This window comes from Thamnophis sirtalis, unplaced genomic scaffold (assembly GCF_051295495.1).
Source record: "Thamnophis sirtalis isolate CommonGarterSnake01/CBP01778 unplaced genomic scaffold, rThaSir2_p1.2 scaffold_9, whole genome shotgun sequence".
Classification (NCBI taxonomy): domain Eukaryota; kingdom Metazoa; phylum Chordata; class Lepidosauria; order Squamata; family Natricidae; genus Thamnophis; species Thamnophis sirtalis.
In genome coordinates this window covers 62,742,974-62,887,152 of record NW_028261389.1, presented here as the reverse complement: position 1 = coordinate 62,887,152, position 144,179 = coordinate 62,742,974, and the positions used below count along the sequence as shown (strand labels likewise).

The 144,179-nt window shown below is 39.3% G+C and overlaps 4 protein-coding genes across 5 annotated transcripts in view; 2 read left to right on the top strand and 2 right to left on the bottom strand.

Moving 5' to 3' along the window:
- TTLL8 (tubulin tyrosine ligase like 8) overlaps nt 1–8,609 on the bottom strand; it is a 24,828-nt gene extending 16,219 nt beyond the window's left edge. The window contains exons 1-3 of the mRNA XM_087722559.1: nt 8,541–8,609; nt 7,095–7,159; nt 6,101–6,229 (exon numbers count right to left, since the gene is read on the bottom strand). Of these exons, the coding sequence (XP_087578685.1) occupies nt 6,101–6,229; nt 7,095–7,097 (132 nt within the window). The 5' untranslated portion in view covers nt 7,098–7,159; nt 8,541–8,609. The remainder of the gene's footprint in view (nt 1–6,100; nt 6,230–7,094; nt 7,160–8,540) is intronic.
- A 16,523-nt stretch (nt 8,610–25,132) lies between these two features.
- Nucleotides 25,133–44,698, bottom strand: MLC1 (modulator of VRAC current 1). The gene is given in 14 exon segments (XM_087722155.1): nt 25,133–26,053; nt 27,344–27,511; nt 28,885–28,907; nt 28,910–29,006; nt 30,169–30,225; nt 31,543–31,659; nt 31,744–31,815; nt 33,471–33,572; nt 35,265–35,366; nt 35,458–35,511; nt 37,174–37,263; nt 39,795–39,978; nt 40,750–40,888; nt 44,580–44,698. Coding segments are annotated over 12 exon segments (1,137 nt in total). The 5' UTR covers nt 39,975–39,978; nt 40,750–40,888; nt 44,580–44,698; the 3' UTR covers nt 25,133–25,978.
- Nucleotides 44,699–44,824: 126 nt separating this feature from the next.
- Nucleotides 44,825–92,356, top strand: MOV10L1 (Mov10 like RNA helicase 1). Its single transcript, XM_087722558.1, has 26 exons — nt 44,825–44,962; nt 50,440–50,624; nt 53,891–54,038; nt 56,312–56,424; nt 58,014–58,204; nt 59,384–59,524; nt 60,639–60,778; nt 60,870–61,044; nt 62,496–62,690; nt 63,478–63,592; nt 65,244–65,421; nt 65,866–65,936; nt 66,315–66,406; nt 68,832–68,890; nt 69,088–69,197; nt 71,878–71,962; nt 72,183–72,361; nt 72,901–73,047; nt 75,127–75,248; nt 76,286–76,385; nt 83,281–83,445; nt 84,976–85,149; nt 85,987–86,136; nt 88,238–88,345; nt 90,622–90,759; nt 92,219–92,356. The coding sequence occupies exons 1-26, from the start codon at nt 44,878–44,880 to the stop codon at nt 92,312–92,314; spliced, it is 3,462 nt and encodes a 1,153-aa protein (XP_087578684.1). The 5' UTR covers nt 44,825–44,877; the 3' UTR covers nt 92,315–92,356.
- A 12,449-nt stretch (nt 92,357–104,805) lies between these two features.
- On the top strand, nt 104,806–136,674 carry PANX2 (pannexin 2). 2 transcript variants are annotated; one of them, XM_014054798.2, is made up of 4 exons: nt 104,806–105,159; nt 105,629–105,957; nt 132,059–133,510; nt 135,850–136,674. In XM_014054798.2, exons 2-4 carry the CDS (start codon nt 105,732–105,734, stop codon nt 136,227–136,229), a joined length of 2,058 nt encoding a protein of 685 aa, XP_013910273.2. In that variant the 5' UTR covers nt 104,806–105,159; nt 105,629–105,731; the 3' UTR covers nt 136,230–136,674. The 2 variants fall into 2 exon arrangements, with proteins under 2 accessions (XP_013910273.2, XP_013910274.2); XM_014054799.2 differs by lacking the exon at nt 104,806–105,159 and having other exon boundaries at nt 105,830–105,957; nt 132,006–133,510.
- The last annotated feature ends 7,505 nt before the right edge of the window (nt 136,675–144,179 follow it).

The window sequence follows — 144,179 nt, the reverse complement described above, 5'->3', positions numbered from 1 at the left end:
TTTGCAATGACTGCAAGGAAGATACAAAAGCATATCCTGACAAATAGTGCTGCTAATACCAGAAGGAATAGATTGAATTGATGTGATTTTAAATACAAATGTATGTAAAACCTTTGGTTGCCAATAAATAAATACAATACAGTTCATTTTATTGCATATTTTATAGTTTGTACAGCACTTTTTAATTTTATTTTGCATTAAGTGCTTTAAGGAACTTTATATATAACAGCATTACTTTATATATAACAGCATTAAAATATGGAATCCTTTGTGCACTCTGAGCTTGGTTGTCTTTTGCAAATGCTTCATTATTTAAGTAGATGATGTCATCAGCACTGATAACCAACAACCTCAGAGAACAAGGGCTCCATATTTTAATGCTGTTATATATAAAGAAATGCTGTTATATATAAAGTTCCTTAAAGCACTTAATGCAAAATAAAATGAAAAAGTGCTGTACAAAATATAAAATATGCAATAAAATGAACTGTATTGTACAGCATAGCTGATACACGGAGCAAAATTGGGATTGGACAGCCCCACCCATACTGGCAGAGGAGCAGGCTGGGGCCCAGTTAAGCCCCAGTCTTCCAGCTGATGGGGTCCAGGAGAAGAGCCTTCTTTGCCATTACACCTGCCCTAAGGAACATCTTGTCCTCTGGAATGAGGTCTCCATCAAACCTCCTGACCTTCCCTCAGAGCCTATAGACCTGGCTCTGCCAGTTAGTTTGGAGCTCCAAGGAAAACACAGTGGAGGTGGTTGATTGGTGAATCACAGATCCCACATCCCACCCATCCTACTCTGCCCTCCCCATTTTTAATGGGGGGGGGTCAGTCTTTGGATCTTCATACTATTTTATTTATGTCTTTTAGCTTTTGCATAGTTTTTATCTTTTTAAGATTGTAAGCTGCCCAGGGTTACCCTGTGGTAAGTTAGGCAGCCAATGGATTTCACAAATAAATAAATAAAATGGTTAATTATTGCTTCTGACCACTGGGCTCCAATGACAGCAATTACTCTAAGAATACCCTAGAAGTGTGCTACTACTAATAAAGTGCAATCCCTTTTTAGAACAAGCAGTCCTCCTCTAGTCTATACCCAAGAAGCACCCTAGGCAAATGAAGTCCAGGCAGAAGAACATCATCATGGCTTCAAAACTTAATGGACTGGTTTGTACAAAACTCAGCAGCACTTTTTCATGCAGCTGTTACAAAAATAGGATTGCCAACATGATCGCCAACATCCAATGATGGATATGGAAGGAGAAGGAGGAGGAGGAAGAAGAAGGAGAAGGAGAAGGAGAAGAAGAAGAAGAGGAAGAAGAACCCTCCCCACAGATTCAAAGCTACTTTATTTCCCATCATCCATATCTTCATTGCATCTAGACATAAGTTGAAAGCATGTCAAGACTTTCCTAATTAAAATGCTGTGGAATGAGGAGAATGTAATCAGCACATTGATGAAATTTCTGATGAGTGCTCTGATTGGCTTTACACACACACACACACACACACACACACACACACACACACACACACACCTTAACCATGTCTCTGCCAATAAACAAAATGAATATATGATTGAATGGTACTGTAACAGGTGATAGCTGTTCCAATAGTAGGTGAGCCACTATAACAAGCATTGCCAGGTCTTTATCCAAAGATATATTCACTGCTTCTTAGATTAGTGGGTTCTTAAAACAGTTCCATTCAATTACCACATTTCCTGGGCTTGAATAATGTCATTACTCCCAATGACACACACACACAAACTAATATCTTTGATGTTTTGCACAAATGATAGTTCCAAATCACAAATAACAAATTACCAACTGCCACATTTCCCTCAAAATATGCCCAATTTTTTTTTCCCCTGGAGATAATTTCTACCAATTTAAGGACCACTGCCCTTCTTTTAGCATGTATAAGCCACAACAAGTGAGAGTCAAGAGAACCTGTAGTTGACTAGACACTATATATGTCCTCAGGCTCATAAAATATAAATCCATTCTTATCATATGCATTACAAATCAGCTACTAGAGGCATGACAAAAATACATCCCATCACAGACAGACCTATATGCCACCCCCTCCTCCACCATCGCCATCATTGTATATGTCAACACAAGAGGATCAGCTGAAACCCTCTGAAGTTATTAAGTTGGTTCCAGGCCTCAAAACATGTATTTCATATGTCATGTAGTTAAGTTACTCAAAAGGAAGAATAATGCAATTTTAAGTTTATTCTTCCCTTTGAACTCCATCCTCCACCTCTCACTAAGATCAGACAGGAAAATGTCATCTTTTACCACTCCTATATTACCTATGAATTTTCAACTAAGATTTAATCTATTCTACTTCAAATATTCCAATTTTCCCATAACTTGAGTTGTCTAACACGGACAACTCTAAGATCAAAATATACAATTTCCAAAATAATAAGCTTGCAATGGATTCTGGCATCTCTTGTGGTTGACAACTAACTTGCTACCTATGTGAAATGGCAGAATACTCAAAACAGCAATACGGAAATTTTATTTTCATCACATCAAATTACCTTCGCCTTTGCTCGATGGGTAATATATTTTGGATAATGTAAGGGCAACTCTGTTCCCATGGTAGAACATCTGTTTTCCATTCATAAGATCTTTGATTCATCAACATATTTTTCCTTGAGACTTTGGAAAATTGTTGTCAATCAGCATAGACATAATTTTGGCCAATAGTTGATTACAAGCTTGATGTGACAGAAATCGGATCATTCAATTCCAAAAAATATTTTAACACTATCAACTGGGAGGACTACTTCCACAAAGCCAAATCCCACAATGATGTCAACCTCAAGATTTGCCAGCATGCTATTGACATTATAGAGCCAATTAAATCCCCAAAGCCAAATATATCTTCTCCAGGAAAAGAAAGCATTGGCTCCAGTGTCAAATTGGACAACTATCCCATTACAAAAAGACTTTCCCAGAAAAACTACAATGTTAGCATAGCCACAGAACAGTCAGGAAGCCAAGGAATGCTGAGTAAGTTGGGGAAAAGATACTGGGAGCTCAGCAGACCTCTATGAAAGCTAAAGAAAGTAATTTCCCAAAACACACTATGGAATAACTGCCTCCTTCTTTTTTCAAAACCTCATTGCCATTGTAGTCCTACCTCATTACCTCATAGTTACACCTTAATGATCTCACTGACTTCATTAGGCATATGAGTTGTTGCTCCCAATGAAATGCCAGGCTGCTTTTTCCAATCACAGGTGTGTTTGCATCAGTCTATAAAAAGGACTGTAACTCTGTGACTCTTTAGGCTCCATCTTTGCCTCCAGCATTAATTAACATATTTATAACTAAACAGCATTGTTGACAAGTTAAATCGTAAGGGGGAAATCTCATATTTCACCCTTGTTAAGAAATTCTGTAAAAAAAAATGTGAGCGTGCTCTCACATTTGCGAACCTGTAGGAAAGGTAAGTGAATTCCACCCCTGTGAATTATCCACAACTTGTGAAGGAAAGGTTTTCCACTTGTTACCGTATATACTCGAGTATAAGCCGACCCGAATATAAGCCGAGGCACCTAATTTTACCCCAAAAAGCTGGAAAAGTTATTGACTCGAGTATAAGCCTAGGGTGGGAAATGCAGCAGCTACGGTAAATTTCAAAAATAAAAAATCAGTGTTATTTGAAACTCAAAGTTATGTTTATTCAAGGGACCCGCTTAATTAAAGTGTTCTATAATATCAGTATGACTTATAATACTGCAAGTCTGCAATATTAAAATACTTGTATAGGGGATCCCCGGGATCCCCTGAAGAGATCAAATCACAACCAGTATGCCACCTTCTTGGTATATTGTTTTTATTTTCACTGAGTTTTTAAAAATGAGCATTATTTCATCCTTTTTTTCTTTATGTTTGATTGGTATCTGCAATTTGTGTTAATTCTGTTCATACATATAATATAAATGAAAAACCCAGCTCTCTTAAAAAATATTTTAAGTTCTTTTTGGTGCTCCCTTTTAGAATTGGCCAACTAATATTTCTGTTCGCCCAACTAATGTCAGGCAGAGTTAACTGAAAAAGTAATTTTTCATGAAAGAACATTTTCCTAGGATTTTAATTGTTCTTACTGTCAGATTTCTCGTTATTTCCAGCTTGAGTCTCCTTCTGACAAGTTTCCATTGCTTCTTGTCCTGTCCTCAGGTGCTATTGCTGCCGCCGCCTCCTCCTCCTCCAACAGCACCAGCACATTTGCTGCCCAGCGCTGCGGCTGAGGTGAAGCCGCCAAAGCTCCCACTGGCGCCCCCGCAGCGTTGGGCGGATATCCGGCAGTGCTGTTGGAGGAGGAGGAGGCGAACCAGCCTGCCATCGCCGGCCACCGCTAGCCCCGCCGCTCTTCCCACCCCCTTCCAAGCCCCACAGTCCAGCGGATGGAGCAGCGAAGCCCCGGGGCTTCGCTGCTGCTCCCCGCATTTTCTGCACGGGGATCCCTTGGAGAGGGGATTCCAGCCTGCCATCGCCAGCCACTGCCAGCCCCGCCGCTCTTCTCACCCCCTTCCAAGCCCCACAGTCCAGCAGATGGAGCAGCGAAGCCCCGGAGCTGCTTCTGCTCCGTCCGCTGGACTGTGGGGCTTGGAAGGGGGTGGGAAGAGCGGCGGGGCTGGCAGTGGCTGGCGATGGCAGGCTGGAATCCCCTCTCCAAGGGATCCCCGTGCAGAAAATGCGGGGAGCAGCAGCGAAGCCCCGGAGCTGCTTCTGCTCCATCCGCTGGACTGTGGGGCTTGGAAGGGGTCGGGAAGAGCGGCGGGGCTAGCGGTGGCCGGCGATGGCAGGCTGGTTCGCCTCCTCCTCCTCCAACAGGCAACAGCACTGCCGGATCCAGTTGTAGACTCGAGTATAAGCCGAGGCGGCTTTTTTCAGCCCAAAAAGTGGGCTGAAAAACTCAGCTTATACTCGAGTATATACGGTAATTGTTCTTACTATTAAGAAATTTCTCCTTAGTTCTAGGTTGCTTCTGTCCTTGATTTGTTTCCATCCATTAGTTTCCATTAGTTTGCATTGTTTCTTTTCTTACCTTCTGGTGCTTTGGAAAATAAGTTGACTACCTCTTCTTTGTGGCAAATATATATTTTTTGTGGAAAATAAGTTGACTATCTTTCTTTGTGGCAGCCCCTCAGATATTGGACCACTGCTATCATGTCAGTCCTTTTCTCTAGACCAGTGTTTCTCAACCTTGGCGACTTGAAGTCCTGTGGACTTCAACTCTCAGAATTCCCCAGCCATCTCTGCTGGCTGGGGAATTTTCGGAGTTGAAGTCCACAGGACTTCAAGTCGCCAAGGTTGAGAAACACTGGTCTATAACAAGGGTCCTCAAACATGGCCACTTTAAGACTTGTGGACTTCAGCTCCCAGAATTCCCCAGCCAGCAATTGCAGCCTGGGGAATTCTGGGAGTTGAAGTCCACAGGACTTAAAGTAGCTAAGGTTGAGAAACACTGCTCTAGACTAACCATACCCAATTCCTGCAATGGTTCTTCTTATGTTTTAGTCTCCAGACTCCTAATTATCTTTGTTGCTCTTTTCTGCATGCTTTCCAAGGTCTCAACAACTTTTTTTATACTAATTGGTGACCAAAACATGATAAAGTATTCCAGATGTGGTCTTACTAAGCTTTTATAAAGCAATACTAATTCTTCACATAATGTTGAGTCTATGTAGTCTGTGTAGTTTAGTAGCCTATGGCTCCCGAGCTCCGTTTTCACTGGCAGAGGATTGCAGGAGGCCATTGCAACCAAAAACGGAGTTCGGGAGCCTGTTTTCACTGGCAGAATGCTCAAGCCACCAGAATGCAGACACAAGTGACGTTGAGCAGGCCACACCCACCCTGGCCACATCCACCCCATCTCCCCAAGGTCAAACACAACCCTGATGTGGCTCTCAATGAAATTGAGTTTGGAACCCCTGCTCTATTTTAATATTCCATCAATTAAGATTTAATTTAATTTATTGCTCTGAGTCAAATGAGTCAACCTTACTAAGCTAAATGCATGTGTTAAATATTTACTAATATGTTATCCTTTTCAATATTTACATACTTACTTTGGTTGTAAAAGAGCCAGTTCTGGAATAATGGTTCAATATCTGATCAATATGGAGGGTGTAGTAATCAACTGCATCCTTTTTAGTAGTCCAATAAAAAGAAGTTTCTTCATTTCTTACCAATCTAGACTGGCCCAAAGAAGACTCTGTTATGTTTCCACATGGAAAACATTATCCACTTCATCCAATACTCTTTGATAACCCATCCCTAAATTGAACAAATTGAAGCAAAGCCTTCATTTCATTTTATAGGAATTCCTGTTTGTGCTGCAACTAAGAAATAAGAAGTTCCATGAGGATCCAATGCTATAGTTGCACAGAACAATAAAGCATGGAAGATTGATGGAAAGAGGAATTCATATTACAAGAAAAACTACATGGAAAGTGGGGAATGTATGTGATCTAGATTGAAATCAGAATTAGAGTCAGAGCTTGGACTTCAAGTCAAAGCATATTGATTCTTAGGCTGCCAACATTATTATACATCTAAGAATAACTTCAGTTTATTTCTTTGTTAAATTTATAACCCTCTTTAATCATCAAAGGGTGAATACATTCATAAAAAATAATCAGTTGTCCCTTTCACATGCATAAACTGTGCCAAACCTGTGTTCCTATGAAATAGGTGAACTTTTGTGAGTCTTTCAAACTGACCCAATGAACTCTCACTTCAGTAAGTACTACAGAGAAAATTCTGTCCAGTTACTTGCTAGAATTTCCTCTAGAATTGCAGAGTAAGGAGTTGCATTTTAGGGTAATCCAGCAGGATATTCTGGTGAATTTACTACTCTCTCCACAACAGGTGGGTCCCTGTTTCTCCCTCCACCCTCACTGAAAATAAACTTTCCATTCATTTTTTTATTAGCTTATAATATAGCATTCAAAGAGAATACAAAAGTAAATAATAGGGAACTTGGAGAAGAGAATCAACTTCACAAAAATATTTTTAAAAAAACTAGAACATACAATAACATGATTATCTCTATAATCTTACCATTATATCATGGATGTCATTTGAATTGTTTAAACTTTCTTCTTCATACAATACTGTCTTTTTTTCTTAAAAAGAAAATGCAAAAAGCTAAATAGGCTGCAGCAAAGTGTATTGAAAACACATTATTGCCCTGAATTAAAAATTCTATAAGATTCAAATAAGGTTAGCCTATAATAGAACATTGAAGTATATGTTAAATGTTTTTAATGTTCTGAAAGCTATATCCCAACTATGAATATTTCTTCCAACATTTGGAAGCCTTACTTCAAACATTTATTTCCAAAAAATGTTATTAGAAAAATCAAATCATGAGATAGAATAATCAGAATTTTGACAGTCCCCCACAACACCATTTTTTCTAATGTCCAGATTCACTTTTATATTTTAAACCAATGTCATTTACAGTCATTAACTTCAAAATAAAAATTAATATTACATGCTTTAACATGAGCAGAAGAGAATCAAATTTCCTAGATATTTGCAGCCAAAAATGGAAACAAAGAGATGGAGCAAATGTGAATCCAGCTGCTGAACCTAATTGTCTAAATTTTTGCAACCTAGATGTTGCAAAACAGTGGAAATACTCTAATAATTAAGTAGAATTCATTTAAAGGAAAATATAAAAGGCATTTCCACTATTTTGAATTCTGCTGCTGCTGCAAATTATTGTGTATACTATGGACAGCGAGAGTAACCAATAACTAATAGAGAGGTGTTAAATCATATAAAACCAGACACATCCCTAGAAGCTAAAATCATAAGACTGTATCTGAGTTACTTTAGCCAGGTTATGCATGTGTATTCATTGGAGAAGGCAAGGTATGCTAGGTATGTTTAGTGGACAAAGAATAAGGGCAAGCAAAGAACATGCTGGGTTAACAACACCAAATATGATGGAAAGGTGAATATACAACAATTGAAAGAAGTTGTGCTTGATAGGATAGCATAGAAAACACTTTCCTATAAAGTCACCAAGAGTCAATACAGGACTAAATGGTTAAAAATAAACATTTCCACTAACAGCATACAAAATGAGTTGTCCTTAGGTTAAGTTGATCTTAACCAACTATTTATTTTCCAACAGCTGCACTTATTCACAACATTCCCTGACTGGTACTTCTCCCTCTTCACCAATTAGAATAATTGTGAGCATTTTGTAACCTGACAGTAGGTAAAGTTATCATCAAGGGAGATTACTAAATGAGAAACTAGCAATTATTGGCTTCTTAGGGCAGAGAGGGAAATGTATCTGAAAAAGTAGATGGACATAATATAAATCTCAAATAATTCACGCATCCATGACACCTATCTGCATTAAAGTTTACCAATCCCGAAAGAAGAGTCGAAAAACATATTGATATATGAATATGTTTCACAAATTCAAGCCAATTATTATGTATTTCTAAGCAAATAAAATGCAAGAAAAAAATAGTTAAAATATGTTACCATTTTTAACACTGTTGTCACATTCTGCTTCATTCCCTTCATCTTTATGGTCATGAATGTCAAATTTAAGAATATGCTTTCTTTCCACCCATCCTCTCTTTCTTAAACAAGAGCGAATAACTGGGTAAGGACCACAGATGGTAAAAATTCTCCTTTCCTGAAATCATAAAGGGGTTTCAGAGCTGATGATCACATAAAGCAAAACACCTGCAATGGTCTGTTCTTCATCTTTATCTTTAGTTATTTTTTTAAAGGTCTCTCCCAAAATTAAACAGCAATGCACATAAAAAAACTATGAAGCTTTGATTGCAGTATCATGGCTGTCATGTTAACCCCTTTTACCATGCTGTGCAAGTTCTTTGCCATCAATGAATTGCCCTCAATGTTTCCAAGCAAATTAATGTTGCTTTCAATTGGCTGAAGGCTCCATTGGATTTGGATAACTTATCAAGCCAAATAGTAGGCCAGAGCAAAAACTTAATTTGAGAACTGTTTCCCCTTTTTTTAAAGAACTTTGAACAACAGTTGTATCAAACCATTCAACAATAGATGTACAGATATTATTTTTCTCCCATTGTTATCTCTGACTTAATTGCAGATTTTTGACAGATCTGAAAACTTGGAAAAATACACGGAAAATTCCTTTTCAAAGCACTTTAAAGTTACTGAAGAATATATTGACATCATCCCAGATTTTAAGAACTTTTTAGAAGAATGAAAAAATATAGAAATGAAACTGAGTGCGAAGAATTATGCAGCTGTATTTTTAAACAGATACCAACCCTATTTTCACTTTTATCTCTATTTTTTTCAAAGCAATATTTTCCCTTTTTTTTCTTATTCAGTGTGCTATTTTTAAATATAGGATATTTTTTAATTGTTTAATTCCAATTATTAGATAGACATGCTACAATACAAATACTATTTAAAAAATATTGCTATTAAATATACCCTGATGGCTTTATCTGCTAAAAATCTTGCGAGCTTGTATTTGTCTATTCTGGGGAGAGGAGGCAATTCTTCCACTGATTTCGGTGCGAGCTCTGAAAATATAAAGAAAAACCTTTGTTATAAAAATGGTTAAATAAAAGCAGAACAATGTAGAATTAGAACTGCACTTAAAAAATGAGGTTATTTGGTAATAACCAGGCTAAAAAGCAGGAGACCATGAATTAGCCATGAAAGTCAACTGGATAACTTTGGCCAGTTACTTTCTCTCAGGCCCTATCACCTCACATGGTTGTTGTGAGGAAATAGGAAAAATGTGAATTTGATATGTTTGCTAACAAGTTATTAAGATATAAATAAATAAATAAATTCTCCCAGATATCCTTGCAGATTCAATAGATTTATCTTGACATTAACAATTATTTGATTTTTTGACAACTAGTGATCAATTTCCCTATTGGTCATGAACCTCTGAGGAAGAGCAATTAAAATATTATAGCACTACTGAGGGAACTAACTAGCCAACGTTAACTGACAATCCTCTGGCAATTTGTGCAAGCAACATTATAGATAGGATAGGATAGGATAGGATAGGATAGGTTAGGTTAGGTTAGGTTAGGTTAGGTTAGGTTAGGTTAGGTTAGGTTAGGATAGGATAGGACAGGACAGGACAGGACAGGACAGGACAGGATAGGATAGAATTCTTTATTGGCCAAGTGTAATTGGACACACAAGGAATTTGTCTTTGGTGCGTTTGCTCTCAGTATACATAAAAAACAAGATACATTCATCAAGAATCATAAGGTACAACACTTAATGATAGTCATAGGGTACAAATAAGCAATCAGGAAACAATCAATATCAATACAAATCGTAAGGATACAAGCAACTATTGCTACTTATGTTTGGATTAAAGCCTATGCTTAGGCTACATATTGGAGGAAAAAATGAAGATTATTGATTTACACAAAATAAAGTAGATTATGTACAAATGTGGCTTTTTGTAGAGTCTACAGCTAGTAATTCAGATTAAGTTCAAGACTAAGAGATTCCTGGCCAGACTATTCTCTGGTGGTCACTCCTGGCTGTAGGCAAACCTGATAGTTGTGCCTCAGTCTGGCACGCCATCTAAAATTTCCCACAATGACTTGACACAGTACTATACTGGGGAATTGTGAGAAATTAAAACAGTGACTTCACAATCAAAGCTTCTTGATGTCAGGGGCCCAGAGCATCCACAGGTAATCTTTGCCAAAGGCTAGATTTTGCCCAAAGGAAGGAAGGAAAAACAAGTTATCATTGAAATAATATCTCTATTTACACATTTGATGTAGACAGTGGCTGGCTGGGGAATTCTGAGAGTTGAAGTCCACAAGTCTTAAAGTTGCTAAAGATGGACACCCTTTGTCTATACCAGGGATTGCCAATCTGTGACTCTGGAGCCACATGTGGCTCTTTCATCCCTCTGCTGTGGCTCCCTGTCGCTGGTCAGCTCCACAATTGATAGGGCTTTCGATTAGGACAGGTAGAGGAAAATGGACACCTCACTAGGAGGAGACTCTATGGTGGGGAACCGGACTTCCGGTCAGCTCCAGAATTGAATGGGGGGCTTCCAGTTAGAACCTTTGTGACTCTGAGTGTTTTAGGTAGCCAACCCCTGCTCTATACCAAATTTAGCATAATTTAGCATAATTAACCAAATTCATAAAAATTACAATTTCAATCACTGGATAAGCTTCCATAAAATGTACAAACTCAAATCTTCCATATATTTCAACAGGATTAGCAAAGAAGTAACTTTTAAAATATTTTTTTTAATTCTGCCTTTATTAATTTTATAGGCAGCAAACATACCTAATACTCCTTCCTTCTCCTTTTTTCCCCATAACAAGAACCCTATGAGGTGGGTTGGGCTGAGAGAGAGTGACTGGTCCCAGAATCACCCAGCAGGCTTTCATATCTAAGGCAGGACTAGAATTCACAGTCTCCTGGTTTCTAGCCTTGAGCCTTAACTACTAGATCAAACCATTGCCCAAGTCTTTGAAAAAAATTCCCCAGAGCCTTCTTTCATCTTAGTATCTGTCAGTCTGGAATGAAGCTGTGCTGCCTATTTCTTTTCTTGGAATGTTGCCATGGGAGATTATGGAAACAAATGGACTTATATAATGAGGAACATTCCATCCGAGAAGAGCTGAGAGTCAGAAATGGTGCAGAGCTTCTTTCAGAAAATGAAATGAAAGGAGGCTATTATTCTAAATTAATCTTACATATATGGGAGGAAATTTTCCCGCCTCTTTTCTCATGTATTAAAGCACATCATGCTGACAGTACTGGTAATGGCAATTGGGTCTGGCAACTCCATTGCTAAGTGACATGATTGTTAAGTGAAACATCATGTGATCATGCCTGGCTTACAACATCAGTTCCACTGGGGTCAATAGGTGAGATGTCATGTCACTGTGACTTGTGACTTACTTCCCCATTGACTTTGTCAGAAGCCAGCTGTGACACTCACATGACTGCAGGACACTTAACTGTTGCCAAGGGCCCAAATCATGATCACAAGACCATGAGGGCGTTATGACTGCCATAATTATGAGGACCAGTTTGGAACCTATTTTTTCAGCACCATTGTAAGTTTGAACTATCACTAAACAGGTCAGTTGTTAACTGAGAACTACCTGTAATGGTCACATGAAAGATAGATGATAAAATTTATTTCAGGGACATTTTGCTCTTGGATACTTGGTTTCTGACCACAGATAGACAATTTCTTCATAGATCATGTCAAAAGATAGCAACTTTTAATTTTTGAACTTTCTAATCTAGAGTCTAGAGTTTTTGTCTAATGATTCCTGCCTCCACCTAAAGTGCTCAGAGAAACTAGAGCAAGAGGATGCAAAAACAATGGTTTCTCCTTTCCCTTGTTGACAACTCTGTGATTTGTAACCTTAAGTCCTCCAATTGCACAGACCTCAGGTCTAATCTGAATGTTTGGTCAGAGTGGGAGTTGTGGTTGTGAGGTGCCAAATGGACCCAATGGCTTCTTTGCTTCCTGGGTCCAGCCACTTGTCATACCTCAGTTACAGGTTCCCTTATGGTGGAGTATTTCGATGTAGAAATTTTGCAGGATTTTGCAGTGAGACAGGAAAAGAAATCTGATTTGCGTTACACCCTCTGAAGTTGGAATCTTATGTTGGTTGGGATCATAAGAACACAGTCTAAAGCTCTATTCTTTTATCATGGAGTCTTCAATCTTTTTGGGTCGGTGGACACATTTGGAATGCTGGTAAGAAGCTAGGAGCATTCTCACAAAGAGCTATGGGAGGTTGTAACTCATAAAATAACTGTCATGGAGATAGAGCCAGTTGGAAATCATGTATTTAACAAAATGCTATCTCCCCTCTGCCCTCTTCCATAGGACATTTTGTACTATCCATGCTTTAACTTTACAGTATCCTCTTTCTGGGCATTTGGGTACACTTCCAAAATGTGCATTATGATGCAGCTCCTTGTCATTCTGTTTTTTTAAAGAGTGTCTGCACTATTCAGGATCTATAGTTATTCCTGGAATAAATGAAGATGCTGCTGGAAAGTCAAAATTTAGCAGCTTCTCATTATTTTAATTTATTTTTTTAAAATACAAAAGGGAACCATAGGCTGACCTGTAAAAAATATTAATATTGCAGTCAATTTGATGTAGCAGTTAAGACAGGGGTGTCAAACCCATGGCATCACGTTGGCGTCATGCAGGGGTGGGTTTCTCGCCCCGTTCCAACCGGTTCGGTTGGAACGAGGCCGGCGGCGTCCTCGCGCACGCGTGCGGCGTCCTCGCCCACACACGCGGCGCGCGCGTGCGTACTAGCATCTGCGCGATGCTCCAGCTGCTCCTGGAGGATCGCGCAGGCGCTGTATGCGTTCTGCGCATGCGTGGAAGCGCAGAATTCGTAAAAACCGGGTAAGGAGCAGGCGCGGGTGTGCGGGCGCGCGGGGGCGCGGGGGGGGGCTTCGCCATTCCCGGAAGTTACTTACTTCCGGGTTCGGCGACCAACCGGATCGCAGGGACCGGTGCGAACCGGTTGAAACCCACCCCTGGCGTCATGTCACTTATCACGACTTTTTCCCCCTTCGCTAAACCAGAGGTGGGTGTGGCCAGTACGTGACGCATCTGGTCCATGGGCCACGAGTTTGACAACCCTGAGTTAGGGCAACAGGCTAGAAATGGGGAAACTCTGAGTTCTGGTCCCATCTTAAGCACAAAGCCAGATGTGTGGCCTTGGGCCAATAAGCTGTTCTCAGTGCTAGGAAGAAAACAGCAGGGAATAATCCAGTACACGCCAGGAGTCAAACTGACTTGAAGACAGATACACATAGTGCAAATGAAGGCTCTGTTTTTCCTCCTTTGATCAGATACAATTGCTCTAATTTTCTTATACTATACATTCCCCACCAAAATGCATTGTGCATTTTAATCAGTTCACATGAAATATTTTACTTTTTTTAATGAATGCTTAATATCCCGGTACATAGACACCGGAAACATACCTGGAAACATCCCATGGTGGCAGGAAACTACAGGAAGGCAATTGTCCAAAGCAATATTCAGATTTTTATCAGACAAGAGTTCAGATTCTGTTAAACCTGATAGAAAATAAGCAAAATTTGTCAGATGAACCATGGTGAAAAGAAAGTAGAATTGGAATGAATTTTTACATATGTGGAAACTAACAGGCAAACCTCCTCTGAACGTTCAAATTTGAGACAAATTGGTATCTTGCCTACAGGGCCAAAGGTCTATAAACATTCAATAAATTATGGTTTGTTGTACAATCAGCCAGAGGGTTAGACTGGATTTTCTATTTTTAGCTACCTGTTGAGTCCTTCTCAAGGACATGGAATAGGCAAATGGTGTTGTTTGATGGTGTTAAAGGTATTGTCACAGAATGTAAGCTGGTCCAAGTAAAGCTGCCTTTTGCAAATGACTAGTGGTGATTTTGTCAATGCCAATGGTGTTCAAGTGGTGCTTCAGTTGTTTTGAGATTGCATCCAGGGCACCCATTACTATTGATAGTATCTTTGCTGGGATTTTTCTTTATTTTCAGAATGGCAAATCCAAATCCAACCTTAGGATACCTTAAATGTTTTAATTACTTCACATTGAACCCAAAATTGTTATAAATTATTCCCAAATTAATTTCATCAAATCATTTTCATATATTCAGATTTAGATGTGTAACTGTTTTTATGAGTACCGGCGTATAGAATAAAGAATAAAATATTCCCTCACTTGTCATACACTCATCCATAACATTTGTCGTATATACTGGAGGGTAAACTACCAGAAGTCATTCATTTTGATCCATAACTATTTTAGACCAAATGTCCATTTACTGTGGCCTAGAATCCCATCTCTAGCAAGAGCTAACTTGTTCATATGGACATCCTAAAATGCAGGATGATCCTATCCACCTTTATGTGGGAGCATGGATGTATGTGCTGCTGAATTGAGCAGAACTTATCTCTCTGCATACAGTCATTAGTAATCTTGTTAGGAAACTTATTTATGGAAAGCTGTATGGTCCTCACTGGAACTATATCTATGTGAAGGGAGCATGCAGTGAGGTACCTCAAGGTTATGTCTTGAGCCCAGTACTCTTCAACATTTTCATAAATGACCTAGATGAGGGATGAGGAGGCGCTCATCAAGTTTGTGGATGGCACTAAGCTGGAGTCTATTGCTATTGCTAACATTTTGGAAAGCAGACTCAAGATTCAGAAGGATCTTGACAGACTTGGGCATTTGGCCCTTTTGAACAAGATACAATTCAGGGGTGAGAAAGGTAAGGTCCTCCCCTTTTGCAGGAAAATCCAAATGCACAGACACAGAATAGGCAATACCTGGATCAATAGGAGTGCTTGTGAAGGGAATCTAAATGTCCTAGTGGATTACCACTTAAGAATGAGCCAGCAGTGTGCTACAGCTGCCAAAAAAATCCAATGCAGTCCTATGCTGCTTTAGCAGAGGGATAGGGTCAAGATCACGTGAAATGATAGCACCAATCTATACATCACTAATAGTTCACACTTAGATCACGTGAAATGATAGCAGCAATCTATACATCACTAATAGTTCACACTTGGAATATTGCGCCAAGTTCTGGTCGCCAGGATGCAAAAAAGATGCTGAGGTCCTACAAAGAGTGCAAAGAAGAGCAACAAACATGATAAGAGATCTGGAATCTAACTATAATGAATGGGTATGGAAACTACCACTAAGTACATTTAGTCTTATGAAGAAAAGGATTAAGGGTGGCATGACAGCCATCTTCCAATACTTGAATGGATGTCACAGGGAAGAGAGGATCAATTTATTGTCCAAAGCACCTGAAGGCAGTATAAGAAACAATGTGTGGAAGCTCATCACAGGAAGATCCAAACTGAGAGTAAGGAGGAATTTCCTGACAGTGAGAACAATTAGTCAATGGTATGGTACAGATTGCTTCCCAGGGTTTTGGGTGCTCCATCACTGAGAGTTTTCAAGATTGGACAACTATTTGCACAGGATAGAATAAGGACTCCTACCCTGGGCAGAGGGTTAGACTGAAAGACCTCCAAGGTCCCTCCCAGCCCTATGATACTATATACTACATAATTAAGGATTCTGATAAACTTTTTATAAAGTAGAAAATAGGCTGAAGTCACTGTAGGAGTTTATGTCTTCAGCTGTATTTGGTTTGATTATGTGCCATCAAGATGGTATGAACTCTTATTCACCATATCCAGGTGGATCTGTTCCCAACCTGGTCCTTCGGATCTTCCAACAGTGCAAATCTTGCTGCTATAATTGAGTCGATCCACATTGATGCTAATTGCCCCCTTGTTTCCTGCTGCCTTTTTCTTGGACTAGAGGACATCCAAGTCTCTCCCAGCCTAATAGTCTATGATTCCCAGCATTATAGACTTCTCCAGGTCTTCGCATAACATGTCTAAAATCTAATACTTTGAATTTGATTACTTGCACCTTGAGTGAGAATCGGGGTTGATTTGTTGATTTGATCCATTTGTTTGTTTTCTTGGTTATCAGCAGGGCTGGATTTTCCTATAGGCTAACTAGGCTTCAGCCTAGGGCTTCAAGATCAAGAGGGGCCTACATTCAAATTGTTAGCAAAATTAAAATTATACTATTCTAAAAACAGTGAACACTAAAACACTGAACCAAAAATAAGGAGAAATTCTACGCATATGACTAATAAACAAACATAAAAATGTATTGGTTAAGATCGTTCCAGCGCCGCGGCAGTTGGGGAGCCCGCCCACGTTCCCGGCACCAGCAGTCGGGCGAGAGGCGCGGCCGCTCCCAGTAGCCGCCCCATCAACGCAGAGCCCACCAGTGGCCAGGCAGGTGAGGGCGAGGGGGCTGAGCTGGGCAGCTGAGCGCAGCAGGGGAGGCGGCTGGCCTCGCTGCCTTTGCCGCAGAGCAGAGCCGCCCTCCATCAGGAGGCCAGCTATATATATTGATATATTGATATATCACAGTAATGATGTATTTTATTCTCTCTCATGTAATTTAAAAACTTAAAAATGGGAGGTGAAAGGGCTTCATAAGTGGAATAGCCTAGGGCCTCTTTTCATCTAAATCCGGCCCTGGTTATCAGTTGTTTTTTCTTAGGAGTCTTCTCCAACACCAACATTTAAAAGTTCACTCTACTCTAATACCCTACTTTCTGCCTTGCTTCTTCAAAGTCCATTAACCAAGTTTATGGTTAAGGGGCGTGCATAAGTGCACTGGCATGCCTACCGTCCCTGTCCTACTGACCACATTTATTTGTATTCATTTCTTTCATTCATATCCATGTTTATATTAATATCTTGTACATGTTTGACAAACTAACAAATACAAATACAAGTTCAACTCTGGGTGTAGCTTGAAGCAGTTGAGCTCATGGTTATTAGAATACCAATAGTAAAAGGGAGTCAGAAATAGAATTCCGTGGGAGTCATTGATTCATGATTGATCTTACTGAAGCAATGCAAAAAACTATTTCACCACAGCAGGTGAGTGATAAATATATTAATTAGTATTGGTTCTTATTGGTTGGTTCTCTTGCTACAAAAAGATACCATTTAAAAATGATCAAGGTATCAGGCTAGAAACCCAAAGAACATGGATTTTGGTCCTGTCTTAGGCATAAAGCCATCTGGGATCTTTGAGCTGGTCACTCAATCTCAGCCCTAGGACAAACCATTCCAAAATCTTGCCAACAATATTGCCAGGACTTGTCCAGGCAATCATCAGGATTCAAGACTGACTTGAAAGCATAACAAAATCTGTTGAACTGCTAGCAATATGGAAATATAATCTTACGTATAGATCAGAATATTTTGACAACAGACCATTCAGCATCAATGCTTTGCCAACTGTATCTTTGAAGGATGAAAATGAGGGATACAAGTATCCCCGCCCCATTGTCTTAGATGAATTTTAATTTTTTTACCTTTTTTAATCTAATTGTATCAACGGGAAGATTTATATTTAGATCAGAGAAACACCTAGCCTAAATTTTCCCCTGACCAACTTATTTCATTTCCTGCTATCTAACACCCAGTATGCCCCCTTTTCCTAATCTGCAGAAAAGGTTTTATCTTCACTAATGACACAGAAATGGAGACAGATCAGTTATTTTCCTCTGAAGCTAAAACCAGATTTCTGACTTTGAGTGCGGAATTGAAGGGGATGATCTTTTAAGAATCATATAATTATCCAGTCATCTCCCTATTGCTTTTAATGCTCCCTTTCCCACAATCCCAGTGAGAAAAAACCCCAATGCTGTAATTTGCAAACACTTAACTATTTTCTCGTTCATGTTTTGTTTCTTCGATTTTAGATTTTCTTTCTACATGAAGCCGGTTCATCCTGTCATTGTTGCTTCACTCTTTTGTCACAGTCCTGCCAATGGAGAAATATCACAACCTTAATACTATATTTCTACCAAAAGTTACAAGCAGCAGTTATTCAAGAAAATGAAATATTAAAAATATTTCCTTTTTTAAAGCATGGCTAAATCTCTCCTTTGCTTTTCTGTCAACTACCAAATATATGATTTTAACTGTGAAGTTTTAAACATATGATTTTCATCAAATATACTTTATTTATAGTCCTTAAGCAGGTTTGTCATGGTTGTTAGATAGAGGCAAACATCCTTTTTAGTTACTTCCAGACACAATGTACCATCAATACATATTATCGCTGGAAACAAATGGAAACCATGTTTATGCTTGACCACACCATTTATGTGAATTGATATGAAAAACCCAAAGCGTCATTTGTTGTTTATGAATACCTGACCTCCTAAATCATTTTTTACAAGGTTCTGATGCATATCCTAGGAATATGTTGTCAACCACCCTCCTTTTTCATTTCATCGTCTTTCTTTTATTATCAAGTACTTACTATGCTTTCAAAAGGGCCACTAGATTGGCATTCTGGATATTCGCTTTGTTTTGTCTTACCCTCCTGGAAACAGCAGAGCTCCTCTACCTGGTGACCCTTGAGACTTTAACCCTCCCCTTACAAAGTGTTACCTTGCTCCTCTCCTAACTACCATTATGACCTTTGCAGGCAGGCAACCTTGTGCATTGTGGGTAGGGGATTTGTACATAAAGCAAACATTTGTGTGAAAGGGGTGGACTCTGGATTATTTTATTTATTTGTTTTAGTTACTAAGATCAGTCTCAACAGCAATCAATGCATTTAGCTAGACCAGTGGTTCTCAACTTTCCTAATGCCGCAACCCTTTAATACAGTTCCTCATGTTGTGGTGACCCCCCAACCATTAAAAAAAATTTGCTTTGCTATTCTATAACTGTACTTTTGCTACTGTTAGGAATCATAATGTAGATATTGATATTGGAAGACTGCTATCATATCACCCTTAAGTCCTTCTTTTCATTCAACCAGACATACCCAGTTCCTGCAATTGTTCTTCATATGTTTGACCTTCCAGTCCCCTAATCCTCTTGGTTGCTCTTCTTTGCACTTTTTCTAGACTTGAGTCTCCACATCTTTTTTTATAGAGGCAGCCAGCATCTTGTCTGCTCCTAAATTTTGGGTCTGAAAAGAATCACATCCTGGAGGCTGGACAACCTTGGCTGCTATACAATCATACACACACATAGACAGAGACTCATAGTGGCTTTATTCCCACAGCCTCCTTAACTAAGTTGCCTGCAGCTGCATTCACAAACTTGCTTACCCTGCCTGGATGGATCTTCAACCTGGTTTGGGGTTGTTTGCAGGAGTGCTCTTAACCTTGGTGGTGGTGGTAAGCTTAACCTTAATTTATTGGGCAAACGTCGTGCATTGTTTATTTTTAATTTTTTTTAAGGTTTTTTATTTTCTTTTTCAAGTTCATTCACAAATATACACTCTTATAATTACCATTAATTATATCATTATCATTAATCATTTATCGTTATTTTCTTACAAATATATAGAATACAAGGCCATGAGGGCTGTAAGTGCCTCCACCTGTGTACTGGATCCGTGTCCCTCATGGCTGGTTACTAACAGTAATGAGGTGACACGAGGCTGGATCCAGGCGGTTGTGACCGCCTCTCTTCGGGAGGGGAACTTCCCCGCCGCACTGAAAGCAGCGGTGGTGAGACCCCTCCTAAAGAAGCCATCCTTGGATCCAGCTGTTCTTAATAACTATCGCCCAGTCTCCAACCTTCCCTTCCTCGGGAAGGTTGTTGAGAAGGTGGTGGCCTTTCAGCTCCAACGGTCCTTGGAGGAAGCAAACTATCTTGACCCCTTCCAGTCAGGCTTCAGACCCGGTTACAGCACAGAAACCGCTTTGGTTGCATTGACCGATGATCTCTGGAGAGCCAGAGATGGAGGATTCTCCTCCATCCTGGTTCTCCTTGACCTCTCAGCGGCTTTCGATACCATCGACCATGGTATCCTTCTGCAACGACTGCGGGAGGTGGGAGTGGGAGGCACCGTGCTGCGGTGGTTCTCTTCCTACCTCTCGGACAGGTCGCAGTCGGTGTTAGTGGGGGGGCAGAGATCGTCCCCTAGGCCCCTAACATATGGGGTGCCTCAGGGCTCGGTCTTATCCCCCCTACTATTCAACATCTACATGAAACCGCTGGGAGAGATCATCCGCAGGCACGGGATCAGATACCACCAATATGAGGACGATACTCAATTGTATCTGTCCGCCCCGTGCCAACTCAATGAAGCGGCAGACGTGATGAACCGAGGCCTGGAGGCTGTTATGGACTGGATGAGGGCTAACAAGCTTGTGCTCAACCCAGAAAAGACCGAGTGGCTGTTGTGTTTCCCTCCCAAAGATTCCACCAATATTCCATCTCTCAGGCTGGGGGGTCAAATTCTATACCCCTCAGAGAGGGTTCGCAACTTGGGAGTCCTCCTAGATCCACAGCTATCGTTTGACCATCACTTGACGGCTGTGGCTAGGGGGGCATTCGCCCAGGCTCGCCTGGTGCGCCAGTTGCGACCCTACCTGAATCGGGAGGCACTCACAACAGTCACTCGGGCCCTTGTGACCTCTAGGCTGGAATACTGCAATGTGCTCTACATGGGGCTGCCCTTGAAGAGCATCCGGCGTCTTCAGCTGGTACAGAACGCGGCCGCGCGAGCGATTGTGGGTGCACCGCGGTTCACCCACATTACACCTATCCTCCGCGAGCTGCGCTGGCTACCTGTCGATTTCCGGATGCGCTTCAAGGTGCTACTAGTCACCCATAAAGCCCTGCATGGTAGTGGATCTGGATACTTGAGAGACCGCCTTCTGCCAATTACCTCCCTGCGACCAATTAGATCACACAGATTGGGCCTCCTCCGTATTCCATCGGCCAGCCAGTGTCGGCTGGCAACCACAAGGAGGAGGGCCTTCTCAGTAGTAGCCCCGACCCTTTGGAACGAACTCCCCGTGGAGATTCGTACCCTCACCACCGTCCAGGCCTTCCGCACAGCCTTGAAGAACTGGCTAGCCCGTCAGGCCTGGGGATAAAGATAGTTGCCCCTCCCGAATGATGAATGCATGTTGCCTATTGTTTTTATTATATGTGTCTATGTTACTGTTTGCATTTCCCCTTCCCTGATTTTATGTGAGCCGCCCTGAGTCCCCTCAGGGAAAAGGGCGGCCTACAAATTTCAATAAAATCAAATCAAAATCAAATACAGTTTGGGTCACTTTCTTGCCACCCCATTTTATTTTGCAACAACCTTGCTCCTTCTATCTTCTCTACCTCCCTTCTCTGCCTTCTTCTTTCCTCCTCTCCTTCCTCCCTTCCTCTTCTCCTCTCTTTCCTCCCCTCCTCCTCCTTTCTCCTCCTTCTTACCCTCTCCTACTCTTACTTCCCCTCTTTTACTTCCTCTGCTTTACCCTTTCTTCCTTTTCCTCCTCCTCCTTCCTCCCTTCTTCTTCCCCTCTCTTTCCTTCCCTCCTCCTCTCTTCTCCTCCCTCTTGCCCTCTCTCCTGCTCCTGATTCCCCTCCTTTACTCCCTCTGCTTTACCCTTTCTTCCTTTCCCTCCTCATCTTTCCTCCTTTCTGTTGTTGCCCTTGATTTTTTACTTTCTCTGATGGGTTCTCGGGGTGGCATTTCAGGAAACCCAACTTTATATTTTCATACATATCATTATCTCTGTTACATTTTATTTTTAATAATAATTCCACTTGTATTGTTTTTAAAATTGTTTACGTGCATTGCATTTTTTTTGCTTTTTCTTTGTGCATGGTTTATGGTACTTTTAGCAAGCAGGTATTCATTGTGTGAATGGGGCCAATTCGGGCTCCTGAGCTTGGCTCTTGATGACAGGTCTGGTTGTGGATTTAGATATAGTTAAAAGTACCTAGCAGTGGCATGGAAAACATAGCTGCACACACGTCCCGCACAATTACAGCCCAGAGCATGACCTAAGCCCCTTCCTCCCTCACAGGAACACTTTCCCTCCATTACGAAGTCTCTGAGGCTAATTGTATGGGGTGTGCGCGCACACCTATGTTTTTTATGGTGTAGAGCCACGGCGACGCGCTGCGTGGCCATTCCGGAGCCCATCCACAGGGATTTCAAAGAACACAAAGTGGAGTCTAAACTTTAGAGTTGCGCTGGTCTCAGTGAGCCCTGTGAAACGGTCATTCGACCCCAAAAGGGGTCACGATCCACAGGTTGAGAACCGCTGAGCCAAACAATTTTATACTACCTGTCTCCCTGAAAATAAGATCCAGCATGTTTTTTTAAATGTGCATCTAAGCCCTACACCCAAAATAAGCCCTACTTAAAAGCCTGCGCAGCCAGCCAGCTGCCCATTCCATCTGGTTACTCACCGTGCCACGGTCAGTGTATCATGCTGACAGTACAGTTTACCTCAGAGACCTTGCAGCCAGGCCATCCATACCCCGACACCTGCCTCACAGGGACAGCACAAACAACCATGTGCAGCAAGAGCCCATGTGACCGCCAGCCCACTTCTTCTGCTTATTCGAGGCAAAGCAGTTGTCGGGGCACAGATAGCCCGGCTGCAGGGACACTGAAGCTGCTGCAGGGCGCATGAGGCAGCTTCACCCCCCTCACTGCCATGGCACCAGGATATCACTCGGCCTCCTGTTCTGTTGCGGCCATGAGTAAGCAGAAGAAGTGGGCCTGTGGCCATGTGGGATCCTGCTTGATGGGGCTGTCGGAGCCACTACAGCAACATGCGGCAGCAGCTGGGACATAGGTGGCCTGGCTGTGGGGAGTCCTGAGGTAAGCTGGTGTAGCTACGCATGGGGCAGCTCCATCCCCTGCCTCCTTGCAGCAGCGCTGGCATACCACGCAGCCCCCTGCCCGTTGTGAGCAAGCAGAAGTGAATCTTTCATACATGGGGGGGAAATAAGACACCCTTCCAAAAATAAGCCCTAAAGGGACCCAAAAGAAAATAAGACCTGGTCTTATTTTCAGGAAAACACAGGTAAGAATCCTGACCAAAAAGTAGGAATTACACACGGATGCTAAAGTATGAATCATCTCAATTTCAAACACATTTTGTTTGCGGCCCACATTGCACACAACTAACCATTTTCCATCACATCATCAGTCTTAGCTTGACTCCTTTATAAGTCCATAGTAATATTCTAAGACTGTTTTTGTAACATTGCAAGTATTAGATGTTACATATTGGATAATTTTTTACCAATGTCCTATTAAGGGACGGTGGCTTTTTTACAGAAACTTTCCAGTTACAGTTATCATTATAACTGGAAAGGCATATTATTTCTGTCAATTATTAAACTTGTCTTCTGTGGTAGAATTTCTAAAAAAAAACCTTCATTCTGCTTTCAAAGTTTTAATTCAGCATTTGAAATGAATTCATTAGCACATAGAAATATTTTTGGAATGTTTAATACAAAAAAAACAGTGAAATTTCTACAGTTGATTCTTTCATTTCCTGGAGATTTATGATAGAACATAAAATAAAGAAGATATAGTAAACCAGAACATATTTTGATTTCGTTTATTTTTTTGTTACTACATATTCAGGTCTTCATTAATAAATTCATGCACAGTACGAAATATTGATTTAAGAGGCCTATGACCATATTTAAGAATATCATCTATATTTACTCATGATTGATAAACATCAATTTTTTAATTTAAACATTTTTTACTTTGTATAGTATATATTATTTGCTAATATTCTTCTGATCTCCAGGCCAAATTTGTCTGACACTACTGATGTCTTTAGCATTTTTCTTCTCTTTTGAACATACATATACAGCATACAAAACCAGCAGCAGGCTGTAATATGAACATTTGATCCCATTATTATTGCTATTGTTGCTTAGAAAAATCAAATAGACACAGCATCTTATGTAATTAATTTCTAATGATTACAAAGTATAAAGTCCATCTGGCATCATTACTCTTTTTGCATAGTATAATTTACTGAGACTTGTATTTTCCAGTTCATTTCTGTGCACAGAGTAGTTATTATCAGCAAGGTGTTCAATGATTTGAAAGTAGAATATAAAAATGGCCACCTTTGCCAATTGACACTGCTTATCTTCTAAGGTCTTATCGCACATTCTTTATTACTGGAGTTATGAATGAATGGGACCTGGAATTACATTTTTTTAACAGTGACTTCTAAGCCATAATATAACTGGGCCATAAATTTGGTTGATATACTCCCTTATCGCTTTCTTGGACATAATCCATTTTTTAAATATTCTTGAACTCTTTTCTGTTCAATTGCTTTTTAATTATAATTTAATGACACTAATTTCATATTCTCTTCTTCTGTTGTACATAATTATCTTTAAGCATAAGCTCCCATCAGAAAAATCTAAAGCCTAAGAGTGAAACTGAAATGATTTTATTTATTAAAACATTTATTTACAGTATTACTTTAAATCCATTACTGTAATACATTGTTCAAATCACTCAGGAAGGTCAGATATTTTCCAACTATCAACAATAGCTTTTTTTGCCACATTTGTAACAACTGATTTCCATACTAAGTACCATTTACTAAACTATTATAAGATCAAAATCATATCAAAAATAGGATTTGGTACAAAAATGGATAATTAAGATGAAAAACTCTGAACACTGAAACTGTTTCAGGTTTTTTTTTAAAAAAAAACATATAAAGTTGTGTAATATAAAATAGGCTGGGAAAGAAGAAGCCTTTTACTACTTTAGAAACCATAAAAAGGAAATGATTCATCTAAAAATATCCAAGTAGTAGATTGAACACAAAAGTAAATCAAAAACATGCATCTCTATTTACTCATCAGACTAAGCTGCAATCAATAACCACATGATTTCTGGATTTCTGCCTAACCAAACATGACTATTCATTTTCTTCCTTTAATAGATTGCACTATGTCAAAACCACACTAAGATTTTGTATAATCTATGAATGCAAGGTTATGTGTGACATTTATCAGAAATTGTGAAACTTCTGCTATTTTAGTTAAAGCAACATCAATCCAATGACTAGAACTGACTTGCAACAAAAAAATTTATTTTATCCAAAAGTAAAAACAAGTTTAATTTTTTAAAAAATATATCAGCAAAAGATTAAAGGTAAAATGTATATGTTACAAACTTATATAAATTTTATATCAATCAAATACCAGCAATTGTATTAGTTTCTTGAAATAACAAAACTAATTCATAGTTACTTGCGTTAACTGTTCATATAGTCAAAATATTTAATTAACAATGGTACTGTTTAAAATCACAGTTTGTAAATAAAGTTATTGAAATTAAGATGAGCCAAAATCAAATACATATACTGTTAGAACTTTTAAAAGATGTTATTGTTTATTGATAATATTCTGCTGCAAGAATTGTTTTCAAGCCATTCTGGGCAATGGAGTTGCTATGAAATTAATTGCATTGTATCTAATAACACTGCTCTTGTAAACAAAGATTAATTAGCCCTAAAATCTCCCTGGTTCAGGTTCCCTAGTGCAGATTACTGAGCCATCTGCACTACAACAGCTTTCCAAGCTTTCTCTTTGTCAAAATCCTTCATGCTGTTATTGGAGACCTAAAACAAAAAAAGATGTCAAGGAATGGAACAGAGAACAAGGTGCAGTAGAATCTATAATAATAATGGATCATGATTTGGTGAATTAGATAAATTGATTACACATTTCCTTTATTATAAATACAATAATTTTGCAAGAGAATTTAAACCTTTTCTACTATTTTCCTGAACAAACTTTCTACTTGCTCTAATTTTGAAGCACAATGTCAGCTTTTCTCCTGAGGCAAATTAAGGCAAATTAATGCCGATTCAATTTATAAAATAGCATTTAAAGAATGTTTTAAAATCCTTTGCTATATACTGCTTCAAGCCTTCTGCTACATTAAAAAGATACAGAAGAAATCTAAGCAAAAGTTTGACTTATATTGTTTGATTTATAAATACATGTGGCAATAAGTGCTCAGATATATTTCTTTAGCTAAGATGCATGTAGTGCCATTAGATAGAATTGTATATAACTTTTTAAGATATTCTTATCCATAAAAAATCCATATATACCAATAAAATGGCTTACATTTTTTTTACTTATACATTTAGTACCGTTTCCCTGAAAATAAGCCCTCCTCCGATAATATTGCAACACAACAGCAGCCATGAGGTGACCACGCTTGCTGCCTCCTGCACCTCAAAAATAATAAGACATCCCTGAAAATAAGGCCAAGCGCTTATTTTGGGGGGCGTCAAAAGAAAATAAGACCCTGTCTTATTTTCGGAGAAACATGGTATGTATGATATTTGGCAAACATAAATTAAGCAAGAAAAAGTATTTCTGAATCAAATGATTTAAAATTGAACAATATCAGAAAAACAAAGTATAGTAGGGAGTATAGTAGTTTTTTATCTCTTTGTGCCATGGACCACTTTATGAGCTTGGTAGAACCTATGAATCCTTTCTCAGAAAAATGTATTTAAATTCGTAAAATAATTGTGAAAATGACGTTCATGGACCCCTTAAAATCAACCCATGGCCTTCAAGGGATTTAATGACTTAATGACTCCTGAAAGAGAGAGACAACAATATTAAGGGATGAACATGACCAAGTTCACAGCAATATTGGGGGAGGGGGAGATGCTGTTTTAAGTAAACTAAAATTTGAGTTTGATCTATGAAACAGATGAAGTAAACTTTACTTCTGCTAGATAAAGACACATGCATGTAAAAAAGAATGGGAGATGTAAAATATTCTGCACATTTTAATAACCAATTATGACAAGCTCTACATGGATACCAATATTCAACAATTTTGAGAGGAATGAGATTTAAATTATCAACAATATTACATTGCTCACCTCTGTTGTTTTGTATTCTTGTTTGTTTGTTAGTGGCTCTGCCCATAATGAATTATGAATTTTCATTTTTGCTTTAAAATTTACACAGAGTATGACTGTCCCAGTTGTCAGAAAAGCTTGAACTAACAGCATCAGCATTAGAAGCAAGAGCAGCACATCATAAGACTGCTAAAAGTAACAGATATAAAAAACAAGTTTTAATTATCTTAAACATGATGTACTATTCTATCTCAAAATGTTACTTTTGCCAGAGGCATTTTGGTTGATTGATTGGTCAGTGACTTTGAGTCAATATTGATTCCTAGTGACTGTCTGGACTAGTCTTTGCAGGGGTTTTTTATTATATTTTTGTCTGCTTTCTAAGGTTGAGAGAGAGTGACTGGCACAAGGTCTTCCAGCTGGCTTTGTGCTTAAGGCAGCTCTAAAATGTCTCCTAGTTTTTAGCCTGAAACTTTAACCCCTACATCAAACTGGCTCTAGATGGCTGTATTAGGCTCTAGTAGTTCTATACATGAAAACTGAGATTCAAAGATCATTCATTTTTCAAGTTACACAATTAAAAATTTTCATGTTTAATGGCTAATTTGATATCTTTTGTTATCATTTCTTAGCAAGAGTTTTACTATGAAACACAAGCACTCATCAATATTTACATAAACGCACACACATGTTGTTACATGTTAAATTGAACATTTACATTGTCCTTTAGTTTGTCTTTGTAAACAAAAGAAGAGTTTCTGTCCTGTAGAAAATAAAGGTAGTGGCTTATCTTTATTTGCTTTCAGAATTCAGAATTATGCAACACAGTGTTATAGTACATTTAATCCAAGAAAGACAAATTAAAAAGACAAAGAGTAAATTTGTTCTTTTTAACAGGGTCACTAATCCTGGATAATTAAGCTTTGATGCAGGCAACACCCTTCCCTTTTTCTTTACCTGAACAATTATAGGTTTCATATAGTAACATATTTTAAAATTATGAATACTCCCTAACTTATTTCTTATGTCTAAAACATTTACATTGGACATCTGTGGTTAGAAATACTAGCACATGCTACCACAACTGGCAAGAAGAAACTTGTGAGTGATTGAAATTCTTTCCTGAAATGAATATCTTTGGCAGTATGCAAATTTGCAAGCTAATATTTTCCCTGTTGATACGTAAATTGATTTCAATCAACTGATAAAATCAATAAATTGCACATTCACTAGTCTTGACTTGGTCTCCATCAGTTTCTCTAAAATTCTGCATTAACTGGTAGACCTGCAGCCAACTATTTTCTGGTTAATTTAAATAAGTTTTCAACTTTCATTTTTTATTTTTCTATCCCTTTAGCTCTTAGATCACATTTTGTAATCTCCAAAATCCTTGTGATATACCATTTATGTGAAATGCTACTTATGTTCCAAAATGCTCTAAAACCACATTTGTTTTAATAAATTATCTAACTTCTTTCATTAGAAATCAGAATATTATGATCTATACACAATATTCAAACAGGTTTATTGTGCATTAATAGCTGAAAAAATATAAAACATACTTGAACTGTTGGTGGATAATTTTAATCATGTCCACAATGCGCATTATACTGAAAGACAAGTATCCTGAAGCGGTGAATAACAAGGGTGATGTAATACTGCTTATGGCAATAAGAACTTCCACCTAAATTAAAGATAAAATTATGAAATATACAGTTGCAAAGAAGAAATATCCATCAATGTGTACCTTTTTATATATCATCAGAAGAATTATAATATGATTTTTATTTAAACAAAGGTTTTAACTAAGCCATATTCATAGAGAAATGATCAATGAATATTAAAAATCAACAGATGATTTTTTCATGTATTATATTAAAATGTATATTCAAAGCTACTAAATATCCCAAGAAAAAGTAGCTGAAAACAGAAGTCAGGACAGCAATCATTCAGTGGATGACAAGGAAGTACAGTAATATACATTGTGACTGGACTAGAACTTTACTTAGCTTGCAAGTTTGTACATATCTGGGCATGCAATGGATGCTGTTTTGCATATGCTATTAAATTATTTAAGATGTCCCTTTTTTAATATGTCAATGATGTCAGAGTAAGGTTGGGGGAGGAGGAATAAAACAAGCCAAACTATCATTTAGGGCAGCCCAATCAAAATCCCATTCTTTCTGTATGTGTATCTACATTGCATACATATTCAAAGGAGCAGGGCTTCAATCAGGCTGTTGCAATTGCAAGTTTGATTTCTTTTTTTGTACAATTTCCTGCTAGCCTTTATGATAACAAAAATTACAAAAGAAGAGGTGCTTAACTAATAAGGTAACAATGGAGCCATACAAAAGAACAGATTGAAAATAAAAATAATGAAATTTGAAATTGTACATTGAATAAGAAACAACTGAAGCAAGTATTAAGATTTTAAATAGTTACAATAAATGGAGACTGAAATGTTTGAAGATGAAAAGATATGAAACCATTTTGTCCCACTAATCATATTTGGACAAACATATTGTTTAATTATATAAAATCCTGCTCAGCCACTTTTTTCAGCAATTCTTGTGAGATCACTTTCCATTAATGGCTTATGAAATAAATTTAAAACATAACTTTTTGCTCAATGAAAAGGAAGATCTCAAACAGTTCAGCAATACCTTTATTGGACCAATATGCATCTTACGGAATCTCCTAAGTAAAAGTGTTTCCCGGTTGGACATTTTATGGAAACAGAAAATATATTTGGGATAAAAAAGCCACAAGACTAACAGTTTTTGGTTTAAAGGATTTAGAGGCTGTCATATGTTATCATTTAATTATTTTAACAATGTACTCACCAAGCATTTGCTTGGATATTCAGCAGTAACATGACTTGCAATAGCACTGGGAAAGCACTAAGAAAAGAAATAAATATGAGACCATGTTCAGAGTATAAGAATCCTTGAAAATTATATTTCAAGAGAACGACAGATCCTTTTGTGATTTACATCCACAACTTTGTTTTTTGTACCCAAACAGCTCAGGGAAAAAATATCATGCATAGTTGGAACTTTTCTACTTTTGACCTGGGATAAACTAAGAATGAATCTGTATTATATATAAAGACTGAAGACACTTCCAACAATAGACTGATCTCTATGCAAATGAAGCATAATCTATTCTTAAAATCTTAAATTTCAATTGACTGCAGGTAGCTCTCAACTTATGACAGTTCATTTGATGGATTGGAATCACGATGGCCTTGGAAAGAGTGACTGCACCCCCACCCCTATGGTCATGTGGTTGCAATCGGGGTGCCTGATAACCTGTTCCAGCGTACAACCAGTTGCCAAGTGCCCCATGATCATGTGATCATATTTAAAGTCTTCTCTGCTGGTTTTTCCCCCAGAAGTCAAGGTGGAAGTCAGCAGGGAAGGTTGCAACTTGCTGCCATTTGCTGAGAGGACTTCCTCTCATCTCTGGAGGCTAGCTAATAGAGCTGCCTACTGAAGGGAGCCAAATTCCTTTGACAGGATACAGAAACAACCTCCATTCCTACATCTGCCAAATGAGTTCCCTTCCACATGTGCAGGAGAGCTCAACTCCTTTGGTGAGATACAGAAACAGAACTCAGATATTAAAGATCTGCACTGCATTTTCTGCATCTCACCAAAGGAGCTCCCTTTCATGCATTAATGAAGAAAGGGAAGCTGAACTTCTTCGGCAGACAGCTCTTTAAGCCAGCCCCCAGAGACAGAGGGAACCAAAATCCAAGCATGGCATGGCAAGGCAGTAAGATAAAGAATGTGGGGTGCCTCAGGCAGGTGGGGGAGGCCTTGAAAGGCCCAGTGCAGGCCACATATGACATTGCTCAAAAGCTGAAAATCCTGCTTCAATTTCTGCAGGCAAGATTTTCAGTTCCTGAGCCAAGCTTCCCAGAGTCTCTCCCCACTGCCTGAAGAACCCCACTTACCTGGGACAAGAGTTTCAAGTAAATTGAAAATAGATGGAAACTACCTACAAAGAATAAGGATCCCTTTTTATTACTTTGTTGGGCACTGGGATACAACCATGTCCTCCAATTCTATTTGTAGAGATAAGTTATTGGAAAATATTAGGGTAGTTTATAGATAGTATAAAAGTATACTTAGCATATGATAGTAACTGTTCACTGTTAATAAAAGTTTGTAATGAAAATAAAAATAAGCTATATTCAATTGAATGTTACTTACAGCAACTAAGATCCAAAAAAAAGTGACCGAAAGGTATGGGCCAGAAATTAGCACATCCATATGCAAGGCAATTATTCCTCCAAATACTGCAGAAATTCCAATAATTACTTCTACAACCTTAAAAAAAAAATATGATTGGAATTTGATTATAGTAAGAAAGTCCTAGAAGATTCCTTGAGAACGATAATACAATTTCCTTACCGAATAGGATTTTAGAATCCGTATTGGGAAGTTGACATTATTCAATGTGCTGGTAGTATCATAAATAATTGTCTAAAAGGAAAAAGATGATCAAAATAAGAAAGCAACAATATCAAACATAAACATACTACTGAAGCTATTGACAGAGAATTATAATGTTAAAATTTTATCAGGTGGTATGTATATATTTTAAAAAGAGAATTCAAAATCATGACATTGTGCATATTCATGTTTTGTGGCAAATATGAACACGATCTATTTTTCATCAACATCATCAATACATGAATAAAAATTGCACATACAGTCTTCAGAAGGCTCCGAGGAATGTTCATATCAGAACTGTTATGTTTTTTATGAAATGCCTACTAATGGAAAATATTCCAAATATCAATATAGCCGTTTCTTTAAGGTTAGATGCCTATTCAGAATTTGAAATCACAATCTTGAAAAAAAAATGTGGGACAAAATTAAACACAAAACTGGATGTCAGAAATGCACCAGACTAAGAAACTGTTGCAGTACATTGTTCCAAAAAACTGTTTTACAAAACCTAGAGGAACACAATGGAGTTGGCTTTTATAACTGTATATAACTTTGTCCCCCCATCATCTGACAGCATCTACCCCAAATCATTGCACAGCAGAAGAAGCTGTTTCATAGCTACCTAATACTTTCCAATTGGCAGCCATTCCAGAAAGCTGAACTATTCTTCTCTGTTGAACACCAATAAGAATGCTTTTTCTTTACAAAAGATGTCTGACTGTCTTTCCCTGCCTTCTCCCTTCTCTTCCTCTACCTGTTTTAAAATTGTAAATCTCAAGTAGCTATTGTTATAATAAAGATTGCAATAAGCCATCTTAAGAACCCATTTGGCTGAAGCAAGAATGTTTTAATGCAAATATGTACTTTAGGTATTACAAGCTATTGTATATAACATTCATAAACATGTTAGCAGATTCGGTTAAAAAATGCATACTGGTACATTTTTCAAGAGATATCTTAATGCTTTGGCTTGAAGCTTTACATTTTTGCCTTATAGAATAAGTGCCCTGCCTCATGTAAGGCACCTCTGAATTCACTCTTGATTGGTTAAGTAAAATATATGATTAAAAAATGTAACTCTGTTCTACTGCAGAATTTTGAGCAAAATAGAGATCATAAACCCCTTATAATATTTTCAGAATGCACTAAGTTATGTATTTATATATGCTACCATAACTACAGATGTTGCTAGTATTGTATTATGTGAGGTTTGAGATAACAAACAAATACGTTCACAACAAAATGATTAAGATGGGATGTTTCTTGTATGCTTGGAGACTTAATATTTAAGAAACATGAATTTTTTCAAAAGAAAGAAGCAAGTTTCGGATCTTAAGCTCAGCCACATAGTTCTATACAAAATATAATGCACATAAAAATACAGAAATTAGAGAAAATGGGTAATACATTTCTATAAGTTCTATTTTAAAGACAGTGTGACTCAAAGAACAAGTTCCAATAGCATAGAGAGAACAGTATATCGACTATTTTTTAATTAATCGGAAATATTTTCTCCAAATCACTATGTACAAATAAAGAAATAATTCTGATTTGAAAAAGGAGGTATACAATATATGTTGAAATAAGGCAAAGTTGCCTCAGGCTAGATAGGCAGCATGCAAAATACATACACACACACACACACACACACACACACACACACACAGAGTAAAAGTCAGCCTTACTCTTTTTTTCCTGCAGCATTCCTCATTAGATCTAGCAGATATTATTACAGTAGTTGCCATGAAAACCTCTAGCAGAATCAGTAGAATCAGGTTGAAATTTATCTGTCGATAAAATGTTTCAAATAATTTATATTAACATAAGTGTATTAATAAAATTATTGTTGTATATGTTTTACCATAATGAAGGAGTCCAGCTGTTTTCAAAAGCATTATGCTATCTATGTTTATTTACTTATACATTGCTCCAGTTACTGACTATTTTGAGGGGCATACATATTCATCAGCTATCATTCAGGTTAAAATAATAACAAAATTACAATTTAAAAAAAATCAAAGTATATCTACAAATGTGATCACCAGTAATATCAATTACATTACCCAAATATTCCAAAGGCGGGGGAAGTGGGGTGGATTTCAATATCTCAGTCCCCAAGGAATAGCCAGGTTTCAATGTTTTTCCTAAAAACCATTTGGATGCCAGAATTTGGATTTCTGGAGAATGGATCAGACAGATATTGTGCTGTCTACTAGGGTTTTTTTTAATTTTTTAAAAATAGGATAAAAATATGTATCTTTCTTGAATCTTTAGAGAGAAAGCAATAGAGGAGTGTATGGCTTAGGGATTCCATGAAGCCATCTATCTCCTCAGGGACATAAGCACTGCTAATAAAGGAGGTTTTTTATACCTCCCCAGAGTTCTGTGCATCTAGTGCAGGGATGTCAAACTCAATTCATTGAGGGCCGAATCAGGGTTGCGTTTGACCTCTGGGAGTGGTGGGGAGGGGAGGTGGCCAGGGAGCATGGCCAGCTCGATGTCACTCATTGAGGCTGTTTTCATCTGCGATGGCCTCCTGCAGCCCTCTGCCAGTGAAAATGGAGCTCCCAAGCTCATTTTCACTGGCAGAGGACTGCAGAAGGCTGTCACAGACAAAAACACAGCCCGGGAAGCTTGCACATTTTCCTCTCGAGCTCCGTTTTCACTGGCAGAGGCATCGTGAGCCACTCCTTTGCTGTTTCCAGGGCAATCTAAGCATCCTGTAGGCCACAGACCTTGAGTTTGACCCCCCTGATCTAGTGCATCCCACATGGCCAAAGTGAAAGTCCAAAAATTTTCAGAATTTTAATTGAAGAGAGGTAAGATGATGGCACATGGCCATTTGAGAAGAATCCATAAACTGTAGGGTTGGATATTAAACTAAATACATTGTTTTAAATGACTCCTGGCAGTTTCAAACCTAATGAACAGAGAGTTCATTAAGAATGTCCCAAGGACTCAAGTCTACTTTTGGCTTTTGTTGGACAAGTTGATTTAAAATAGACTCTGAGAACTGGCAGAGGAGAAAAGGGGAGGGGGTCTTAATATCAACCCATAATTTGCAAAATTATCAGCAAAACCGCTAATGAGCCTGAACACACATAATGTTAGGAACCATCTTTCCACACTGGCTCTCAGATACAAATAATAATTTACTACGTAGTAAAACAACCCTAGCCCATTAAATCATCTGCAAGCAAAATAATAGAAGTTTATACTTGGCAAAGAAATCAGATATTGAGCAGAAAGTCCTGGTTAGAAAATAAGTTAGTCATGCGTCAATATAATTGAAATGTGTATGAAAAATTGCATATGAGTATTCCAGCTTCAACTAATTTTAATGAAACATACAAGTGCATGCAACAATAATTATATTCTATCTAGCCTTTGGTTAATTATCACAAAATGCACAGCAAATCTTTGGATATAACGCTTGATTGATTTGTTCAAATGTTCCATATTTGTTGTTTGCAACTCACGTTTATTGCTGTAGGTGTTAAGACAAGCTTGCATCCAAACCAAACTAAACATGTTGTTGTAATCGCAAATGTTGAAACAAACAGAAACTGAAAATCAGGTATCTGTAAAAATGGTAAAAACATTTTATTTCTTATTTAATCAAAATAATACATAAGTAATAGGTTACTCAACTTTCTAAACTTAAAAACTTACCACATTAGCTTTGTTTCTGGCTATGGCAAAACTCACTGCTGCTGAGGGAATACACTAGGTCAAAAACATTAAGAAAACAACTTAAGAAATAATATATTTTTCATGTTAGTGTGATACTTAATATTAGAAAAATCAAGTTCTATTCCAACTACTGAAATCTTGTATCACTCATTTAAGTTGGGTGGAAACAATAATGAAATAAGATACCATTTTTAAAAATTATGCAAGGTTCTTTTAACAAAAAGTTTCGAATCAAAGATATAATTTAGATGTTCTTGTGGATTTTTACACCTTAATAATAAAGACAACCTCTGTGTGTGTGTGTGTGTGTGTGTGTGCGCGCGCGCGTGTGTGCACGCACATGTGTGTATGTGTGCGCACATATGTATGCATTTACTCATGTTTCCCCAAAAATAAGCACTAGGGCTTATTTTCAGGGGGTGTTATTTTTTTTCCCATGTACACTTCTGTTTGCTCATGGTGGGACAGGTGGCTGAGTGACATGTTGGTGCCACAGCCACGAGGTGGGGAGGTGGAGCTGCCCCATGCGCCCTGCAGCATCTTACCTCAGGGCCTTTGCAGCCAGGCCACCCATGCCCTGACACCTGCCTTGAGGCCACAGCACCATCACACTACTCAGCCTCCTGCTCTGTTGCAGCTGTGAGCAAACAGAAGTAGTGGGCCAGCAACCAAGTGGGCTCCTGCTGCACATAGCTTCTCCTGCTGCTGCTGGGAGACAATTATCAGGGAGTGGATGACTGGGCTACGGTGGCCCTGAGTTAAGCCGCTGCCAGGCTCATGGGGCAACTCCACCCCCTTTGCCTTCCCTCATGGCTGCAGCACTGTGAGCAACAGATGGAATGGGCAGGCAGGCAGCTGCGCAAGCTATTAAGTAGGGCTTATTTGTGGGCTAGGGCTTATATTAGGCATGCACATAAAAACATGCTAGGTCTTATTTTCTGGATAGATCTTATTTTAGGGGAAATAGAGTTATATATGTTAGTTATCTGGGCTTCAAGAATCCATGTAATGATAGCAAGAAAATTTTTAAAAATCAATTTTACTTCAATGTAAAAGTTGTAGTTCTTATAAGTATCCTATAAAAGGAACGCAGAAGGGGCCTGTTCTTAATATGTATATAATTCACATCCTAGAGTGAATGGTTCCTGGGCTACAGCAAAAATTTAAAAACCTTTCTTCTCAGTTCAAAAATATCTGAAGATAATGTTTCATACACATTAAATTCTCATTCAACAAAATATATTCATGACAATAGCCCACTGTACAACTAGAACAAACACCAGCTCTACCAGCTTTAATTTCTTGTAGAACCAGAGAACATTTATATGAATTGAGATAAAAAAGTCTGATTTTTTTCTGAAATTACTAATAATAGCATTTCATTGAAGGATTTATTTCAATTAAAATGCATATATAAAATAATTTATTTTTTTATTGTGAATGACTCTATATCTGCTTGGGTGAAAAATGTATTTACTTGGCAAAAAAAATCCAGTAATTTTATGGTAAACAATTTATAGATGATCAATAACTAGGAAGCTAAAGAAGATATACATACATAGGTTGCCATTATAATTTTCAGCAGAGACAACTGGAGATACAGTAAATGTGTAAACTTTAATTAACATTAAGTAATTAAATTGCAATTATAATTCACATTTCCATGGAGCCACAGCAATGCTGCAGAATGCTTACTGAACCTGCTGCACAGCGCAAATAATCCATTTCAGATGGAAAAACATTCCCCAAATAAAGAGAAAATCCAGATGTAACAAGAACACAAGTCTGAAATATAAAAATATGACAAGCAATATATTGATATAGTTATAGAACTAAACAACTATGTAAATTTGAGAATTATTATCTAAAATATCTGGCAGCAATATAAACGTATTCATATTTCACTAAGAAAGAATACATATGAAGAAATACACTGAGAATGTCCCAAAGATATTTTTCAAAAGGCAATGGATTTCTTGTTTTTTTCCTTGAAAACATTTCAGTTCTCCTCCAAGAACCTCACTCTTCAGTTCTTCAGAACTTCAGTTCTTCAGTTCTTGAAGAAATGTCTTAGATGAGAAGTGAAACATTTCAAGAAAAAAAAAAACCAAGAAAATCCAGTTGCCTTTTGAGAAGCATCTTTGGGACAACTATGACTTTGATGATTGAGAATCTCCTTAGACATTTACACTGAGAATGTGATGCAGATTCACAAAAGCAGTAATATTTCTCCTCTCTACATAGCATTTTAACTATGCAACTCCTGTTAATATGCAGGCAGTAAGCTGATATTTCTGTAATTATGTTTCCCTTATGTAATATGAAAATTCAGCAACTGTTTAATTTAGTTAGTTGATTGCAGTAACAGTATGAATATATATACATAAATGAATTCTTGGCAGACACATGCAACAACCATATATGCATAGCTTGCCTACATTTTCTGATTCTCCATTGCAAAATATTTTGAAGCCATTCTTATTATAAACTACTTAAGAGAAAATCTTCAAGAGCCACAGTGAGGCTACTGCAATATTGCAAGTAATATCATTTAGTCTATAACAATAATGGAATGGAATTTCCAATGCCAAGATCACTGTAACTAAATATATTAATATATAATTTATATTAGAATTGTTAAGTTACTAAACATTTCTAAGAAATAGGAAGTAATGGGGCTGAGGAGATGATTCATCTTCATTCCTACAATATCTACTACATCTACCTGACACAGAGGGCGGCCAACCAATAGGCTGTATCAGATCTTCCAGTATTCTACTGCAGTCCACCAGCACTCCAAATTCACTTCACTGATATTTGAAACCTAAATCTCTCAAAATGAGGCTGCAATTTTTCACACCCTTCCTCTGCTTTCCTCTGTTTTCCCCACAAATTTAGTTGTAGTTGTCATCATCACCAACATGTTTTGTTCTCCCAAGATCCAGATGGCCCACGCTCTGTTTTTGTTTAGCAGAGCCATGAAGATCCTGGAGCAAGGAAAAATGAGACCTTTCACTTCATTCTTCTTGCTATCTTTTATCTTTGATTTTTAATTGATTTTAATGTAATTTATTTGTTTGAATGTTGTGAGCTGCCCAGAATCATTGACAGTTGAATAGTGTACAAATTTAATTGATCACCATGATCATCATCATCAGTTTAAGTGTGGAAATGGAAGTAGGCATGGAAATAGTTCCCATTCCTATTTTTAAATCTCTACCACCCAAATCTGAAATCATTCACATAAAAAAGAATGTGGGGGCTTTGGGGTAAGTTAAAAGGGGGAATATTGTCTTCCATTCCCATTTCTGAGACTGGGAGTACTCATCTTCCATTTCTACTTATATCTTTAAAAACAAGCAAAAAAAAGCAGTAAGAAAAAAAACATTCCTGTTCCTTCTGAAAATGTCACTGATCACTGAATGCAGCACCCTAGAAGCTCAACCTCTCAAACAATCCCACACTTACCATAAAATATCATCACAATATTCAAAAATCATATTACACTATTATTGAATGTAGGAAGCAAGAGAGTCTCATCTATATTAAAGAAAACTCTTATCTTTATCTATCTAAAAATAAGAGTTCCTTATTACTGACATGGGTTCTGCTCTAGCCTAATATTCAGATATAACAAAAACACAAATAACTTGATATTTACTTTTAACATACAGATGCTATTCTCCTTGAAACCACACACCAAAAGTAATCCATCAGCATGGATGGATGTCTATTATTATTAGTCAATGAAAGGTGCAGCCACAGGTAGTAGAAATGGCCACCCATTTTCTTGAAAAAACACTGAGAATGAATACTGTGATTAGAACTTGATAAACTAATTGCATTTGTGTTGCAGAATTCTTTTTATGTTTATTTTAATATGTCATCATGGAGATACTTCATAGGCAGCACTGACCTCTGATAAAATTGCACTCTATAACATAAACCTTTTCCAAATTGCATTGACATGCTGAAAGCAATTTTGTGCCTATTACTTTCTTTGAAGGCAATGCCATATGAGAGAATACAAAAAGGGTGTAACAACTGCTAAAAGGAAGCTCTATATTCAAACATTCTTTTCTCTTTTTGATGCTTTTTTTCCCTTTTAGACAACTGGCAATGAACTTTCTGCTTTTACCAGGAGTTGCAATGATCCTTTCTACAGACTATTTGAAATTACTATAAGTGAAGGACTGCACGTAGCCCTAATCTGCCTATAACTGAGTTAAATAGATGACAATATAATAATGTTTGCTTTCCATGTACATGAAAGTAGTAACCAGCTAAAGTAGATCTGAACAATTTCTTGTACTTACCCCCATCAGCAATGAATAAATCCATGTTTTATAAAAGAAACAAGGATGAAATTTTTTGGAGAGCTGTAGATTGCTAGATTTAATATCTGGAACATAACTTCCATTTTGTTGTTTTCCACGTTCCAAAGTTGGCATTCTATCATAACTAAATTCTTCCCTGTAAGATTCTTCCTTTTTCATAATGCTTTAAAGACAAAATATCCATTTTCATTTATTTTCCAAGCTATGCCTTGACTTGACAGAAATGTGTATTTTTTAAAAATAAGGTAAAATAAAGATCTAATAATAATAATGACAAAGACCCCTGCTTCTTTTAGTATCTTCAGTTTTATTATGTGATATCACTAATTCTTAATATACATATTACTGCACACATTTCATTGCATAGAAATGAAGATATTAACCTCTCAGTCCAGATTTATTTCATAGATGGTAAAATTTAGCCCTATTTAAGTGTTAAGATTTAAGTTACATCAATTTGTTTTGGCCTAAGGATAAACTATTTAATAATTTATTTCTAATTTTAATTGACTATCCTGATAAAGTATTTCACAGTTTTCTATTATAACTTACAAAATATTACACTATGAAACTAGAAAGTGGTCTCTATCAGTTTATGTAAATTGGAATATATCTTATTAATTAGATTTGAGTAAATTTCAATGTATGTGCACAATTTCTTAATAAACATTAATTTTACCATGAACTGAATAACTGTTCATTTATATACTGTTTCTTAAATTTTATTTGCTTATGAAAACCAGCAAGTACTAGAAAAATGGCAAAAGATCTTTACTGAACCTGACATTTCAGTTGTAATTATTGCGTGACAAAAAACTTTCTTCTATACAACTAATCAAAGGTATCCAGTTAAATTATTACATTACTTACAGCACACACTGAGTACTATAACTTATCTATGCATATATCAGCCCAGCAAAAAAGCCATACATACCTTAAACTGAGAAGTTTAATAGTCAACTTTGAACAGTTTGGTGAGTAGAGCTGTCTGGAGACTTTGTTATAGTCTCACTGTGTAATGATTCATGCACCCTTTGAAAAATTTTCTCCTCCACTTTGGCTCTGAACAGGATCTATTCATACAAGAACAAAAGCACAGCAAAAAAAACTCAGGCAAGGGAACATAAAAATGCCAACAGAATGTTAATGAAGAGTAGATACTACAAAACTACTACACCATATTTTCACAAGGTTTTTCCATCATAGTTCTCAAGAACTTCAAGATAAAGTTCCATGCTGCTGAAAATTAAAGCATATAATATACAACATAACATATATTATACAGCATGATTGTTTAATCATATTTATGTTATGATACTGAGAAATTATAATTTCAAACATAACACATTACTGTGTCTAATAGACTTACTTTGAAAAACACATATAGGATTGTGTTGTCCTAGGCCTAGGTCATACCTGCAAAATTATTCCATTTTTCCCCACAATACAAACAGCATTGTAAAAAGAGGATCAGAAGAAAAAAGGAGTCAGAAACTTAAACATGGACAGTGGTTGTATGTCAGAAACTCAAACATGCCTACTTGAAAGTATTATTAATTCCAAATGTCTTTTAACTTTCATTAAAATGAAAGGTTAAAAACAAGGTTTGAAAATACAAACAATATTATTATTCAATATTTCCATTTAGTCCTTTACATAAAAACTGCACATTATTATATGAAATGCACATTTCTATATATGTCGAGTTTTGTAGAGAGAAATTTAGAATAAAGATAAATATATATTCTCTCATAGAATATTAGAATACTTTTGTTTTATATAATCTTTAACTCTCTACTTGTTAAATTAAATACTATTAAGAATGCCATCTTCTCTTAAGCAACTGGCACACTGTTTACTGGAATGATGACATTTTGTACTGCCTTAACATTCCTTGAAACTAAAAAACAACTCCAGCATAGAAGTCTGAAAAGCGATATTTCTGTCTATGCTAATTTTAAGAGAGAAAGTATTTTGAGACACTATTTTTTCTTGGCAAAAAGGAAATAGATGGCACAATTATAATACCTAGCTTTTATCTGTATGCAATTGGTCTCATGTACTGAATGTACTATCCAACCTATATCAGACTTATATATACACCCAGGTTATATGCATACATCAGATCTGGTGCAAATCTTCAAATGGCCATTAGATAGCAGCCCACATAAACTAGCTCTAACTCATTTGTTTTGTCAATATAGCCATTAAAAAGCCATTTCACTTATTGTAGTGTCCTTTGTACACACTTCTCCACTGTGCATAAAGTCCTGCTCCCAAACATGGGTTCAAACATAGTTAGTAATAGGGGTATCTACAAAGCAAGGTTTTTTAAAAATCCTCAAAATGGTCATTTGACTAAATCTCTGCTTGTTTTTATCTGTGGCACCACAGACACAAGAACCAAGCAAAGCTTAGATTCCAGCATCATGGCTACTTTTTTGACTCATAGACATCTCTGGTTTGCGTGAAGTTAGGGCAATTATTTTCAGCAAATGAACTTTGCAGCCAAGATGTTTTGAGACCAGGTTAAGGATAGTTTCATAAATGAGGGATGTTCAATCATGAACTCTCTTCATTAGAAGGCAAACAGATAGATTTGCTCATTAACAGTCCCTCAAGTCATCCAGGAGTGGTTTTTTCCACTTCAGTATATCTTTGATTTTTTTTTCTTTTGTTCTCGTGCAAACGTGCATTTCCCAAGAAATCTCAACTGTAGCCATTCTCTATTTTCCATTTTCCAAGAATGCCTCTGTAGTTTATATGGGGAGCCAAGGAAATGTTCAAAACATAAGCTACAGTTGAATTTGGTGCTTTGTATGCATAAAACAGAAAACATGTATTGTTTTGAACTTGAAACAAACAGTCACATTCCAGCAGTTCTGTCAAACTGTTTCTGACTGGCCACAGTTCAGCTGAAACTAAACCTAGAGATGTTGGGTTGTGCTGGATTTCAGCCAAAACCAAATTTGGAGGATTCCAGAGAGATTCTACAATAGGCGGCTGGCAAGGGTACCTTAATCTTTCTGCTGTATAATTGTGTGCTGGCTGCCCTCCATTTCTACAGTGCTTTCCTCTTCCTTTATGTCTATGGAAACTGCTGTTGATGCCCTACAATGGTATATCTCACCAGCTAGTCTGCCTCCCAATCTTCCTAACTCTTGCCTTTCTTTCCTCCCATCAGCCACAACTGATATTTTTGATACTTGCAATCAGCATTTCCACAAATACTCCCTAGGTATTTCTCATTTGTTCTTCTGCCCCTACTAAATCACTTCATCCCAAAAGGCACATTTCCATTCATATTTTTTTTTGGGGGGGGAAACCAAATTTCATTCTGCATATGGACAGAAACATCAGAAATTTATATTTTGGTTTGTGAATAGAACGTTCTGCACATTCCCAGATCTGGGCTGGGCTTTGCAGTCAACCTTCTTTTTGCTTTTTTTTTTTCTCTTTCCTTTCTTCCTTTCTTCTTTTTTTCCTTTCTATTAAAAGTCAGATGGAGTAAGGAATTGAGCAAACAGCACAGAAAATATTCATAACCTTGTTGGGGATGCAAGTGTTCAGTTACAATATGGATTATTTGGTATAATTTTATCAAGTTCCGTGCTCTGTCAATCACGATTTAGGCATATAGCAATGATAGAAATATCTGATCAACGTCATCTGGTTTTGCAAAGCTAAATAGGATCAATTGTGTTTAATACTTGCAGGAAATTACCATGCCTAAAAACTAGAATAGACAAGCATCCTGGAAAAGGGCAAGACTAACCATCTTCATTGTGTCGTCACCAAAGCTACATAATTTCCTTGTAAGAGGTGCATGCCAATGCCTCAATAACAAAGCAAAGTAGTCCTCTTGACTTTTTTGACCCCCCACAATCCCTATATGCTTATATCATGAGGGGTTTTTTTTGCCACATGATTCTTGATAACTCCATCAACTGAGGCGAATGCAAGGTAAAAATGTGATCCTAGTAACCTATTGAAATTTACCAGTGCTGCCTTTAAATTTTTTTAAAGAAAATTGCAGACTTTTAAATATAAAAGATGTGTATCTTGTGTAAGAGACACCTTATACATATGAAATACATACTATACACAGAGAGAGAGAGCTTTCCCATTAAAATGCATCCATCTTCATTGTGTGTAAATGTGTGTAAACATAAAAGATGTGTATCTTGTGTAAGACACACCTTATATACATATGAAATGCATACTATACACACACACATCTTGCTTTCCCATTAAAGTGCATCTGTCTTCAATGCGTGTGTAAATATATGTATGTGAGTAAATATAAAAGATGTTTATCTTGTGTAAGACACACCTTATATACATATGAAATACATACTATACACACACACACATATTGCTTTCCCATTAAAGTGCATCTGTCTTCAATATGTGTGTAAATATATGTATGTGTGTAAATATAAAAGATGTGTATCTTGTGTAAGATACCTTACACACACACACACACACACACACACACAGAGAGAGAGAGAGAGAGAGAGAGAGAGAGAGAGAGAAGTTTCCCATACGGTTAGGAATTATGGGGGCCGTAGTCCCACCGTCGGAAAGTTCTCCGGGGTGGAATCAGCCGACCCGAGGCGCCACTTGGAAGACAGGTTCGGCCTGGGGACGCCGAGAGAGACACCGATGACTTGGGGAACGCTCCGAACGGATTAGGGTGCAAGAAGGTACCTGCCAAACCGCTGAGGACAAATTGGGGGGGGGGGGGGGACTCATCATACCCACCTGTCACGAGACGGGAAGGGGAGCGGGATTTAAATTAGGAAAAGGCAAAGGAGGACCCCCTTTTTCTCCCCTTCCCGGCCCCGCAACCCGTTACACATCCCTCTCCTCATGAACGGCACTACAGCTGCCTTTCATCGCGCGCGCATGCGTACCAGGCTCCCTTCCAGGCTGGGCGGACCTTGACCGGACAGACGGCGCGCGGCGGAGAAAAGGAGTTGGGAGGCACGTGGCGTCGTTCGCAGGGTTTTAGTGCGCCTGGAGGAGGCCTTGCTGGGTGTGTCTGGAGGCTTGGGGTGAAATGATCCAGCTTTTGTCCAAGGGCTTTTCGTTTTTCTGGCGGAACGCCGAGCAGGAGGTCGAAGAGGCGTCTCAGTCGGCCCGAGGTAGAAGAACGGAGGTCACTTGGTGTTTTTTTCCCCCCTTGGACTAATAATAATTGCTTGGATGGTTTTAAAAAAAAAAGGGCAAAGTGGGAGCAAATTCGTATCACGCTTTTCTGTGCTAAAACTTAGGAAAAATAAGAGCTTGATAGGCGAACTGTTAGGCCTACAGGAATTCAACTGAATAGATTAATAGATTTTGTATTATTTATTATTTTTAATAATTTTATTACTATATTAAGTTAATAGATTTGCTATGGCCACCACTCCCGAAGACTGGGTGGCTTGGAAAATCCCACCCACCGCCCAAATGCAATTAAACTCTTCTTTTTTTTTCATTTGGTTGTGCAAGAGATTTTGGTTTTCCCAGTAGACCAGTGGGTCTCAACCTTCCTATTATCCCGACCCTTTAATACAGTTTCTCATGTTGTGGTGACCCCCCAATCATAAAATTATTTTATGTTTTCTGTATTTTTTCAAAAATATGTGCTTTCTGATGGTCTTAGGGGAGCCCGTGAAAGGGTGGTTTGACCCCCAAAGAGGTCCCTATCCACAGGTTGAGAACCACTGGGTTAGATGGTGTATTAATTGGTTGCATTTATAACATTTCAGAGTTAAAGGTGGCATATAGGATAGCAATAGCACTTATACTTATATACAACTTCATAGTGCTTTTACAGCCCCCTCTAAGCGGTTTACAGAGTCAGGCTATTGCCCCCAATAATCTGGGTCCTCATTTTACCCACCTCGGAAAGCTGAGTCAACCTTGAGCCGGTGAGATTTGAACTGCAGCTAGCAATCAGCTGAAATACTGCAGTGCTGCACTCTAACCACTGTGCCACTGCTTTTTTGATGGTCTGCCCCCAAATGTTATCTCCACAACAACTCTTAAGGGCTAACCAGCATGGTCTGAAAATGATTTCACCCCAAATAATGGATTTGCGGTGTTGTGAAGATTACAGTTCGGTTTTCCCAGTTAACCTAATCCTAATGCAACACCAACCGCATTGGATTGCTTTCTGATCAAGACTGGGGAATCTTTGGCTCTTTACAAAATACGGTGTTTTCTGTCCAGCGTAATATGAAGATCAAAGAGTCATTACCCTTCTTTATATTTATGCCTGTTCCCCAAAGTTATAGCTGTCGCAGCACCCCTTGGTCACATGATCAGAATTGGGTGCTTGATAACCTGCCTGTGTTTATGACCTCAGGGTGCTTCCCCACCTGCCCATCTCTGTTGTTTTGACTGTTCTGCACAGTGCCATGTGGCAGTAGCATCAGTGGCAGTAGGGCTGAAGTAGAGGCTGAGGCCCTTCAACAGTTTCCGTCAGCCACCTCCACCAGAGTTTCTATTTCAGCCCTAGTACCACTACAGCCACTATTGAGTGCTGCCTCAAACCCTGCAGCCAGCCACCGCAGCAGAAAGTTCTTTGTGCTTCGCTGGCTGTACCACACTCAGCTGGCCATAACTGGCTTCCTCCCACTGCTGATGAGGCATACTCAGCCCGGCCCTATGTAAAACAGCTGCTTGCTGCACTAAGCCTTTTTCCCCGAGACTTCAAACACCATTCTGCAAATTGTACATGTCCTCACAGTTTGGAAAACGGCACACATGATTTGGAGAAGAATATGCCTGGCTGGTTGTGGCATGTGGTTTCAGGCTCAGAAGAGGCACCAGCAATGCTGCTGGCTGAAATAGAGGCCTTGCAGCAATGAGGGCCAGCTGAGATTGCTGAAAGCACCAGGCCTGTACTTCAGCTCTGGTACTGCCACCATCACCACAACCAAGGAGTGCCATTGTGCGGGGCATAAGGGCAGAGAAGGGGTAGGGATCGGCAAGTAGAGGGAGTTCAAGAAGAAGCAGCCCCCTGCCTTACTGAGACTTGGGCCTCAGAGGGACCAAGCCAAAGTGCTATTCCAGAGGCTGTGACAGAAAGAGCATGCTTCCTTGATCCCACAAGATGGCAATATTTAATTGGGGGCATCTAGAGCATGTCCACTCTGCTATAATGTACTGAGGGCCAGAAACAATTGGAAACAAATATTCTCTCAGGTATACTGCCCTTAGGCCACACAAGGCTTCATGATATTAATACATTTCATAGTGGATTTGATTTAAATACAGTTGATTTAAATCACTAGTAAAAAGCCTTGATTTAAATCATCTGTCCCACAACAGCAGCTCCTCTGACCAGCTGTTGACTCACCCAGTCCCAATATTGCAGAATAAACAGCCTCATCTTACATAACTAAGCTCCATTTCAGGCTGAATAAACTAAATTATTAATGTATCTTAAATCGAAAATTATCTTTAGATGGATTTTTACTTTAAAAGCATTTTATTAAAATAAATTTGATAAAAATTTTAAAAATCCAATTTACATTTTTAAAAATCCATTTTTAAAAAAGAATTATTGATTTTTATCCGCCCTAATACATTTGTATGAATGACAAAAATTAGGAAATAATCACCTCCAAAAACCTAATTAGATTTTTATTGGGAGATAGTGTTAAATGCAAACTTTTTAAAAGACATATTTGAATACACTAGTTATATGCAATTCTTATCCGGACGTGCAGAAGCAAATTTCCTAACATTTGTATTTTTGAACATAACTTTATTAAAAACAAAATTTAACAACAATAAAGATACTTCATTGTTATTTTCTCAGACTGTCTCTTACTTTCTAAGAAATACTTTGGCATTTAAATTTTTTATTATTTTTGGATATAATCTGCTTGTTGCATAATTGTTGCATAACCTGTCTTATTTGTCACGTAATGTTTACTAGCTTTTAGTAAGTATATTTCTAAGAAATACAGTTCTTAGAACTGTAATATTACTGCATCCCACATGGCTGATGTTCTTGAACTAGAAGCTGTGAATACTGTTTTTCTCAGAATAATAGAAGTACATATTCTTAACGGGGAGTCTGAATTTAAATCTAAATTAGAGAAGGCAGTCTATCCTCCCCAGTATTCTTGATAATAGAGTGGGAGGGAAAATTAATCTAAACGCTTTAAGGGATTCAAGATTGCCTATCCCAAATCAAGAACTTTAATTTTAGAATACTTTAAGGAATATTCCTTGAGAAACAATTCCCAACAAAGCTACTCTGTAGCAGTAAAAAGAATAGATTTCTGTCACTTTAAAAAGTAAAATTAAACTGAAATAGTTTAGTTTTGGGGATTAATTGGCTTTGGAAGCCATTAGTGTAGAATAGGCTTTGTAGGGTATTGCAGGGTTTAAATTGTAGTTGTGTTTAAACATTACAAGTCATGTTGTAGTATAGTGGAGGAAGTGACTTTAGCAACCACATATGTCCTGGAGAAAGGATAAATGATACTGAAAGAAAGCTGGGTTAAGGAGCTTCCATATTAGTTCCAGAAAAAAACGTCATGAGAGATTTGATTTGATTGGTTGAAAACTTTACCTTTAATAACCATTTTGTGATCACAGAAGCTTTGCAAATTTTCAGCTACAAAAATGTAACTGTTAAGATATTGGGTTATACCCTTAAGAAGCCCAACTAAAGCCAAGAAACTCATTGACTGATTTTCTCTGCTCAGCCATCCTTACAATGTTCTTTGGGGAATTGTGTAAAAATGCTCGGTAAGTTGCCTTAAGCGCCTCCAAAAAAGGAGAGACATAAATCTAGTAAATGAATAAGAATAAAAATCAGTGCTGGCAAAATATGTGTCCAGTTAATTCATAACATGATTCAAGTAGATCAGATTTCTTAGCAATATATTTGTGATCAAGATACATGAAGTGATTTACATGCATTTCTTCATTCATTTGTGTTGCTGTGTTTGATGAATAAATGCAGTATAACACATTGCCTCGTTGCCTTGATATAAGGATATATATTGAGAGTCAGTTTGGTTTAGTAGTTAAGATATCATGCTATAAACCAGGAGGCTGTTAATTCTGGTCCTGCCTTAGGCACAAAAACCCTCTGGGTAACTTTGGGCCAGTCTCTCTTAGTCCAAACCACTACAATCACCATTATTGGTTGGGAAAATTGGAGATGGAAGGAGTACAGTTTAGTCCTCAACCTACGACCACAATTCAGCTCATTTAACAATCTTTATTGCCACAGTTGTTATCTGAATCACTTGAGTTGTTAAGTTAGTATCACAGTTGTTAAAGCCAATCTGGCTTCCCCATTGACTTTGCTTGTCAGAAGGTCACAAAAGAGAATCACACGGCCCCCCAGGGTCACTGCAACAGTCATAAATACATACTAGTTGTCAAACATCTGAATTTTGATCTCATGGTCATGAAGATACTGCAATGGTCGTAAGTGTGAAACACAGCCATCAGTCACTTTTTTCAGTGCCATTGTAACTTCAAACAGTCAGTAAATGAACTGTTGTAAATCGAAGACTACCAGTATCAGGCATGTTCACCATCTTAAATTTTTTAGGGGGATGAAAAAAAATCAAAAATAAATGAGTAGGCTAACTAGTGAAATTTTAACACTTGCTTAGAAGTCTTTGAATGTTTTATATAAGTAAAAGTTCAGATAACAGTGATGTTACACAAAATTTGTTTATATAAATTCTTCTGCCTCCTCTTAAGGAAGATCTGTCTAAAAAGGTGGAGCTGTATATACTTGGCTTGTTTGATGTTTCTGAAACTATTAGCCTTTCATCTTCTTGGGTGGTATTTTTGTTTGGGGGGAAATTCCACCGCCTTCTAGGATTCATATTAATTTCTGTATTGTCAGTGTGAACTTTCTAGCTAATTGAAAGTCTGTCTAACATGTTTGTACAAGCAGATGTACTTTTGACGATATCGTACAGTGACTTACAATGCATAATAAACTAGAGAACATTTTCAGAAAGTCCATAAAACCCCTCATGCTTGGAAAATAAGAATATATAGAGATTTAGAATATTGTTGACAATTTGCATATAAGGTGTGAGGTGCTTGACAATTCAGGGAACAAAAAAATCCCTGCAAGAACACTGACTGTACAATTGAATGAAACAGGATAGTTTACTTCCTACCATACTCATTGCTGAGTAAATTCAAGATAGTATCATAACTTCTTTCAAGCAAGCAAAATAGAATTATTAGATTTTGATTTGTTTCAGTTCTGGTGCCAAATTGTGGAATGATACTACAAGGAATTTTTTCATTTTTTATTGTGAAAGTGCAATGTTTTTCAATTCAAACATTATGAAAAAATCTTATTGTTGATAATCGTTAAGTTGCTTAGCAATTCATATTATATGATATAGGGCGGACATTTGATTCTGTGAACATAAAAGGGAGATTTTAATTGAAAAAGTGTTGTACCGGTAATATTTTATGTGCTGTTCTCATTTGTAAAAACCGCTTTGCAAAAAGTGATCTATCAAAAACAACTCACCATGTGTGCTTTAACACAAAGAAAAATAAGTTTTAAAGCAATTTTTTTCTAGCCTGCACAGATTTGTTTAGTATTGACAGAAATTTTTCCTTTTTTTAGATGACAAGGAGATAAAAACAATAGAAGGTGTAATAACAAGATTTTGTCCGGATTATGGGATGATCGATGATTTAATTTGCTTCACCAAGGATGCTGTGATAAGGAGTGTGCCACTGCAAGTCGGGCAGAGAGTAATAGCTCACGTTGAAGAAGATAAAATATCTCATGGATTTAGAGCAATCAGGGTGAGGTTAAAATAACTGGAGATGCTTCTTAAGCTTTAATTGTTTAAAATAGTGGTTTCTCAAATTGGACCACTGAAGGAGGCTTCGGAGTTATAACAAGGAGTCTGTGATATGGACCAAAGAAGAAAACAAGCAAGCCCAAAACTCACCCACACAGTTCTTCTTCTTGCATGGACTTGCAAGGTACTTCACTGCCAGTAGTAAGATGGAAGGGAGAAACAGAGGACAGGAGTAGAAAGCCCCAAAAGGAAAGAGTATCTCAAGTTCCAGTTGGAAATTTTTTGAACCTCAACTTCAAAGGCCATACCAATAGCTTGTTCCAGCCTCCTGCCACAGCAGCAGAGTTGAGAAAGAAGCACCTTCAGCTCCAGTCAGTACAGTTCATCTTGCATAGGCTGCCAGCATTCCTTCAAGAAGGCTCTTTCCACTGCTTAGTGGCTACCGTTACTGGCAAACACAGAGATTTGTGGAGGACTCCCAGAACACCAGGCTGCCTCTGCCTGTTTTATTTACACACACACACCATTTACTTTCATATACAAATCAAGGCATTGAACACACCCTTATTCCTCCCTCCTTAAGTTTTTCCCGCAACAATAATCCTGTGAAATGTGTTGAGCTGAGAAGGTACCCAGCTGATTTTTTTCATGCCTGAGGCAAGAATAGAATAGAACAGAACAGAATAGAATTAGAAGAATTAGAATTCTTTGAAGGTGATCACCAGCACCTTGAATTGCACCTGAAAGTAAATCAGCAATCATTGCAGCTCCACAAAAGAGGTGACACATGCACATATCGAGTCTTGTGCAAAACTGGCCCATTGCATTTTGAACCAACTGATGCTCTTCCAAGACATCCATGCATTACAATAGTCCAAACGAGATGATCAGGGAGTGAGCGACTGTGAGAAGGGCACATTAGTCCAGGAATGGGCATAATTGGCACATGACTCGCAATTCTGCAAAGGCCCTCCTGGCCATGACTGCCAACTGCTGAAGCAAGAATTTTGAATCCAAGAGAAACCACAAGTCCAACCGGGGCAGTGCAACCCCTTCTATGACCAACAATGGTAATCATTGGTAATCAGAAAATAAGGTGAATCAGGGAAGATATTTCAAATTCAGACATGCAGAATAATGTCTGGATGAGATACTTTCAAAAAGAAATTGTCAGAAAAGAGGAATACCTGCGTCAAAACTTTCTGATAAGAAACAAGTATGATTAAAAAGAAGCACAAAAAACAAAACAGTGTAAATGATTAACAATCATTTACATGACTTGATGATTAACAATTATTTACACTTGTGAGTTGGTTATTTGTGCTTTTTAATCATTTGGCGTTCCTTTTCCCCCGGACATAATAGGAGTAGCAGTTGTCTGGGACCGTGCCTCCAAACACTGAATTTTTGTTCATTCTACAAAAAGTATCATTCTAGATAAGACAGAAATGAAAAATACAAGTAAGAGTCTGTATAATAATAATAATCATAGGAAAGCACTAACACTGTAGATAGATGAATACTGGAGGAAGTCCAGTAGGGGGCAGAACTAGTACACAAGTTGAAGTTCAGTCAATTTGAATTAATAAGCAAATAAAAGATTTTGCTGTTGCCTTCATTGGAAAGTAAAAGTATAATAGGTTTTAGATAAGACTGCCTTCAAAAGTTTGCTGCAATCATTTTAAATAGATAAATGGAGGTGAGGAGCAAGGGTGTGGACAAATGCAGAAAAGTCGCCAAGCAGAACAGCATCCAGTAGAGAGAGAAACACACAGGTGAAATGATAGGATATAATTAGCAGCCTATATTTGATCAATTCTTTTTCATTCTTGACACATTGACTTGAAGGCATTTCATAATGTGAAAAAACAGTCTTCCATACAATCCTCAAGGAAGAAAGATTATAGGTACCAAAATTTTAAGTAAGACTACTAATTTCAGAGTTTTATCATGCAGATAAAATATTAATACATTGTACAGTATTAATGCAGTACTGTTGCAGTATATTCTAGATCTGAGGGACTGTTTTAAGAAGGGGAAATAAGTGTCCATTTTATCTGTTCCAACAAGACCTAAATAAGACACTAGAATAATAGGTCTAATTTCCCTTGCATCTCACAAATATATCTGTACTAGTTAAGCAAGATTTAGTCTGTTAGCATGAATGATCAATGAGTGTAATGGGAGCCATGCTTTCCTACCTGGTTTAAAATCTTAGCTGTCTTGGCAAATTATTTCTCAGTGGCTTAGATGCATATTGTGATAAGGTACTGAAATACTTCACTTGCCTTCCAGATTTTGTCAAGTGTTAGAAAATATATTCCCTTTTTTAGATTGGAAGCTAAAGGATCTATACCCTTTTTCATTTCACATCCAGTTGTCATTTATCATTTATGGTATCTACTTAATACTGATGCAATGGCTCAACATTTTAAAATGCTGAGTTTGTCTGACAGCCTGATCCAAGCGCCACATGACAGGGTGTGCTCCAGTTACTTGCCCAACTCCTGCCAACCCTAGCAGTTTGAAAGCAAGCAAGTACAAGTAAATAAATAGGTACCGCTTCAGTGGGAAGGGAACAGTATTCTGTGTGATGTATAGTCATGCTGGCCACATTACCACGGAATCTCTTCAGACAACACTGGCTCCCTCAGCTAAGAAACAGATGAGTACCACCCCTTAGAGTTGGACACAACTGGACAGGGAAACCTTTAGTTTTACCTTAATAATTGTGTCCTTAGCTTGAGTGCCTGCTGTCTTGTGTCAAGGGATTTGAAGAAGATGCAAAAGCTTTGATTGCATAGATGAAATAAAAACTAAGCTCTTCAGATATCTTAAGCAGTTTCTACTTTTATCTTCAGTGCTGTAGATCTGTCTGCAGGATATGATGTAAACTTGATGTGTTGTGAAATGATTTAATTCACATGTTCAGTGTGTTTCTCAAGTATATCTGCATCCATTCTCTCGATGATAAGCTGCAACTTACTGATTCCTATTTTGTATATGTGGGAGCTTGACTGCCTTAGAGCTGCCTGCTCAATTCCATGACTGTCTAGAAATTGCAATCGTCTCACATGTCTGGAAATTACTTGGTTTAAAGAATATTCTCAACTTTTGGTTGTGCTTGATTACCTATCATTTTATTGATCTAGTGTTCAGTTCCTTGTTTTTGTCTTTAGAATGATACCAGAAATGTTTTTAAAAGGGTTGCACTCATCCCAACAGAAATATCATCAACAATAAACGTTGATTTGTTCCTTTTTGCAGGTAGAAAGCATCTGTGAAAAATGGGATGATAACAACATAAGTACAGGGGATGCAAATGTTAAAACGCTCATTGGCAGTATTACAAAGTTCACTGGAGTTAGCGGCTACATCAATCAAACCTCTTTCTCTATGAAGGTAGTTTGTAAAGGTAACCTGTATATTTCCTTTGAAAGTTTTTTTTTTTTAAAAAGCTACAATTTTAAGTTTCAGATGGTATATTGGGTTAGGTACAGATAATCATCCTCAGTTAACAGCAGTATTTGGGAACAGAATTGTCATTGCTAAACGACACTCTCATAAAGCATGAAATCACGTGACCACAACATTTAGCGATGGCAATCTCATTTGCCATCATAAAGTAAGAATTTCACATGACTGTGACTTCAACTTCCTGATGGCTTCTCCATTGAATTTGCTTGTGGAAAGCTGGCAGGTAAGGACAGAAGTTACAATTATGACTGTTACACACAATTATGGCGATGTTATAATTGCAAGCCAAACCCCAAATGCCCAGATCACAATCATATGATTGCGGGAATACTTGATGGCCAAGTTAAAGAAATACTTGCTCACAGAAAAATATATATTTATCTCTTGAACAGCTTGCTTACTTGTAAATGTGATTAAAATATGTATTGACTGCGGAAGTACATATCTTTAGTTGTTTTCTTTTGTAATCCAACATTTGGCTAAATTACAGTATGGTATAAAATGTAGTATATATGTTCGTGTTTCCCCAAAAATGCAACCTACTCAGAAAGTAAGCTAGCTTGATTTTTACATGTGTGCCCAATAAAGCCCTACCCCCAAAATAAGCCATAATTAAGACCTCGCCTACTCCAGGGTGCATGGGTAAAAATTAAACTAGGGTGGGGATGGGGGGATGGAGCTGCCCTACTACTTAACTTCATATATTTGCAGTCAGGCCTCGCACACCTTGGCCCATTTCTTTTGCTGCAGCCGGCAAGACTTTCCAGTCAAATTTTTATTTTTTATGTTCTTTATACATATCAATGCATGAATGGTGTGGTAACTGGGTAACATACATTTCAGTACACGTAAACATAATAATCTTATTCCTAAACATTGCATTTCATTTCAATTATTTCATATTATTTATACATGCCTTTTGTTATCACCTTTTATTGCTGAACCATTTTTGTCCTTTTGTATATTTTAACATATTAATATATAATTATTATTATTCCCCACTATTTTCTATCCTTATTTTAACATTTTCCCCCTTTCATATCGCTATAATGTTCAAAGATGTGTGTTTTCCACGTATTTTGTTGTTCATATTTCCTTAGTTAAATCAAAGTTCCAGCCTTCATTCTTCAATTATTCAATGTCTCCTTATACAGTTTTAATATCAATCACAATCATGTATACATTTAGGGTATTTTTATTCATATTCTTTCCAGTTTTTCAATCCATATAATTCTACTATTAATACACTTATTTAGATTAATATATATTTATGTATATTTCCCTAATCGCCAATGATTGTTCTAACCTTCTACTATTGTTCATATTTTTATACATATTTAGTAGTACAGTCATTCAAAATCTATTTTTACAATTCTTCATATCCATTTATATTAAAATATTATCCTGATATCTATCACACTGCTAAAATAATAATACAACCTGTATAGTTCTGATATTAATACACATTATTGAAATATATTCATAAAAATATTATTTTACTCTATTTTTGCTTATCCATCATCTCTTACCCGCATCCGAACCATTAATCTTTTTAAAAAAAAATTTCCTCCCATATTTGTCCCTTAGGTCTTTTATTCCCTCTATTTGACTATGTAATCTAACTTTTCCTCCCAACTCTGCCCTTTCCTACTGTCTAATTCCAGAACTATCCATTCCACCTCCTATCTCTTTTCCCCAATTGTCTTCCTGTTTTTCCCATTCCCCTTTTAGGTCTTTTACATTATTTCCCTCCTTTTTTTAGTTCCTTAATCACTATTTGTTTTGCTTCTGACAGCAAAAAGGAGGTCAGGGGTGACACATGCGAGTGAGGTAAGTCAGTGGACGACATCCCTCCTCCCGAAAATAAGACTTTGTGCCTTTTTTGGTGGCAAAAAATATATAAGACAGGGTCTCATTTTCGGGGAAACACGGCTTACGTGCAAAGTCTGGAAGGGATACATCATTTTAGTGGAGCCTTTGACCAAATTGTTTCTGTGATGCAGTTTAGTCAAGCTACACTCTGTATCAAAATTAAGTAGTCAGCTCCGATTGGAGAAGTTGTGGGAAAGCACTCAGCTTTTCCAAATTGTGTCATAGCTTCATGTCAGAATCAAGGAGCTCCACAAAATCAAGCAGGGCTATTTTATACAGCCTTGAAGCCTTCCCTTTTTAACAGATTCGGAATTACTGCTTTTTATTTTATCTTTTAAGACTTTTATCCTTGTAAAGGAGATTTGGTGCAAGCTGAATATATTGTCGACCCAACAACATGGACAAGTGAAGCCATATCTGTAAAGCCCTTACGGTTTAAAAGAATTGACAAGGTACGTGTTACTACATTGGAAGACCCTGCAGGTATTTCAATCGCTGTAATGGGTGGTGGGAGGAGAAATCAGTAGACACTATAGGAACTGCCTTGATTCAGATAGCTTAGAATAATTCTGATTCTGTCCAGTAGCCATGAAATCTCTTTGTTGCAATAAAACCTTTTTCAACTTGTGGAAGCATTAAAGTGCAAGTCTAAAAAGAAATGGTCTTTATCCTCTAACAAGATTAAAATTTTGAGAGGAAGGGAGAAACCTGGCAGTTAAATTATTAGAAAGTCTGTTGTGGTGTAAAAAATTTTTTCTAAGAATATGAAATGTTTTTTTAAAGATTAAAGTTCATATTGGTAATCCTGAAACAATGACCTGTAAACAGGACATGTCCAGTAGTAGCCTCAGCCTCTACAGGTAGTCCTTGACGTACGACCACAATCGAGCCCAGAATTTTGTCTTTGCAGTCATAAGTTGAGTTACCACATAACCAGACTTGATTTTATGCCCATTTTTACACTGATCCTTTAGCAAGTCACTGCATTCACGAAGTGAATCACATGGTCATAAGTCCAAGTACAGCTTATCCAATAGGTAATTTTTTGCCCGAAGGTGGCAAAACGACAGGATACTGTAACCAGTCATAACTGCAAACCAGATGCCAAGCGCTCAAAATGTGGTTATCTGACCCCCAAGGATGGTATAGCAGCCATAACTTTGAGGATGGGTCAAAGTATTTTTTTCAAGTTCGTTGTAACTTGAACTGCTAAGTGACTGGTTGTAAATCAAGAACTGCCTTGTTCTGATCTAGGCTTCCTCAAAAAGCAGAGTCCTGGTCCTAACAAAACCCATTTTATTAAACAAATGTAAATTCTTCTCATTCACATTCAGCAAGGCCTGGTAAACAGTCTTTCAAAGGAATATTTATGGCTACAGACCTTATATATCTTGGAAATCTGCCATGTAAATATTTTCCAAATGAGGTGCTGTGCAAGGAAAGATTGGGTACAGAGTCCCTGAGATTCACAGACAGATCTTTACACTCCTGAAATGAATCTTAACAACTGAACAAATGAATTGTTTCCTGCATAAGCCCACTCCCCTTTTGCTCCTCTTTTATTTCCTATGGGAGGGGCCAATCATCTTCCACCTGTGACTTTACTCCCAAGTCTACCCTAATTTCTGAGGGTGGAGAAGCCATTCACTTAACAACCATGTTACTTCTGCAACTTATCAGCTGCAATTATTCACTTAACGACAGTGGCAAGCAAGGTGATAAAACGGGGCAAAACTCACTTAACAAATGTCTCTCTTAGCAACAGAAATGTTGGAGTCAATTGTGGTCATAAGTCAAGGACTACTGGTAATTTGGATACAGTACCAAAACCTGTATCATAAACTGTATTAGAAGACAAACAAGCTACTCCTTCACAAATAAGGCTAAACAAGCCACAGGAAATGCAAGTGTATTTTATCATTTTTGCTTATCAGGAGTTCTTAATTAGTACCTACTAAGTATATCATTCACACATATTGGGGCATCAAATTATAGTTGTTTATACTCTTATTTAATCTAATGATAACTACAATTATTGCAGGTTCATATTTCCAATATGTATGGAAGAACTGGTGTTATAGACAACAGTATATATTTCAGTCTGGATTTTCTGACTCTTCCTGAGGATTATTTACCCCATAAAAATGATCTTGTCAATGTTGTGGTTGTGGAGAGTAACCAGTCATGTTATAGTTGGAGAGCATTTTGCATGGCTCCAGCAGACAAAAATCGGTAATGCAGTTTTTATAATTCTTAACAAAATTATTTAATTCAAGTTTATAAAGTCCTCCTACAGTTCTTGAAAATAAGTGTGATACTGAGTAAAATAGCATCTGTTCTGTTCCGTTTTGTTCCGTTCCATCTTATGGTTTTTGTTTGAGATAGCTAAAAGTAACATGTTTGTTATCCTTATTTATTTTATTACTCAAGGATAGTTCATGCTAACAGCAAAGCGATTTAAAGGATTTTTGTAAGCAAACTTTCAAAATTTTCACTCCTTAATATTTACTATTCATATTTATTCCCCCACAGATTCAAGACTATATTATGAGCTGATATGAAAAATAAAAGGAGTTTTAAATAGTATTTTTCCCAGGGCTTTTAAAGACTTTTTTATCCAGTCTTTATTATTTTTTAAAAATAATTCAAAGTGGTGAACATTCTATTACTCAGGGGTGGGTTCCGGCAAGCACTACTGCCGTTTTGCTTGTGTGCATGCCACACGAGCGCTTGGTGCATGCTGCGCACATATGCACAGTGCAATTAAAATTGTTCTGCGCATGCGCAGAACTCAAAAACCATGGCAGGCCTGGGTCACTGCTGGTTCCAGCGACCCAGGCTGCCAAACCACTACTGGTTCCGCCAAACCAGTCCGAACCGATAGGAACACACCACTGCTATTACTCCTGCCTTCTATTCTCTTCACAACAACACCTCTGTGAGGTGGGTTGGGCTAAGAGACAAAGTCATCCACAGGACTTTTATGCCTAAAATGGAACTAAAACTCAATCTCCTGGTTCATTGCCTGGAACCGTAACCACTAGATCAAACTGACTTTTTTCTAATTTTCAGTAGTTTCAGATTAGTCGTTGTATAAGAAATCTGTTTTGGTTTGGGGTTGTCCAAAATACATTCACAATCAGCAGTCAAATATGTTTTCTATCTATTTGTTAAGAACTTGTTTTTAATAAAATATATTTTAAAATGGCATTACATAAAATATAATTATTATGATAATGTTTTTATTTGCTTTTTCAAAGTTTGGTCCATATTAGGGTTTGTTTTTTTAAATATGCTGGATGAAAGTGTATGTTAGCTGCGTACTAACAGCTAACATACCAATTGCATGGATGCAATGAATAAAATTGATTTGAATAACTTTATTAAAGATATTATCAATTAATATTTCAGATCATTGCTGTCGCAAGACATAAATCTCAATGAGCCAAATGAAAATTTATTGAAAGATAAAGAAGGACTCGAAGTTTCAAAAATGACAAATTTTGGAAAAGTCAAATTAGGAGCGAGCAAAAATATGGAAATCTGGATAGAGTAAGTTAATTTTGTTATTGCCTAGATTTTTCTTTTAAAATGTTTATCATAACTTAAACCCACAGCTTACTCTAATGTCCAAGGCTGAGCTACCCATGAGCTTTTCCCTGTCTAGTAAAGTATACAGGACAAAGTGGAAGTCCAACAATGAAGTTCCAATTTGGTTGTCTTGCATCTTTCCTCTTGAGAAAGACAAGGAACAATTAAAGTGCTTTATATGTTTAGCAAGCACTTATAATGATTTCCTAGCACAGAAAAAATGCCAGTGCTCTGTGCACCAGGCAAACTGAAAAGAAATGCTGTGTTTATGCATGGAAAAAAATGTTTTTTCTACTGTGTGTGTTTTTACTAATTGGTCCAAAAGTCACAGGCAAGGTTTGTTCTTTTTACAATTCACTTAAAGCTACATGCAAAATACAGGCTTTGAATATATAAACATAACCACAGTCTAAGCTAACTTTATTAGTATTTTAAGTTTATTAGTATTAGTACTAACTTTATTAGTATTAATAGTGGCCTTCTGAAAATTCCTTCAAATGGAACGACTTCATTGGATATAGTCTCTTACCATTATAGGGATACAGTTTCTTGTCATCATATTGGTAGGATAAAGGATAAAACTGTCATAGTGTATTTTCTTACCACTCTAGAATTATTTATGATCGTATTAAAAATGTACAAATAAACTTGACTTTCAACCAGTTGAAAATATAATAGCTGTGGAACAGATGCCTTATGGGCCACAAAGCATCCTTGTCCTAAATTGTTGTGCCACCCACCCTACCCTGTACAACGATACATGTTGGGCTGGTCAGCTTCACAACTGGTCCTGGTGTTCTATGTTCATGTGATCACAATTTGTGGTGATCGTTTCCAGCAAAATAAAAGTGTTCATTGAGATGAATTGGTTCACTTAATAATCACTGCAAAAAAGACTTCCATGGGTTTTCTTGACCTATGGCTGTAATGACTGAAACTGGATTACTGGCTCCAGTGATGGTCATAAGTCAAGGGCTACCTATATAAATGTAATAAAAATAAAATAACTTGAGATATCATTTCTTGTATATAATATATTTAAATATTGAGATGGAAAGTGGTGCTATTATTTTAGGAACAAAGGGGAAACAGAGCATTCTTTAATTAGCTGCAAATTATGTGGCTGGGATAAAGAGAAGCAGTTCTGTCTTCAGTTACCAGAAAAGAACCAGGTGTGCTGGAAAACAGCATCAGCATTGACTGTCCCTGATGCAGGTAAATTATACATCCAGTTTTTAAAACTTATTACACTGCTCATTAGCTCTAGTTGGAATATTTGATTGGTTTTGTTTTGTTTTTGTAAAAGGTGAATGTACATATCTAAGCAATACTGGAGATTGTAATAATTCTACAATTGAACAGTCTGAAAGTTTAATCGTTGAAAAACAAGAATGTGAAGGAGAAGAAACCACAGGACATAACAGAAGCATATCTATATCTTCTGGGAGCAATACTTCTATAACAGTTGTATGCACTGCAAAGTATGTTTCCTTTCTTTCCACCGAGTACAATTTTGTGAAACAATAATGTATGATTTTCTCTGTTAGAAGTCAGGATTCAAACTGGTGACTAAGAGCCGAAGTGGCGCAGTGGTTAAATGCAGCACTGCAGGCTACTTCAGCTGACTGCAGTTCTGCAGTTCGGCTGTTCAAATCTCACCGGCTCAGGGTTGACTCAGCCTTCCATCCTTCCGAGGTGGGTAAAATGAGGACCCGGATTGTTGCTGGGGGCAATATGCTGACTCTGTAAACCGCTTAGAGAGGGCTGAAAGCCCTATGAAGCGGTATATAAGTCTAACTGCTAAAAGGAATTACACATATATGACTAATTCTACTCTAGATTCCTCTGTTGTGAGTTTGTATATCTGGGTTTTTTTTCTTTTACTTGATAAGGCTTCATGAAAAAGTATGAAAAAGAACAACATTTATGGTTTAACATTCCATTCATCCAGAATCTGAGCTCAGGAATGTTGATTGTCTGTATTGCTGGAATGGAATCTTTTAAAGTAATGATCAGTCTCAGTGGGGACTCAGCAAACATCCAGGAGTGAATTCATTGAAGCTGTCTTAAGTATTAACCAGTGATTTTGAATGTCTGTTAAATTCATCTTAGTTGTTGGAGCTTAGGCAGCTCTTTCACAACAAAATTTCCTTCTAGTGAGTTAAAACCAGTAAAATTGAAGAAAGTTTAAATGAAAGTTTTTAATTTGACTTAGATTCAAATCAAATGGTAGATAACCATTTTCTTGATACTTTGACTTCTTGCTAAAATGGAAAAATGTGGGATCGCTGGTATCACCACCAGATGTGTTCGCAACTGGTTAACCAACGACCCTTAGTCCTCAATGGAATGACATCTACATGGAGCGAAGCATGCAGTGGGGCACCTCAAGATTCTGTCTTAGGCCCAGTACTCTTCAACATCTTCATAAATGATTTAGACAAGGAAATAGAAGGGGAAGTCATAAATCTGCAGATGACATCCAGCTAACACTTTAGAAGGTAGACTCAAGTTACAGAAGGCTCTTGACAGACTTGTCAAAGAAGTTAGTTACCTTAGCTTTCATCCACAAACATTGTTCATTGCATACTCCGCATCTTTTCTTCAGTTAACAAAAGCCTTTGCCAATGTGATCCCTTCCTGATTTCACAATTCCCAGCTAGCATGGCCCAAAAAAGGCAAAACAGACAGTATTTGCTATCAATCCAGAAATATACAGAAAGGGAATGGCATTAGTAATTGGTTTTCTGTAGACTGAAGTAGTCTGGTGGGCTTGAACCACCCAGTATGATCTTAAAACAACGAATATTGTTCATATGGTTGACATCTGGTCATCTTATTCTCCTGCAAGGCATATCCTGGGAGAAAAGCCAACTTTATTATAGACTGTTACCTTTTTATGGACTTTAACTGAATTCTTATGTTATTCAAGAAATCCTGGCCGCTGCAAAGAACTTTTGTTGCTGTGTTTTTCTGACTGCGTTATTGGTCGGTACCTTGAAGTGACTGTAGTAACGGAAGAAGAGTCATTGATAAAAGCTAATGAGACGTATTCTCAGAGACAATGTAAAGTCAGTTTTGAACCCCAGATCACAAAAACGACAGTGGTTTTACCACAATTGAAAAGGTATTGCTGATTAAAATAAGATTAAAATACACTTTAAACAAATGATTTGATTTCTTGAGTAAAAATTGTTTTAAGCACTAATGTCATATAATTGTCTTTAAGGGATGGTGATTATCTTTATTTCAGAGATTTATTAGTAGAAATACAATCAGGAGTTACCTCAAAGAAATGGAATAAGTCTGTTTTATGAAATCAAGATTCTCAGGCTGCATTTTGGAAACTTGAGTGCTTTTGATGAACAATTTTTTATATTGTGAGCGGAGAAACAGTTTTTCAGTAAGGATTGTTTCAATGCCCTATATATTTGAATTTTAAAGACGACCATGACATATGTCTGTTTTAAACTTAGCTGCACCTTTTCAATATTTAAAACCTATTGCAATCTACCTAGCCTTAAGTACATTTCATCTGTTTTTATTGAAACTTATTTCAAAATTGTTTTATAAATCATTCCAACATCTATGGTGTTGAATCAGTAGCAGTTTCCATGTGTTTTTATGGAATTGTGCTCATAATTTACAGTATATGTGACTTTTTGTCATGTCTGATTAGTGGCCAGTGAAGCTTCCTTATTGGGGAAAATTAACTTCAAAGTCGCTACAGTCTTTTTTCTTTCTAAAAGTGAAAAGTCAGAGATTGTGTGAAAAGCATTGCGGAGATGTATGTTAGTTTATGATAATAAAAAAGTCTGATAGTATCTAACTGATGGTCAATTAGGCTGACTAACTGCAAGAATTGCTTTGTGTATTTTGAGTATTACTACTACTTTGATTTTCTAATAACTTAGAAAGTCAAGAAGACAGCTGCCAAACTTCCTTCCACAGTACAATATTCCAGACAGAATAAGAGAATGTGTGGAAAAGAAATCTGATATATTGGTTTTTTATCCAGATCTTGGTGAGGTAAGTAAAGATCACTATTAATTTAAATGTACAGATGCATGAATCTGATACAACTGTAATTAAATATCTTATTTGTAAGATTGACAAAATGCAGAATATTATAGATCAATGTTTTTTTTAAGACCAGCATGTGTGTTATGCTACACCAGTCTTTCTTGTGTTATGCAGTGCTGTTTTGCTGTTATTGCAGATATTGTAAAATGAATGTTATGTAGGATAGGAATAACTTATTCTATGATTTGTGGGGGGGGGGGGGTGTTGCAGTTTTTATGTCAGTTCTCTGGGATCTGGACATTATTTCCAGGCCTTCTTAAGGACAAAAGGACTGAGAAACACTGCACTATAACATAGGTTATCTTTTATTAATTATAGGAAATGAAACTTTGAAACATGGTCTGAAAGGATGTTCACATGCTGCCTTTGTTTTCTTAAAAGCTTCAAGATGGTCCCATTGAAGAATGGCAGAGCAAATAGGTCTTTGTTGAGTCTAGTGAAGGCAAAAAGTTGGAATAGCTAAAATATAGCTTTTTCTGGGCTACTGTGAGATGGGGAAAAGGAATTTATTGCAAAGTGTTTGTTTATAAAAACAGCTGGTTTTGAATGGACTCTTATAAGAGGGTATGTCTAATTTGAGAGCCAGTTTGATCTCGTGGTTAAGGCACCAGACTAGAAACTGGGAGGCTGTGAGTTATCATTCCATTTTAGGCCCAAAGCCAATTGGGTGATCTTAGGAAGGGAGCAATGACAAATCACCTATGAAATCTTGCCAAGAAAATGGCTGGGATTTGTCAGGCAGTCATCAGGAGTCAAAGCTGCCTTAAAGGCACAAAAAAAAATATGTCTCACTTGATTTTTTAAAAACCCATTAATTAGGAAATAATATGCACCTGTACTTATGTGGGCTTATTTTTTATTAAACTGGCATTGTGACACTATTTAATAACAGTCAGCATCTTATATAAGATAAAAAAAAGTTAAAACATCAATTGTATAATGAAAAGGTGGCAATAATATCATAAAATCCTGTTCCTGAGTGCTATTAGAAATTTTGGGATGCAGCTCCCAATATTCTTATTAAAACTGCTGGTCAAAGATGGTGGATCATGTAAACCAGAAATCTAAAGGAAGACAACTTTAAAAAAAAAAACTTCTAGAAGTGATTTCCATGATCACTATGGAAGGAGAAAAACAATTTTAATATTCTTTCTGCCTTCCCTTAGAAAAATCAACAGAAAATACTTAACTGTCTTAGCATTCATTGGTTTTAAAGAGAAACCATATAACTATTTGGAATATTTATTAATCCCTCCACCCCTTACTTATTATTTTCTTCCTTTGGCTTGTAATAGAGTGTGAAACTTAAAACTGAAAGATGTTTACACAATTTGAAGATGCAATATATATGGTGCCTTCTTAAAAGTAGCATTTTACTTCACTGAATTTGCATTTTCATGTCTTTCATTGGAAGCTTATAGGATCGAGAATAGGCTTGGGGAATCTCTGCTATCCAAATGTTTCTGAGATGCCAATGCCCAGAGGCCAAAGCAGCATCACTAATTCTGAAAAGAACTGTAGATCTGATATGCCACAGGTTGTTCCCCATGATTTACAGCTCCTGTAATTTAAATTTTCTCAACTCTTTTTGTTTCAGGGTTTAACGCTACTTAACTATAAGGCAAACTTTTCTACTCTTTTGTGGCTTGAAGAAATCCATTCAGAGATGGAACTAAAGGACTTTGCCATGTGTGGGGTCATTTTGAAAAAAAATGGAAATTTCCTAGTACTTGAAGTGCCAGGGGTCATGGAGGGCCGCCCTTCGTTATTCCTTGGTAGATACTTTCTAAATTTTATATACAAAAGCAATAAACTGCATCTTCAAACCTCTTTTTCTGCCTATCTGAAGGACAGCTAGAACCTGTGACTTGGATCATATAAGTAATATAGTTAGCTTTCCCACCATTAGTGTTATATTTGTTTTGTTAAGACTTTTATTTATAATGTTGACTATTGCCCTCCTTTTGGGCCTTGGATCATATAAGTAATATAGTTAGCTTTTCCATCATTAGTGTTATATTTGTTTTTTTTAAGACTTTTATTTATAATGTCGACTATTGCCCTCCTTTTGGGCCTTCAGGAAAATATTGGGAAAGAGAAGCTTAATAATTGTTTTGCCTTCAATATAGTGATATGGTTAGATTTCTGAATTCTGTTCCCTGTGCAATTACATTATTACATTTTGTATCAAGGGAAATAACATATACACTTTAAATTAGGTGACAAAGTGATACTGAAGACCCAAGACTATTCAGAGGAGGTAATCCATTATGCTGCATATATTACTGACGTAAGTTAATTAGTTCTTTTTGGCTTATTTTCTGTACATTTATGGCTTAATAATATAGCTAAGCCATGTTTACTTAAAAATAACTATTATTAGGAATTAGTTTCATGTTAGTGATATATAATTGTATCCTTCATTGGGAGGGTGGGGGTTAACTCCGAATTTACTGCATTTAAACTTTCATTTAATTTAATTTATATTCCCTCATACCAGATTCCTATATATGTTCAGCAATTTTTAGAACTTTAGTTAGAATATTAATAAAAGAATAGGTCAAGTAATTTGTGTAGGAATGTAAAAATTAACTCTTGGTGTTTTCTTAAGTTAGAGTTTTTAAGTATGGGTATATAATGAAATAATTAGCTGTTTCTGTTTATATAGATTCATGATGAAGATGTTACCCTTAAAGTCAACTCAGATTTTGAGCAGGCATATAATTTTCAACCTATGAATGTGGAATTTGTTCATAGCAGGTACTGTTTTGAATATTTGTATCTCATTTAATTGTGAAACATACTAGGTTTGTTCTTGCCGGTTCAGGAAACTACATTCTGGTTCTCTCAAGCACTCAAAATAGATAAAGATAATAATCTTCACATTGGTAAAGGGTAAGATTACTTTGCAGCCAACCGCAGAAGACCATTATATGTGTGTGTGTGTGTGTGTGTAATATTGTTGTAAACACCTTGATTATTATTTCCTACATTCTGGTTCTCTCAAGCACTCAAAATAGATAAAGATAATAATCTTCACATTGGTAAAGGGTAAGATTACTTTGCAGCCAACCGCAGAAGACCATTGTGTGTGTGTGTGTGTGTGTGTGTGTGTGTGTGTGTGTGTGTGTGTGTGTGTGTAATGTTGTAAACACCTTGATTATTATTTCCTAAAATGATTTGTACCTAGACAACATACTGTTCAATTGAAATTGGAATTTTTCTATGTTACAAAATAAAATAAAAACTTAGTACAAAAAAAGAATCATAAGATACAACACTTGGTGATAGTCATAATATACTAAATAATCAAATCATACTAGCAAACTAAATAAAACAATGAAAATCATAAAGATACAAGCAACAAAATTATAAATATAAATGAGAGGAGGTAGGTAAGGATGAGAATAATAATAATAATACAGTCTTAGTAAATAGTTTGACAGTGTTGTGGGAATTAGTGGTTTAGCAGAGTGATGGCATTTGGGGGGAAAAATGTCCTTGTGTCTAGTTCTTCTGGTGTGCAGTGCCCTACAGCGTCATTTTGCGGGTAAAAGTTGAAACAATTTATGTCCAGGATGAGAGGTGTTTGTAGATATTTTCACAGCCCTATTTTTGATTCATGCAATATACAGGTCCTCAATGGAAGGTAGGTTGGTAGCAATTGTTTTTTCTGCAGTTCTAATTATCCGTTGAAGTCTGTGTCTGTCTTGTTGGATTGCAAAACCAAACTAGACACTTATAGAAGTGCAGATGACAGACTCAATAATTCCTCTGTGGAACAGAATCAGCCGCTCCTTGCGCAGTCTAAGCTTTCTGAGTTGGCGCAGAAAGAACATTCTTTGTTGTGCTTTTTTGATGGTGTCCATTTTAAATAATTGTTAAATAATTAACAAATGCATAAAAATTAAAAGTCAGTTTGGTTAGTAATTAAGGCACCGAACTAGAAACTAGAAGTCTGTTCTAGTCTCATCATAGGCACAAAGCCAGCTAGGGCCAATCACACTCGCTCAGCCCAGCGCCTCTTCATCACTCTTTGTGGTCTTCCTGAAATTACTAATCCCAGGTCACTTCTTTCTGCCTTTGTCCCCAGGCACACATATGGAGCACATCATGTTGTTTTTCTCCTCCTGCTAGGCTTTGATCTGCCTACAGTGCATTTTTAAATAACCCTCTTTTCTGTTATGATTGTAAGAACTGCACTAATTCTTGCTCAGGTTACAGTCATAACACTAAAAAAACAAACACAAAATGTTTCTGTCTCCAGTAGTAATTAAATGTGGCCTTTGGTCTGCGAGTTGCCAGCTTTTGTTTAAGATAAATCATTATAATCCCATAAGACCAAAGGGACAAGTCCACTTCAGGCATTATGATGACACATGAGGATTCTAAGTCTTGTGTTTGTAACAGTAACAATGATTGCCTAATGTTTTTATTAATATGCAGAATCAAAGGGGGGGAGGGAGAACGGTGAAGTGCAAACTGCTGAAATAGTGATAGCTTTTTAACAGTGGTACCCAAAGCATATCAACTTGGAAGACTTTCAGTAATGTCACAAAAGTATTGTAGCATTTCCAGCAAAGTTGAAAAGGCTCTTTTAATCTTTAAAAAGCTCAAGAAATGTTTAAATGGAAGATATTTTGCACCCTGCTACTTTTTAATCGTAAAAGAATCCCAAAATAATTCAGTCTAACAAAATAATTTTTTAAAACGGGGTAGATTACAGAGCGTTCCTTGATTCCAGTCTTCTCGGGTTGTCTGCTAGGCACCTTCGCATCAAACTGATGCAGTATTGTAACAATCAGAGTCTCTGTTGCCATTTCACAGCTTTTCTTCCTTACTTAGATCTGTTTTGTTAATGAGATTATTTTTAATATAAGATTTCAAATATTTCATAATATGGATCTTTCGGTACCAGTTCTAATAATGAGCCATTTGCAGGCATTTTTTAAGATAGCACATTCCTCCACCCACCTTTCCAAATTTAGGGAAATGATGAATAATGGTGTTTTGATAGGTGGTATGTTTTGCAACTGCTAAGGCAAGAAATACAAGCAAACAATGGATTTAGGCATGTTTTCCTTCTATTGCATATAACTGCAGTCTTGAGCATAACATATTGGTCAGGTTTACTGTTTTAATCTCTTGAAATTAAGTTTTAATCTTTTTTCTGAACCTTTCACAGGATAACAACCAGGAGATGCCATCATGCAGTAGAACAAGCCATCAACTTGGGAGCAAAGGGTATATGTCTTACCTACATATTTATTTTACCGAAACTGTAATAGTCTAGATTATTTTTTGTTGTTATTATTTCAATAGACATGGTACATTGAGTTAGGTTATTGTTGGATCTTTAATAAACATTTAGCATCTTCTACAATGGTGGCTTCTATTAACTTAATTTTTTTTATTTTTCGTTTTTGCTCTTTATTTCAAAGTTTTGTTTCCTGATGCTCTTATTTTGCAATCACCACAAATCATGCAACAGCAGCATGAGTCAAGATATTCTTCCAGCATTCCAAAACAAAGTGTTACCCAAGAAACTGAGGTAAATTCTCCCTAATCTACCCCTCCATTAATTTATTTATTGCTGTAGTGTTTAAACAGCTTGTTTGTAAAAAAAAATGTGAAATGTGTTCATTTGCTATTGTAGCTAACATGTTATTTAACTATATTTTGTTTTATTAGTCTTACATCTTGCTTCAATCCTAATTAGTCTGAGCTGCTTTACCTCATCCTGAAATAAAATTAGCCATATACAATATATTAGAATCATCAACAATAATAAACTCAGCACCAGTTACTCGCTTCCAAGATAAGATAGATCAGTAATCTTTATAAATATCTGTGGAAGACAGTCTGATTTCTGGAGGAATGCTATTCCAGAGAAAAGGGCATTAGCAGAAAAGATTGGCCTCAAAGATCCCTGAAGATAACATTTGCCAGGGATTAGAGCCCGGGAGAGATTTCTGTTCTAGATCTAATAGGTGGGCCGCATGTCCCTAGGTAAGGGAGTACTGAAGATACCCACATATTGAGATTCATTTATTTATTTATTCAATTTATTTGCCCCCTGTCTTAATTCTAGTAAGCTTACATTATTTTAAAAAAAGTTATATAAATAAAATACTACAAAAGTATAAAAAATACAAAATAGTATAGCTAAAAGATGGGAAGAGTGGAAATAGGATAAACAGGGTGGGATCTCATATTAATCTACCCTGTTTACCCGAAAATAAGACCTCCTCGGATAATAAGCCCAATTGGGCTTTTGAGTGCATGCGCTTATAAGTCCTTCCCCAAAATATTGCAACACAGTAGCAGCCATGAGGTGACTACATTCACCGCCTCCTCCACCTCAAAAATAATAAGACCTCCCCGAAAATAAGGCCAAGGGCTTATTTTGGGGGTCAAAAGAAAATAAGACCCTGTCTTATTTTCAGGGAAACACGGTATCAACCACACCCAACATGAAACGCTTCCTTTTGAGTGGACTTCATTTGGGGGCAAAATGTTCTAAATGGCAAGTGGTAGTGAAGGCTGTTTTACATCCTGCCAACCAGAATACCCTGGCCGATAGGGTCCACAGCATTTCTCCTCCATGCAGGAATTGGCCTGCATGGGTAGGGCAGGCCAATTCCAGTGGGTAAGCCATCCCCAATCTTTGCGGCTTGGCAGCCCAACTGCAAGGCGGAATGGGGAACTGGGTCGCATAAGTGACAAGCCAGTGCACATGCACGCAGCTTGACTCATGCAAGTGGTGGGCTGGCATCCATGTGCATTTACACATAGGTCAATTGCAAGTTTTGTGTGTATGTGTGTGCGCGCACCGACCCTCCACTCACGCAAGTTGAGCTGTGCCCATGTGTGCACACCAGCCCACGGTCTAATTGCGAATAGGCCACAGTCCAGTAGTGGGCCGCAGGTTGGGAACCCCTGTCTTAAGTAACCTGGACCCATGTCATGCTGGGCGTTGATTATCAACATTTTGAATTGCATGCACAGGCAAACAGTGCAGCTCCCGGACCAATGGTGTTACATGGGCCACCATTTGGGCCCCAAGAACTGCCCACACCACTGTACTCTGCAGCAGTTGTGGCTTCCAAATGCTCTTCAAGGGTAGCCCCATGTAGAGCTTATTGCAATTGACTGGGAGATGATTAGAGCTTGAATGATAATGAAGGGACTCCTGAGCCGGGAGAAGTTGCAATTGTCGCACAACCTGAAATTTTAAAGATGGTGGCCTGTGGGGATAGAGGAAAGGTTACATAAAGACATGCACAGCAAACTGCCATGATCCCGGTAATTGAGTACCTCAGATTCCTATGATCTTACCTCATTAGCTTCACCAGGCAGTACTGGGAACCATCTGGATATGTGAGACTCTACCCTGGGTGGGATGTTCTTAGAGATTGACAAGGAGAATAAACCAATAACAATGCTGTTGCTATATATGCTCTTTGCTTGTAAAAACTGTATAAAAAGAATAAACCCTGAGAAGGCAGGGAGGCATTTTGGAATGAACCCTGTGATGTCTGATTCCTAAGCCCAATCAGTGGCCGGCTTTTTCAATTGTACAATCTGCTGGTAATCGGTATTTAGCAGTAGCAGAAAAGTTAGGATCTTTTTTGCAGAGTAGAATCTTAAATACTTAATAATTCTTAAGTCAAACCAGTGGTTGGTTCCTACCGGTTCGGACCGGTTCAGCCGAACCGGTAGTAGCTTCGCAGCCTGTGTCGCTGGAACAGGCAGTGACCCAGGCCTGCCATGCCTCCAAACTGGTTCTTCCGGCTGCTCCATGGGCTGTGCCACCTTCAACACATGTGCAGAGCAATTTTAATTGCACTGTGCATGCACGCACATCAACTGTGTGCACAGAGCATCCCTGAGCAAACCGGCAGCAATGGTTGCCAGAACCCACTACTGAGTCAAACCTTAATAGTGCATACGTCTTGACAAGCAATACCATCTGATTTAGTTTGCCTAGGCTTGGAAGCAGTGGCATCAATAACAAACCTCAATGACGTCAGAATGATTACATGTGCGCTACAGTATCTTCATATGAATGCTGTATTTATATACATTAACAGTGTTACTAACAATAAGCTTTTCAATAACTTTTTAGAATTTGCGTGTGAATACTTTAAGTTACATTAAAGTTGTCCCTTTACAAAAGTAGATTGAATGAAACATTACAAATATTGATTTCCGTGTTTTGCTGCTTTCAGGAAGAAAGGATGACAAAGGAAAAAGGAATACCAGAAAATGAAAAAGCAGTTGTTTCTGATATGGTCACTACTGCCACACAAAGAAGTTGGTATCATTTTGTTGGAATAAAGTGGTTTAGAGGGTGCATTTTAAATGCTTGTTAGTTTTTCCTATATCAAAGGGCAAATGATCTATACTTGATTGTTACCTATTTAAATGGATATGACATGGATATGTACTATAATTTTGGATGCATTTTCACATTTTAAAAAAATTCTGTGCACTATAATAAGATGTTCATTAAATTATATAATTTTGGATATAGTTAATAGAATTCTAACTTGGAATAGACAAGACGGTGACTTTTTCAATCCTCTGCTGAATGAGCACCAGAAGCTTGCAGTAAAAAGGATTCTTAATGGTGAATGTCGTCCAACTCCTTATATCCTATTTGGGCCACCAGGAACTGGCAAAACTGTCACAATTATAGAAGCAATTTTGCAGGTAACAGTGAATTGTAACTGGTTCTTGTCTCTGCTATTTTTAATAATGTTAACTCTTGGTTCAAAAATTACTCAGCCGTGTCGTTTGGGAATATATTTTGTGAATCAATACTTGTTGCTGTGGGAGATAGGAATTGCTGATGGATTTTCTTATCTGCAGATAACAGAATTTTAATATGCATGAGAATGCTTTGAAAATAATGAGACCCTTTAAATATTAAAATAACATGAGAATTACAATAATGTGGCTTTAAATGCTATTTTGGTATATGTTTGAAAAAGGATGCTACAGGAAATACTAACTTTTTATGGTGGATCAATATGGAGAAATAAAACACTAGTGCATAATTATTGCTTACTGAAATATTCTGAATATTATGTTAATGTCTTGTCAGTCTTCAGTACTATATGCACTAGCATGGAAAAAAATAATGTTGAAATTTAATTGGTTCAACATAATTCTTAAAAATTACCATGTTCACTGTGTTAAGAGCATCAGTTAACAATACAACATATGAATGCTTGTTTTTGTCTAATTAGATATATTATAGTTTACCAAGCAGTCGAATATTAGTCTGTGCACCATCCAACAGCGCTACAGATCTTATTTGTGTACGACTTCATGAGAGCAAATTGTTAAAACCAGGAGTTATGGTCAGAGTTAATGCAATCAACAGAAATGAAGAGGTAAAAATATATCTAAAAGACTTTTCTTGTTCTTCAAGTCATTCTGTCTCATCATTACATAAATGGTGTAGTTGAAGCTCGGAATTATACTTCTTTTAACTGAATAGTGCTTAGTTTTCCAAGTTACTCTGTAACCATCTGAAAATGTTACTTGCTAAGGTCTCCCTCCTGAATTGTTGAATATGATATCTCCTGAAAGATTGGATCTTAAATCATAGGTTCAATAGATCAGTTTCTGCATAGGAAAAGTTGGAGTCAAGATGTAGAAAGGGTTGAGAGAATAGTTCTCCAAGGTTTTCCATCAGGCTAGAAAGTTGTATCAGGTTCTAATGTTTAATAGAAGAAATGTATATTTTTCTTTGGCTTGGATATTTTCAGAACAATAGAACTTCCAGATGAAATAAATCCTGTACAAAAACTAGCTCATAATTGCATTAAAATGTAAACGTTCCCCTCGCACATATGTGCTAGTCATTCCTGACTCTAGGGGGCGGTGCTCATCTCCGTTTCAAAGCTGAAGAGCCAACACTGTCCAAAGACTTCTCTGTGGTCATGTGGCTGGCATGACTAAATGCCGAAGGCGCACAGAACGCTGTTACCTTCCCACCAAAGGTGGTTCCTATTTTTTCTACTTGCATTTTTACATGCTTTCGAACTGCTAGGTTGGCAGAAGCTGGGACAAGTAATGGGAGCTCACTCCATTATGTGGTGTTAGGCATTCGAACCGCCAACTGCCAACCTCTCTGATCGACAAGCTCAGCATCTTAACCACTGAGCCACTGCATCCCTATATAATTGCATTATACCTATGCAATTTTCTTGCAGAATCTATTTACAAAGAACAAAAGTAAAGAGCCATATGAATATATTGTACAGTTTTAAAAACAGCGGATACAACTTAATGACATAAGGGATCATTGTATAAAGGTACAATTTTACACAGTGATTCCTTATGTCATTTTGTACTGAGAAATGTTATGTCCTCGACTTAACGACCAGCCGCAAGTCCTCTACATACGACTGACAGCCCAGCAACCAAGGGCTCGCGCCCATTGGCTGAGACATGCCAGGTTGGAAGCGCGCTTTCTGTTGCGTTACTATTGGCTGCCCTGCTTGACAGCTCCTATATAAATAGCTGTCAAGCAGGGCATGGTGCTGAATTGTATATAGTTGTGTTTGCTTTGTTCCTGTTATTAAAATAGTTGTTCCTGAATCTAACAAGAAATATTGTAACTTCTTGACGTATAAATCAATTTTGTACAAAACCTAATACATAAAAGCAAATAAAAGATGATGAAAATAGGGAAGCACACAGACGGCACCTATTCCCCTCTCCTTCAAGGCCATTTTAAAGGATAGTAGGGTTACACCTATTTGAACTTCTTCGAGCTCTGTGTGTGCATGCCTATGTGTGCATGAGCGTGTGTATAAGTATAATACTAACGTGTTTCCCCGAAAATAAGACAGGATGTTATTTTCTTTTGACCTCCCGAAATAAGCACTTGGCCTTATTTTCAGGGAGGTCTTATTATTTTTGAGGTGCTTGAGGCGGTGAGCGTGGTCACTTCATGGCTGCTGCTGTGTTGCAATATTTTGGGGGAGGGCTTATATTAGCGCATGCGCTCAAAAGCCCAATTAGGCTTATTATCTGGGGAGGTCTTATTTTCAGGGAAACAGGGTATTCCAGAGGGCAAGTGCTGGAACTTCTCCAAGCATTTCAGCAATGAAAGGTAGAAAGAGAACAGTAGAGAAAACAAGTATCTAATGGAATGCGAAGGGATCAAAATTAATAGAGAACATAGACAAAAATGTACTGAGAACCTAGATTTTCAAGAAGGGACATAGTGTTTCAGAGCAAAAATATTTGAGAGGAGGATCTCGTTCACTGTTTTCAAAATTAATTGAAAGATGGGTACAGATTGAATTAGGGATGCTTCATTGGTATGACAGGCATTGCCTTCCTTTCAGAGTATAATATAATAAATATCATACATTGGGAAGAATGACTCGTGTCTGCAGTTTAAAATGTGTAAACTTATGGTAGGCCTATTAATAACACATGCTTCTTTGCATTGGCAGAATATTAATGAGGTAATAAAGAGTTACTGCAAAGCTGGAGAAGATATTCACGAAGCATCTCGATTTCGAATAATTATTGTGACATGCAGCAGTGCAGGAATGTTTTACCAGATAGGAGTAAGGTACACTGGAAGCTTTTCTGACTATTCCAGGAAAAATAGAATATAAAAATATTAGCAACTTCTTATAGAGAAGGAAATTGAAAGCAAGAAGCTATTACCTGAACTAGGCAAATGGGCAACAAACTGCCTCAGCAACAGCTGATAAATGGCTGGAGTTAGTCCAAGTGGGAAAAGATCCCAGTAAATGAAGAAGAGGAGTTTCTTTCAAGATTCATGTCATTAAAAATATTTAATAGGCATACCATATTTTTGGGACTATAAGACGTACAAGTATATAAGACACATCAAGATTTCGAAGAGGTAAGTAATAAAAAACGGTTTTGCCTTCCCTCAGCCCCTAGCGGCACTCTCCAGGCTTCAGCAGGGCTGGGGCAAGGCAAAAACGCCCCTGTTTTTCATCCGTTTTTCACAAAAACGGGGGCATTTTTGCCTTGTCCCAGCCCTGCTGAAGCCTGCTGAGGGCTGAGGGAAGGCAAAAAAATGGGGTGCAGGGGCAGGGCTTCAGGAGGCCAAAAATGGCTGTATTTGGTATATAAGACGCACCAACATTTCCACGCTCTTTGGGGGGGGGGGAGAAGGTGTGTCTTATACTCCAAAAAATATGGTATATTGCAAGTAAAAGTTCACAATTAACCTCCAAGTAGAATTTATATAATTGCCACTGTGAGATTAAATGCAGATGTTTATCCATTCGTACTGTAGCTCAGTCGTACATTTATATTAGGCCACAATATATCTGAATCTGAATATACCAAGACATTCTGAGAATCCCACAATCAAAATTGGATAATTACCACCCCTTGTTATTTTCACATTGAGGTTGCATAGTGGTATATGGCAACTAAAAATACTGTACTAGGAACCTCAATGTTCTTGGAAACATAATAACTTACAAACATCTTGCAAAAAGCTTAACTGAAGGTAAATACTTTTGTTTTACCAATGTTACTTTACAATTTTCATTATTTTTTGGAGTGATGCCTGAGAATGCAGAGCATACGACAAGTAGTTCCAATTTTTATTCAATTTTTATTTAGGCTTGGACATTTCACACATGTATTTGTGGATGAAGCAGGGCAGGCAAGTGAACCAGAAGACCTCATCCCTCTGGGATTGATTTCAGAAGTCACTGGGCAAGTACGTAAGTTTTCATTATGTCTTAATTGATTGTATCTAACTCTGTGTGGAGGTTGTGTGGAGGTTGTTTGATGTTCTCCAAGGGGGGGGGGAATTCTGTTTATAGATACTGCTTGCATGCTGTTGATTTAATGTATCTAAAATATATAATACGAACCGTGCCCATTACTAGAAAAACAGCCATGCCTGTTTCAAACATTATTCACCCATATCTTGGTAATGGACTGCACTGTCACAAGTTCAGTTTTCATCCCATATCTCTTAAGTTTTATTTTAAAAGGTAGAGGGGAAACTCTTAATTGAGTATGGATGCCAGTGGTTGTTCATGGCCATATCATTTACTTGGTTTAGGGATAGTTTTATCTTTCATATCTGTTTCTTCTCTGTACTTCCCCTCTATCCAAGTTGCCCTTCATTATGTTTTTATCATCTTTTATCTATGTGCAATCCAATCTTATAGCTCACACCAGTTTGCAACAATAAGTCAGTACACAAGAAAAACTATACAGTGGTCTGTCAAACAGGAGGAGTAAAATAAAAGCAGTAATCCTTATCCAGACACATTAATCATAGGCACCCATGAGTGTAGCTGCCATGGCTCTGAAAACCCCTTCAAAATAGCCTCCATTTTCATTGTTGTACAGAAATTCAAAGTCTAGAGAAGACTTGACATCAGAAAGAACCGTTTCATAAGGAAATGCCTGTTTCTATAACAGACATCCACCAAACTAACCTATTGCACACCAACAATAGGTAGCTTCTGCCACCAGATTAGCTCACCATTTAGGGTGGTTTTAACTGGAGAAGGCTATGCTGCAGGGCATGAGACCCAAACTATGTAGGGCTTTAAAGTTGAAAACTAAAACTCAAAATTACACTCAGAACCTCTTGGTGACCAGAACAGTACCCACAATCTATGTGCACTATGACCAAAAGGCATTTTGCATTACTTGGGAGTTTTTGAGTAATATTCAGATGTGGCTCCACATAAAACACATTGCAAATGCAACACCCAATAAATGCATTAATCTCATATATTGTCATTCCATAGTCTCTTGCAGGATTTTAATGCACAATAACAGAAGATCACTGTCTACATTCTTCACTTTTTAAAAAGATGGCTATTAAAACAGAGCAAGAAGCATTTCCACAAAAGAAATACAATTAACAAATCTGTAGCAATTCAAATTAGACAGGAGAAGATCATCTCATTTCTTTAAAACCTCAAGAGTAGTTAATATTGAAATAATTGTAAATAGTTGAATGAAATGGCCATATCAATGGTGGGATATCATAATTTATGGGACATTAGTAAAATGAGTATTTGTCTAGTAGTTATTCAGTTAACTTAGGGACGAGGGCCTGGGATAATCTTAATTGCTGGGAAAGTTCACTTGGGGAAACAGGAGATTTAGCTTATACCAAAATACAGGCCATTTAAAGCTTAAAGTTTATTTAATTAAAACTCCTTCATGTCATCATGAGGTGCTTGTGCTACTGAATCCTCAGCAAATCTTTTAATCATCTCAACTTCTAATGATGCAGGGAAATACAACCACAATTGAGTCCCAACTTTTGTGTTGCTAAGTAAAATGGTTAAATAAGTTTTGCTCCATTTTAAAGCCTTTCTTGCCACCGTTGTTAAATGAATCACTCTAGTTGTTAAATTAGTAAGATGGTTGTTATGTGAATCTGGCTTTCTCACTGACTGCTTGTCATGTCAGAAGGTTGCAAAAGGTGATCACCCAACCCTGAGACACTGCAACTATCATAAATGCAGGCCAGTTGTTAAAAATTTGAATTTTGATCACATGACCATGGGACTGCTACAATGGCCATTCGTGTCATGAATCACTTTTTTCAATGCTGTTATAACATCAAATAGTTACTAAGCAAACACTTGAGAGTCAAGGACCCCCTGTATTGCCCATTGCAGGACTGATCCCACATCCCTAAGAATCATTCTAATATTGGTGACATTCTTCAATAATTTTCATTTCCATGTTTTTTTATCTAACCACTGATAAAATAGATCCCATATCCCATAAAATCGTTTATCTTCCTGTTCTCTAATTTCAAATGTCAATTTACTCATTTCAGCACATTCCATTATTTTATGAATAATTTCCTACTGCGTGTTTTCTCATTCTTCCAGTTTTTAGCAAATACAATTCTAGCTGCTGTTAACACATTTACAATCAAGTATTTCAGTTCTGTATTGTATATTTCTGGTATGATTCCCAACAAAAAGATCTCTGGTTTAAAGTCAATATGTTTTTGTATCATTTTTTCCAACCAAATATGGATTTTAATCCAATATCTTTTAGTTTCTATGCAAGTCCACCACATATGGTAATATGAAATTGGTATCTGATGACATTTCCAACACTTTTCTGATTTATTCTTGAACATTCTTGCTATTCTCATCTGGGATAGATTCCACCTGTAAAACATCCTATACAAATTTTCTTTATACGCTGTTGACATTGTCATTTTATAATTTTGAGGCCACAATTTCTGCCAGTTCTCTAAATCAATCCCATGTCCAAATTTTCCCCCCAAGCAATCATAGATTCTTTAACTAGTTCTTCTAATTTAACCTCTAATAAATATCTGTATAATTTTTTTATCATCTTTTCATCAGTACCTGTCAAAAGTTTATCTAACTCAGTCACTTTATCATGGAAACCTTCCATTTTAAGATCTTTATCATATCTAGACTGTATTTGCACATATGAAAGCCAATTCATCTTTATACCTTGCTGTTCCAATTCTTGCATAGATTTAAGTTCACCCTTTGCATTCAATATTTCACCATATCTAACTGTTTGTTCCTTTTTGTATGTTACTGGATATGAAAATGCCTCAATAGTTGATAACCAGACTGGAATTTTAAAATAATGTTGTCTTTTAATCTTTTCCCAGTTTAATAACAAAGCCTCACGTATGTAATGTCTTCTAAAATACCCTGGCATTTTAGTTCCCTTGTACCATAGGAAAGCATGCCATCCCAACAACAAATCATGTCCTTCTACAGTCAATAATCTAGAATTTCTTAATGTTATCCACTCCTTAACCCACATCAAGCTTGTTGCCTGATGGTATAACTCCCAGTTCGGTAGACCAAATCGTCCTCTTGCTCTAGCTTCTTGTAATAATTTTAATTTTATTCTTGCTTTCTTTTCCTGCCAAATATATTTCAACACTATTTTGTTTAGGTTGTCAAAGTAGGCTTTACCTAGTCTAGCTGGAATTGTCTGGAACAAATAGAGAATCCTGGGTAATACCGTGTTTTCTCAAAAATATGACCTGTGCTGAAACTAACGCCTTGCCACATTTTTCGCGTAGGCAAAAATATAAGGCTACCCCTGAAAATAAGCCCCCTGGACAGCCCCCACTCTCCGCTCACCGACCTAGAGTATCCCAAAGGCGCCAAGCTGCGAGAGCCGGGGGGCGGAAAGGCTCACGTTGCTTGGCGCCTTTGGGATACCACTAGGTTTGGGAGTGGCATTCTGCCCAGTTGGAGGGGGGAGTTGCTGGGCAGCTGCTTCCTTGCAAGCATCCTCCTGAAGAGCCGGGCATAGCCTCGGGGCGAAGCAACCATGAGGTGACCACGCTCATGAGCAGCCACCTGGCAAACCCCCTCTCCAGCTGGGCAGAGCGCCATTCACTGACCTAGGGGCTATACCTAAGGCGCCAAGCCACATGGTGCTCTGCCCATCCCACAGCTCCCGCGGCTTGGCACATTAGGGATACCCCCTAGGTCAGTGCATGGAGCTCTGTCCGGCTGGAGAGGGAGATTATGTGAGTGCCTGTTCTGCCCCCAGCAAGCATGCCTCCCAGCCTCACCATGCCCTGGGCAAGTCGCCGCGCTCCGAGTATAATTTCTTCTCCAGCTTCCAAACTCCAAAACTCGGCTGCCGAGTCTTCCAGCAGCGGGCGCTCTAGGAGTGTGCTCTATGGTTGTGGGCCGGCTGCCAGACAGAGAGTCTTCCAGCAGCCAGCCCACAACCATAGAGCGCACTCCTAGAGTGGCTGCTGCTAGAAGACTCGACAGCTGGGTTTTGGAGTTAGGAAGCTGGAGAAGAAGTTATGCTTGGCGCGTGGCGGCGGCAGCCTGGCCGCTTATATGGAAGGCAATTATAATCCCAAATGACCATGAAATAGAAAAACAAAGAAAAGGGTGGGAAGAAAATAATAATAATAATCATAATAATAATAGTAGTAGTAGTAGTAGCAGTAGTAATAGTAATAATAATGAAAAAACAGAAAAATCAGAAAAATATATTCATGCTCTTGTATGCCCTAATCCAATTGATCCAATTGTTTTAAAGAAAAAAGAGAAAAAGAAAAAGGAGGTAAAATAAAAAAAAATAAAAGATAAAAAGGAAAAAAAAATGTAAATCAATCACAAAAAAAAGAAATTAAAAATAATCTTCAGGTTCTTCTTTACCTTAATCCAAATCAGTGGAACAAACTAGCAAACTCCAGCAAAGAAAAAACCAAAAAGGGAAAGCAGAAAACCAGAAGCTAGAGTGAGTATCTATGTATGCATCCACACACAAAAAGGAGAGTAAAAAAGGTACACGGCTCCTTTAACAAAAGAAAGAGGAAAAAGCCAAACCTCTTCTACAAATGGCCTCAGACCAGCTGAAAATAATTAAGTAGAGAAAAAGGAAAGGAAGTGAGGGGAGGGAAAGAGAATCAAAGGAGGGAGGGAGACATTGCCACCAATAAAGTCCAAATTTTTACAATGTGAAAGCTTTTTCAAGGTCACTCTAGGCTTTCCCTTTGATGTTCTATTTTCCTTTCAAACCAAAGTTCCATGCATAAATGATATCACAAAAAGAGCACCTGGTGTAAACACATCTCCATGCTCATTATTATCATTCCTTAGCTAAACGTTATAACCTTGGAAAGCATAGCTATCTCCAAAACACTCATGCAGAAGAAAAAACTATGTTTCAAAGCTTCTGTGTGGCAATGCTACTTATTTCCCCCCTTCCCTTTCACTCACTTGCTTTTACACTTAAAAAAAAGATTCAAAAGTGAAGAAAAACTATAAGACATTAAGCATTACAGCATTAAGAAAAAATAGGAGAAAGAACGTGTGGGGGGGGGGGAAGCTTGAGCAATAAAAATTAATTGTATCAATGTATTCAAAAGAAAAAGAGAAAATAAAAGTCAGTCCGGTTTAAAAGGTAAACTGCATTTCTAAAGGCCATTCAAATTCCAACAATAAAAAGGAGAAAAAAACTGTTCAGTCTGACTTGGCTTAAATTTGCTGCTTATTCTCTTCAGTCTTCAATTTTAACTTTAATTTTCATCTTTTAGAGTGTTCTCTCAAATAGCAAAAAAAGAAGAAAAAATTCTCACCAAAACAACACACTTCTCTCCTGCCCTTTCGTTGCGGAGCTGTCCACGGCTTCAGCAGCTTTAAAGGCTGCCTCATGGCCGCCAGCAACAAAGGCTTTTTCCCAGATTACCAGAGACTTTGCGATATCTCTGGGATCAGCAGGATGTGCCCTTCCCTGTCACTGTCTCTCCGGGATGGTTTAGGTCCAAAAGGACCGTCCAGTGACCAAAGTATTGACGTCAATCTTGGAGCTACCAGATTGCCCGTCGTTTTGTCTGGGCTTAGCCCTGCCCCTTGCCCCTGCTCCATTCTTGTGGAAGAACATCTCTGCTAGTACCAACAGCATTAGCAGTTCAGTGCCCCACCTAGGGCAACACAGAGGAAGGGTTAACTATGGCTGCTATTGTTGAGGAAGGTCTGGATGTAAAGAAAATTGTAATGTCGGGAGAGGATCTGGGAGAAGGAAGGGAGAGAGAGAAACAAGCAAAGAAAGGATTGGGGAAAGCAAGGGAAGCTACAGGCAAGAAGATCAGCAAAGTGGGAAGGTATTTCATGAAATTAGGCTTTCTCAACACCAGTGATGTCAAACTCGATTTCATTGAGGGCCGCATCAGGGTTGTGAACTCGGACGGGTCAGGTGGGCATGGCCAGCTCGACATCACACGTGCCGGAGGCACCTGTGGTGGCCTTAGCACTCTGCCAGTGCGTGGCCCTCCCAAGCTCCGTTTTTGCTGGCAGAGGCACCGAAGGCCAGTCCTTTGTTGTTTCCATGGTGGCCCCGTAGGCCAGATCTGGCCCGCAGGTCTTGAGTTTGACACTCCTGCTCTACACCAAAGCAAATGCCAGCACTGACTGGTGATGAGATTCTGGTCTCTGGCAATTGAAGCTGAAAAACCTAAGAGGTACAGAGCCTTTCAGCAAGATAGGAAAGAGTGTTCCTGCAACAGCTCTAGTGACACTGTTTTTCCAACGAAGACACCAAATACCTTCATCCGCCCTCAGTTTGCCTCAAATGATAGAACTTCTGCCGAGAGTGTTTGTCTTTTGCATGGAGGGCTTCTGGGCCAAATGAGGCCCCTGGACAATGAGTTGCTAAATATTTCTACTTGTAGACTAATCAGATTATCCCCCTCCTTTCTATGTACTGTATGTTTATAGTAATACAAATAGGTAAAATGTAAAAATTGCATCAGGGTATCTCTTGGTCAATAGCAGTCTATCTGCTAATTAAAATCTTATAGAAGGCATTTTGATCCATTTGAACCTTGAACAAATGTATTGGTAGAAATATTGCTCCTAAGTGAAAACTTGGAAATGCTGCCTCGGGGAGTTGATGTTTCTTTTTATTCAAATGCAAAAGTAACTCAAATAGAGTGTCCTACTTTAGATATGGATAATTATTTTTTATTTAAAAATGGAGAGAAATGAGTATTCTGTTATTGACAGCATCTATCTCCCAAGTTTTTGTTATGTAATTCATGAAGAGCATTGTATGAAATGCAAGTTGTCCCACTTTAAAAAAATGTTCTGTATCTGAAGATCATACTTTCAGGGGATCCCATGCAGCTAGGTCCAATAATAAAATCTAAGATTGCAACGCTTTATGGATTAAACATCTCTTTGTTGGAGAGGCTGATGCATCGCCCTTTGTACCTGCGAGATGAGGATGCTTTTGGTCCCTGTGGATCATACAATCCTCTGTTGGTAAGTGAAACTGGGGAATATAATGATCAAGATCTGCTTTCAAACTGACAGATTCTTTGTGTGGAAGTTTCCCTAAATCTGACATTTGTATCAAATTGCTGTTAATATAGCAAATTTGTGTATATTCTTAGGAATTTTGATTAAATGTAGAGCTGAACTCTATGGACTTCCATATGAAGATGGCACAGTGGTTAAAGAGCAGTATTGCAGGCTAAGGCTGCCCACAGCCTGGAGTTTGATCATGACGGGACTCAAGGTTGACTCAAACTTCCATCCTTCTGAGGGCAATAAAATGAGGACCCAGATTGTTGGGGGCAATATGCAAATAATGATTCTACATTGTAAACCACCCAGAAAGTGCTGTAAAGCACTATGGGACAGTATATAAGCCTAAATGATATTGCTATTCTTCAGCTGTAATTGGCTAGTTGAAATATATACTGTATTTAAGATTTAAGGTTTATTTTCAGATCAATTTTAAGGCTGTTTGCCATTATAACTTTAAACCGCTAAATTATGTAACGGGAGACATTGACTACTCACCTTTGGGAAGCATTGTTTCTGTTACTCAGACCTGAGCAACCTGTGATCCAGTCTCACGTGTACACAAGTTACCAAAAATTTGTACCATATAAAACATGTTGTGCAGCTGAATCACAAGGATTCCTAATTGTGGATAGAGAAGAAGATAACAGCAAACAAAACTTTTCAGTAGTTGGACCTGGGTCTTCCCAGGTACTATTATACTTTCAAAGATTAATATGGTGGAAGCCAAGAGGAATCCAGAGGGAAGCACATAGCTGTGGATCTGACTGGTACCCTGAACCCCCCCCCCCCCTTTCATCTTTTAACTAATTTTAAGAGTATTTAATCCAGTGGTAAAATTCTTTTTTTTTTTACTACCATTTCTATGGGCATGGTAGGAGAGGGATACTGCAAAATCTCCATTCCCACCCCACTCTGGGGCCAGCCAGAGGTGGTATTTGCCAGTTCTCTGAACTACTCAAAATTTCCGCTACTGGTTCTCCAGAGCCTGTCAGAACCTGCTGAATTTCACTCCTGGTTTAATCGTCCTTGCTTCCTTTTAAATGTTTAACTTTTCTATAGTGTTTAAACTGCCCAGAGTCCCTCTCTGAGATGGATGGGTGGTTCAGAAATGTTAAAAATAACTAAATAAAAATATTTTTCAAGCTTAATTACTACATGGAGGTTGAGTTCACAATTGGATAGATGTTAGTGTTAGTGTAGAAAAGTCGGTGATGTGAATGAATCCATATGTTTGTGTGATGAGTGAGAGAGGAGAATGGCGGCTCCCTTTAATTCCACCTATGACTGATAATTTAGAATGTGACTAAAAACAATGAACCTCCTGATGTCCTAAAAATGTAACCTAGTAGGGAGCCATTTAGAGTTCCTCAGCAGCAATATTATGTCTCGCTTTACAGAACTCAACTCACATATCAAAATGCTAATGCTCCCAAATATAACCGTATTCATTTTCACGTTATGGTATTGGTTCTATGCTTGCAGATTACAAAACTTGTGAAGAATTACAGATCACATGGTGCATTGCTTACATTGCCATCCAAGCTGTTTTATCACAAGGAACTAGAAGTCTGTGCTGATCCTTCAGTGGTAAACTCTTTGTTGGGGTGGGAAAAGCTGCCAAGGAAAGGCTTTCCACTGATTTTTCATGGAATGAGGGTATGTAAACAAATCAGTATTCGTTGCATTACACTTAAGGTAGATAGATTTTAGAAATCTCAGACATACACAAAGGTATGTAAATCAATAAGCATATCACATTATTTAGATTGCTGTGATATGTAGTTTGAATACAAGATATTTAACATAAATGTTCTTTTCTTTATAATTTTATGAATTATTGTAATTTATCTTGGCAAGAGAATTTTGCAATCTGCTGTTCTAATTTGGGAAAACCTCAAGTGCCATGCCTGACAGAATGCTCTGTCAGGCATGGCACAATAACATTTTAAATGTTGCTTCTAGCTGCTTTAAAAGAATTATGTAAAAACCAGATGTAAAAAGATTTAATTAGCTTCACACATTTCATCTTAAGTATAATGAAGATATAGTGATGTCACTCTGCTGATGAAATCTGTTTTCACTAATTTGTGAATGAAGATTATGTTCTAGAAAGCATGGGGATAAATATTTAAATTAAAAACTATTTCTGGAGCAGACACAAATAATAAAAAAATGCTTAACTGTATCTCCTATTTGTCATTTGTTGAAATTACTGCTGATTTTTTTAAAAATTGCTTTAACACCCAAATCCTTCTAAAAGAGGGAAGATATATTCAAAGACTACCATATTTTTATATTGCCCCAACGCTACAGTGTTGTCACTATTGTAGAGAGTCTCCTCGGAATGATAAACATAATATTTCTGGAACAACTCTGGCTATTTAAATGCCTGTTTTGACTTTTTATTATTAACAAGCACTGTGTAAATAAAGTTAAGTATTTGAAATAATATTGTTCTCTTGTGTTTTTCATTTCTTGCCTTGCTAACATTAGGGTACGGAAATTCGTGAAGGCTGCAATCCTTCTTGGTTCAACCCTACAGAAGCAGTTCAAGTGATGCGCTACTGTTGCCTTCTTGTTAAAGGCATCAATTCTACAGTATTAGGGAAAGACATTGGAGTAGTTGCACCTTATCGAAAGCAGGTATAGCTTTCAGTTTCATCTTTTCATAATTGTTTTTAATTCCATAGTATATTTTGATGTTAATTTGTTCATTTGTCTAAGTTACATTATTGGCCTATAAATGTGAACACTAAAAACATTCTTTTGGGGCGGGGGGGGGGAGGGTAAGTGTTAAGAGATATGATATTTCTGAATCTTAATTGATAAACCAAGGGCTTTGAAGTTCCCATGATACATTTTTCAGCTTCCCAGACTGAAAGTAATTTTGCAAGAATTTATTCATCAATATCATCCTGGGTTTTTAACCTAAACGGTAATTAAAAAATAACGTTAGAACTTGTGTTGGATATTTTGGAATACATTGAACGGCACAATGAAAAACAAGTTGCCTTAATTTTTTTTAGAGAAAACATTTGACAATTTGAATTGAATGTTCTTATTTGAAATTTTGCAATATGTGTACTTTGGGGAAACCTTTATACAATGAAAAAAAATCTATTTATACTTTACAGAAGGTGTAAATTGTTAATGGAAATTTATCTATACCCTGTGAGAAATAACAAGGAGCAAACATTGTGCTTATTGTCTCCTGCTTATTTTAGCTTTAGAAATATTTACAAATATTAAAACAAAGATAAAACAATAGGATTTAAGAATGTAAAGTTTAAAAAAGAAACTTATAAGTTAAGAGCTTTTGCAGACACCCAGTGCAAAAAACAGTGTCAGCTATTTCCCCCAGCTTGATGTTGTTGGCATGTTTGAAGATTCACCCTTCAATCCCACATCTAAATCATTTATGAAAAATTTGGAGAGTATTGCACTTAAGATAGAATCTTGAGGTACCACGTTGCATGCTTCCCTCCATGTAGATATTCTTCCATTGAGGACTATTCACTGAGTGCAGTTGGTCAATCCATCTGGTGGGTAGTACTGTATAATCCACATTATTTACAAAACTTACTGTCAAGCCCTGATTAGCTTGCCATACCTGGGGGGAGGGGGGAATTAGAGAATGTGGCAGCAGAAGAGCCATGCGACAACGAGGTGCCCGGATGGGATGGCACCATCTACAGTGAATGTGGCAGGGAGGCAATGGTGGCATTCCCGCACAGCTAACTGGTTGCCTTCCGGGACCCAGCTGGCTGACACTGGAGGCAACAGCGTGCGGGCTGGCAACAGTCTATGGCCCATGGGATAGATGCCGGCCCTAAGCACCAGATGGTGGACTGCTAACCGAGAACTGGATGCCGATGCCAGATGTTGGTTGTGTGGGTGGGACAAAGAGGCATAGTCCTGCTTATCCTATATAGAGCACTGGGAGGCGGTAACTCCCAGTGCTGACTTTTCAATGGACTGCTTTGTACTCATTTGTGCCAGGCTCCAGGCTTAAATAAACCTGTATCCAACTGTGTTTGCAAAGCCTGGGGAATTGGACATTTGAGATTTACATTGATTCCTAGAGTAGTTAAAGTTAGTGAATGACCAATGTGGTTCATATTTTACTTTTAGGGGAAAAATACATTTATCAACAAACAATATAAAAAATGAATTGCCTAGTGTTTTTTTTTATTGAGACTAACTAAAAAAATAGTTTTCAAAAGTATATTGAGAAAATTGAGTGTTTTGAGTAGAAGAGTTATAGATGTTTTAATGTGCAGCCTGGCTTTATGTAGCTCAGTTTTTCTCATTCATACAAGATATGCATAGTCTTCTAAAAAGTGAAAAATACATATCTACAAAAGTCTCCTTCCTCATCCAAGACAATCCTTGATAGTTTGTAGAAAATACGCTATCCAATTTTGGAATAATTCAATAAATATGAAAAAGCAAAAAAAATAGTGGATAATTCCCCCAAGAAAAATAGCCCTTATTTGAAGATCTGCAATTAATGTATTAGTTTTAAGTAGATTTAAATTCAGATTGCTTTCAATAAACTTTCTTATTTTCTAATTCAAATTGTAGTAAAGTAGTATCAATGAGAAAACTATTCAAAACCTTCAAAAATACAAATCAGAATTGACTTATTGAACTGTTTCAATATCTGAATCATTTTAATCAAATCATGATGTTATTTTTTTTTAGTCCAATGCTGTCTGTGAAATAAAATGTATCTTTATTTTAGGTAGAAAAAATCACAATTCTCTTACGCAGTGTGGATCTAGCAGATATTAAGGTTGGCTCAGTAGAGGAATTTCAGGGACAAGAATTCCCAGTGATCGTCATATCAACAGTATGTAGTGAAGTGCTATTTGTGTATGTGGTATTCAGAGACCAGTGTCAATCACCAAATTAGCAAGCCGAAGTAGGATAAAGTACATGTGTAAATGACTAGCAAAGCTCAGGACAGGCAACTGATGTCCTCCAGATATTTTGAATTGCTGCTCTCATAATTACTTGAAATTGATCGTCCTATCCTCTGCATAATTCTTCATTTTCAGCGTACATAGCGAATCTGATTGGTGTGCTTAAGATTGCAAGCTGGGTATTAGTACAAAATGTGGTAGTTGGTATAAGTTGGTTGTACTATACCAATACATAAAATGTGGTAGTTGGTATATTTATTTATTTAGTTTGTCAAACATGTACAAGATAACAGGTATAAGTGTAAACATAGATATGAACACAGGAAATTGGTACGAATAAGTGGGGACAATAGGACAGGGACAGGATAGGCACACTGGTGCGCTTATGCAGACCCCTTAGGAAAGAGGTGAGGTCGACGCTAGACAGTTTAAGGTTGAAGTTATGGGGGTTTGAGGATGTAACAACAGTCGGGTAGAGCATTCAAGGCATTGACCACTCTGTTGCTGAACTCATATTTTCTGCAGTCAAGTTTGGAGTGGTTTACCTTGCGTTTGTATGTATTGTTTGCCCGTGTATTATTGCAGTTGAAGCTGAAGTAGTCATTGACAGGTAGGACTTTGTAGCAGACAATTTTGTGTACTACGCTTAAGTCAGATCTTAATGGGCGTAGTCCTAGGTTCTCCAAGCCCAAAATTTCAAGCCTGGTGGCATAAGGTATTCTATTGTGAGCAGAGGAGTGGAGTATATGTTGGTTGTATTATACCAATACATAAAACCTTGAAGATTGCAGTTATTAGGTACTTTGTATCAAATTTCCTTTGAACCTTTTTAAAAATGGGGAAATACTATTAAAACTTTGACTATTTAGGGTACAGTTCTTTTACTCATCAAACTGCTAGACCAAGACTTCTGTGGTTGATTTATGGTCTTACTTTTTAACTCACTTGCAGTACATGGTGGAAGAGAATGATTCATTCTGGGCTTGGAAATTTTTCAAAAATATATGTCATCTCTGAGACTGCACAACCACTATTACATCATGGCCATATCCTGCATTTTCCTTCAGGAGTTCAAGGCAGCACAGACAGCATGTTTTGCTCCCTATTTTTCCCTGACAGGTAGTCCTCAACTTACCACCACAATTGAGCCCCAAATTTCTGTTCTTAAGTGAGACCTTTGTTAAGGGAGTTTTGCCCCATTATACGATTTTTCTTGCCACAGTGGTTAAATGAATCGCTGCAGTTGATAGGTTAGTTGCCTGGTTGTTAAATGAGCCTGGCCTCCCCATTAACCTTGCTTGTGAGAAGATCGCAAAAGGGGGGATCAGGTGCCCCAGGTACACTGCACCTGTCATAAATATGAATTCACGCCAAGCATCTGAATTTTGATCACATGATCATGGGGATACTGCAAAGGTCTGTTGGATGAAATGTCCTTCTGGGTTCAGTTCCAAGTGGGGAAAAAGATACTGAATTCAAGAAAGTTACTTGGAAAGAAGGTTTATTGGTGAACAGTATCACATGGCTTGAGATGCTGGAGGAAAAGGCAGAGATGCTGAGAGTGCTTGGGTTTTATGCCCTCTCTGGGCTTTTGAATATGAGCTTGTATTCTGATTGGTTGTCAGACTCCCACGGGGCGATGCAGGGATAACTTTGTAGGATGTCTGTGTTCCAAGCTTGGTTGACTCTTGCTGGGTGATGATGCAATGAAAGGGCTTTGGGCAATTCCTACTATAGCTCGGCTTGAAGGAGGTAGATCTTTGTTATGTAGGCCCCAGGCCTTTATGGCCCATTAACAAATGTGGGGGGAGGGGCTAAGTTCCTGCCTCCCTTTTAGGGGAAATATTCTGCATTTTTAATCTTTCCTAAAATATTTCATTTTTCTAGGAGAGGGATGGATGCTAATTTCCTACAAGTCATAACTGAAAAATGGTCACTTTTTTCAGTTTAGTAAACAATCACTAAATGTTGTAAGTCAAGGACTACCTGTAGCAACATCTTGGTGTTAGAAGGATGGACTGAGAGAGTAACCAGCCAAAATTCACCCAGTGAGTTTCTGTGGCTAAGGACAGAGTTGAACTTGAACTCCCCTAATTCTGGTCCACCATTTTAATCCCTATGCTATATTCAACTTCAGATTATAAAATTGTTTGCAGCACTATGCATTTTTGGAGAAATTAAATGGTTTGGGCTTATGTTCCAGGTTCGGTCAAATGAAACTTCATTCGGTGATGAAAGACCCTTTCTAGGTTTTCTTGCTAATTCAAAGCGCTTTAATGTAGCAATTACCAGACCCAAGGCTTTGCTCATTGTTGTGGGAAATCCTCATGTGCTTTCCAAAGTAAGAATTTCTAATTTATTATCTAATTCGTGTTACTTTAATTACACTAATAATATCATTGAGATATTGGTAGCTGCCTGTCACCAATTTAAAGTTCAGGGGAAAAGTTATGTCTTAGTGATTCATCTCAGCCTTTCTTAGCAATGCATTAAATGCAGAAAAGATATGTGAAATATGGTGAACTCAGTCTTCACTTCATTAAATGAAAATACAGCAGGGAGCCAAATGAAGTCACAGATGAACTCTTGTTTACTTGTAGTAACATATGTTACCATAAATTATCTTAACTATATCCTTTTTGGAGTTGTAAAGTTTTGCCTCATCCTGTAAAGATTTATGTTGTGACTAAGTGTTGACATCAACATATGTCATATATGGATTATACGGCATTTAATCAAAAGTAATGCCACTTTTAATAACAAACTGTCCTTCCCTCCCATAGCAACCATACTGTGCATTGTTATAGCTAAATGTGGTGCTATATTAGTGGGGTTGTATTGCATTTAGTTGTTGCAACAGTAAGATGGGCAGCATATACATTTAATTAATAAGAATATTTTTTGTGTATGTACAACGGATACTAATCGACATATTCAGCTGTCAGTTGCAGCAGTCTTCCATGCCATGATCCTCATTTGTCTGTTTAGTTCTAATTCACACTAATATAATTTTAGCTAATGTAGTATGTTTTATTTTATTTTGCTTCTTCTAACTTAATTTTTCATAATTAAGAGAACAATAGTGCTATTGAAGTGAACCAATTAATTAATCTCTTCATATTGCCTTTATGGTGTTCAAATGCTAACTCAGAACTTGAAACACTAAAGTTTCTAGTTAGAGCAATATAGCAGTAGACTTATATACCGCTTCATAGGCCTTTCAGGCCTCTCTAAGCGGTTTACAGAGAGTCAGCATATTGCCCCCAACAATCTGGGTCCTCATTTTACCCACCTCGGAAGGATGGAAGGCTGAGTCAACCCTGAGCCGGTGAGATTTGAACCGCTGAACTGCTGATCTAGCAGTCAGCCTGCAGTGCTGCATTTAACCACTGCGCCACCTTGGCTCTTGGTTATTAATAATAACCTTTATTAACTAAAGTCTGCTGAACATCTTGGATAGTTGCCAAATCAGGTCTTTCAAAAAAATCAGGAAAGGTGTAATTTTGTCTCAGTGAAATTATAAATGTTCCAAAAGCATGTAAAAACTTTTAACAGGCTTTAGTTACGTGTATTATAAATTATACAAAGTTAGACTATGCTTGCTACAGCTCATCTCTCACATTACCATCTTAGGTATCCTAGCAACAAAGCGTTATGTGGAAATCAGCTGCATATAATGTCCTAAACATATTCTCATTTAGGCCTGCTAATATTAAGGAATATAAACCAAAGAAATAGCTATGGCTGTTTTATAGTATGGTGTCTTGTACAGCTTTTATAATCCTCTTTCCTTTGGTCAGGATCCCTGCTTTGGTGCTCTGTTGGAGTACAGTCTAATAAATGACGCTTACGTTGGTTGTGACTTGCCTCAAGAATTTGAAAATCAGAAAAAGTGAGTGGATTTTCAACATTATTGATGAAGAAATAAGTGGAAATGAATGAATCATTAAATAATGTAAGGATTTTATTCTGTGTTCTCTAGAGATCTATATTGGAGGCCATCAGAAAGAGGGAGTGAAGCTTTATTACAGGGCTGTCAAACTCGCGGGCCAGATGCGTCAAACGCCACACTCATGCCCAGTTTAATGAAGGGGGGGGAAATCACATGGTGACGATGCGAGTTTGACACCCCTGCTATATTAGGACAGAGAAGGTGGTCTAACTGAGATACATAAGATTACAGATTTGTAGTGGTGTCATGCATATTTTTATAGGATTTTGTATTTTCTTGGGGTTTCTAGTCCACCTATGCACAATCCATTCAATTTTTTCTAGAACCTCCATAATTCTTCATAGGGGTACACATGATGCCTGAGAGCCTTGCTTTATGCTGAGCAACCTTAATCTGGTTTGACCACAAGAAACAATAATACATCCATTCTCAGAGTTTCAATTTTCCTAAAATGTTTTTCTTTCCTTCACATCGTCTTATTTTGTTTTGATATATTTTAGTCTTGTTTAAATACCTTCAGGCCAAGTGTTGATTCCTGGCAACTCCCTGGACTTGTATCTGCAGTTTTCTTGGCAAGATGGGTCATACTTTCTTTCATAGCTTTCTTAGCAAATAACTCACTTTACATGAGATTCAAGGTCAGCTATTTTTAAAAAAATCTTTCTACTTCTAGTTCTTGAGGGTGCTATTTAATGTTATTAGAGGAAGGCAGGATTAACTAAATTTAATAAATTAAAGCTAAAACTGCAAGACAGTGTACAGCAGAGATTCTTCAATATAGTATCTTCCTGGCAGAAAGAGTGGAAGACCTGTGTCATCCTCTACCTTTGCATTGCTCCCTTTGGTTCAGATTTCATACAGCTCTCGTCTTTCTGTCTCACTTCGTTTGTGGAGTTCCTTCACTGATAGTTCCCTGTTTTTTCAGAATATAAGGTACACCTTTTTCCTCCAAAAAAGAGGGTGAAAATCTGGGTACGTCTTATACACTGAATACAGCATTTTTGGTTCCCAAAACACCGCCCCTTTTGCAAAAGTGGATGTGTAGAGGGTTTGGGAGGCCTGCAAAGTGCTCCTGGGGGCTGGGGAGGGCAAAAACAAATGAAAAACGGACCGTTTTTTTGCTTATTTTTGCCACCCCAGCCCCCAGGAGCACTCTGTGCATGTCCTGTTTTTTGCACACACAAAAAAAATGGGTCCGTTTTTGCAAAAAACTGAGGGATGCAGAGGGTTTGGGAAGCCTGCAGAGTGCAAAAGCTTTTTTTTTTAATATACCTGTTCAAAATCTTGGTGCGTCGTATACTCTGAAAAATACGGTAATTCTCACTGATGATGTAGCTGTGTGCTTTCCCCGAGGCAGGTCCTCATTGCCATAGGAGGAGGAGTACACTTTTGATCTCTCCACATCCTCATATCTAAGGATTTGATTTATTGCAGCATATCAAGAATTGCAACTATTAGAATAGTTGGAAAAATCCAGAGTCTTGGAAGGTTTCCACTGATATCGCATTGTCCAAATTCTTTCAGACAATGCTATAGTTATCTAGTAGATCGATACAGATACATAAGATCCCACTTTCACATTGCATATATGGCATTGGTGGGTTCCTTATTTACTCTGGAAGTCTATCTGCTGAAAATGACTGGTTTGATCAGATAAACTACTTGCACCGCTCACAAATAGAGGCTTCATTAAATAATTATGATTTTGGTGGACAACCTCATGATCAATCTCTCTGCACTTCAGGACAACTATCAATGCCTAAGCTCTTGTTCTGGCATTAGAATGCATCCTCCATCTTAAGACAATTGTTTCCTTTATTATTTCCTAGCAGTTCCCCTGTTAATTAGAGCTCTTTCAACCCCTTATGTACACATTTATAGATTGAGTCTCAAAGTTACGGGAAAACAATTACTTTGGACTGCATAGTACTATCTAGACATTTATGATTATTAAATCAATTTAGGCTAGTAAAACAAATATTTCATATGTTGCCTTTAGTCATAGGTACCATTTCCAGCACACTGGATTAATTATTTTGACTAAAACAATATTTCTCCGATTCTTGTTGCTTTATTTCTTGTTTTATTTTGTTAATCTACAGGTGCAGTTAAATAGAAGAAGTGCCACCGGGCCACTTTTCCAAACTACGACTTTATTTCCTTAAAAAAAAATACAGAGAGATTTGTTTTCTGGATTGTTTAAAAGAATATACTATAAAATAGAGGACTTATTGTGTTATTATTATGGTTTCATTGTTGCTATATTTTCATGCTGTAACAATACATATTATTAAAGCATTCTGTGTGTATCTTTTTTCTTGTAGTTAATAAGGAACAATAAAGTACTAGATCTTATTCTTCATGGCAACCAGCCTTAGCCTGTTCTGAAATTCTTCAACTTAATATAAGTATTGCTGGCAGATCTGTATCTCAACAATAGTTTCCCAGCTGGATAAAGGGGTATGGCCAACTTGGGCTGATCTCAAAAAAAAAATATGAAGCAGAGTTGGACTGCTTGACTCAATTAGTGTTTGAAGGGAAGAAAAGGAAATACAATTGAATGTGATTTGTCAGCCAGTTATGAATCCATCTGGTGGTGATGCTGTCTAACTAACAATTTTCTATTTTATCGTGTAGTACGGTGGTGATCTATTAAATGCCTTAGTAAAGTCCAAGTGAATTATATCCACAGCATTGCTCTGGTAACTTTGTCACTTTGTCAAAGAATAAGATTAGTCTGGCATGATCTGTTTTTGACAAACCCATGTTGGCATTTGGTTATGACTTGGTTTGCCTCTAGGTCACCGGGAGCCACAAAACCTGGGTGGGTGTGGCCAACTCAAGGTAACTCCCACCCAGTCACATGACACTCCCCCAGCCGCACCTATCCAGGTTTTGTGGCTCCTGTTTTTTCTGTGGGAAATGGCTCTCCCTCCCCTCCTTCTCATTTCTGCTTTTCTCTTTTTCCTCCCCCCTCTTCTTCCTTTTTTTTTCTTTCTTTTTTCTCCCTTTCTTTCCCCCTTCTCTCATTTATTTTCCTCTTTCATTCTCTCCCTCCAACTGTCTCATCTCTCTCCCCCTTCTCTCACTCATTTGTTTCTCTTTTCCTTTCTCATTCTCTACCTCTATCATTTCCCATCTCTCTCTTTTTCTCCCTTTTTCTTTTTCCTCTCCCTCTTTCTTTTTCTTCCTTCTCCCCCTTCTTTTTCTCTGTTTCCCTCTCTCCCATTCTCTCCCTCCAACTCCCTTATTTCTATGTTCCTCTCTGCCTTCTCTCTCTCTCTCTCATTTGTTTCCCTCTCCTTTCCCTCCCTCCCATTCTCTCCCCCCAGCGCTCATTTCTCTGTCCCTCTCCCTCTTCTCTCTCTCTCTCATTTGTTTCCCTCTCACAAAGGGGACCGCATCCTTTGTGGGCAGCTCAGTGTCTGCTGTGATCCCTTTCATGTCAGCTCAGGAAGGGAGGAGCAGCTGCCACAGCTGAATTCAGGAAAGGAAGAGCTTTGGCTCTTCCAGCACAGCCCAGCCAGCTACTCTGAGCGCGCAATGGCAGCAGCAGAAGGAGTAATGGCCATTGCTGCCCAGTGATCCTGGCCCAGGAGGGTATCCTGCTTGTGTATGTGCACATGCACGCAAAAGATAGATGAGAGAGAAAAGGGGAGAATTCTCCTTTCTTTCATCTCTCCCCCCCCCCTTGTGTGGTGGGAGGCGACGGCTGCCTTGAGTGCAAATGTGGCACGAAGGCAGGTATAGGGCTGCTTTGCTCCTGCACTAAGCCTCCAGTCATTGCCTTGTCGTGTCCCCCCAGCCTTTCCCAGTAGGCGCAAGCTCCAGCGCAAAGGCTGCCTTGAGCACAAATGTGGCATTTTGCTCCTGCACTAAGGCTCCGGCTACCCTCCTCCTCCTCCTCACAACCCCCTGGCTGGCTGTGGCAAGGCCGGAAGGGTGCACTATATAACAAATAAAACTTCTGAAAGCAGATTTTTTTATTTATATCAGTCTCCAGAAAAGGAAAGTCTACATTACAAGCAGTGGTGGGATTCAGCCAGTTAGTATCTATTTGGGAGAATTGGTTGTTAACTTTCTAAGCAGTTTGAAGAACTGGTTTTTGGAAGAAATCTCCTTTTGTTTTTTCCCATTTTACAGGGCTAATCCTATAAGGAAGGCAGGAAGGAAACATTCTGGTGTTGTTTCTAGCCTAATCTTTATTGCCCTGGTTACAGAAACTGCCTCTCCGGTTAACCTTTATTACATTTATAACAGCTAAGGCGAAGCGCCCATCGACATGGGTGATGTTGAATTGGCCACACCTCCATGGTCACATGACCACCGAACCATGACCACCCAGCTGGTCATTAGGGCAGAGAACCAGTTGTGAAATTATTTGAATCCCACCATTGATTACAGGGTTATGGTATATAATATAATATGCATGAAAGGCTTTAATAATTTATTTTAGGAAACGCTTATTAAATACATTTAGGAGATTCCACCACATATGTAGTATCAGTCCTGTGTAACTTGATGTCTTTTCTCTGTAACAGGCTTTTTGCCCTTTTACCATCTATTTCCAAATATGAAAGAAACTCAAGTGAAATAATTTTCCTTAAATGATTTATGTCTCCCCTCTGTGGGTCTGCCTTTGTACATGATGCATTCAGAAAACAGCCATGAAAGACCTCCAGCTGAAGAGACTTAGAATCTAAAAATACACTCAAGATAAACTAACAAAGGGGGTTCCCACAGCATCCAACAGATGTCTACAGGAAACCCGCAGTAGGGCACAAATGCAACAGCTCTTTCCATGCCAAGTTCCTTAGCAACTGGTATTCAGATCTGGCAAGGAATATAGAGGCATTATGACCAATAATCATTGCCTTTTTACCTGCAATGATTATTTTTTCTAAGCCCTGGGGTGGATTAGCCATCGTTGTATTTTATGCAATGCAGTCAAGCACACACAACTATCCTCTTTTTAAGACAATAATTGTCGTCTTCTAAGATAATTCAAGGTAATTAAGTTTTAAGTGCCTGAAATTAGCAACCCGGAATAGAACACTCAACCATATTATGGGAAGAAGTGAATGGAGCCAATAACTTTGCCTTCCTGGTTCTTCCAGAAACTTATGGAGTAAATAAAGCAACACCAAAATCAAGATTTAAGTTTACCTATGCAAAAGACTTTCCCAACATTGATTGGCTGTAGTTAGTAAAGCCACACCCACTCAGAGGTGGGCTGCTGCCAGTTCGGACCAGTTTGGGCAAACTGATAGTTCCGACGAGTGGCTGGGCCCGCTCACCCGCCCTGGCTCTATCCCATCCTATATAATTGGCGTTTGATGCCACGTGCATGCGTGGAAGGCATGCACATGAGTGAAATGAGCTTGCGCACATGCAGGCTCCCATTTTTGTTTCTAGGTGAACCAGTTGTTACATTATGTGATGCCCACTTCTGCACCTACTGCTTCCTAGCTACCCAGAGGAGAAGAACTGGTAGAGTTGTGGCACCTCAGTGACCTGTCTCAAGTCAGAAAGCTACTGTTTGGCCTTTTGAGACCCTTGGAACTTCATGGGGTCTATTGGGGACAGGCCGTTTCCTCATTCCCTGAAGGAATTGCAGTCATCTGTTTTTTTCATCAGTAAGTATAAATTAACAGACAAGGAAGGGAAGTAGAGTGGAGGTCAATTTTTGTTTCCCCCATTGGTCACCTCTGGTGTGGGCAATTATGGTTTCTTGCAAGAATGGTTTCAAAGATTTGAAGAGTGGCAATGAAATGTCCTGGATGGAACCTATATATGAAGATTCAGCACTACAAGTTCCAGACTCCAAATTACATTCTGAATTATTCATGAACCGTTCATGCAGAGTGGTGCAGATTTTGTTCTTGGGTAAGTCTATGTTACCTAAGCAATTCTTCCCCCTTAACAGCCATACATGCATCATTCCATGACTCAAGAGATAATGTCTGTTTACCATCACTTTAAAACGGTGCAGATGTTCTGCTATGGTTTTACTGGAAATGTGTTTATTACATTTATCAAGAAATTTAGATTTTACAGGGGGGTAGGGGAATCTGACCTCACCAGTAATTTAACTTAATGTTGCTAGAAATGTTGCAAAACCATAGGTTCAACAGAGAAATTAGAATTGTAGAATTCTAATCTCTTATGTAAAATATTATAAATAGTAGATGTCACTGCATTTTCCATACAGATTTTCCTGTTAGCATAAACAAAGGAAGGGTAAAAGTTTGAATCCAAGGGAGTTTCCCAAATCCTTTGTCCCGACCTGAATATTTAGGAAAGATCCTCAACTCCGTTTTTGAAATGAAAGGTTTACTAAAGTCAAGCGGTTATTAGCAAAGCCGGATCTGAATATTCCCTCACAAAGCCTGTGTTTTTTCCTCTCCCCCAGGTCTTCTACTCTTGACCAGTCCTAATCCCTCATGTCCCACCACTACTCCTGCCACATTTTATGGCAGGGTGCCAGCAAAGCGAAGTATGCTGAAGATGGAAGCCCTGATATTTAGCCAATATGACCTGTTTCTTCTGAATCAGCTGTTTCCTCTGACGAAGAGTCAGGGGCTCATCAAGCTGTGGATCTCATGACTAGGGGTGGGACTGCCAGTTCGGACTAGTTCAGGCGAACCGGTTTGCTCTTGATGATCAGGTTGGCCCGCATACCTGTCCCTGCCCTTTACTTACCTATATCCTCTCAGCTGATTTGCGAAGTGAAGAAGATTGCTGCACCTCAGCTGTGTTACTCCCCATAAATAACGTGGAAGATAAGTTTTGTTAAAACTGTGTGCACGCGATCACCGAACCGGTTGTTAAATCAGCAGGATCCCACCACTGCTCATGACCAACAGCTGCAGGCCTAGGTTGCTCTTGCAGTCCTGCTTCCAGGGTTCTTGACAAGATGATCTTCTGAAGCAATGACTTCCATCGACACTGATGCTGCTACAAACTCAGGAATGAGCACTTTCCTGGTAAGAGAATTTGGCTGTGTTTGAATGAACTTTTCTATTTAGCTCTTAGTCTCTTGTAGAACCTCATCAAGTTGTAGAACTTCCTACAAGTATGAAGAATCTAATCTAGTGTAGGTCCACTATAAAAGATATATAATGCAAAATATGATAGATACAGAACTTTGGTGTATCATTATTTTGCAATACAACACCAAATGGCACAATATAGTATTCTATAATTAAAAATATCTACTCCTCGTAATACAGAACAAAAGCAAATATCTAAAACTAAAACCATCTCCAAAAATGCCCGAGATGATGGACCAAGTGAGAATCCTACACTGAAATTGTGACTTACAGCTTTTCAGAATGATTAAAAATTGCAATTTGAAGAATAAGTGGATCCGATTGCGTAAAATTTAAAGAATTGTGTTCAACACTATAATGTCTTGATATGTATGAACACCTAGCCACGTGATGGTGAACCTATGGCACGCATGCCGGAAGCTGCACGCAGAGCCATCTCTTCGGGCACGCCAGGCATCGCCATTGCTTTCCTGGGTTACGGCACGCTTGCCAGCTGGTCTTCACACACATAGGAGCGCTAGAAACGGGAAGCACAGTCGCCTGGGGAGCATGCGTGAACCAGAAAGATGATGATCTGGTTTCCAGTGCATGCATGCGCACTGGCCACTTGGTCTTCCAGTTTCTGATCTGCATGTGTGCATGAAGACCAGCTGTCCAGGGCTCATGTACGTGCCAGAAACCGGAGGATCATCATTTCTGTGCGTACATGTGTGCTGGGTGGCTGCAAATGCTCACTGCCAAAAAGGTTTGCCAACACTGACTTAGCCTATCTCAGTTAATTTCCCAAAAATGAAGCAAGTTTTACAAGGGAAATCCCAAGTTTGCAGCTATTATATGGAAAAAGCGTTTCAGTACACATTTGTCACAAAGAAAACAAGATAGATAAGTCCACACAGTAGAGTTACATGAGTTGTGTTTTTATCAGTAGAAGAGGTTCATCACACATGAATGTTTTGAACCCAAATGATTCCACAAAAGTTTATTCTGAAGCAGACAAAATTACAATGGCATGATATGTGATACAACTGTAGTACTGTAAAAAAAATGCTTTCTGTCATCTAATTTGTAATGAGTGAGTTTGACAAAATAGTTCCAGTTGCTGCATGACTTTTAGCTGAAAGAACTATAAATTAAAATGTTTTCTTTAACTGGTGTTTTATATCCAGGCATGAGAATTTTGGCCCATTCAACTCAATAATATGACATCAACAGTTTATTTCTGGTCCTGCCACATAATTTCTATGGGGTTTAAATATCTCAGCTGTTCAAAATCCGTATAGCTGTCCTTCATCCATTTTCTCACTGACCTGCTTGAATGTCCCAGATTTTGTTTTAAGACAGCTTCAAACTGAAGGTGGGTGTAGCCCCAGAGGTGCAGAAGTGACTTGCTAAACTTCCTCAATGCATTTTTAACTGAAATATTCAGAAATTTATTTTGAGTGGGTCATAACCGGTGGTGGGATTCAAATTTTTTTTACTGCCAGTTCTGTGGGTGTGGCTTGGTGGGCGTCGTAGCGGAAGGATACTGTAAAATCTCCATTCCCTCCCCATTCCAGGGAAAGGTTACTGCAAAATCCCCATTTCCTCCCGATCAGCTGGGACTCAGGAGGCAGAGACTAGATGGAGGTGGGGCCAGACAGAGGTGGTATTTACCAGTTCTCCAAATTACTCAAAATTTCCACTACCGGTTCTCCAGAACTGCCCAGAACCTGCTGAATACCACTTCTGGCCATAACATGCCTCTTAATTGTGGTGCAAACAGAGATGTCCACAGGAAGCCGATCAATAAAGTCAAGAAGGTAGGCAAAATCAGGGCAGCAAAGACCCACCTTAACAATATATGTACGGGTAGTCCTCACCCTACAACATTCATTCAGCAACTGTTCAAATTTACAGTGATAATGAATAAAGGGACACCTTTGACCCATGCCCAAAGTTACAGCTATTGCAGTGTCCCCCACCGTCTTGTGATCAAAATTCAGGTGCTTGCAGCCCACCCGCACTTACCATCTCACAGTGCTGCAATTCCTTCCACTGGCCTATCCCCCATCTGTCCTTTTGGTCCCTGCTACCTGTGATCCACACCCCGGCTGTGTTTTGACTCCCACTGTGGAGGCATGTCGCTAGTGGGCTACATGGAGCTAGATTTGCTTTGTGAAAAAGTGACAAAAACAGCTGAAAAGAGCTGGTGTGTGCCAAGACACCACTTTGTGCCAGGCGCTTGAGCTGCATGGGCCTGGATTTGCATTGGAAAAAGGAGGGGAACCCCACAAAGCAGTCCCCCCTGAGCTGGAGTAGAGCAAACAGTTTATTATCAATAATAATATCCCATCCCATTCTTTATTTTGCACCTGGGCAGAGCTGCGGTTTGCTTTGCATTGGGAAGGGAGTTGCTTTCACCTTTTCCCCAGTGTTGGTATTCTGCCTATTCTTACCAGTTCAGGCAAACTGGTAGCAGTGGCTGCTGGAGGCTCTGCCCACCTGTCCCAATGTAACACGCAGCCTTCACCGGTGCAGAAGGCAGTGCACATGCGTAGAAGGTGGCATGTGCGAGCACGCTCACATTTGCAAACTGGTAGTGAAGGTAAGTGAATCCCACCCCTGCTTTCCCCCACACACAGAGACTTTTTTTGCAATGCAAAGCCAGTGCCACATGGCTCTGGAACACTGCGAAGAATGGCTTTGGCATACTCTGGCAACTTTAAGCTGCTTTGTGCTTTTTCTTCCCTTTTTCAAGATGCAAAGCCAGCCCTTCACAGCCCAGAAGCCAGACCAGGCACATCTCAGCAGCAGCAGAAGCAAAAAGACAGCAGTGATGGCCAGCTGGGATGGTGGAGCACAAGACAGCAGGGGGCTCGGAGTACTGGGTGGCAAAAGGTACCAGGACTAGGCTGAGCTGCTTCCTAGGGCACAGCAAGCAGTCCCAGAGGTGCATGGTTTTGGTGATGCTTGCTGCTCCACAAGGTAGGAAACAGGGTGGCCAAAATGGCAGAGTTGAGGGGTAAGATTGTGGGGGGAGAGAATTGGAGGCAGTTCCTTACCTTACTGAGGTTGGGATGGGAGGGACCAAGCCTAGAATGGGTTGGGTTGGGTACTCTTCTAACCACCATTATTAACTTAATAGTAGTAAGGGGGTTTCTGGGAATGGGGTCATTAAATAATGCAGTCATGGGATATCCATATCTCTTAAAGAGACTGACATTCCAGTCCTAACTGTGGTCATAAGTTGAGGCCTATCTTAAGTTTTTTTAAGGCACATACAGCAATCCCAGACAACCCCCCCCCCCCCCGGAACAAACTTCATTATAGTGAGAGTGCCAGGTTTGTAAGGTTTTATAAGGCATAGTTGGCTCAAATCAATCTTGTTTTGAAGATGTATTCATAAAAACTGGTTCTAGTTACTCCTTTACTTCAGAGCTGAGTTGGCACAGTGGTTAGAGTGCAGCACTGCAGGCTACTTCAGCTGACTGCTAACTGCAGTTCAGCAGTTCAAATCTCACCAGGCTCAAGGTTGACTCGGCCTTCTGTCCTGCTGAGGTGGGTAAAATGAGGACCCAGATTGCTGGGGGAAATATGTTGACTCTGTCAACTGCTTAGAGAGGGCTGTAAAAGCACTATGAAATGGTATATTAGTGCTAGTGCTAGTTGACTGACCTGGATGGGAAGATTAGTTTTTCATAGTTTATATGTTACATCACTTTATGAATAAATACCACGCATCATTGTTTTTTGGTTTCCTTTTCTATATAGAACTCCTAGGACCCATACATAATATGCAGCAGCAAAGTTATGCAAAGTCTCAGATATAACTCAAAAAGAATGAATTATTTATTCCTGAACTCTTTTGTTTTAGACCAGACATGTCTAGCCCGCAGCCCACAAGATCATAAATTTTTAACATTATGTGATTTTATATTATAAAACTATCTTCTATATTTTATATGTGGCCCAAGACAATTCCCATTCACTCAATGCGGTCCAGGCAAGCCAAAATGTTAAGACATTCTTGTTTTAGAGCAAAGCTTATAAGGAACTAATTATGCTATTGCAAATAAGATGCTAATAGTCAATATAAGCATTGATTTCGTCCCCTAAGCTGCTGCTTGATTTAACCATAGTGGCTGGATTCACACTAACCCATATCCAATTAGAAACAAGGACTGTTTTTCCACCAATGCCATCACTCTGCTTAACAACTAATTTCCACAACACTGTCAATAATTTACTAAGACTGTATTACTATTATTCTTCTCTTCCTTCCTAGCATCTATCTCTCCCCACTTACGACTATAACCATCAATTTATATTGTTTTTATTTGTTTCCTAGTACGATTTGATAGCTTATTAGGAACCTTGGCTATCACTAAGTGTTGTAACTTATGATTCTTGATTCTTCTATTTTTCTTTATGTACACTGTGAGCATATGCACCAAAGACAAATTCCTTGTGTGTCCAATCACACTTGGGCAATAAAGAATTCAATTCAGTTCTATTCTATTCTATTCTAACTGTCCTGGGTTAATGGATGAGCAAATCCATTTTAGAGATAATAAAGAGTTTAAAACCATTTTTGGTTGTATTGTAACTTAACCCTGCCCATTCCTTTAAATCTTCAGCGCTGGCCCGTCTGCCTGTGGTTCTTGGATTCTGCCTACATTTCAGCCAACGTTTGCCAGAGAGGAATATCCAGCAATGCTTTGTAACCAGGAATTTAAATCTTTTCCAAGAAGCACTAAAATGAGGCTTCGAGTCGCTGATTTGGCGCATGCGCCTGAACGCCATCTAACGCTGAAATTAATTTCTAGGTGAATCTGCAGAGGAACTGAAGTGGCGAGCTACTCATGAGGGACTCGGGGCGGGGGGGGGGGGGGGGGGGGAGGACCGGGCAACCTGAGGGAGGGGAAGAAGAAAAACCAAGTCGCCAGCTGTATTTGCTAGAGCAATGTTTCTCCGCTGCTGGTCTCTGCATTTTCCTCCCTCCCGCACCCCCGCCTTCCACACACACCCAGCTTCCAAAATCTGAGGAGTTGCGGGGAGGGAAGGGAGGTCGTGGGAATGGCAATGAACGCTTTTGAGGAAAGCGCTTGGCTGCCCCCGTTAGCCGCAGCCCCAGACGGAGGAGCGGAGCCCGAGCTTTCATCGCCGTCCCCGCCAGTCGCAGCGGGGTGCGCCGAGTGACTCGGCAGCTCGCGCTGCGATGCCGGCAACCCCTGCCGCCCCCTCCCGGTTCTGCCGCCCGGCCCGGTGCAAAGCCGCCAGCTCCGCCTCCCGCGGCTGCCCAGGCGATGCGAATTCCAGATGTGGACGCGGAGACCTTAAAGGACCTCTCGCCGCCTCTGGGCATCCTTCCGCCACGAAGCGCCGCTGCGGCAACGAGCCTCTCTCGCCTTCCCGGGCTCCGCGCGCTGCTGCCTCTGAGGGGGGAATTCCGGGTCTGCGCCGACATAACTTGAGCCCCAAAAGAAACCGTCCGTCCTTACAGGGTTGTTGTTGTGGTGGTGTTTGGTTTGTCCGTTTATTTGTTTAATCTGAGGAGGGAAAAGGCGACTCCCACCCTGGGTGGTGGTGGGACAGGCTCCCTTTTGGACCAAGGGGAGATTCCTCAGGCCGGCGTCTTTCTCCTCCTGCCGCAGCAGCATCGGGACATTTCATGCCTACTTTGGCTTTCGCGCACCAGCCTGCCGCTCCCTCCGTGGACTGGGAGAGCCTCCCTGCCCCCCCGCCCAAACTTCGCAAGGTAACTAAGGACGACTCCAATTCCGCAGTGAGCCTTCCCCCCCCCTTCCTTTCTTACCGCTCGCGCCCCGTTGCTCTTTTGACGACCCAGCCAAACACCTGCATGGGTTTTGCTTGGGATCCTCGCTTGAAATCCCTCAGTCGCGAGGGCGGCGTTTCTCCCCTATCAGTTCACCTGCTCGCCTTGGTGGCGCCGGGCGAACCCTTGCGTGCAGCCCGGCTTTGCAGCTGCCGTTTGGCTCCAGCTTCGCCGTCGCCTCCGGTCCGGGTTACCGAAGGGGGAAAGAGAGGGGAAGGAAGGCGGGGTGTGTAGTAGGCTTCCCGATCGCGCGCCGGCAGCCTCCCGGCCTCGGTGCCGCAGTCTCGGTTAGAGCGCCATAGAGAATATGGTGCCTCCTCTCGGCCCGCGTCCTCCCTGCCCGCCCACCTCCACCCTGCCCGGGCGTATTCATTGGTTGTCCTCCCCGCAGGCTGAGCCCATCCCGGGCTCCGGATCTTCTCCGGCGAGGCGACGGCGCCGTTGCTCCGGCTACTGGAGTCCGGCGGTGAGTGCCTTCCGACCCGCCGCCGCATATGCAACACATCATCGAAAACCATCCCGACATGGCAACGGCGCTGCTGGCTGGGGAGAAACTGAAGGAGTTGATCTTGCCCGGGCAGCAAGACGACAGGGCGGGCTCGTTGGCCGCGTTCCTCGTGCAGCTGAAGCTCGAGCTGCCCTTTGACCGCGTGGTCACCATCGGCACCGTCCTCATCCCGATTGTCCTGGTCACGCTGGTCTTCACCAAGAACTTTGCCGGTAAGGGCAGGCTGGGGGGTTAGCTGGTTTCAAGGACCGGTGAGGGGAGGGGGAGAATCCAACAGGGGATGGGATCTAAGGACAGGGACCGTCTTCACCTATTGAAATTCTGCCTGCTGGACAGCTATTTAAAGTGGTGGTCCTAAGTAAGAGGAGACCCATAAAGAGCCCGTGGGCATAACCGTTGCATCCAGAGTTGTGAGCTGACACTGCAGCACATCACTGCAAAAAAAAAAACACAAGGTCCAATTGGCCTTCCAGTAACAGGGGGTCAAGCCTATAGAAGCATCAACCTTTCTGGTTCTATGGACCGGCAGGGATGGTTTTTCAGGCACAGTCTAGATCCTGTACATGTGCAAATGAAGCTTTTCCCATTTGCCTGCTGCTTCCAAGGCCCGGTTCCCGACCGGCCAGGACCAGTACCAGTCCACGGTCCTGGGTTGGGGATCCCTGCAAACAGTACAGGCAGTCCTTGACTTACAACTAGCAGCTCCAGGCCTCTGAGTTTGCTGCACTTACAAACTGTTTCTGTGTTTCACTGGTTTCATTAACCCTTCGGAACCTGACAACAACCACAAATGAGTTCGAAACCTCTGTTGCTAAGCGAGACAGTTTTAAGTGAGTTTTGCCCCATTTTATGACCTTTTCAGCTGCAGTTCTTAAGCGAATCACTGCAGTTATTAAGTTAGTGACGAGGTTGTTAAATGAATTGGGCTTCCCCATTGATTTTGCTGGTCAGGTCACAAAAGGCGACTGAATGACCCTTGGACATTGCAACCGTCATAAAGATGAAACATTTACCAAGCATCTGAATTTTGAACGGGTGACCATGGGGATGCAGCAATGGTCATGTGTGATAAATGACCATAAGTCACTTTTTTATGGCCATTGTAACTTTGAACAATCATTAAACGGACAGTTGTAAGTCGAGCACCAACTGTATATCCAAGGAGTTGAAAAGAATTGGGGGGGGGGAGAGACGGGTCAAGTCCAAATGGCCTGTGTTAGAAAGGGATGCCTTCAAACAAGCAAATCCTGGCCTTATAGAAGAAAAGCCATTGTGTGTTTATGGGGCCAGTTCCTTCCTTAATGCTCTTTCCCCTTTGTATGTCAGTCAGGCAGAAGAAAATGTGGCAAAAAAACAGAAGGGGACACAGGTGGATGATGTTAAATTGTCTGGATGCCCCGTAAATCACTGAATGAAGAAAGATGGGTACACACAACATCCATTCTATAGACTCACCCTGAGTTATATAAGAAGGTTCTCCTTTGATTGAATTGCATCAGTCTTGAATTCAATACGGGTCGCAATCTTTGGCCTCCCAGCCCCTCATCTGTACTTCAGGAACAGTAAGGGTGCCCTACTTACAAACTTGTTTTATCAAGATGACTGGCTACTTTGGTGTATTAAATGCCTTGGACATGCAAAAGTCACGTGTGAACATTATATTTGGATTGACACAATAAGGATAAAGGTTAGGGTAAAGTTGCAACTGAGAAGGCAAGACCAGAAAATTGGGGCTTGGGTGGCCACAGAAGCGCCCAAAAATTAAGATGGTGTCCATCAAAAAAGTCAAGATGGTGCTTGTAAAAAGGGGGTGAAATTTGATTACATGATTGTAGCTACCATCTTAATTTTTTTGATGCCCTTTGGTCATGTTGGAGGTGGAGCATAGAAGGGCAAAGTAGAGGAGCTGGTTAGAAAAATGTTCCTTTCTTCTGAGTTATGGGCCTCCACCTCTCCTTGGTGTCAGCATGGAACTGTCTCTCTTGCCAATTCCTATCCTATTCTTACTGCTGTCTTCCAAGCCACTTCCAGTTACTGACTTTCCTTCAAGATAATAGGGAACAGGACATATTTTATTCACTTCAAGGATGCCTTTAGACAGTGTTGGAATGAGAGGAAAAATAATATTTAATGACAACCTGTACAGTTAAGAATCACTGATGTCTGTTTCACTCATGACTGGAGCTCAGATGAAGTTAATTTCATGAGGAGATGGGCAGAAAGAGAGACAGACAGACAGAGAGGGAGAGATTGCCGAGACCTGTTTGTCCCATGATAGGATGCAGAGGGATACATGAGTGTAGGAATGGCAGAGAAAACTGCTATCATGTGCTTGTGTATGTCACACGCTATATGTGGTGGTGAGATATTGGAGGGGGGAAGAAGAATTCTACTACGGTCATATTTACCATATGGGTCCCTCTATTTTTAAATAATCTTTCTAAAATAGTTTTGCCAAAGGAGCAAGAGAGTCTTCCGGACATAGAGTCTTCCAGCAGGCAGCCCACAACCATAGAGCACACTCCTAGAGCGGCTGCTGCTGGAACACTCGGCAGCCAAGTTTTGAAGTTTGGAACTGGAGAAGATGTTATACTCGGAGCATGGCGGTGGTGGCTGCGGTTGCAGGGAGAGCTGCGCCCGGACATGTTGAGGCTAGGAAGCATGCCTGCTGGAGGCGGAACAGGCGCTCGCGCAACCCCCTTCTCCAGTCGAGCAGAGCTCTATGCACTGACCTAGGGGGTATCCCTAATGTGCCGAGCTGGGGAGCAGGCAGAGCGCCACGTGGCTTGGCACCTTAGTGATACCCCCTAGATCAGTGAATGGTGTTCTGCCCGGCTGGATGGGCAGGCAGAATGCCACTCCCCAACCTAGAGGTATCCTGAAGGCGCCAAGCAATGTGTGCGCCTTTCTCCCCCCCCCAGCTCCTGTGGCTTGGTGCCTTCAGGATACCGCTATGTCGGTGAGCGGTGCTCTGCCTGGCCAGAGGGGGGGTTGTCCAGAGGGTTTATTTTCGGGGGCAGGCTTATATTTTTGCCCATGCGAAAAATGGGGCAAGGCTTTAGTTTCAGGACAGGTCATATTTTCGGGAAAACACGGTATCACTTTGATGGGAAAATACCAGGGAGATGAAAGGAGTCCTCTCAAGCATCCCCTGGGCAACAGTGATGTCATTAACTAATCCTTTCAACCCAGAAGTGCCTTGTTTTTCAACACAAATATAGTAGTATAGAAATTGTAAAAGCTTGTTACTTTTATGTTAGCAGCTAACGTGCAGTTATCCCATATTTATTGCTAAGCAACAACTCTTGTAATTACACTATGTGATCTACATTACTGAGAGCTATAGATACATTTTTATATAAACCTTTTGACAGGGACTGTGATTAAATTTTGTACGATGCCCAAACTTAGATCATAGGCTAAACAACCACAGTTTGTCTTATTCTAGGGTTAGACATTTGCATGATATTTGAACATATATTGGATGGATATGTGTCATTAATCTACTGAAGTTGTCAGTCTGAAGTGACTGCACAATGAAACTGTTCATTTATAGCATTCTAGTGACCCTTCTCTTCCTCCCTCCCTCCCTCCTATTTCTTTTTCATTTTAATCACTTGGAGGCATGTAACTGAGGTGAGATTTAGGCTGCAAGCTGTTAAAAAAAAGTGTCAGCCAGCCTGCCACACAAAAGTAGTTGCAATAAAGGCCCAGATGGTGATTGACTGGCTGTCTACACAAGACTATAATTTGAACTCAGTAGCTCAGATTTGGTATATTCATTTGTTTCTATAGTGCCAAATCAGTGAAGAATCATGACAGGACAGAAATATACTACTACTGTTGGCCTGAGGGTCATACTAGGCTTAACAACGGATGTTGAAAGCCACCATCAAAATATGCCAGGGCAGGGTCCAGTTTTGAAATTGGGGATTCCAATGTTGTTAAGGAAGGAAATGGATTCTTGAGCTTGTACAGTGACTGAAATTACACAGGTTTGCCCCATAAATCTGCTGTAACCGCCTACAGAGCAAACATTTTCAGTTTTTGCTCTGTCTGTTTGAGAGGAACCTTGGGAGTCATGAAGTATTTGTAAGCCCCACTCTTTGCACTCCAGAGATAGCAGAGAAAATATCTGGCTGAAGAAAAAAAATGAGTTACAAAATCAGAACTGTTTCTCCAGTCATTCATTAAAATAAGTGCAATATATATTTATTTTGGAATATGCCTGAAATGAGGGAATGGAATGGAATAGAATGGAATGGAATGGAATAGAAAGGAATAGAATGGAATAGAGTGGAATAGAATGGAATAGAATGGAATAGAATGGAATAGAATGGAATAGAATGGAATAACAGCTGGAAGGGACCTTGGAGGTCTTCTAGTCCAACCCCCCTGCTTAGACAGGAAACCTATTCTGGCTTTTTAGGATTGTATTATTCAAACATCTTAAGCAGAAAGACTTCCACTACACATTGCTACTCTAACATTTTCTTCACCTATCTTAAGAAGACAGTCTTGCTTACAAATTGCCTTCTGGATGGACAGGTGCATAGTTACAAATGTTCTTATTTATTCCTTTCCTATAAGAACATGGTACTTATAGGATCTTAAATTATCTAGCGATATCATTGGAAATAGATAGCATTATTCTTGATGGGCTTCTGGGGTGAGCTGCAGTGTCAGATGAGCAAGAAGAAAACAATAACTTTCATCAATGCTAACTAAACCCTCAGAGATTAGGGCAGCTAATGATATTTCAGTTGTTTCTGGGTAATAAGTATTAATGGGGGAAGAGCAACTAATAAGTAATGAATATAGTGTTTGAGTTTGTAAAAAATCCATGCTTTGTTTCTGTCTAACAGTAAAGTCCAAAAACACCCATTGACCAAGTAAATTTCTTACATCCTATTTACAAGACTGCTATGAATTAAAGAACTCTTTAACCAAGGACAACTTGTTGAGAAAACCTGGATGCATACATGCTGCTGCCTTGGCAATAGTTTAACATTGCTTTCATCTAATTGGTTTTGTTTTGTTTTTCATTTAAATGATCAAGTTGATTGTTGCTTGTGTTTTTGAGATCAGCCAAAGTTGTCATTGGAGTTGGGTGGCAGGAGAAAAAAGGATAAAAAGCAGGATAAAAATAATATATAATGCTAAGATTTGTCAGACTACAAACAGGCCACCAGCAGATTGATTGATTTATAAAATCAATCTTTTTTTCATAAGCACCCAAAGGAATTTACAACAATTAAAACAGAAGCTGTAAAGCCTGATAATAAAACTAGTAAAATATTCAAATTAAAGACAAAATCCTTAAAATTAGTGAATAGTTAAAAGATTGGTAGAAAAATTGGGGTTTTATTCCAGTATTCCTTAAATACTGGAATGATTGAGTAAAAGTTCCTAATATCTCATGGAGCTGATATTTAATTGCTCAGTTAGCTGATTGTAATATTCTGTTTTCTGGGTGAATTCTTTTGTAGAAAGGCTATAGGCAGGATTGTGTAAGTGCTATAGACTGGTGGTTGTTTTTTGTGATTTGGGGGTGGGAGGTTGTTTCAGATATAATGTGCCCATTTTTGTTTGTAGGGTTTTTTTAACAAGAAAGGAGAAAACCAAGGGACAATGCAGAACAAGTTAAGCATTCTAAAGCCCTACGAGTTTTGATTAGAGAGCATCTTACAAGTTGCCTTTATCTCTCATTAAACTTAATAGTTATTTCAGTCATTTGTGGACAAACTCAATTGGGAATTTGGGGAAATGCTATTCTGGCACATCTGGAACTGGAACATGTTGGCAACATGCTTTAAAGAAAGACATGTGGTGGTTTTTTTTTTTACTTTGATGCAGAGAAATCTCTTTAGCCTTTCAAGAATTAGGGGGTGTTAAAGTAGTAACAAAAAATTGACCTTATTTACTTCAATAACTGGCTTAAAAAAATAATTACTCCCCAAATCAACAAAAAATGATTTTTCTTTTTCTGGTAGAAAAGGCATACAAAAATCACAACTACCTATTGTCCCAAGATGCTACAGTTCTCAGTTGAAATCTCCTTAGAGTTGACAACTTTGCAGACTTTTATCATTTTTCCTTGGAAAAAAAGAAAAGAAAATAGTTGAGGTTGGGCATGAAATTGTTAAAACCTCACACTTTAGCTACTTACTTCCATTTCTATCCAATTTTGTCTGGACTTGTAGGGCTAATTATGGTAAAATATTCGTCATGCTTTAAAGCAAGGTTTCATTTCCTAGCAGCTGCATCATCCAAGTGAAAGGATTATTATTCTGCCATGGGTAAGTAATTTTGGAATTACAGCATTCAAAGAAACAGAAGGATAGATATTAAAACAAAACCACTTACATAATGTTAAGTTGTAATCTTGTGTTTGATATCCAGAAAAGATTGCATAAGCATGCCACTTTTTCAATATAGATCATTTACCCCCAAATGTGTTCTAATTTGTTGTTGTTTTTCAAGGTGGACAAACTAAACTGTACTTAGATCTGTCTGCATGTTTTGCCTTCTATTTTCCTATTGCATATACAAGTAGTCCTCGAATTACAACCATTCATTTAGTGACTATTACAATGCCATTGAAAAAAGTGACATGACCATTTTTCACAGTTACGACTTTTGCAGCATCTCCATGACCATGTGATCAAAATTCAGACACTTGACCAGGTTCATATTTATGACTGTTGCTGTGTCCCAAGGTGATGTGATCCCCTTTTGCAATCTTCTGACAAGCAAAGTCATTGGGGAAGCCAGATTCACTTAATAACCAGGTTATTAATTTAACAACTGTGGTAATTAAAGGTCATAGAATGGGGCAAAACTCATTTAACAAATGCCTCACTTAAGAACAGAAATTTTGGGCTCTCTTGTGATCATAGGTTGAAGACTACCTGCATTTGAAATGGCCTAATTGCATCAAAGAAAGCTCATGAATGGTGTGTTTTTGTATCTCTTAGCAGTTTCCTAATTCAGCCCTCTTCTATTCCCTTGAAGAAAGTAGTGGAGATAACCAGTAAGTGATATGTCTGATCAGTCAACTTTATTGGTTTTATTTTATAGGTAGCCCTTGGTTAAAAATTGCCTCATTTAGAGACTGTTCAAAACATATATAGATGGATGGATGGAGTGGTGGGTTACGACTGGTGCCTGCTGGGAGCACCGGGTACTGTTCCGGCAGTGACGTGCAGTGAGATTTATGGCTGGTGAGGCAAAAAGAAAGAAAGCGGTTTTTCGCCACCCCGCCACCCCAGTGCTATGTCCGACATAGCACCGGGACGCCTCTATGTCGGACATAGTGGCAGGGCAGCCAAAAGCCGCTTTCTAGAAAGAAATAAAGTGCCAGCCCACCAGCAGAGGCTGGCAGGCTTCCCCAACACAGAGAAAGAAAGCTGGCTGGCTGCCCTCCCTGCCTCTCCCTCTGAGTGAAGAAAAGCACACACACACACACATACACACACAAACAAATTACTTACAATTACTTACAAATTACATTAATTTTGAATTCCTCCCTCTGACCCACATACCTTTTCCAGCTGTTTCACAGTCACAGAGGATTTCAACTCTGCTCTTGCCTGCTATGATGAAAATGTAAAAATGTAAAAGGAAAAAGGCAAGAGCTGCTGAGGTCAGGCTGGGCTAGCTGCTGCCAGAGTCCCCGTGGATGACTCTGCTTAACTGTTTAAAAAAGCCTCTAAAAAAAGCCCTCTACAGGAGGAGGCAAAAGAACCACGTGCCTCATCTACATAAGGAATTTTTCGGCTTTTAACCCTTGCTTAACTCTGCTCGAGTTATCATAAAGTCAGACTAAATGAGGCACATGGTTCTCCTGCCTCCTCCTGTAGAGAGCACTTTTTAGAGGCTTTTTTAAACAGTTAATCACTAAGCAGAGTCATCCACTGTGACTCTGGCAGCAACTACCTCAGCCTTTTTCCTTTTAATTTTTTTTCTTTTCATGATGACAGTGGTGAGGCTCTGCCTCCCCTGACTGCACATCACTGCGTTCCGGTACGGTGTTCCAGAGTGCCCTTCTGCGGGCGCCCACACTCCTTACCGATATTTGAGCTCTTCGGCACGCACACGCATTAAGTATATGGTGCCTGCACAACACTCCACCAAGCAGCTGGAGTGTCATAGAGGCGTCACGGAGTGTCACGGGAGGTAGGGACGCATGCACGTGTGTGCGTGTGTGCTGTATGCGTTCTAGTGGTGGACGCCGGGCCCCGTTGCACCATACCAGTTGCTGGATGGATGAATGGATGGACGCACAGACAAGCATACAGACAGACTGATTTATTTTTGCGGCTTCAGTGTTTATCAGTCAAGTGTACTATACTAACTCTGCTATTATTGGTTCCCAGAGACTGCTTTTCAACATTCATTTAATTGAGCTCTAGTAACCTATGCTTACTTGTAAAATATCTTCAAATAGCATGCAATGTTCCTTCTCAGCCTTGGTTGAGATGATTTTCTGTTTGAACAAGAGGAAGGTTGTGGTTAATGGTGCAGCATCAATTTAGTCCGAAGTGATGAAAGAACAGAAAGGATAGCGACATGATCAGAGTGAGCTGATGCCATACTAAATGAAAGCTGTCGCTTTGATATGCTAAAATTAGATTGTGGATCTATGCAACTGCTGGCTTGTTTGCTTGTTCCAAAAAACGGGATAGGAAACCACAGGCAACCTACTTGTCCCACAAAGAAAAATTCAGGAAGATTATAATTTGAACATACTTAATCTGCCTATATTTATGATTCTTAAATCCTGTGTTTATTTTTCTTAACAAATAAATCTGCAAAGGTCCAAACGTTCTTATTCAAAATTAAAGCATTGATTAAAAAAAACTCAAATTCATATTGTTTCTAGTTTAGTACTCCTAATTTTGAGGTTTGAAAAGTCTGTTTTGAATGAAAAATTTCAAAAAAGGCGATCAAAAGAGCTCATTTCATTCTAAAAACAACTGTCTCACATTCAAAACAGGACATTTTGAATTCAAACCATGGTAGTTTGCATTCAAAACATTTTCCACACCATAATTTAGATTTTCTATAATTATGCCTCTTTGGGCAATAACAGCATCGACGGAAGTATGGCAAATCTACCTCAGTTTAGTGCACCTGTATCCCCACATTCTTAACACAAATATAAATGCAAATAATTACACAGATGTTTTTGCACACATGAAAGATAGGTCTTTTAGTTTTTTCTACTTGAAGTTCAAGTTTTAAACGGTGTGGCAGATATTAATTACTATTTTTAAAATCTTTAAAACACTTTAATCTGGAAGAACATAAAAGTAGGAAGTTCTCCTGGGTAAATCCAAAATTCAAAACCTAGCTTTTGAAATACCTAAATACTGGTAGTACTTAACTTACAACCACAGTTGGGAACAGAACTTCCATCACTAAGCGATTCAATCATTAAGCAAGTCATGCTCAATTTTGTGACTTTTTTTCCCATGGTCATTAAGTGAATTTGACTTTTCCCATTGACTTTGCCTAACGGAAGCCATCTGGGAAAGCAACAAATAGCGAACTTGTGCTACTTCAACCATTATAAGTATATACCAGTTGCCAAACACTTGAATATTTATCATGTATATATGAGGATGCTTGAAGATAAGATTAAATGCTGATTGCTGAAAGTCAAATATTTAAGAAACATAATGTGGTCAGATGATCTTCATGGTTGGAATAAAATTATACTATATCACTTGCTAAAGGAACAAAACCAATACAAAGAAAGAATTGTCTTATGTTTAAAAAGCTACATGTGTACAAAAGGTCAATATGTTTAAAAAAGTTTAAAAAATGAATAAAAGCAGTACTGTTGGTGGTGTCTGCTATAGACTGCCCAGCAAAACAAAAGGTGTGGGAAAGTTTAAAGTAGTACCTGGGACTTCAAAAAAGCAGCTTTTCAGTAACTCACAATTATTTCTCACACCAATAATAAATACAATTGAATGAAGCTAATAAATAGAGGAATACAAAATGTGTGAAAGTTACTAAAAAACAAGATGGAAGATTATTTTGATGGGCTGATAGACATCTATGAAAATTGTATATGCTAGGGAAGAGAAATCAAATGTGCAATATTCCTGATGTGATGATAGTATACGAGAAGAATGTTTTGGAATTTTATTTGATCAGAAGTTATATCTAAATTCAACACTATGCCATAACTACAAAAAACTATAAATTAAGTCCTTCTAGGAAAATTTGAGGAAATATATTTATTACGCAGAAGGAAATTGAAAAGCCCCTGGGGCTGTTGCAAGTAATGGGGTTAGAAATAATTCTAAAAGCCATGTTCCTCATACATTCCCATCTTGATCTTCTTTCCAACCTGATTAATTTGCAAGAGATCATACAAAGGGGGCCAGGATTCTGCCCTCTCTCTTAATTAGAGAATAACACTCTGAAAATTGAACGATGTGAGATCAAACATTAATCTCAACGTATAAAAGCAGTTAAACTGTAGAATCTGTTCAGCAGATGAGGTGATGAAATCTTTTCCTGGGCATTCTCAAGCAGAGGCTGGGCAGTTATTTCTCAGTAATGTTTTAACTTGACTTTTCTGTATTGAACATAGAGGATTGCACAGCAGGGGCTAAATTCTATGATACTGGACATAAAGTGTTTTTAAAAATACACAAGTTTCATTAATTTTGTAGCGGGTTCCTATTTCCAAGGAAGATCTGAGTGAGGCTTTCTTTGGCCTGAAGGACCATATCAGCAATAACACTTAGACTTATATACCACTTCATTGTGCTGTTACAGCCCGTTCTAAGCGGTTTATGGAGTCAACATATTTTCCCCAACAATCTGGGTCCTCATTTTACCCACCTCGGAAGGATGGAAGGCTGAGTCAACCTTGAGCCAGTGAGATTTGAACTGCCGAATTGGAGCTAGCAGTCAGCTGTACAAAAGTAGCCTGCAGTACTATACTCTAACCTCTGCGCCACCTTGGCTCTTCCTTCTCCTTTCCTTGGTGTCAAGAGGAAGTGTGGCCAATGATGTTATGAAGCCACCAGAGTGGGTAGGACCAATGTTTTGAAACCCAGGGTTGTTGTTGTTGTTGTTGTTGTTGTTGTTCTCATGGGAAAAAGTTGAAATTTGTGAGGTATGTATTGTTTCTTAAACCCCCTAAAGAAGGAAAGAAAAAAAATCAGCCCAATTCCGATGATATTTGGATGTTACAGGTACTGTGGGTGTCTTAGAGTCTTTCTAGTCTTGTAGAATTTATTTTTATCTCTTCAAAAGCCTTCAAATCTCCCAAGCTAAAAAAAGGGGGTCTGAAATATTCAGCCTCATACAATCTGGGGGTCTCTATGGGCTGCAAAAATGGTATTGGGTATGGAGGGGAGTTTCTATGGAGGCAGTAGGGTTGACTCTGTGTGTCTTAATTCTATTGGATTTTTGCAGCACCCGCTTCCTGTCCCTTTTTCTGGTGTAAGAACAATCTGTCTTTGTGCTTTACAGATCTCACTCTTCCCCTCCCCTTGGCTCCAGCCAAAGAAAAGTGACTAATCCACACCTGTCAGTGGCTATCCCAGATACCATGATAAACATATTTCCAAAGTGTTATTCCATCTGCTGATCTTTTAGGTTATTGAATTCCAAATAGAATTTACCTGTTTTTCTGGTATTTGGAGCAGTTGTGGGATGCTGCCAGTTTAACAACCGGTTCGGTGAAGTGTGTTATTTGCTCACACACATGCGCCTAAAACACTTGCATGCAGCACTGAAAATGAATCAGTTAGAAGCTCAACTGCTTACTTTCCAAGTCAGCAAGTAGAATAGTGGGGGGGGGAGGGGAATCAGCTGTGCTGCCTGATTGAGATGAGCTACAAAGCAGGAAATAAAGGGCAGGAAAGGGGCAGATGAGCGGGGCGAGCTGATCGTCTGAGCTACTGGTTCACTCGAATCCAGTATTCACTGGCTGAATGTCACCTCTGGTTTGGAAGCATTGCCTCAGAGTAGCCACAATATTAGCTAATAGAAATTGTGGACTCCCGAATTCTAGCTCAACAGGATCCTCTAATGTCTCTTTTGCTTAACTTTGTTCTGGAGTACCCACTTTAGACTACCTTTCCACTACCATATGGAAAGAAAAATACATGAGATTGTGTCTTTGTCCACTTTCTGTCTACTTTTGTGATTCCACACAGATGCATATATACATACATATGCATATACATGCATATTGCAGCCAATAAAGTACATAGAATTGCTAATGGAATCACAAAACTCAAGCAGACCCGAAAGGAAACAAACCTTTTATTCATTAATCAGTACTACTTGTGTGAATTGAAAGATGGAATAGTTTTTAGAATTTGTGGATTTGTTTAATCAGTAAGGAGGCAAGAGGATGGAGAAAACAGACTGAGAGAACAGCCCAAATCCTCTCCATAGACAATGCATGGAATTAGGAAATTTGCATGCCAGATTCTAAAAGTGTGGATTCTTGTATATATGGTTTCCTTTAATTATCAGCAGTAGGAATCCTAGTTAAGGCTAAGAATATTGCAAAAACTATGTTGTGTTTTTATTAGATTTTTTTATGGCAACCTGAAGACTGCATGGTTTCCATTATCCCATCTGAAGCTTTGGCAAAACCAACATTTCCTATCTTTCTTGGTAGGGGAACTTGAAAGGGAAAAACAAGTGATTTAAATTAAAAATGTCAGATGAGGCTGGTTCCTCCCTATTACAAAATTCACTGATTTCAATGGCAGGATTTTTTCAAAGGCATAGGCCCCAGTAGGGAAAAAATATCTCCACCTCTCACTCCCCAACAGTAAGATGGTATTTCATACCATCTCCAGGCTCTGATTTCCTATGGCAGGAGTGTCAAACTCGATTTCATTCAGGGCTGCATCAGGGTTGTGTTTGACCTTGGGGGGCTGGGGTGGGTGTGGCCAGGGTGGGTGTGGCCAGCTCAACATCACTCATGTCAGGGATGCCTGTGGTTGCATGAACGCTTTGCCAGCAAAAACGGACTCCCGAGCTCCATTTTTGTTTGCAACAGCCTCCCGCAATCCTCTGCCAGCAAAAACGCAGTGTGGTTTTGGCTGGCAGAGGCACCATGGGCCGGTCCTTCGCTGTTTCTAGGGCCATCTAATAACCCCTGGACCTTGAGTATGACACACCTGTGCTATGGGATAGGTATGTTGAAAGGAGAAAAATGCGGTAATCTCTTAATATTTGAAGGGGTTTAATTTGAATTCCTAGCAGCTAAAAAATCTTGAATCCTTAATTCTGAATATTTGCTTTATGTACTAATTATACATGTCAACTCTATATTTTTGCACTGTGTCTCAATACAGTGAAGCAGCTTTTCTCAGCTTGGATATCCTCCCACCATGGCTGTACAGACTAGGGACTCTAGGGTAGAAATCCATATACCTAGAATGCAACAGACCAAAGGATGCAGTTATAAGAATAGAGGCAGACTGCCTGTCTCTGGAATCTGGATTGTCTCTGTGAGTCTAACACCCATAAGGAAGTATTTGGAGTATGGAATCTTCCAGTTCTGAACAATGTTCCCTCTAATTTTTTTTCAGTGTGAGCAGAAAAGTATAGTGTTTGAGCGGCATATTTTCATGCCTGAGCACCTGAATTTTTTTCACAGATGTCACCGAAGACAACAACGAAATCAGTATTATTTGAAACTCAAAGTTATGTTTATTCAAGGCACCCGCTTAATTAAAAGTGTTATATAATATCAGTATCACTTAACAACGGTCCTGCTTAGCAACCAAAATGTTGGCTCAGAAACTCTGGCATTGAAGCACGCAAGTCTTAAAGCTGTCAAGTTACAAGACCTTTGCACCCCTAACCCTTTAGAAAAAAACAAACCCAGGGGTCTTCAAACCTGACAGCTTTAAGCCTTGCTGACTTCAACTCCCAGAATTCCTCCTCCAGTCATGTTGCAGCAACGTCATCTCCGTGGATCTGCTCCATCTTCGGTTTTTTTCACAGGAGGCAGGGCTGCTGCTGAAGATGCCAACGAGCCCCCACCGCCACTAGAATATGCATTTGTTTAGCATGACATAGAGTAGTCTTTCAACCAGAAGTATGGAATAAAAGAGAGACTGATAAATATTAAAAAAAATAAAACCAAAAAGCAGCTATTTATTTGAGTTCTAGATAAACATTTAGTTCAGATTTAATAGTGTTTCAGAGATGTGGCTGTCAGCTATTTGTGTATGTATGTTATTATTATGGAAGGTTAGATGAGATTTCACCAACATTATTCACCCCTGATTAATGCATTCATTCTAATAATCGAGTCTGACTCTGAATTACAAATCTATGTCTGAAGAATCTGGGTTAAGTTTTGGATTGGAAATTTGGGGAACATGAAAGTTTATGCATAATTTTTGTAATTTTTTCATTGGGTCTTAATAATGATTTTATTCATTTGGGATTTGGGGGTCTTTTTTCATAGGCTTAACACAGCTCTAATTTTGTCACTAGGAGCAATGTAACATTGGCCACTAATGTATTGTATACAGGTTGCCTTAGAAGGTAATACCTTTTGTATAGTAGGAACTTAAGATAGGCAGACTTCATACAGATAAACAATTGAGAAATATTGTTCTTTTTAAAAAGCAGTGTTAATTGCTGCACCTTTCTCCTATTAAGTATATTAGCTCAAGTTCATGTTAGGAAAAACTTTCAGTCTTAAAGGTTTGGTGAGGAGAAATCCAAAAATTCTTTTAAAGAATTTAAATTAAATTTGAGGCTACCTCTGCTTTCACTCTCCCTCCCTCAGCTGTGCAGCAGCGGCAGCTCTCAGCCTACGGCGGCAGCGTCACGCAGGCTGTGGAAGGAGGAGGAGGAGGAGGGAACCAAAGACAGGCTTTTACCGGGCGTGCGCCCCACAGCCAGGACCGTCCTTGCGCCTCAAGCCGCATTTCTTCCTGCAAAGCCCTTCGGGCAACCCGAGAGTTCCGCCTGACGCCCGAAGGGCTTTGCAGGAAGAAACGCGGCTTGAGACGCAAGGACGGTCCTGGCTATGGGGCGCACGCCCGGTAAAAGCCTCTCTTTGGTTCCCTCCTCCTCCCCCTCCTTCCACAGCCTGTGTGACGCTGCTGCCGTAGGCTGAGAGCTGCCGCTGCTGCTGCTGCACAGCTGAGGGAGGGAGAGCGAAAGCAGAGGCGGGCCACCAAGCTTTGGTTAAGGCAGGCAAGGGAAACCGCGAGCCGAAAGGAAGTCTTGCTGGGAAGACGCGGCAGCAGGGCTTTAAAGGGCTCCCCCTCCCCAGCCAGCCAGCCCACCCAGCCCATTCTTCCCCCGCCACAACTGTATCCAACAGGCCAAGTTGCTGGGAGGAGAAAGTTTGGGCTGCAGGACATGAGATTCCTCTGGGGAGGTCCTTTGCGGGCGGCCAGTTCTAGCCGCCTGCAAAGGACTTCCCCACGTTTGCTTTGAAAGAAATCTCTGCGCGGCAGTTAGAAATTGCTGCGTGGGGTTTTCTTGCCATGTGCGCAGCCGCGCACCTTAGAGGGAACAGTGGTTCTGAACCATAGATAGTACTGGAATTGGACCAGATATTGACAGACTTTGCACATTATTTACCAATGAATGGGCTGCCTGTTTACGTACATAGGCATTTATTCTCATTTCATACCGTGGGTAAAACTTAACTAGGAAGTGATCATTTGTAATTGCCAAATCTAGAAGTCTGTGTAATTTTTTTTCCTAAACTTGCCAAAACTATAAACATGCTCAACCCATTAAGTTCTAATTTATACTACTCTATTATTTGGAGAGTAACCAACTAGGATTTCAAAGGTAGATGTCATACTAGGCCATGATGCCTGAATTACTAGTACCTGTTCATGCAGATGGAGAAGCACCGCAGGTAGGCTGCACGTTCTACCACATTGCTGCTTCACAATTAACAAGCAATTTGGCCAATTTCTAGAGAAAGCCTGGAAGAAATGATGAATCAATACTACAGACCATGAGATCAGGGTGGTTAATCGTAATTCATATTTAAATCAGTAGACAAAGGATGATTCAGAATATTTGAGCTAGAGACATAGGATAAACAAGCAATACAGGCACGTCAGTGGCGTTTGATAACTTGCCTAACTACTATAAGGGATAAGGATGAGGATTGTTGAGTGAGTAGAACCCATCTCACTTGATAAAAAGTAGACTATCTTAATAGCTTGCTAAAGGCTAGTTCCATTTTGACCATAGATAAAAGTATGTTTCTTCTTTTCTACAGGTGGCATGGAAAAACAAGCTATTGGCTTCTTAGAAGCTTAGGGAAAAGTTGGTGATAGATTTTACAAGAATTCTAGGATAACAAAAAATATCATAGTTCAATAAGATTATGAAAAGTCATAGTTCCTGTTAGATTGGGTAATGGATAGGCACACACAGGCTTAACAGTAACAACAGCTCTTTATTGAATACAACAAGTGAGAATAATCCAGCAAAGGTTGAGTCTGACAGCAGCCCTTTTATAGGGAGCTGTCAGTCCCTTCGACCAATAGGATTAAACCTCTGTTCCTGCTGGAACAGAGGACCTTGGTGGAAACCACTGTAGATAGGGTGAATATCTAACACCCCTCCTCTCTTAGATGGAACAATCCTACTGGTAATGTAGTCACATAGGTAGGTCAGTTTTTGGGTTGCTCTGCCTGACCTGGGCAGTTCAGTAGGAGGGGTTTTCTTGGACAGGTCGGATGAGCCTGTTTGCTCTGCAACTTCATTTGGTGGAAGCTCCTGGAACCTTTCACAGGCCGGGGCTGGAGCTTCTAGAGCCGGTTTACTCGGAGCTCGCTGTGGGCCTGCAACAAAATCAGATAGGTTTCCTGGTACCCTCGGGCTTGAGCTGGCCATGGAAGGAGTGAGTGTTTGCTGTGTTTTGGGTAGGGCTTTGGCTAACTCGTGCAGGAGTTACCTCTGGTTGTCTAAGAGTGGAGTTGGAGAGGCAGCCATGGAGTTGGTCAATATGCCTTCTCCAATTCCTACCGTCCTCGAGCTCTAAGAGGTAAGAGCGAGGGTCGGTGATGCCTATCATTGTGGCAGGAATCCACAGAGTTCCCCCAGCGTAGTTGTGGGCATATACCGAATCCCCTATGCTAAATGTCAGAATCTTGCTTCTGGAGTCTGGGGGCAATGAGGCAGAATAATTGGTGTGTAGCCGGTCTAAGTGGGATCTTAGCTGGCGACCCATGAGAAGCTCGGAGGGGCTTCTCCCTATAGTGGCACTGGGTGTGATGTGCTGAATTAGCAAATAGTGATCAACCCGTGTTTGCCAATCTCCCTGGCCCATCCTCTTTTGGGGATCTCACCATTCTCTCCGCCTGACCATTGGAGGCCAGATGGAATGACGCGACCAGGGCATGCCTGATTCCCTGAGCTGCTAGAAAGGTCTCGAATTGCATGGCCGTGAATTGGGGCCCATTGTCAGAGACCAAGGCGTCGGGCAGGCCGTGCGTGGAGAAAAGTCTCCATAGCACCTTGATGATCACTTCTGCCATAGTGGAGGTAATCAGGACTACCTCTAACCATTTCGTGTAGGCATCCACAACTACAAGAAATGTCTGTCCATGAACTGGGCCAGCAAAGTCAATGTGCACCCTAGACCATGGTGCTTGAGGTTGCTCCCACTCCTTAGCGGGCGCCTCTGGGGGAGCTGGTCTGGACTCCTGGCACAGTGTGCAGGTAGCCACCTACTCTTCGATCTCCCTGTCTATGTTAGGCCACCACATGTAATTCCTAGCCAACAACTTCATCCTGACAATTCCAGGATGCCCTACATGTAAAGCCTCTAATATTGCAATGCACAGTTTAGGTGGAACAACTACCCGGTCCCCCCACAGTAAACAGCCGTTAACAACCGATAACTCATTGCGTTTGGCAAAATACATTTTGAAATCAGCCCCAACAGGCCCCTTGGGCCACCCCCTCCACCCCCAGTTCAAAATTTGCTTGATGGTGGAGTCCTTTGCAGAGTGACTGGCAACGTCACTGGACGAGACAGGCCCAGTCTCAAGGAAGTCAATGAGAAGGACTGGCGTCTCGGGGGTAGGGTCAGTGAGAAGTTCTGGCAACGGGCAGCGGCTCAAAGCGTCAGCGTGCCCCAAAGTGGAGCCAGGTCGGTGGATGAGACAGTAGGAGTAAGCAGCTAGGAAAATTGTTCACCTGGTCATGCGAGGTGATAACGACACTGGGCTTACTGGCTGGGTCGGTCCCCAGCCAGTAAGCCCAACAACGGCTTGTGGTCAGTAACCAGTTTGATGTCATGGTGGTAAAGGTAATCGTGGAACCTCTTTACTCCGGCCACTGCAGCCAAAGCCTCATGGTCCAACTGGCTGTAATTCCGCTCAGCAGTGGACAAGCTCCTGGAGTAAAATGCAATAGGGGCTTCGGTTGGACTAGAAAGGAGTCCGCCGATAGGAGTCGTTTTACCGCAGCAAATGCGGCAGCCTCGGCTCTGCCCCAGGACCACTTCGCGTTCTTAGCCAGGAAACAGTGTAAGGGCTCAGCAACAGTGGATTTCTGTTTGAGAAAGACGCTGTAGAAATTAAGGAGCCCAAGGAACGCCTGCAGCTCAGTTTGATTGCGAGGTGTGGGGACACCCTGAATAGCTTTGATTTTTTGTGTAGTCGGGTGAATCCCAGAACCATCGATCAGGTACCCTAGGAATTCAACCCTTGGCACATTAATTTGGCATTTCTCTTTTTTGAGACGGAGGCCTTTGTCTCTAATTTGAGCCAAAACTCTTCGTACGCATTTTAAAAGCTGCTATGACAGAACCTGGAAAGTTTTCTGCTTAACTTTGATCTGGCATAATTAAGATAAGAGTTGGTTTGAGTCTCCCTCATCCTCCTTGCCCTGGGCTGAAGGTCTCTGTAACAATCTTCTTCCTGAGTTTTCCTAAGGTCTGTTATAGACCTTTCCTAAGTTCTGTCTGCTTCTATCTAATGTATTTATAATGCTTTTGACTGTATTTTTATAAAAGGAAAGTATTGAGTTTTATAAGATGTCATTTCATTGATTTTCATAAGATGCCATTTCACGGATGTATGATCAATACCATATGTAGACAATGAGCCGTCTCACTGCATTTCCAAAGATTACTAGTGATAGTGTTATTATTTGAAGTTTCTTTTCAAGACACTGAAAATTTAGTCAGTTAAGCCTGCAGTGTTTCTCAACCTTGGCAACTTGAAGATGTCCGGACTTCAACTCCCAGAATTCGCTGGCTGGGGAATTCTGGGAGTTGAAGTCCAGATATCTTCAAGTTGCTAAGGTTGAGAAACACTGAGTTAAGGAGTATCCTTTAATTCAAAACAGACTCAACCAAATAGATATCTGATCCCCAATTATGGCACTGTTTGTACTTTGGCAGTAATTTTTTTTATTTAGAAAATTTAAAAGAAAATATTTGCAAAATTGTAACCAGCAACTTTCGGATGCAAAACATTCATCTAGTAGCATATTGTAGATTTTGGGGGCAAATTAAATTTCAGTCTTCTGATTCCATTTTTATTATTTGAAGGTCTCTGTAACAATCTTCTTCCTGAGTTTTCCTAAGGTCTGTTATAGACCTTTCCTAAGTTCAGTCTGCTTCTATCATAGCTGACTTTCAATTAAACATCCAGGGGGGATTAGCAATACTAATAGCTCTTCTAAAACAGAATGAACTTCTTTGAGAAGTAATAGACTCTTCTTTCCTGAAGATGTTTTAACAGAACAGGAGTGGGTTCCGGCTTCTGTTACTGCCAGTTCTCTCAGGGATGCGGATGCAGAGTAGTAAAAAAAATTGCTTCTACGCATGCACAGAAGCAAAAAACAAGATGGCGGTGCCACTACCTACTCATTTGAACCAGTCCAAACTGGTAGGAACCCACTTCTGAAAGAGAAGTTATATGTCCATCAGTTAGGAATGCTGTAATAGTGGATTCCTGGAGTTGGACTACATAATGTCCAACATCCCTTCTATTGCTTAAACCAGTGTTTCTCAACCTTGGCAACTTGAAGATGTCCGGACTTCAACTCCCAGAATTCCCCAGCCAGCATTCGCTGGCTGGGGAATTCTGGGAGTTGAAGTCCAGACATCTTCAAGTTGCCAAGGTTGAGAAACACTGGCTTAAACTCTCTGGTTCTAACTGGAAAGATATCAAGCAAGTCAAAGCACCAATATTCACTCAGTTTCAAGGCTGAATCCAGGGAGTGTTTCTCAAGTCCAAGGGACCAACCACATCATTGTTTACCCTCCCCCGCAAATTAACCACTGTTAATTATGTTTATACCATCAAGGTATGATCATTAAAATCCTTCACTTTATCTACTTATTTCATAGCAACCATGCTCTTTGATATATAAGTCATGAGTTCACATTTTTTTTCAGAGATATGTTTTGTAGCAAACCAATGCAAACATTATTTAAACTGTATTAACCAACTTTTAATTTATTTTTCAGAAAGAAGAGGATCTGGGAATTTTAAAAATATTTTCAGTAACAAAGGAATAGCTACTTTTCATTAAATAAATAATAATAATGTGTCGGGTTGTATTCTCATTTTTGCATTTTGGCTAAGATTGCTGGGAGACCTGTGATTGCAGTAACCATGTGGTATATTACAGTCATCATATAACACAGTGTTTCTCAACCTCGGCAACTTGAAGATGTCTGGACTTCAACTCCCAGAATTCCCCAGCCAGCGAATGCTGGCTGGGGAATTCTGGGAGTTGAAGTCCGGACATCTTCAAGTTGCCGAGGTTGAGAAACACTGATCTAACAGGAACATTTCTGCTGGGAGCAATGAGGGCATATGTGAGATCTCTTATTCGCATGCAAAACCTTCATGTTCATGTCTTCTACTGCAAAGATCACATCATGCCCAAGTTCAATATTATCACTAGCGTATATGTTTAAGTCCAGTAAAACCATGTTTACTCTGGATTTTTGCCATTTAAATCCTATTTCTTTTTTTAAAAAATCAATTTCCTCTCTCAGTGAGACTTCTTGGCTATGCTAGCATAGTTTTATTTTCACCAATACAGAAGTATGTTGTCATTTCATTCCAAGACTTCGTTCCATCAGGGAATTTCCTTGATTCTTATCCAAATACGAATCAGGAGAAACCCAATTTAGCTTCTTCTTTCTTTTAAAAGAATTGGCCAAGGCAGCCTCAATGCTGCCAGCTGCTGCAACGTAAGCCATAAAAACTGTAAAATTCTTGACTATATTGGAGTAGATCTTGTTTCAGGCAACATGAGATCAATGCAGTTTTTTCCTTAATGGTAAAAAAATAAACCTATGTCCAACTTAATTTCTTGTAAATATATCATAATTGATTCATGCTTTTCCTGATGTGCTTGTAAGCTTTATCCCAAAGGTGTAATCATATTAAATATAACATTTATTTACAATCAAAAACCAGCTATCATTTCCACATTAAATGTATTAAGGGAGATAATCAGAAGGAAGGAAGAAAAAACAACATTCATATGTAAATTAATGTAATGTTACTTAAGAGAGAGAGAGAGAGAGAGAGAGAGAGAGAGAGAGAGAGAGAGAGAGAGAGAGAGAGAGAGAGAGAGAGAGAGAAATTACCCTAACAATAACTCACAAACAACAATACCTATGCAAGAGAATGGATGAACATAGATGAAGAACAGAATTTTTAGACAAGTAGAGTGGGATCAGTACAGGGCAGTGGTGGGTTTCAAGTCCCATTCCAACCGGGCTGGCGGCGTACTCATGGATGTGCACAGCATGTGCGCACAGGCGCGCAGCACGTGCATGCATCATAGCACCTCCGTGATGCTCCAGCTGCTCCGTGGAGCATCATTCAGGCGCTGTATGCGCCATGTGCGTGCATGTGCGTGGCAGCACAGAAGCTTTAAAACACAGGTAAGGAGCTCAGGCAGGAGGGGGGACCCTCTGGAGCACTGTACCGGAATGGTATCCGGTGCTCCGGGCTGGCTCTGGTACGCCGTAACTGGGGCGTACTGCCTGCAACCCACCACTGGTACAGGGCCATCTGTTTGGGAGGAGGGTGTCAAAAGAAAAAACATGGTGACTGACTGTGTGGTAAAATCCCCATCCCTTTCTGACCCAACCACCATCTTGATTTCTTTGACTCTTCTTGCAGACACCCCTGGATGCACAAATGCACAGAATTATAAACAGTGAGAATAGAGAGCATGGTTTTACCAAAAGGGGGCGGCGGGGGGGAAATATATTGGATCAATGAAATAAAAATAAGTAATGGGACTATTCTGAATAATAGAAATCATCAGTAAAATATCTTGGTGTTGCTTAGCAATGCTATATATATATATTTATTTACAGTACCATGTAAATGGTTTTATTTGCATCAAATGTAATTTAGGTTAGTAAGATTGTGTATAGTTTGTTCATGCATGAATAAAAATCCAGACTGTTCACAATTTTCTGCCTCGCTACTTTGATAGGTCATGTTCCATGTTCCCCAATATTTGGGAATTATTAAGATCAATGTGGTATTTTATGGTATCGGTGTGCAAAGAGTAAGGAGCTTACAATCTCAGAAAACAACAGGAGGAGGGGAGAAGTCAGAGTAGGGACAACTAATAATTAAATGAGCTGTTTCCCTTGCATTTGCTTTGATTTACAGATAAATTTAGTACTCAATCCTGGGAACTAGAGGATGGTGCCAAAACGTAGCAGAAATAGTAACGGTTGAAAATGGATTTGAATCAGTGTGATTATTTTGCATGGAACCTGTATAAGTTTTGAATTTCTAACTTCATACTTTAAATATGGTATGAATACTTACAAGCACAGTGTCCTTGCTGCATTCACAAGGGGACAGGTTGACACCCGTAGACTGTGGTCTCATTTTATATCCAAAATTGCATCAACAAAACGTGATGTATTGATGTCACAATTTGCCCAAATAAATTTCATTGGAGCAGAGAAGAATATATTTTATTTTTATGCAAGTGCAAGGCATGGAGGTTTTTTTTTTTAGCAGAAGTTCACCACCATTATCACTTATTACGGTAACATTTGTAATTGAAATTTGCTGTTTAAATTAAAATACCCTTTAGAACCAGGTAAGTGGGCTTTCCATATCAATAACAATGAATGGTTGAAAGCCTGAGCTCTTTATCCATTGTTTTTTTTTAAAAAAAATATTAGCTGGCTTTTCACTATGTAACAGAAATTCTAAAGAGGAGATTTGGTTTACAGTTAGAATTTACTCGTATAGCACTTACCACATATGCCAAATGTTTTTATTTTGTTGGGCTTATTGTTTCAGTCTCTCAAGTTTTGCTTTTCATGTTTAATTTTTATCATGGCAACCTGTGTCCCCATCAAAAAGGGAAAACTTGCATCATGACAATATGCCATTTTCATAATTTTAACAAAAGTTTTAAAGTCTGTGGACAACTGCTAAATAAGAATCTATCTCCATTTTAATCAAGCTTAAGAGTAGAACCATAAAAATTAATGAGGCAATTTAGTAATGCCTACCATATTCCCATGGCATTAAAGAAATTTACTCTGTGCTATATTAGACCTGACTTCAACCCAATTGATGGGATGTTGAATACAAGTGAATTACTGTAAGGTACAAGATCTATTTCTATTGATTGCATTCATTTACCTACACTAGGTTTCTCAAAGGATTGCTATGATTTAGTGCTGAATGATAATCTTCTCAAGATGAGCCTTCAATCTTATTACCTTAGATTATGCAGGATTTATATTTTCAGGGAGCAATGAAGATGTGTCATTAACACATTCAATCCCCAAAAGTATTTTGTGGTAGACTTTCTGTAAATCATAGAATGTATTTATAATGCTTTTGACTGTATTTTTATAAAAGGAAAGTATTGAGTTTTCTAAGATGCCATTTTATTGATTTTCATAAGATGCCATTTCATGGATGTATGATCAATACCATATGTAGACAATGAGCCGTCTCACTGCATTTCCAAAGATTACTAGTGATAGTGTTATTATTTGAAGTTTCTTTTCAAGACACTGAAAATTTAGTCAGTTAAGCCTGCAGTGTTTCTCAACCTTGGCAACTTGAAGATGTCCGGACTTCAACTCCCAGAATTCCCCAGCCAGCATTTGCTGGCTGGGGAATTCTGGGAGTTGAAGTCCGGACATCTTCAAGTTGCTAAGGTTGAGAAACACTGAGTTAAGGAGTATCCTTTAATTCAAAACAGACTCAACCAAATAGATATCTGACCCCCAATTATGACACTGTTTGTACTTTGGCAGTAATTTTTTTTATTTAGAAAATTTAAAAGAAAATATTTGCAAAATTGTAACCAGCAACATTCGGATGCAAAACATTCATTTAGTAGCATATTGTAGATTTGGGGGGCAAATTAAATTTCAGTCTTCTGATTCCATTTTTATTATTTCCATGCTAAGCAGTAATTTTGCAGGGTCTCAAAACTGCCTTTATTATGACAGGGTTTTGATTAAACCCTGCAATATTCCTTTCATTATAATATGGGGCATTGATCATGAGGAGGTATTTTCAACTGTACTTTGAAGTCCGCAGTATTTCATCTTTCCCTATTGAATGGAAGCAGTTTAATGGTCTATAAAACATTCTGAATTCAATTACTTTTGAATTTAAAATGGCCTGTTTGTTAGCTGCTCCAGTCATTAGGAGAGCATTTTAAGCTTATAACAGTTCAGTTCTGAGCTTAAAACACTTCCAAAATGATCAAAATACTCCATACTAAATAGGAAATAATATTCTCAAACTCAAAGCAGGGAGCTTCTGTCTCAAAATACCCACCCCTAGTTGCAATTATTAATACGCATTGAGAAGAAACAATGTCTATTCAATTATTTTGAGTATATCTGTGAGATGGGAATTGAATATTACCGCTGTATTTAAGATGGTAACATATTCACTATTCATATATTTGAATATGAATCCCTATTACCGAAATGACCCTATATTGAGATGTGCTTTAGAAAATTAAATATGTGTTTATTTAAAATATTTATATTTCTACCTATATTAAACACAACAGTCCTGGGTGACTCACAACAATAAGAAATAAAAAATTACAAAGTAAAAAAATATTTTTTTAAAAATCAGACTTTCCATCACCTAAGATCATCACTGAGCCATGGTGGCGCAGTGGTTACAATGCAGTACTGCAGGCTAACTCACTGCTCACTCCAGAAGTTCGATTCTGAGCAGCTCAAGGTTGACTCGGCCTTCCATTGTTGATAAAATGAGGATTGTTGGAGGCAAAATTTAGAGAGGGCACTTAGAGATGGCTGTAAAGCACTATGAAGCTGTATATGTTACGTGCTGTTGCTATTGCTACTAATTCTGCATTTTCTGGGTCAATCCCCATCCTGATCCAATTCCAGGTCTTCACAGCCTTCTGGAAAGCTGAGAGTGTAGATCTCAGGGAAGAGGTGGTTCCATAGGGCAGGTGTCCCCCTAGATGACAACATTTAAGAGAAGGGACATCTAGGGGCTCCTACTGATAATCATAGGATTTTCTGTTGAAATAATCTGCTTCCTTTCTTTGCCCCCAGAAATTTAATCAAACCTTGCAATTTCAAGGGAATTCTGGTCACTATCGTTGTGGGGTGCAGAGTTCAGAGTTTAAAACTTCCATTTTGCTCTATAACTATCTTGCATTAAAGAAAACAACCCTGAGGTTGTTGAACTGCAATTTTTGCACTTTTTAAATATACTGTTATGAAGCCAAAGTTTCTCAAGAGCTCAGCAGAAAATATAACACATTCACAGCTGATCCTTTCCAAGTCTCAGTGGTGTGAGGGAAATTAAAAAAAAACCTCTGCCAATTCACTTTTAGATTGCTTCCCATCTCTTAAAAAAAATGACATATCAGAGTTTTTGAAAGAGTAGCTGTTCTTTTCAATGTTTGATATGCAGAGATGAACTGGAGGACCTTATGCGAAATACTTGTTTCATAGGATGAGCCCCCGGTTATTACATTGTGGCACTATCCTGTTGATTTTGCTGTCTAAGTTTGATTGATTAGTATGAAAAAATATCTCCAAAACCATTTTTCCAAATGTAATTTGTCATTTCCACTTCAGGGGTCGCTATATGTTGACTGTATAAATTTTTCTGCATTGACCTAATGCCATGGGGGAGGCAGTTTTTAACTCTTAAGATAACAGGGTAGTTTAATGTCATGCTGAATATACTGTAAACAAACTGATATACAGTAGCTTATAAACATATTTATTTTGCAGAGCTCCTTTTGTACGTTAAATGCACAGCAGTGACTTTTCTCTCTGTTATACAGAGGAGCCCATATACTGTTACACACCACACAACTTCACCCGGGATCAAGCCTTGTATGCCAGAGGATACTGTTGGACAGAGCTAAGAGATGCATTGCCAGGTGTAAATGCCAGCCACTGGCCTTCCTTGTTTGAGCATAAATTTCTTCCGTATGCTTTGCTGGCTTTTGCCGGCATTATGTACATTCCAGCCCTTGGGTGGGAATTCTTGGCTTCCACCAGACTGACTTCTGAACTTAACTTTTTGCTCCAGGAGATAGATAACTGCTATCACCGAGCAGCTGAAGGCCGAGCACCAAAAATCGAAAAACAAATCCAGTCAAAAGGCCCAGGGATAACAGAACGCGAAAGAAGAGAAATCATTGAGAATGCAGAGAAGGAAAAAAGCCCTGAGCAAAACCTGTTTGAGAAATATCTGGAGCGCAGAGGGCGTAGCAATTTCCTAGCCAAACTTTACTTGGCAAGGCACCTCTTCATCATATTTTTAAGCATCATCCCCATCACGTACCTGTCCACCTATTATGCTACCCAGAAGCAAAATGAATTTACATGCGCTCTAGGAGAACCTCCCGACAAAACCAGCAATTCCAAATTCATCATACGGGTGAATTGCAAGCTGCCCTCTGTTCAGCTGCAACGCATAATTGCTGCAGTGGACATTGTCCTCCTTTGTTTCATGAACTTGATCATCCTCATCAATTTGATCCACCTTTTCATTTTCCGCAAGTCCAATTTCATATTTGACAAGCTGAACAAGGTTGGCATAAAGACCAAGAAGCAGTGGCAGAAATCTCAGTTCTGTGACATTAATATCCTGGCTATGTTTTGCAATGAAAATCGCGATCACATCAAGTCTCTAAACCGCTTAGATTTCATTACCAATGAAAGCGATCTGATGTATGACAATGTCGTGCGGCAGTTGCTTGCAGCTCTAGCCCAGTCTAATCATGATGTTACCCCAACTGTACGTGATTCTGGAATACAAACAATAGACCCCAGCATTAACCCGACAGACCTTGACCCTAATGAGCCACTAATCATCAAGCGTCCTCGGAAGAAAATGAAGTGGATCACGAGTTCCAATCCCCTTCCTCAGCCATTCAAGGAGCAGCTAGCTACCATGAAGGTTGAGAATAGCAAACCTGAGAAGCCAAAGCCGGTGCGCCGGAAGACAGCAGCCGATAGTCTGATTGCACCTTTGCTGGAAAACAACTCAAAACCTATCCAACCATCTCCCGTTCACAAAACTGAACCCAGTACTCTGCCTAGCACAGGTAATGAAAAGAAGCACACACGTCACTTTTCCTTAGATGTTCATCCATATATATTGAGTAATAAGAAACCCAAGCAAGAAATTCCATCCAATAACTCTGTGGCAATATCCAAAAATCAAGAGAGCAGATTTTTAAGCCAAGAAGACAAAGCCATAGTTCGTGTCACTTCTTCTCTCAAAGGTATGGAAATATTTTAGCTACTTTTTTTTCCATTGCAGTTGCAGCTAACATAATGGCTTCTTATTTTGGAATGTTTGAAATGTGGCTGAGCTGATTGGGATTCCTTTCTCCATACTGTTGATACCTTGCATGATAGCTGTAGCCTCTGCTGGAAATCATCCATCAGGCCGATCCAGAGCCCTGAAAATGTGACTGATACAAACTGAAATATTGATCACATAGTGTGGCTACCACACAATAAATGGGGTGTGTGTTAACCTGAAATTTATCAGCAGGAATCGTGCTTTTAAGCTTGGAATGTATGAGCCATTTGTGAATGGCTACAATTTTTATAAATATATTTCTAGCATTGGTGTGGTTCAGGAAAAACGTGTCCTTGTGCCACTTAATCAGTGACTCAGTCCTGGCTTCATTTTTTTTCCTCCTCATTATTTTTCTCATGAAATCTAAACTTCTTGGGGACACTTTCTTGCAATTCAAAACATCTTGGAGATGCAACAAAACCACAATAAATGCCAGATATTAACAGGCACTATGGCAGTGGTGGGTTCCTCTCCCTGTCACTACCGATACGGTGCTCATGGGGCCGCACATCCTTTCGTGCACACGCACTGCGCACTCATGCACACTCCACCACCACCCCTGCGACACCAAGCTGTTTGTTGGAGCTCGGGCAGGCGACGCACATTGTGTGTGTGCGCAATTGGCCAGTTGCTTTAAAAACCGGTGTAGAACGTGGGCGGGCGGGTGGGCCAAATGAGCCACCATACCGGTATGCTGTCAGCTGATCCCGGCTACTACCGGTATGCCCTTACCGGGCCGGAACCCACCACTGGACTATGGGGAGGGAATAGAATAGAATAGAATAGAATAGAATAGAATAGAATAGAATAGCTTTATTTGGCCAAGTGTGATTAGATACACAAGGAATTTGTCTCCAGTGGAGAAGCTCTCAATGTACATGCAAAGCCATAGGATAGTATTAATCATCATAATGAAAACAATAAGAGGGAGTAGTAGAGAAGATGAGAAGGATAATAATACTACAGCCATACCACTTGGGTAAATATACTTAGTCATAAGACAGTACTGTGAGGATTAGGTGTTCAGCAGAATGATGGCACGAGGGGAAAATAACTGTCCCTGTGTCTACTTGTTTTGGCATGTAATTCCCTACAGCAGCATCCCTAGGAGAGGAGTGTATTGAGAAGAACATCATAGGAACCTGGGACAAAGAAGAAATTTGACCTCTGGCTTCTATTGATCTAATTTTCTGATAACTTAAATTATTGTTCCTTGCGGTATTTCCTTCCTCTGCAGGATTTCAATAAACACCCACACTCAAATATAGTGATGCTATATTAAATACTCATATGAAATTTAAGAATAATCCAAGAATTTCCTTAAATGACTTCTGAAGAGAGTACTGTTGCGTACTCAAAACAATTTGACTCTGTAAAATAATATAATATTGAAGCTTCCCTGAAGTTTTGTCCTTATAGTTGAATCACAGAATGTTAAGTAACCTCATTAGCTTCAATGAAGCTACTTTGGTAAGTAACTTATGCTGCCTTATCTTAAAGTTTTGTTTTAAGTACTTCATTTAATAATGCTACATCATCTTTCTTAACAGTTTGGCTGTGATGGTTTCATATTATTGATTAGGATATCACAATTATCCTAATTGTATTAAGTATTGACTCTTCTATCCAGGGGTGGGTTTCTCGCCCCGTTCCAACCGGTTCAGTTAGAACGGGGCCGGCGACGTCCTCGTGCATGCGCGCGGTGCACGCATGCGTACTAGTGTCTGTGCGATGCTCCAGCTGCTCCTGGAGGATTGCGCAGGCGCTGTATGCGTCCTGCGAATGCGTGGAAGCACAGAACTCGTCAAAACCAGGTAAGGACCGCGGGCGGGCGGGCCCTTTGCCGTTCCCGGAAGTTACTTACTTCCGGGTTCGCCGACCAACCGGTTCGCAGGGACCGCCGCGAACCGGTTGAAACCCACCCCTGCTTCTATCCCAAAGACACCTAATGACTGAAGATAGAATAAAATCTGAATGCCATTCATCGTTCAAAACTTACACTATTATCATACAGTGGCTCTCTTCTAAAATAAGCCTCTTTTGAAAGAGAACTTGGAGGAAAGAAAAACATCCATATTCAGGCCCTTCCTTCTCCTCCAACCTCATTAGGTGCCTTTGAGCCCGTTGCTCTCATCCAATCTAGCAACTGAACTGCTATTGTGGAAATAAAATTAAGATACCCATGTCATCATTTTTTTTTTCAATTTGGAAAAAAAGATGTCAGTTAAATAAATAAGTGTTTTGCTTCTCTTTCAGATTCTTCCCTTCCTGGAAAAGAGTCCCTTTATTCCCATGACATCTGCAGGACCGTGCCTGCAACAGGGGTTTTTCTCACCTGTTCCCATAACCATATAGCAACTTCTGGTGCTGTAACAAAAGTCCCTCTCCCCCAGACTAACAAGGTAGTAGAGTCAGGGCCTGCCCTGAATTGCCACCCTGTGCATCCTCTTCTACACATCAATACGCTGTATGAAGACCACGAAGAAGAGGGCTCACACCTTATAGATGATTCTTTAGACAACAGAATTCACTCTCCAGCAGAAAGCGGAGACATCATCTCTATGCCTTCCACAAAACAAATCATGTTGGCAACTTTTGATGAACCCTTGGCAATAGTGAATTCTGCAGAATATTGACGCACAATCCAGAACTGCTGTTGATCACACCTCGAACCTGATGTTCCACCTACAGCAGGATGGACCTTATTCGCCCACAAGCTACTGCATGAGCATGGAGTGCTGAAATGCAAGCCGCAGGGTTTGCAGTACTCCAGATCGGTTATTCAGGGTAGTGTCTTGGCTAATGTCAATAGCTTGCCAAATAGGACAATAATAATAACAAACCAATCAAATTATTCTATGCTTAGAAACACATGCAATAAAGCACAAGAAACATTAGCTGCAGCTTCAAGAAATTCACTTTGGATTACTACAACTATACAAACATATTTGAAGTGCTTGAACGCATGTCACACCGTGTTTCTTAAAGCACATACAGCCTTGAAATTCCAGCTCACTATGTAAAGTAGCAACAGATGTAAATGTGAAGGATATGTATTCTTCCATTTCTCAAAAAAAAAAAAAAAAAAAAAAAAGCAGGCGTAAAATTGTGGTGTCTCTCCAAGGTTTTTTTTTTAAGGATAATTTTTTAAATAATGAAATTGTGTTTCACGGGTATCCCTGGCTCCCTCCCGTCCCTGACATTAGCCTAAAGAAGAAATCAAGAGCTAGATCTTAATCATTACTATGTTTTTATGTGCCAAGAGATGATGAAAATTAAGAGTTTATTTTTATTGCCTATTTTATGGTGAATGAGAGTTTTTGAATCAGATGCTATCTTTCCAGAGTGTGGGAAGAGGGTAGCATATTGCTGCATATTTTTGTTAATTGAGTGAGGTTTGTAAAACCAGGTTAAAAACTTTCTATGATAAAGCTTTACAGATGTGAAGAGTATTGAAATAGTGCTGCTAAAATATTACAAATCAGTTAATTTGCAATGATACACAATTTTAGATGATGGATATTTAAATCTTTTTAAGGACTTCCCTACACTACAGCATAACACAAGCCAAATATATACTTTGGACACATCTAGCATGTGATTATTTATTCCAATGATTGCTTCTTGGAACGCTGCTAAGGAAAAACAGCTGGCTCAAACATGCAAAAGCATGATGTAGTACAAACCAAAACATTTTTCATAGGAAAACTAATGTAATCAATGAAGTGACCTTTCAGAAGTTCCTTCAAATATACATGTACACACACGCACACACACACACACACATATTGGCTGTCCCATTGGTCCCAAGCCAAGGTAGAGATGAAGTAGTATGAAAGTTGCAAAGTTAAAAGCCAGGTTACTGCCACTGTGGCTAGTGAGCTCCATCCAAGAACGCTTGGAGACATGTTTCCTTCCACTTGAGGAATTATGTCACTGGGAGAAGTTCAAGTGGCTAAATGTGCAAGTTCTAGGCAGGCTTTTCATGATACATAACTTGAATTGGATGATGAAGAGTTTGCTTTTAGAACTTTTTTTTTAAGTCTTCTTGTATGAAATTTAATAGAAGTTTGTTAATTTCAGTTCTTATCCTGAAAAGCCAGAGGTTGATAGGAAGTAAAAGATTGCTTTGTGTATAAATTCTAATCAATTTTTGACATTATTCACTGGGATGCTAATTTATAATTGCTGTGGTTCCATATAGATTTAAGTTCATCCTAGAATAAATTAACTACTCAAATTTGCTTGAGATGACAGTAACTTCTAGATTTACAAACTGATCACCCTCTCAAGAAGAGCTGCCAGTTTAATGGAGCTTGAGACAATCCTGTCCCAACATATTTTAAATTTATCAAATATTTGAAAATGCATCCATTGTTATTTGAAATGCTGTTTGCAGATAGCTACCATTGCTATTGTCCCCTTTCCTAGAAGTTTAGCATCCCTCAAAAAGCAATTTCTTTGTTTCTCTTCCCATCATTTTACACTAATGGGATCTGCATTGCCTTCAAAAGTGCTCAAGGGAAGACCCATTAGCAATTAAAAAGATGTATCTCAAAAGAGGAAGAAAAGATTAGCAACCTAGAGCTAGGCGCTGCTGATATTTAGGGAAGTTCTCAACCACAGGTAGAACAAAAGTGGGCTTTAAATGGAAGACATCCAGTCCTAAATAATCTGTATTGGTTTTGGAGTTGGACCTTTCACAAGGCAGGCAACACCAGGGGTGAAATCAACTTACCTTCGCTACCGGTTTGCAAATGTGAATGCACGCATCACCTCCACGCATGTGCAGGACCTTCCACACATGCACAGAGCGTCAAAAACGGGACGTGATGACATCCAGGCAGATGGGCGGAGTCTCCTGTTGCTACCACTACCGGTTCATCCTAACCGGATAGAACCGGCTGAATAGCCCCACTGGTCAACACCCAGTGGTCCAGCTTAAGGGAGAAGAGATTGGACTCAATAGAAATCAAGATGATGGTTGCATAACACAATTGAAATCCAACTCCTGTTGAAGACAAATTGACATTGTACATATACAAGGGCAAGACCTCATTCTTGCTTTTGCAATCACCATTTTCACTTTTTTTTTTTTTTAAAAAAAATCCCCCCAGATGTGTGAGCCCATTCCAAGCAAAAATGGAAGAAAAGACAATCCAGCCCAACTGATGATACATAACTACTACAGTGGCAAAAATTTGGGTTTTATCTCCATGTCATTCTATTCCTCCTTTTTCCTCCAATGTAGGTACTACAGGTCAGCTTCTGATTAAGCAGTTTCCACTAAGCACAGGCCTGTGTTAAGCTGTCAGGTGGTGAAGTCTAATGTAGCAGATCTCTTTATGACTTCCTGAGCTTTAAACATAGGTGTAGCATTTAAAGCTAAAACCACAAACTTGTGCACCATCAAAACTCAGTTTTAACAGCGTATCTGTTAAAACAACATACCTGCCAGCACTTTGCTATTCCAGACCATACATTAAAGAGATAATAAGAATGTAGTAAACATTGTTGTTTTCATACAATGTTTACCTTGCTTGGCCTAAAGTGGATCCTTGTGGCATATTTCTTCCTGTAATTTTGATGTGATGTTCATAAGAATAGCTCTAGTGTGATTTTCAAAAAGCATATTGGAAAAACTAGCACGCAATAACCATTCTTTACCAGTTTTCAACAAAACAGAAGTTTTTAATACAACTGAAGTAACGTGGAAGGAAATATAATATTTCTGTTTGATGGTTATGAAACAATGCTGCATAAATTTATAGGTTTAGATTCTTGATTGTTAATTTATTTTACCTCAGACATAAATATGATACAGTATTTATTGAAAATAGCACTGAAAGCAAATAAATATTCTCAATACAATTCATGTTGACTGTTCTGTATTCAAAATGGTTTTGAAAATAATATTTATAATAGTACTTACATAATATGGTTAGCAGATCTGAAGGACCAAGTTAGGGACAGATTGTCATAGAAAAAAAATCTATGTAGTTGCTAAGAGAGAACAACTTGATGGAATATAATCAGATATTTCAAAGCCCTATATATTAATTAGTAATATGGTTTATTACAAACGGTGCTGGGCTTGATGCAAAAATGATTTTTAAAGTGCCCACAAAAGTTGATCCAGAGAATGTGGCAATTCGTTTCTTGGGCTTCAAAACATAGCTCTCTTAGAAAGTTTTAGCATAGTTTCTGAAAAGCAAATACTGAGCAATATTCTCTAATTCCAGCAAAATTATTTAAAGGATGAAACTGAAAATCAAACAAAAAGCACTAAGATAGGTGAGAATGAAACCATCCAATCATTGATAGTGTGCTACAGTACAGAAAAGTTAAATCCTGTTTAGATATCTATAAGTATTCTCTAGAGCAAGGGTGTCTCATTCACGCCATCATGGTGGCGTCATGTAACGTGTCGGGACCTTTCCCCCCTTCGCTAAACTGGGTGTGGCCGTGGCCAGCGCGTGACATATCCAGCCCTCAGGCTGGGAGTTTGGCAGCCATGCTCTAGAGTTTAAACTCTAGGGCTTTTCCCTCCAACCCTTCCAGGGTAAAGGATATAAGTTGATCTCACAATGACCTAAGAACATAGTTAAGATTTCCCTACATTTATCTAAAAAGTGAAGCATGCATCATGAAGCTCATTTCAATCATCCTGATTCTGAAGATACCTTTGCTCTGATACTCTGCTCTGATATGAGACTGGACAGCCAGCTATCAGAAATGGTATCCTGCTTGAGCAGGGGGTTGGACTATATTGGAGTTCCCAACCTTTTGGACCTCGGGGACCACTAAATTCATAATTTTAAATCCCGTGGACCATTAATATGATCTGCCTAATGACTGGCTGGGTGGGCATGGCTAGGTGGTCATGTGAATGGGTGGGCGCAACCAATTCGATGTCACTGACATTGAGGGGCACCTCACCAGCCTCTACTCGCCCCTCCCCTCCCAGCCACTCCTCCCCTGCCTGCCGGGGCTCCGTAGAGCCCCAACAGGAAGCAGTTGTTGGAGCTAAGCAGCCACCACAAGAAAGAGTTGGCAAAACAGCTGGCTCAGTTCAGATTGTATCTGACCAAGAAGAAGGCTCAGCAGAAGCACCTCACTGAGGACTCCGAGTATAGGCTTTCCAAGCAGAGGGAAGACCTGTGGGAGTGCAAGGCCAGGTACTGGCACCTGGAGGCTCAGCGGGCTGAGATGGTCAGCCAGTTCCAGGCCATGATACAGTCCAACTAGAACAAGGCCCTCAGGCTCTTCACAACCAGCGGTGCTTCCTTCCAGCCTTCGCTCAAAGCCTCACACCAGGAGACTGAAGCAGATCCCAAGTTGGAATTTCTGCCCCCCTCTGATCTGCACAAAAAGACCCCAAAGGAGGAGACTCTGCAGCAACACAAGCATTCATTGCACACATCTGGCCCAAGGGCCGTAGTATGAGGACCCCTAATTTAGTGCAATATAAAAATGCAAATAATTTTTCTACAATTTGTAATGGAGGATGATTTTGTTTGTTTTTTTATTCAAAAAATAAAAAAAATGGAGAAAAAATGCAAATAATTTTTCTGTGGAACAACAAAATTTTCTCACAGATCACCAGTGGTCCATGGACCACCAGTTGGTGACTGCTGGCCTACAAGGTTCCTTCCCACTGTTTATTCTGTTCTAGTTCTATTCTATTGTATTCTATTCTGTTCTATTCTATTCATACTTTTTAGATATCTTCCGAAATACTCAAACACTGTTTCTCAGGAGCCCTAAAAATTGTTTTCTAGTGCTACACTTTATATCAAGAACAACATGTCTATTTCAACATTTTTCCTGTGTTTGTGCTCTTTTTCAACAAAACTGCCCTCAACATGTTTCAGAGCTGTGGGGAAAGTCCTAAATATTTCTTGGAGCCTCCATGCAAGAAAAAGAGACACTGGCATAAAAAATATTCTAAGGTGAGTTTACCTCAGCGGAGGGTCATGCAGCAGAATTCATTATCTGAATAATTCTTATTCCCCCCTGACTTGAAAAGCTACCATCCTTGACTCAAATTCATTATCTGAGGGATGGACCACACATCAATGTGCTTCTGTTCAGTGGTGGGATTAAAAAATTTTTACTACTGGTTCTATGGTTGTGGCTTAATCGGCATGGTGTGGCTTGGTGGGTGTGGCTTGGTGGGCATGGCAGGGGAAGAATACTGCAAAATCCCCATTCCCTCCCCACTCCTGGGGAAAGTTACTGCAAAATCCCCATTCCCTCCCCACCCCACTAACCTGCTTTCCAGCTCCATTTTCCTGTGCAGGGCAACAAATGAAGACCCAGTCGATCAGCTGAGACTCGAGAGGAAGCAAATAGGTGAGGGCGGGGCCAGCCAGAGGTGGTATTTACCAGTTCCCCGAACTACTCAAAATTTCTGCCACCAGTTCACCAGAACCAGTCAGAACCGGCTGAATACAACCTCTGCTTCTATTGTCAGGAGGGCTTAAGTAGCAAATGGTCTGGAGGCTGTTGGGGAAACCTGCTGTTTACTTCCTTCTGTTGGACCATTTGATCAATCTTCCCTGCATTCTCCTCTTATTTTGTGGCATTCAAATGTAGTAGAGCAGGGATGTCAATCTCGTGGTGTTAAACGGCGTCGACATGTGATTTATCAGGACTTTTTTCCCCTTCGCTAAAAAGAGGGTGCGCATGACGCATCCAGCCTGTGGACCAGGAGTTTGACAACCCTGTAATAGAGTGTATGTTGAAGTAAGATTTCATTGCCAGTTGCCTTAGCTTCGGTAGGTGAAAGAGAAGGTGAGAGCTGTTAACATTTTGCCTTAAGGCAGCTGGTGTTTTGGATCAGGTTTAGCATGTGCCTGATCACTATATTTCTAATGCTATATAAAACAGTTAAGATTGGTTTAGTTTAGTTTTAGTTTTAGTTTTATTAGAATTTGTAGGCCGCCCTTTTCCCTGAGGGGACTCAGGGCGGCTCACATAAAACTGGGAAGGGGGGGATACAAACAACAAGATAGAGACATATAATAAAATGGTAGGCAACATACATTCATCATTCGGGAGGGGTAACTATCCTTATCCCCAGGCCTGACGGGCGAGCCAGTTCTTCAAGGCTGTGCGGAAGGCTTGGACGGTGGAGAGGGTACGAATCTCCACAGGGAGCTCGTTCCAAAGGGCCGGGGCTACTGCTGAGAAGGCCCTCCTCCTTGTGGTTGCCAGCCGACACTGGCTGGCCGATGGAATACGGAGGAGGCCTAGTCTATGGGATCTTATTGGTCGCAGGGATGTAATTGGCAGAAGGCGGTCTCTCAAATATCCAGATCCACTGCCATGTAGGGCTTTATGGGTGATTAGTAGCACCTTGAAGCGCATCCGGAGATCGACAGGCAGCCAGCGCAGCTCGCGGAGGATAGGTGTTATGCGGGTGAATCGAGGTGCACCCGCGATCACTCGCGCGGCTGCGTTCTGCACTAGCTGAAGTCGCCGGATGCTCTTCAAGGGCAGCCCCATGTAGAGCACATTGCAGTATTCCAGCCTAGAGATCACAAGGGCCCAAGTGACTGTTGTGAGAGCCTCCCGATTCAGGTAGGGTCGCAACTGGCGCACCAGGCGAACCTGGGCGAATGCCCCCCTGGTCACAGCCGTTAGGTGGTGGTCAAATGACAGCTGCGGATCCAGGAGGACTCCCAAGTTGCGAACCCTCTCTGAGGGGTGTAAAATTTGACCCCCCAGCCTGAGTGATGGAATATTAATCAGATCTTTGGGAGGAAAACACAACAGCCACTCGGTCTTTTCTGGGTTGAGCGCAAGCTTGTTAACCCTCATCCAGTCCATAACGGCTTCAAGACCCCGGCCCATCACATCTACCGCTTCATTGAGCTGGCACGGGGCAGACAGATACAATTGAGTATCGTCCGCATATTGATGGTATCTAATCCCGTGCCTGCGGATGATCTCTCCCAGCGGTTTCATGTAGATGTTGAATAGTAGGGGGGATAAGACCGAACCCTGAGGCACCCCATAATATAGGGGCCTAGGGGACGATCTCTGCCCCCCCACTAACACCGACTGCGACCTGTCCGAGAGGTAGGAGGAGAACCACCGTAACACGGTGCCTCCCACTCCCACCTCCCGCAGTCGTCGCAGAAGGATACCATGGTCGATGGTATCGAAAGCCGCTGAGAGGTCAAGGAGGACCAGGATGGAGGGATGTCCTTCATCTCTGGCTCTCCAGAGATCATCAATCAATGCGACCAAAGCGGTTTCTGTGCTGTAACCGGGTCTGAAGCCTGACTGGAAGGGGTCTAGGTAGTTTGCTTCCTCCAAGGACCGTTGGAGCTGGAAGGCCACCACCTTCTCAACAACCTTCCCCAAGAAGGGAAGGTTGGAGACAGGGCGATAGCTATTAAGGACAGCTGGATCCAAGGATGGTTTCTTCAGGAGGGGTCTCACCACCGCCGCTTTCAGTGCGGTTCAGATTGGAAGGACTGGGAGTATCTGAGTGCATAACATAAATCCAGGCTGCCCATTTTTATTCTTGTCAAAATCAACAACAAAATTCCTTTGATTTTAATGTATTAAGAAAG

What these genes read in the sequence shown, in the direction of transcription:
- PANX2 (XM_014054798.2), top strand. Translation starts at nt 105,732, where the DNA reads ATGCAACACATCATCGAAAACCATCCCGACATGGCAACGGCGCTGCTG. An exon ending in CTTCACCAAGAACTTTGCCG is followed by an intron (nt 105,958 to 132,058) that starts GTAAGGGCAGGC and finishes TCTGTTATACAG; the next exon opens with AGGAGCCCATATACTGTTAC. An exon ending in TGTCACTTCTTCTCTCAAAG is followed by an intron (nt 133,511 to 135,849) that starts GTATGGAAATAT and finishes CTTCTCTTTCAG; the next exon opens with ATTCTTCCCTTCCTGGAAAA.
- MOV10L1 (XM_087722558.1), top strand. Translation starts at nt 44,878, where the DNA reads ATGATCCAGCTTTTGTCCAAGGGCTTTTCGTTTTTCTGGCGGAACGCC. An exon ending in GCTCCAGCAGACAAAAATCG is followed by an intron (nt 58,205 to 59,383) that starts GTAATGCAGTTT and finishes TTAATATTTCAG; the next exon opens with ATCATTGCTGTCGCAAGACA. An exon ending in TTTTACCAGATAGGAGTAAG is followed by an intron (nt 75,249 to 76,285) that starts GTACACTGGAAG and finishes ATTTTTATTTAG; the next exon opens with GCTTGGACATTTCACACATG.